At 46.6% G+C, this 121,896-nt stretch overlaps 12 protein-coding genes across 30 annotated transcripts in view; 8 read left to right on the top strand and 4 right to left on the bottom strand.

Annotated features, from left to right (window-relative positions):
- The first annotated feature begins 3,682 nt into the window (after nt 1-3,682).
- On the top strand, nt 3,683-27,000 carry kin (Kin17 DNA and RNA binding protein). Of its 2 annotated transcripts, none has more exons than XM_054768867.1 (14): nt 3,683-3,903; nt 4,017-4,111; nt 5,616-5,659; nt 5,743-5,865; nt 5,937-6,121; nt 6,193-6,241; nt 6,321-6,372; nt 7,487-7,613; nt 7,686-7,817; nt 7,893-7,983; nt 8,041-8,141; nt 9,483-18,486; nt 21,594-22,170; nt 24,918-27,000. In XM_054768867.1, exons 1-12 carry the CDS (start codon nt 3,790-3,792, stop codon nt 9,540-9,542), a joined length of 1,173 nt encoding a protein of 390 aa, XP_054624842.1. In that variant the 5' UTR covers nt 3,683-3,789; the 3' UTR covers nt 9,543-18,486; nt 21,594-22,170; nt 24,918-27,000. The 2 variants fall into 2 exon arrangements, with proteins under 2 accessions (XP_054624842.1, XP_054624841.1); XM_054768866.1 differs by having other exon boundaries at nt 7,884-7,983.
- Nucleotides 9,585-19,481, bottom strand: itih2 (inter-alpha-trypsin inhibitor heavy chain 2). 2 transcript variants are annotated; one of them, XM_054768862.1, is made up of 21 exons: nt 19,281-19,480; nt 19,105-19,137; nt 18,812-18,850; nt 18,287-18,459; nt 18,101-18,205; nt 17,864-18,026; nt 17,672-17,779; nt 16,890-17,018; nt 16,703-16,819; nt 16,463-16,631; nt 16,271-16,396; nt 16,024-16,205; nt 15,734-15,919; nt 15,520-15,659; nt 15,258-15,430; nt 14,210-14,362; nt 14,031-14,144; nt 13,768-13,966; nt 13,540-13,712; nt 9,897-10,008; nt 9,585-9,810 (listed from the first exon to the last, which is right to left on the bottom strand). In XM_054768862.1, exons 1-21 carry the CDS (start codon nt 19,377-19,379, stop codon nt 9,672-9,674), a joined length of 2,832 nt encoding a protein of 943 aa, XP_054624837.1. In that variant the 5' UTR covers nt 19,380-19,480; the 3' UTR covers nt 9,585-9,671. The 2 variants fall into 2 exon arrangements, with proteins under 2 accessions (XP_054624837.1, XP_054624839.1); XM_054768864.1 differs by lacking the exons at nt 17,672-17,779; nt 17,864-18,026; nt 18,101-18,205; nt 18,287-18,459 and having other exon boundaries at nt 19,281-19,481.
- Nucleotides 27,001-28,599: 1,599 nt separating the features above from the next.
- tymp (thymidine phosphorylase) lies at nt 28,600-38,364 on the top strand. Its single transcript, XM_054768865.1, has 9 exons — nt 28,600-30,050; nt 30,144-30,346; nt 30,413-30,511; nt 30,580-30,709; nt 31,204-31,322; nt 31,405-31,567; nt 31,631-31,858; nt 31,921-32,061; nt 32,126-38,364. Exons 1-9 carry the CDS (start codon nt 29,870-29,872, stop codon nt 32,275-32,277), a joined length of 1,416 nt encoding a protein of 471 aa, XP_054624840.1. The 5' UTR covers nt 28,600-29,869; the 3' UTR covers nt 32,278-38,364.
- On the bottom strand, nt 33,962-39,706 carry lsm8 (LSM8 homolog, U6 small nuclear RNA associated). Of its 3 annotated transcripts, XM_054768869.1 has the most exons (5): nt 39,248-39,684; nt 34,710-34,786; nt 34,436-34,476; nt 34,238-34,365; nt 33,962-34,156 (listed from the first exon to the last, which is right to left on the bottom strand). In XM_054768869.1, exons 2-5 carry the CDS (start codon nt 34,738-34,740, stop codon nt 34,066-34,068), a joined length of 291 nt encoding a protein of 96 aa, XP_054624844.1. In that variant the 5' UTR covers nt 34,741-34,786; nt 39,248-39,684; the 3' UTR covers nt 33,962-34,065. The 3 variants fall into 3 exon arrangements, with proteins under 3 accessions (XP_054624844.1, XP_054624843.1, XP_054624845.1); XM_054768868.1 differs by lacking the exon at nt 39,248-39,684 and having other exon boundaries at nt 34,710-39,224; XM_054768870.1 differs by lacking the exons at nt 34,436-34,476; nt 34,710-34,786 and having other exon boundaries at nt 39,248-39,706.
- Nucleotides 39,707-42,537: 2,831 nt separating this feature from the next.
- grip1 (glutamate receptor interacting protein 1) lies at nt 42,538-65,804 on the bottom strand. Of its 7 annotated transcripts, none has more exons than XM_054768855.1 (24): nt 55,327-55,621; nt 51,663-51,743; nt 51,434-51,569; nt 49,998-50,143; nt 49,824-49,907; nt 49,686-49,761; nt 49,465-49,610; nt 49,252-49,399; nt 48,889-49,058; nt 48,308-48,409; nt 48,017-48,166; nt 47,765-47,951; nt 47,559-47,704; nt 47,414-47,494; nt 47,268-47,337; nt 47,056-47,201; nt 46,831-46,975; nt 46,152-46,291; nt 45,874-46,068; nt 45,651-45,801; nt 45,485-45,523; nt 45,174-45,285; nt 44,633-44,860; nt 42,538-44,557 (listed from the first exon to the last, which is right to left on the bottom strand). In XM_054768855.1, the coding sequence occupies exons 1-24, from the start codon at nt 55,460-55,462 to the stop codon at nt 44,153-44,155; spliced, it is 3,420 nt and encodes a 1,139-aa protein (XP_054624830.1). In that variant the 5' UTR covers nt 55,463-55,621; the 3' UTR covers nt 42,538-44,152. The 7 variants fall into 7 exon arrangements, with proteins under 7 accessions (XP_054624830.1, XP_054624829.1, XP_054624835.1 ...); XM_054768854.1 differs by having other exon boundaries at nt 42,539-44,557; nt 48,272-48,409; nt 55,327-55,620; XM_054768859.1 differs by lacking the exon at nt 55,327-55,621 and adding an exon at nt 65,584-65,804 and having other exon boundaries at nt 42,541-44,557; nt 48,272-48,409.
- Nucleotides 52,949-77,473, top strand: cand1 (cullin-associated and neddylation-dissociated 1). Of its 3 annotated transcripts, none has more exons than XM_054768853.1 (26): nt 52,949-53,109; nt 67,981-68,056; nt 69,893-69,960; nt 70,034-70,188; nt 70,263-70,386; nt 70,451-70,538; nt 70,609-70,777; nt 70,838-70,943; nt 71,008-71,153; nt 71,222-71,373; nt 71,446-71,586; nt 72,255-72,396; nt 72,470-72,678; nt 72,759-72,927; nt 73,010-73,099; nt 73,160-73,313; nt 73,375-73,612; nt 73,682-73,870; nt 73,944-74,087; nt 75,453-75,588; nt 75,723-75,899; nt 75,960-76,055; nt 76,132-76,301; nt 76,378-76,542; nt 76,615-76,722; nt 76,823-77,473. In XM_054768853.1, the coding sequence occupies exons 2-26, from the start codon at nt 67,985-67,987 to the stop codon at nt 77,045-77,047; spliced, it is 3,633 nt and encodes a 1,210-aa protein (XP_054624828.1). In that variant the 5' UTR covers nt 52,949-53,109; nt 67,981-67,984; the 3' UTR covers nt 77,048-77,473. The 3 variants fall into 3 exon arrangements, with proteins under 3 accessions (XP_054624828.1, XP_054624826.1, XP_054624827.1); XM_054768851.1 differs by lacking the exon at nt 52,949-53,109 and adding an exon at nt 66,737-67,202; XM_054768852.1 differs by lacking the exon at nt 52,949-53,109 and adding an exon at nt 67,869-67,918.
- A 1,478-nt stretch (nt 77,474-78,951) lies between these two features.
- On the top strand, nt 78,952-83,432 carry LOC129177262 (ras-related protein Rap-1b-like). 2 transcript variants are annotated; one of them, XM_054768182.1, is made up of 9 exons: nt 78,952-79,241; nt 79,962-80,057; nt 80,148-80,217; nt 81,304-81,372; nt 81,449-81,505; nt 81,585-81,725; nt 81,859-82,002; nt 82,115-82,207; nt 82,313-83,432. In XM_054768182.1, exons 2-8 carry the CDS (start codon nt 80,047-80,049, stop codon nt 82,199-82,201), a joined length of 579 nt encoding a protein of 192 aa, XP_054624157.1. In that variant the 5' UTR covers nt 78,952-79,241; nt 79,962-80,046; the 3' UTR covers nt 82,202-82,207; nt 82,313-83,432. The 2 variants fall into 2 exon arrangements, with proteins under 2 accessions (XP_054624157.1, XP_054624159.1); XM_054768184.1 differs by lacking the exon at nt 79,962-80,057 and having other exon boundaries at nt 82,313-83,421.
- Nucleotides 83,433-83,633: 201 nt separating this feature from the next.
- mdm1 (Mdm1 nuclear protein) lies at nt 83,634-86,952 on the top strand. 2 transcript variants are annotated; one of them, XR_008569603.1, is made up of 12 exons: nt 83,634-84,060; nt 84,128-84,405; nt 84,471-84,563; nt 84,637-84,786; nt 84,851-84,921; nt 84,999-85,083; nt 85,390-85,595; nt 85,661-85,738; nt 85,806-85,879; nt 85,943-86,185; nt 86,245-86,458; nt 86,763-86,952. XR_008569603.1 is itself a non-coding variant. In XM_054768181.1 (11 exons), the coding sequence occupies exons 1-11, from the start codon at nt 83,970-83,972 to the stop codon at nt 86,370-86,372; spliced, it is 1,497 nt and encodes a 498-aa protein (XP_054624156.1). In that variant the 5' UTR covers nt 83,634-83,969; the 3' UTR covers nt 86,373-86,945. The 2 variants fall into 2 exon arrangements, 1 of the variants encoding a protein (XP_054624156.1); XM_054768181.1 differs by having other exon boundaries at nt 86,245-86,945.
- A 2,562-nt stretch (nt 86,953-89,514) lies between these two features.
- LOC129177075 (uncharacterized) lies at nt 89,515-94,152 on the top strand. Its single transcript, XM_054767812.1, has 9 exons — nt 89,515-89,805; nt 89,876-89,938; nt 90,020-90,208; nt 90,381-90,464; nt 91,686-91,692; nt 93,012-93,184; nt 93,301-93,372; nt 93,519-93,752; nt 93,922-94,152. Exons 1-9 carry the CDS (start codon nt 89,515-89,517, stop codon nt 94,039-94,041), a joined length of 1,233 nt encoding a protein of 410 aa, XP_054623787.1. The 3' UTR covers nt 94,042-94,152.
- Nucleotides 94,153-100,273: 6,121 nt separating this feature from the next.
- Nucleotides 100,274-101,732, top strand: LOC129177073 (interferon gamma-like). The gene is made up of 4 exons (XM_054767805.1): nt 100,274-100,399; nt 100,480-100,551; nt 101,349-101,579; nt 101,652-101,732. The coding sequence occupies exons 1-4, from the start codon at nt 100,274-100,276 to the stop codon at nt 101,730-101,732; spliced, it is 510 nt and encodes a 169-aa protein (XP_054623780.1).
- A 1,775-nt stretch (nt 101,733-103,507) lies between these two features.
- The window catches only part of LOC129171237 (F-box only protein 15-like), a 22,899-nt gene continuing 4,510 nt past the window's right edge, over nt 103,508-121,896 (top strand). The window contains exons 1-12 of one of the 4 annotated variants that reach the window (XM_054759711.1): nt 103,508-103,841; nt 103,927-103,980; nt 118,363-118,492; nt 118,570-118,641; nt 118,879-118,983; nt 119,061-119,288; nt 119,373-119,682; nt 119,779-119,861; nt 120,018-120,148; nt 120,256-120,374; nt 120,475-120,728; nt 120,989-121,896. The exon at nt 120,989-121,896 is cut by the window's right edge and continues 4,510 nt beyond it. In XM_054759711.1, the coding sequence (XP_054615686.1) occupies nt 118,380-118,492; nt 118,570-118,641; nt 118,879-118,983; nt 119,061-119,288; nt 119,373-119,682; nt 119,779-119,861; nt 120,018-120,148; nt 120,256-120,374; nt 120,475-120,728; nt 120,989-121,001 (1,428 nt within the window). In that variant the 5' untranslated portion in view covers nt 103,508-103,841; nt 103,927-103,980; nt 118,363-118,379 and the 3' untranslated portion in view covers nt 121,002-121,896. Of the gene's footprint in view, nt 103,842-103,926; nt 103,981-118,319; nt 118,493-118,569; nt 118,642-118,878; nt 118,984-119,060; nt 119,289-119,372; nt 119,683-119,778; nt 119,862-120,017; nt 120,149-120,255; nt 120,375-120,474; nt 120,729-120,988 lie in introns of all 4 variants that reach the window. The other 3 variants (XM_054759703.1, XM_054759693.1, XM_054759719.1) reach the window with 3 other exon arrangements.
- On the bottom strand, nt 106,388-116,185 carry dyrk2 (dual-specificity tyrosine-(Y)-phosphorylation regulated kinase 2). Of its 2 annotated transcripts, none has more exons than XM_054759672.1 (7): nt 115,974-116,185; nt 110,344-110,462; nt 109,777-110,107; nt 109,543-109,706; nt 109,062-109,451; nt 108,907-108,997; nt 106,388-108,839 (listed from the first exon to the last, which is right to left on the bottom strand). In XM_054759672.1, exons 1-7 carry the CDS (start codon nt 116,011-116,013, stop codon nt 108,196-108,198), a joined length of 1,779 nt encoding a protein of 592 aa, XP_054615647.1. In that variant the 5' UTR covers nt 116,014-116,185; the 3' UTR covers nt 106,388-108,195. The 2 variants fall into 2 exon arrangements, with proteins under 2 accessions (XP_054615647.1, XP_054615656.1); XM_054759681.1 differs by having other exon boundaries at nt 110,359-110,462; nt 115,974-116,181.

The following is a 121,896-nucleotide window of genomic DNA, read 5'->3' as shown; positions in this document are numbered from 1 at the left end:
TTTCCCTTGTTTAAGCAGACTAACTGTCTGATATCCATGAGTTCTTCTACTACTATTCCATTGTGATCTGTTTGCTTACTTCCCCATCAACTATGATGTGCATTAAAGTCCCCACACCAGATCTCTCTACCACCATGCCTCCTTATTATCTTCTCCATTGTTTCAACATCTAGTAGTTTACAGGGGTTATATATATTAATAATGATTATATTTCTATTTGCTTGATGTAGTTCAATAATCACACATTCTATTTCATTTAATGTTGTTATTCTATTATATATTATTCCATCCCTCACAAATGTTGGTTTTCTTTTCTATGGAATGGCACTGATTCATAGCCATGCAACACATCATCCAGATGTGGTCTAAGCCATGTTTCTTGCACACGTATCATATCAGGTCTTTTCCTACTTTCTCTTCTACATTTCTTAAGTTCTTGTCCGTTTGCTATGAAACTTCTTGCATTCAATGGTAGGATGTGGAGTACCATTGTGAATTTAATTACCGTTCTGAGGTCCTGCATCATTGTGTAGAGCCAACATAGCATGTATTTCTTCTGCTTTCAGGTCTTTGATGTTTCAATATTGTTCTGCCGCTTCCACAACCGCTTTGATCCTGTCACTTTTCCTTTCCTGCCTCGTGGCCACATTGATGACTTTACATATAAAAGCTACAAAGTTCTTTTTCCTTACAATTAATGTTTCTTCTTCTGTCCCACTCTTATGATTACATTTCTGTTGGGGAGCATTCCATTCTGATTGAGATCTTCTATGGTCTGTTCTCTGAGGAAGTCCTACTGCTTGTCCTGTCTGGTCTATATGAGTTTCCTGATTCTCTACTGGTTTATTTTGCTTAATTACACACATACCTATATTCTTTACTGCTTCAGCATATGATACCTTATTTTCTCTTTTGTATTTTTGCACTTCTTTGGCATGTCTTTGCACTTCACAGCCGCCATATGCGGCACTGTGTTCTCCTCCACAATTGCAACATCTTAGTTTAGCACCGCCAGCACACTTCCCATAGTCATGTTCTCCACCACACTTTGCACACCTTTGCCTCCACTGACATTGCTGTGCCGTGTGTCCCATTCTCTGGCATTTATAACATCTTAGTGGTTGAGGGATGTACCCCCTCACCCTAAAATTCATACATCCTATACGTATGTCTGTCGGTATTGTCTTTTCAAATACAAGTAATACAGACAAACTGTCACTTTTTACTCCTCCTCTGCTGGTTTGGAGTCGTCTAGCTTCTGTTATTTTGCCACCTCTTATTTCTCTCTTCACCTCATCCATGGATATTTCCAACGGTACGTTTGATAGAACTCCTCTTATTGCTGCTGCCTCTCCTGGTATGTGTACTTGTATTTCTCCTCCATCAAGGTACTTCAATCTCATAATGTTTTCTTGCTGTCTTTTATTTGCTGTCGAAATTAGTATTCTTCTGTTATTGAGCATTTTGGCGTATTTAACTTTCCCTATTTCTTTATCAATTGCTTTAGTCAGATGAACTGGGTGAAAATGTCCTTTATCTTTGCTCATTGTAATAAGAACTTTGTATTCTTCATCTGACTCTGCTTTGCCGTTTGTTTTAGCTCCTATTTTTTTCTGTTTGTCTTCCATCATGTTCTTTTCCGCTGCTTGCTTCTGACCATGACTGTTTCCTTGCTATTTTAACCTGTGTGTACTCCATCTCCTCTGCCCCTTCGTCTCTAACATCATCTGAGCTACAGCCCATTGTTATACTCACGGTACAGTTTGGTTGCACCCGCACTTCAGCTCCCTCCGCACCACCGCCACCAGCTCTTCGTGTCTCTTTTGGTTTGTTGCAGGTCGTGGCGCACCGGTCTCGTCGTACCGGGCCCATATAGGCCGTCGGCCGAGACCTATGCAGTCCACTTCCCACAACCCACCTCCAGTCCAGATATCAAATCTCTCAACTGTATATTCAATACTTATTGTATTCCTTATCTCGCACTTTCCACGCTTCAATTTTGGCGCCTCGAGCATTCGACAGTCACTTCCGCTTCCGTTCCCCCCACGCGTTTCTCCCTGTGTGTGTCGCTATAAAGGACCCCCCTTGCAACAGCAACCGCAACAAAAATAAGTTGCATCAAAACATAAATGCAGGTTTTGAGAATGTTCACAACAAAAAGCACAGTATTTGAAATCAAAGATTTCACTCAGCTACACATGATAAAAAGGATTGATCATGTAAAACTTCTTGAATAAGATCTTCCATACCATTACAAAAGTCACCATATTTTAATAAACTAGAATGACATTTCTAGTATCCTTTTCCCCTGCGGGACAGTATCAGGGGTGCAACAAGTAAGTCGACACAACAGTGAACCGTTGGAGGTGCGGGCATTATTTGACAGACTGAAATTGGATGGAGTAGAGCATCAGCTATTAACCAGTAATCTAGTCTTGATTTCGATGTGCCAGCTGCTTTGAACCAAGATTGTTGCTTTACATCGGGATTCTTCTCTCTCCATACGCCTGCTCGGTTTAATGAATCACACTAGTCAGCTAGCATAGCATTAGGGGCAGGATTTGTACATCTGCTAGGAAGTCTGTCCATCTTTTCGTCTTTAACCATATTCCAGTCCCCTCCCAGTATTATGTTTTGTGCTGTGTTACAGTGTCCATAAATATTTGCTAAAGTGAGCGTGAAATTGTCTATCTGGAGCACACATATTACCCAATGGCCGCTGTTACTACATTTGCTACCAATTACTTTCCCTGCTGAGTTATTGAGTAAAATTGCAACAGCTGCTGATCTTAATGTAACGTGTGAAAAAATCATTTCGTCTCCCCATTGTTTTGTCCAAAACTTTTCATCAGATTCATTTGAATGGGTTTCCTGAAGTAGTACACATTGAGAGCTTCTGCTTTTGCAAAATAGAAATAAAGCCTTTCTCTTTATACTATCTCTTAGACTAGGGGTCGGGAACCTTTTTGGCAAAGAGAGCCATGAAAGCCACATATTTGAAAATGTATTTCCGTGAGAGCCATGTCATATTTTCTAACACCGAATACAACCAAATGTGTGTATATTTAAGGAAGACTAACAATTTCAGAATATAATAAGTCTCTGAATGTATTCTTTGTAATAATGTTGTTATATTGAAGCTAACCAATAATAAATCAATTACTTTCTACCATTAAGGCGACTTCTGGTGCTGCACGGTTTTGCGCTCTACTCCGTATTGTTCTTTCTTTTCCTTTTTCGTCAAACGGGTGGTCTCTGCACAATTAGCTAGCTGACTATTTGATTAAAGGAGGGACGATAGTAATCAAGTTTTGGTGTCTGACACGGAAAACATGGGAAGGACAGCTGGCATTGCGCTAGAAAATCAAATGGATGGATTAAAATGCATTAGAATGCATATTGTGCATGTTATTTTTAACACTGTGATTTCTGTTTACTTTAAAATGTCAGGAAAACAAATAAAAATAAACACATTTTATGGTGTTAACAAATGTCTGAGAGCCAGATGCAGTCATCAAAAGAGCCACATGTGGCTCCCGAGCCATAGGTTCCCTACCCCTGTCTTAGACCTATAGCGTTAACTGTCAGCGGTTTTACAGTATTGGCACAATCAATGTTTCCTGAAAGCAGCACGGGATTCGGTGTGACTTTACCGTTATCTCGCGAGATTGCGGCACCTAACACTCGGAAGTTGCTAGCTCGGCCGCGCTAACCCCTCGACGTTGTCCTCCACTCGTTTTACATTTTTGTCAAAAAGCGATTGTTTTGTGAGAGTGTCGCCGCGCCGAAATGGGGAAAGCAGACTTCCTGTCACCCAAGGCGATAAGCAACCGGATCAAATCAAAAGGTCTCCAGAAGTTGAGGTGGTATTGTCAAATGTGCCAAAAACAATGCCGCGATGAGGTGAGTCGTCCGTGGTAGCTAGCTAGGCTAGCTAGCGGCTATGTGCAATGTTTACGTTTTTGCCCGCTTCGTTTAAACTTGTTTTCCTCATTTATGTCGACCTGTGCTAACAGAACGGCTTCAAGTGTCACTGCATGTCCGAGTCCCACCAGCGGCAGCTGCTGCTCGCCTCGGAGAACCCGCGCAAGTTTATGGACTTCTTCTCACAGTACGTTTTTCACAAAATCTTTTACACTTTCCAACACATTTCAGTTGTTAAATACGGGACCCTCTATTTGTACAGGATATCTTTCAGGGATAAAGTGCATCTCTGTTGAAAAACATGATTAATATCTACTTCACTCTTTGCTCCTTTTTTTTTAACTTTCCAAATATTTCAACCTGTTTTGTCTTGGCAATGTTCTTCTCGTAATATTATGACTTTATTCTCATAATATTAAAACTTTTTCACCAACCCAATTTTCCAAAAGTTACAACTTGTTTTGGTTCTCATAATATTACTACTTTAAAAAATTAACGTTTTGTTTCAATATTTCCATTTTGTGATACTAAAATGACATTATTTTTCCTAATAATATTATTTATTCGACTTTTTTTCTCTGAATATTTAGACTTTATTCTGGTCAAATTTGTCACATTTCTGCTGGGTTTTTCCCCCCAAATATTTCAACTTTCTTGTATATTTTCTTCTCATAATATTCTGACTTTATTCCCATAATATTATAAAGTTTTCCCCAACCTCATTTTATAAAAATGACAACTTTATTTGTTCCTCGTAACATTCTGAAACATAATTTTTCTTTAAGATTTCAACTCTTTGCTATGAAAATAATATCATAATGATAATAGTAGTAGATAATAACATTTTTTTCTTTAATATTTCAACTTGGTGGTACTAAAATGACATTAATTTCCATAATAATGCTAATAATATTTATTTAAAATGACACCTTTTTATTTTGTTTTTTTTTCTCATAATTTTATGACTTTTACATATTTTTCTGCAATATTTCAACTCTATGCTATGAAAATAATATAATTCTAATAATATAATAATAATAACGTGTTTATAATATGTATCTATAAATAAATAATAAACATTTTCTCTTTAATATTTCAACTTGATGGTATTAAAATGACACTAGTTTTCCATAATAATAATAATATATATTTCTATATAAAAATAATAACAATAATAAAAAAATAACTTCCTTTTTAGATATTTAAACTTCATGCTACTAAAATGACATTATCCATAATCTAACATCATAATAATCTATTTTTATATAATAATAATTTTAAAAAATTATATTTAAACTTTATGCTACTAAAATTACATTATTTTTCCATAATGATAATATAACATCATAATCATCTATTTTTACATAATAATTGTACAAATATATTTTTTGCATTTAAATTTTATGCTACTAAAATGACTTTATTTTTCCTCATTATAACGTTATTCTCATAAAATTATCCTTTTTTCCTCTTAATATTTGGACTTTATCCTTGTAAATTACTGCTGATTTTTCCATTTTTGCTTTTTTTTTAGTTTTCTTGGTAAATGGTATTTTTAGAATGTACCAAGGGCCAATGAAAGAACATCCATGAGCTGCAAATGGCCCTCCGGGTCTCACTTTGGGCACCCCGATATATAGTATGCCATGTCTTGTGAGCTGTGTGAAGTAATCGTACTTTTCCTCCTTTAGTGAGTTCAAAAGTGGATTTGTGGAGCTGCTGCGAAGACGTTTTGGTGAGTTTAGCCAGTATGTGTGCGCGCACGCGTGTGTGTGGGCGGTGCCATCATATGCCGTGTCTGTGTTTGTGTGTGTGCAGGGACCAAGCGCGTGCACAACAACATAGTGTACAACGAGTACATCAGCGACCGCGAGCACATTCACATGAACGCCACGCGCTGGGAGACGCTCACGGACTTCACCAAGTGGCTGGGCAGACAAGGTCAGCATTGAACGCACCTCCAAGACAATGAAAGGTGCTTGAATTGGAACGCGGCTAATGTCGCACGTCAGGTTTGTGCAAGGTGGACGAGACTCCCAAAGGCTGGTACGTCCAGTACATCGATCGCGACCCCGAGACCATCCGCCGCCAGGAGGAGCTGGCCAGGAGGAAGAAGCACGAGCTGGACGACGAGGAGAGGAGCGCCAAGTTCATCGAGGAGCAGGTCCGCCGGGGCCGCAACGCCAAGGAGGAGGAGGTGAGTCCCGATGCGACGGATGCCGACTCTCCCCCCGCCCCTGGACTGTGCCAACACTTTTCTTTCTGTAGGAAGATCCTGTTTACACCGAGCTGAAGCGAGAGAATGAAGAGGAAAAAAGTGAGTTAGCCTTTCAGGTGGCATAGAAACACATCACCAGGTCACCGCTACACCTTTTTTTTCCCCCTTCCTCTTGCAGTTGCTTTCAACCTGGGTGCTGCTGCAGCGTTAGCTGGTCCTTCCACATCAAGGTACTGCCTCCCTCTGTTGTTCCAAAGCGGTATTACACCACAGCATAACCACTAGAGATGCATGATGTTTTTCGTTGTTTGGTTTTTTTTTTACTGATAACTCTTTTATACCTACTTTTTTTTTTAATTTATTTAGATTTAACCAAGTGTACCTGTTGATTTGTCCTAATCAAATATGACATGACTACTACCACATCACTAATGTCAGGAGAACCAGCGTATAGAGGGGAGAGAGCCACCTGCTGTGGCCCAGCGAGGTGCACTATATTCGGGCACACGCTTCGAGCAGCAGGTGACACCACGGATGTCTCCGGCGAACATTTTACACTTTTCAAACGGTGAGGTGCTGGCGTTTCAGGTGGCTGATAAGGTTTTTTGTATGCGCCATAGGCCTGTCACGATAACACATTTTGCCGGTCGATGACTGTGCCACAAATTAGCGTCGGTATTCATTAATATCGGCGACATTTTTTGATACCGTTTTTTTTCATGAGAACTGTAATGCACATTTGACCCACTACATGGCATCATAATGTGGGTACATCAATATCAAATGTATCAAATCCAACAAACTTTAATTACTCAAGAGTTCAGGCAATTCATACTGTCTGTCAACATTTTCCGAAATGTTGGTTTTTCAACCGTATTGAATGGTTGCATTCCTTTTTTGCAATGTAGCGAGCGATGCTGTCCGTCCATAATGACTTTTTATGACAGACACATGCAGAGTGAACCCTCTTGTCATCCAGCCTGTGTGGCACAGAGAAACCAGCAGATGGAATTAATCCATTCATCGTTCCATTCATCCATTTATTTATTTTGTGGATTTTATCCCCCCCCATCAACTAGCACGTGAAATGTCTTCCTCAGAAAGCGAATGTTCGTTTATATGTGAGCTCGGGAAGTTGACGTCACAGGCAGGAGGAAAAATGAGTGTTTGATTTTCGCACAGTACTGATGATCTCACCTCATTGGAGCGTTTTTTTCTTTTCTCTTTTAAATGACGAGTTATCTAAGGTGTTTTTATTGTTGTGTTGGTACGACGTCATATTTCCCTCATATCTGTCCCCGAATGATCCTGCACCCGTAATAACCCCCCACATCCTCCTCATAGTTCCCTGGTGGCCTCCAGCGCTCTGAAGAAGGCGTCCTCATCCTCATCGGTGAAGAGGAAAGACACGTCCTTGGTAACGGAGGCCAGGGACAAGAAGAAGAAGTCTGCCCTGGAGCAGATCATAGAGGTAAGAGTCTGCGCCTGTTCTCAACGTGTTTGTTTGTGGTGGGCGTGGCTGAGAGGGCGTCGTGTGGCTCAGATGGAGGAGAGGAAGAAGAAGCAGCAGCAGCAGCCGCCGAGGACCGAGCACTGGCTGGAGCCCGGCATCGTCGTCAAGGTGGTCACCAAGCGGCTGGGAGACAAGTACCATAAGAAGAAGGCCGTCATCATGGTAACCACGACCCCGCACCCGCCCCGCGTCTCAGGAGCACCGTGTGACCTTCCTGCTGTGCTGCAGGAAGTGCAGGAGAAATACACGGCGGTGGTGAAGATGGTGGATTCGGGGGACAAACTGAAGCTGGACCAGAACCACGTGGAGACGGTCATACCTGCGCCAGGTACGCACCATGTCCTCACGCTGTTGGCAGCCGTCACCGGTCACTACGTCTCCTCAGGAAAACGCGTGAGGATCCTCAACGGAAGCCACCGAGACACCGAGGCCGTGTTGGAGGGGATCGACGAGAAGAACTTCTGTGCTATGCTCACGCTGGATTCCGTACGTGTCGCACGCTCACACGCACACCATCCTTTCTAAAAATACTACCCCGCTCCAAAAAAATACAGCAGCAATGGAAAAAAGAGACGGCATTTTTCTAAGAAGGACAAAAATATTAGGACAATAAAGTCAGTAAGAGGAAAAAATAGCGTCAAGTTGAAATAATAAAGACGAAATTGTCTCCAAAAAAAGTTGTAACAAACAAAAAAAGAATGCAGTTGCACTTTTAGAAAAATGAGGTTGTGTAAAAGTTGTAATATTAATAAATATTATGAGAAGAAAGACAGAAAGTTGAAATATTTGCCATAGAAATGAGCAAAAAAGCACAATGTAAGGAGAATAAATTCATATGAAAAAAATAAATGAGTGATGTGCGGATCGATACTGAAACATCCATACTTCTGATACCAGCTCTTTGTGCTGTAAAATCGATTCTTAAATCAAAATACGCATACTTTGGGTACTTGGGTCATTTGAGGTCATGTTTGTCTGTTGAAAGGACGACTGATGGTAAACGGAGCTTGTGTGGGAATATTGTGCCAATAAACTTTTCATTCTTAAACTAGTTAATCATCACGTATTTATTTAAATCCATTTATTACATTTAATGTATTTATTTAAATTTATTAGATTATTTAAATTTGTTTAATGTATTTATTTAAATGTATTATATTTATTTCAGGTATTTAAATTCATGTATTCGATTTATTGACATTTATTATATTTATTTAAATGCATTGACTTAATTTTTGTAATTATTGTTTTATTAATTAAATGTCTTGCATTTTTGATGCAGTGATATGAAATACCCTACTGTTTAAAATGGACACATTAGGTGAATTTGCACCCCCCCAAGCATTGGTATTGGATCGGTATCGCCGATACCAGCCTGAATTTTGCTCAGCATCAGATCTGAAATCAGTGGTATTGCACATGACTATTAATGACGTGCTTTGAGATGCAAGATGGTTTTTATCTTGAAATATAAAAACCGTCTCTGCATGCTTTAAAAAAATGTTAACGATGTTTGCGTACGTGTTTACCACAGGACTGCAATCTACCTGTGGCTGATTGTAAAGCTAATGAGCACGTGGCTGTACGTGTTGATGAACAGGCGCGTTATGCAATACGCCACCGAGTCACACGTGCTTGCCTTTTCAGGCTTCTGATTGGCCGCTGAATCGTCTTTTTATGTGGAACCCAGCAGTCCATGAATGACAGAAAGGAGGACAGTGAAGGATGTCTTTTATTCCAAGCATGCCAAGCTCCGGCCCTTTAGGCACTGGTGCTTGTTCCAAGTTTCTATGGTTATCATCACTAAAAGCGTGTTGTCGTCCACAGGGTCCGCACAAGGGCAAGCGAGTGGACGTGGCCTACGAGGACTTCTCTAAACTGGCTTGAACCATCTTTCTTTCTTTATGTCTCAGGTGAAGGACACTACTCTACCATGTCAGAGTTTTAATCCCAATCAAGTCCAACTTTACATGACAGATTTCAATGAAAGATGTAAAAAATATTTTAAAAAAGCATTCACAGGAAGCTGTAGAGGTGAGGGACGATGTAGTGGCTGTAGTGGCCGTCAATGAAGCCCTTCCCGCTGTTGTGTACGAACCAGCAGTAGACGTCCCACCCGCGCCGCTCGTCCCGCCGGTAATCCTTCTGCCAGCCCCTGAGCGCAGCAGCAGCCACCAAATGGCGCCGTTTAGGACCAAACCTGACTTTTTAATATTTTTTTTATGAGGAGGAGTAACCCACCTGGTGACGTGCACCTCCTTGCCCTTCACCTCCATGGTGGCCTCCTTCTTCAGGGGGTCGGCGCCATCGTGGATGTCGTACACGTTCACTTCGGGCTCGTTGGAGAACTGACCTGAACCGTAAACAATAACATTTATGCTATTTCATTCAAATGTTACAGTTACGTTTGTTGTTTGCAATCGGGCACGCGTCTATAATAAATGTTGATGTATTTGCAAATCACCAGGGCTGTCCAAACTTGTTCTTTTTCCTCCAGTGAGGGCCACAATAGTGACACATGAAAACCATCTCAGATTTGTCGTATAGGTGGAAAAGCAAGTTATTACCGTCATTTTGCCCTGGATAAGCCGCTACTTTTGGGTGCAGCTAATTTATGGCTAGCGTTGAAATACTGTGCCACTCAATAAAACAGTCTGACTCACAGTGTCATCTTACGAAGAACACAAAAGTCGCTTAACACTCAAAAGGTGTACCTAAGAAATATACAAGCATGTACCAATACCAGTTTAAAATGGAGAAAAAAACAACTCTTGTAAAGTCTTCCCATAATGCATTGCGTCTGAGCAAAGCACTCATTGGTGCCTGCCAGGAGGTTGCAATGACGTCAGCCTCCCTCTGGTGGACAGAGGGAGCTGCTTGTTCTCCAAGCGGCTAATGTATATACTCATCTGTTTTTTCCTCTAAATTTAGTGGGTGCGGCTTTTACACCGGAATTTACGGTAATATCAACTTCACTCTTTCATTTTTGCTGGGGGTTTTTTTCTTCATAAATTCTGTAAATTTTCTTCCAGTAATATTTACTTTATGCCCCAACATTATGACTTTATTACCATGATATTTTGACATTATTCCCTTTTCATTAGCATATTATGACATTATCTCCATAATAGTAGGACTTTTTCCCCAGTGTGTTTTTCCCAAAAATGATAACCTAAGTTTGTTGCGTTTATCATAATATTACCACTGTTACAAAAATAACTTTAAAAAAAATAGATTTCAAGTCTGTGCTACTGGAATTACATTATTTTTCCTCATATTACGAATTTATTCTTGAAAATGTACACATTTTTATCTTGTTAGAATGCGACTTTTTTCTTGTAATATTTTGTTTTTATTCTCATAAAAGTACAGCTTTTTTTCCATTTCTGCTGGGTTTTTTCCCAAATACACTTCTGATAGAAATCTTAGGACCAGTTGAAAAATTGCTAGAATTTGCATTTTGCACATTTGGCCCGAAGTCAGCTGGGATAGGCTCCAGCATACCCCCGCCACCCTAATGACAAGTGGCATAGAAAATGGACGGATGGATGGATGGATCTTAATGAGGTTTTAAGTAGAGCTGCAGTGTGCAAAAGTAAGAAGGGGGAGTGAGACACAAAATTTGGAGCTTGTAATTAAAATAAATAAATAAGACTGAAATAGGTTATCACCTGATCAAAAGTTTAAGACCACAGGCTATAAAAGCCCAAATGTGCTCCAAATGTTGATGTAGTGTCATCATTCCCACTGTCATGCCCTCCTGATGGTGAAGCTAAGAAGCTTTCTCTTTTCCAACGTGGTGGGAGGCCTCTCGCAGCGTGCCATTGGGATCAGGAAATCAGTCATTCTAAGTTTTTGAAAGATCCTGAGCATTATGGAACAAAAAAGTCAAGTGGTAGACTCAAAAACATCACACCTGCGCTGAGCCAGAGGATCCGATTGGCTGTCCATCAAGACACAGGGCGGTCTGGTGCCGACTGCAGCACAATAACCAGATGCCATCTGAGGGAAAAGGCTTTAAAAACAAAAAAGCCACCTCAAAAGTGCCCGTTTGGACTTTGCCAGGGAGCATCAAACATGGGACATTGGAAGGTAGAAGAAAGTTTTATTCTCTGATGAGGAAAAAATGTAACCTTGACGGTCCAGATGGCTTCCAACGTTACTGGCATGACAAGGAGATCCCACCTGAGATGTTTTCTACCCGGCACAGTGGAGGGGGTCCATCATAATCTGGAGTGCTTTTTCATTCAGTGGCGCACCGGAGCTTCAGGTGGTGCGGGGTCGTCAAACGGCGGCCGCTTACGTGCAGATGTTGCAGCGGGCATCCCTCATGACCGAGGGCCCTCGTGTGTGTGGTACCAGCTGGGTTCTTCAACAGGACAACGCTGCAGTTCACAATGCTGGCTTGACCAAGGACTTCTTCAGGGAGAATAACATCACTCTTTTGGACCATCCTGCATGTTCCCCTCATTTAAATCCCATAGAGAACATTTGGGATGGATGGCAAGGGAAGTTTCTAAAAATGGCCATCAGTTCCAGACAGTTGATGCCCTTGGTGAAGCCATCTTCACCACTTGGAGCAATGTTCCCACTAGCCTCCTGGAAACACTGGCATCAAGCATGCCCAAAGCCATCTTGGAAGTGATGAACAAGAACGGTGGAGCTCCTCATTACTGAGTCCTACTGACAACATTTGTTGTTCTGCTTTGGAGAGTTTTTGGATCTTTTTTGAATGATGGTCTTAAACTTTTGATCAGCCTATTTCAGTTGAATTGTTCTTTTCAATAAATGACTTTTTCAAAGTGCTTTTTGTCTCACCCCCCCTTCTTGTTTTTGCATATTGTAGCTCTACTTAAAACCTCATTAAGATCCGAATGTGCAAAATGATCATTCTAGCGGTTTTTCAACTGGTCTTAAGGTTTTGATCAGGAGTGTATTTCAACTTTTCTTAACAATAATAATAATAATATAACGTTTCCTCCAACCTAATTCTGAGGAAAAATTGTATTTGTTTCAACTTTCTTCTTAAATAATCTAGGCATTTTCTTCAAAATAATATGACTTTATTCCCATAATATTAACTTTTTCTCCAAAATTTTTTCCCATAAATGACACCTTCATGTTGTTTATTTCTCATATTACAACTTTTTTTTAAAATAACATAGTTTTTATATAATATATTTATATAATATTACCAGTTTAATCTCATAAAATTGCAACTTTTTTCTTTTTAGAATATGTTTTCCTTGTATTAGTTTGACTTTAAAAAGGGGCAGAGATAATAAGACTTGTCTTCTTTCTGCTTGGAAGAGTGTTTGGTTTTATGTCATATTGTTTGTTTTCTTCTCTCTTGAATGAAATAAATGTTTCAAATCAAATCAAAACTTTATTCTCATAAAACTACAGCAGTTTTTTGGGGGGGGGAATTTTCAAATATTGAAACATTCTTCTTGTAAATGTATTCTTGTAATATTATAACCCAGTTTTCCAAAAACTGACAGCTTTATTTTGTTTAGTTTCTCATAATATTATGACTTTTTTTTTTAATTACATTTTTAATATTTCAACGCCATACTGCAAAAACTGATTTTTTTTTTATTGTTTTTTCTTTTTTTATTTTTGTCATTTGCTTTTTTCTTGTTACAATGCAACTTTTTTCTCTTAATATTTTGACTTTATTCTTGTAAATTGCTGCTGATTTTCCTTTTTTTTTCTTTTTTTTGTGTAAGTTTTCTTGTTAAAGGGTATTTTTCAAATGTGCCGAGGGCCAATAAAAACAGCTGAGGGCTGTAAACGGCCCCTCACCCGCACTTTGGACACCACTGGTCTCCAGTGACCGTTGTGACTTGTGCAGTTTGCCTGCCACTAAATCCTAAAGTGGTACCTATGAGGCCGTGGACAAGGGGGGAGTAGCGATTGTCGTTGGGCAGGTAGAGACCCAGGAAGTCCACGTTGACGGGGTGTTTCTTCCACACGCGATGCAGCAGAACCATCACCCGGATGCCGTGGTTGATGATGACTGAGACCCTCCGGTCCTTCACAACGGAGATCCTCAACCTGGAAGGAGGTGCGGATCAGGTCGGACCACCCGGCTCGGACGCGGGGGGCTTACCCGTCCCGCACGATGTCGGCCGTGGCGCCCCAGGTGAAGGTGTAGTTGCTCTTGCCGTCACTTAGGACGATGGCGGCGGTGCTGACGGTGACGGCGACACCCGTGGGCTGGTGGTACACGGAGATGACGCCAAAGTATGTGGCGTGTTTGCCCAAGTGCTCCTTTTTGGCGCCGATCAGCTGACCGTTCACCGCCACGCCTGTACGCAAGCTCAGAATTGGACCTTCACAATAAAAGCATGCAGGGAGGTGTGTGTGTTGTACCTGTGCCTCTGTCTGACACCAGGTTGAGGATGTGTCCCGGTTTGGAGTCGATGTTGAAGCAGACGTCCATGTTGCTTTGGGGCAGGTGCACTATGAAATGAGGGTCGTTGTCCACTGAGAAGGTAGAGAGAGGAAGTGTTTTGCGTGTTTGTCGCGTTAAAAAAGATGCTGTGCAGTACCTAAGTTGACCTGCTGGGGCAGCGTCCACTCCTCCGGTCCTTTCTCTACGGGGCTGGGCGGAGCCGGCGTGGTCATCTGGACCCAGGGGGGAGGCTGATAGAGCACCTGCACTGGAGCCAGCCCAGGTGTCCTTGAACCTCCCATTACTCCTCCTGCATACGTTTTGTATTTGGCACATTAGGAAAAATATCATTTCACTACACTTTTTTTTTTTTTCAAAAAAAGGAAAAATCAGCAGTAATTTTACAAGAATAATGTCAAAATGGTGAAAGAAAAATTTATTTTTATGAGGCGATGTATTGATATGAGAAAAAATCAATTTAGTAGCATAGAGTTGAAATATTAAAGAAAAATATGTGATTTGAAAAAATAAAGTTGTAACATGAAAAACAAAACATTTTTGCACATTTAGATTGTGGAAAAAGTTGAAAGAATAAATTCATAATTAAGAGAAAAACAACTTGAAGTAGTTCGAAAACAGCAGAAATGGAAAAAATTTTTACAAGAATAAACTCAGAATATGAGAAAAAATAACTTCATTTTAGTAGCATACAATTAAAATATTAAGGAAAAAATGTTATTTTGTTCAAACAAAGGTGTCATTTTTGGACAATTAAGTGGGGAAAAAGTCATAACATTTTGGGAATAAAGTCAATATTACGAGAACAAAATTTAAAAGAAGAAAGTTGAAATATTTGTAAAATTTAATAAAAACAGCAAAAATTAGAAAAAAACTGTAATATGACAAGAATAAAGAGGAAAAAATAGCATTCTAACAAAAAAAGTTGCCATTTTATGAGTTTGAGAGAATAATAATGATCAAAAAGCCGTTAGGACGGCAGGAACATAATATCATCAGCTAGTAGTCGAGTGTCCCACGTCTAGCGATAGCGTTTACAGTAGCAGGCCCCGAACTCTGGAACACTCTCCTGCCAAACCTTAGATCTGCTACTTCAGTCCCGATTTTTGAATCATTGGTAAAAACACACGTGTTTCCCTCACTGCAGGGAAAAAGTTTGGACACCCGTAGTTTCAACATTCAGGCACCTGAGCAGCAGCCTTGCTTGGGGTCCTTCGGGGAGTCGGCCAGCAACCTCTCCTTGGCGTCCTCGCTCTCCACCAGCAAGGCTGTGAGGGGCGTGACAAACTGATGCTCCATTGCCAACGCCAGGATGCGCTGCGTGATCTTCCTCTTCTTGGTGGCTGTCGGCGCCAAAGACCTGAAAAGTGGAGGGAAAAAAAACAAGCAATGTTCTCCACTTCTGCTTGTTATACTGGGACCTTCTCAACTGCCTTCCTTGAGGCCGACCTCTCGCTGATCATCTGCTTGATGGTGACATAGGCCCACAGCTGCCTGGCGAAGCCGGTGAAGGAGTGCTGCTGCTTGGCCAGCTCCATGTCCAGCCTGGAAGTGTCCGCCTCCGTCTCCAGGGTGATGTCCAGCAGGGCCTGCGGAGTCAGATGAGATGCTTACAGAACCGGTGAACGGTCGCACCTCTGTGATGCGTTTGCATGTCCCTCACAGCCGACGCAGTGGTGAAGCTGGTCAGAGTGTCGCTCTCAGAGGGCAGCACCTTGCCAGCCACCACCAGCTCGGAGCCCCCAAAGTATTTGTCGAATTGGTTCTGCGTGACGTCAGACACGGAGTCCTCTGGGAACTGGACGGTGATCTTGCGCAGGAGAGGGTTGGCCACCTGGCTGTAGAAGGTCTGCAGAAGGTGGAAGTACATGCTTAGAAAAGTGCCTGGTGGTAGATGGCCACAAGACGCTGTGCTGGATGTTGTTAGGAAATCGTTAATGGCAGGCGGCTCACCCGTAGCTGCTCGGCAGCGTCGTGGTTAGCAAAGATGCGCTGGGCCATGCCGCGGTTCTCCATGGCGATGCGCTCCAGGAAGTCGTAATCCACATCAAAGCCAATCCCCAAGGAGAAGAGAGAGAAGTCCTCCCTCATGACCTTCTTCACATTCTTCTGGATGGTGCTCAGCTTGATCTCGCCTTCAAAACACTCGTTTGTACTGGCTGTTTAAACGGCAGGATTTGATCCATCATTGGAGACTCACCCACAGTGGGGTCACCATCAGACACCAGGATGATCATGGAGACAGAGCGAGGGTCGATGAGTCCCTGATTGGACGCCCGCACCAGGATCTGCACCGCTTTCATCAGTGCTTCATTAATGTTGGTTCCTGGGGTCAAAGAGTTACATGTGAGCAACCAGCTTTCTTCTCCAAGCCCTCATCTGCTCATGGTACCTCCAACGGGTTTGATGTTCTGGATGTACTTTTTGGCGTCTGCGATGTGTATGGAGGATCCAGGCAGAAGTTCTTCACTCCAGCAGCGCACGTTGTGGTTGAAGTCAATGATGCTGAACTGGTCGTCTATGGTGAGGCCGTCCAAGATGGCTTGCATGGCCTCCACCGTCTAAGAGAGACGCTCTAAAGTCAACGCTATTTTGCTGAAGAACCGCAAAGTGGCACCAGTTCATCACTCACTTGCTTCATCTTGACCCCCCACATGGACCCGCTCACATCGATCACAAACACAATGTTTTTAGGGAGCGGGGGCAGGTTGGACGGGGCGAAGAAATGGACAAAGTGGCCGTCCGAGACCTGGTGACACCCTTTGTGATCAGTCACGGTTTTACGGCGTGTCAGAAACCCGTGACCGGCTGTTTTTTACCTGCAGTTCACCAGCATTGCTGTCCCGGGTCACGTCGTATTTGACCTTGAAGACGCCGTCTATGGCGCTGTCGTTGCAGGTGTCACACTTCCTCTGCTGCTGCAATGTGGGCTTGAAGACCACGTGAGCCTGAGGGGGCCAAAAAAACATTAGAGGTTTCTGCACTTCCAGAAGCGCAACACAGCATTCCGCCCGGGGCTCGAACCATGGTCCTATGAATGAGTGCCGAGAGTGCTTGCCATTGAGCTGAGAGCCCAAGCTGTCGACTTGATGTCTAGCACGACTCTTGAGTTGTCAGGGAGTGAGGTTTTAGGGGGATGCCAGTTGGTACAGCTGTGCAAAGGTACATTGGTAAACCAACTCTCATCCACGTCACAGCATCAATGTAACCCGAATGGTCCACTCCTGCACATGCCTGGGGTTCGAACCAGGGTACACCAGAGCTAAAACTCGATGTCCAGTGTGACTCTTGAGGTGTCAGTGAGTGAGGTTTAGGGGGTTGCGAATAACGGATGCCAGTTGGTGCAGCTATGCGAAGGTACATTGGTGAACCTCACTCCCTTTTAGGTTTACCAACTGTTACGCGCACCCCACCTAAACCTTACTCTAACCCAGGTCACAGCACCAATGTAACCCGACTGGTCCACCCCTGTGCACGTCTGGTGCTCGAACCAGGGTACACCAATAAGGTGAGCTCAAACTCAATGTCCAGCGTGACTCTTAAGGTGTCTGGGAGTGAAGTTTACCGATGTACCTTCACACAACATTACATAAGGTCTTACCTTCTCCGGGGATTGTGTAACTTTGACCAGGTCTGTAAACTTCTCGCCCAAAGTGTTGGTTGTTTCCAACTTGAAGATTCCCTTTGGCTCATAGATGTAGACATCCGCCTAAAGACACAACTCAGGGTTGCTGGAGGACATGTTGTCTTTTTGTAATATATGGAGAATATAAGCACCCAGTCAGTTCCTCACCTGGAACTGAGGTACCAGTCTGCCAGGCTGCAGGTGCAGTGAGTGCTCATAAAAGCCCAACTTCCTCTGCATCATCTCTTGGTAGTTCAACTCAAACTCAATGTTGCTGCCAGGGGGGACGTGCACCTCCGTCTTAAAGGTCTCCATGTCCTGAGAGTTAGCCCTGTTGCATACAAACGTTCTTAGCTTCCTCTGTTCTACCTTCGGGTTCAATCCGAGAGAGACCTGGCTGACTACCTGACGATACCGGCGGCCTTGCCTCTGGCTCGGGCCTGGGCGTACAGATTCCTGGCCACTGTCTTCTCCTTTACGGAGCCTGTGAATGTGATGCCGTTGACGTTCCTGCGGCACAAAAAGCGTGACAGCTGTGGGCAACCACATGCTGCGTACGAGTCGCATCTCTGAGGTGCGGCGTGACCTCACATGGTGAAGTTTGTGATAAAGGCCCTCTTAGGGATCTGCACGTTGAAGCCGATGGTCTGGGCCTTGGACCCAGAGTTGACCACCGAGCTCCGGACAGTGGTGTGGGCGAAGCGCGACGTGATGCGGCTCTCCACTTTGTAACTCTTGACGGTGATGTCATCTCCTCGGATGGCCTGGCCAGGAAGTGATGGATTGAGAAGGTAAGGAACAAGGTTCTTTCTTTGTAAGGTTCTTTAACGTTCAATATTTGCTGCCTTTACATGTGTCTCAGGTTCAATAAACTCTGGAAGGTTTAGCGTTAAGACTGCACTTTGGCCAATGGTTCGGGGTTACTACTGGGCCTCCGAGTGTTCAACCGCCCATTAACCATCTGGAACTAGAACACGGTGCTGGTACAAGAGCCGGGTCAATAGCCTGTCAGTCAGGGGAATGTCTCCAAACAACAACCTATTGATTTTGTCCGATAAGGTTGATCTCTGTCACAGTGGAGAGGGCTTAAAACAACAGTGGAGGGTCATACAGTACCTCAAAGTCTTCCTGCTCCTCACTGGTCAATATCGCTCTCTGAAACACACACACACACACACACACACACACACACACACACACACTAGTCATCAGGCACATGCAAAGGTCTTGTTTTTAAACGAGGCAGTTACTAACTGTACAATTAGACGTAGTGTACAAAGTTGTTTGATGATTCTTGGTCAACTTTTAGTTCAAGTCATACAATAAGGCCACAAACGTTGATAGGTGGCGTCAAAGACTGTTAGCTATCGATACTGCGTCATAAAAAAGTCCAAAGTCGAAGCTCTCACCTTGTGCCTGTCACGATGATCCTGAAGATCTGACTGGTGAAAGAAGGTAGTGATGGTGATTATGAAGACAGAAGAACGACAGTAGGCAAACTTTAAGATGTTTAACAGATGAGTAATAAGATGATTGTCCTTGCTGAGCGTCCGCTCAAAGAGAATGTGTTTTGAATCTGACTCACCGCGTCGTCCTCCCATTCTCCGTCTATCACAAACTCAAAACAGCGGCTCTGCTGCAGGCCCAGAAGACCGACCAGGAGAAGGAGAAGAAGCCTCCTCATGTTTCACGTGCAGTGCGTCTTTGGTGGGGGGGAAATACAGCCGGGCTGGAAAGTGCGGGTTAAAAATCCACGCAAGACTCTCGGGTCAATATTTGCCCCGGCGCATGTCGCCCACAGAGGGGATGCAAACTTTGACCTGAGCATTGCGTCAACACTGTTGTACAGCGCGCTCACTTTGTCCTTTTTGAGTTGCGGAACACGATACACGTTGTGACACGTTACCTGATTGACTCTCATGTCACTCTCAGGATTTTGTGATTAAAGGAGGTTGGGCGGGGCCACGTATATTTAAACTGCCTTTGTGTACATTGAAGCGTGGGTGGAGCAACACTGAGCATTTATTCCCTAATTCACTTCATTCATTGTTTTACTTCCTGTTTATGTTGGTATGCTTTGCTGTCGTGACCAAAAGAATGAGATCTCAGTTAAAAGTGGCAGTAATGAGTTTCCTCCGTAGAGGGACTGGACTCACCCTAAGAGGTAGGGTGCTGAGCTTGGTCATCCGGGAGGAGCTCAGTAGAGCCTCTGCTCCTTCACATGAAGAGCAGACAGTTGAGGTGGCTCGGGCATTTGGTCCGGATGCCTACCTGGTGAGATGTTCCGGGCATGCCCGGCTGGGAGAAGGCCCCGGGGCAGACCTAGGACACGCTGGAGGGATTATTTCTCACAGCTGGTCTGGGAACACCTTGGTGTCCTCCCGGTGGAACTGGAAGAGGTGACCGGGGACCCTGAAGTCTGGACTTTCCTACTAAGCGCAAGCAAATGGATGGATGGCTTTGCTCTTATTGTTGTGTTCCATTTCCACTTTGTGTTAGAAATACTTCCTGTTGTTCTTACTTCCTGCTTCAGCAGTTTGTTGATATTTGTACTTTTTGTTTCCCGTTATGCTACTTCAGATGAAATTCAGCTAAATGGAGCAAGGTTTCCACTAGAGGCCGCCAATAATGCTTGACAATGATGGCGATCGCTCATTGAAGAGTGGAACCTAGGTTAGCGTCATGAATCCCTTCCGGAAGCTCTGACTCCAACCCAAATCATTATGTCAATCCAATTAATTCATTCTAGAAAGACAAACATGCCACATTTTTATAGTTTTTCAATTGAAAATGAATATAAATAACAAATGAAAGGGATACATGAACATTTAAGGTGACTTTTGCCTTCACTGAAGATGTGATTGTTGCCAAAGCCACGATGTGGCAGCAAGATCAACACGGACACCAGCTTGAGTTATGTCTTTAATTCAATAGTAGTTTTCTTTACAAAGACTATTTAAAAGACTATTTGTTTAAAAAATATATTAAATTACACATTATCCCCAAAAGACATTATTTTTGAGCGGTAGTGAACCTTCCCAGGAGGGGCCGGCCAACCAAAATGAACCCAAGAGCGCAGGGACAACTCATCCGAGAGGTCACAAAAGACCCCACAAAAACATCCAATGAACTGCAGGCCTCACTTGCCTCAGTTAAGGTCAGTGTTCATGACTCCACCATAAGAAAGACACTGGGCAAAAACAGCCTGCATGGCAGGGTTCCAAGACCGAAACCACTGCTGAACAAAAACATTTAAATTTTGCCAGAAAACACTTCATGATCCCAAGACCTTTGGGAAAATGCTCAAAAGTTGAACTTTTTGAAAGGGGTGTGTCCCATTACGTCTGGCGTAAAGGTAACACTGCATTTCAGAAAAAGAACATCATAGCAACAGTACAATGTGGTGGTGGTAGTGTGATGGTCTTCGGGACCTGGAAGACTTGCTGTGATAAATGGAAGCATGAATTGTGCTGAAGGAGAATGTTGGTGACCTCAAGCTGAAAGCAACCTGGGTTCTGCAGCAGGACAATGATCCAAAACACACCAGCAAGTCCACCTCTTGAATGGATGAACACTTTGGAGTGGTCTAGTCCAAGTCCTGACCTGAATCCTATTGAGATGCTGTGGCATGACCTTAAAAAGGAAAAGCCTCCATTGTGGCTGAATGATAACAATTGTGCTAAATTCCTCCCCAGCGCTGGAAGAGACTCATTGCAAGTTATCACAAACGCTTGATTGCAGTTGTTGCTGCTAAGGGGGGCCAACCACTTATTAGCTTTAGGGGGCAATCACTTTTTCACACAGGGACATGTAGCTTTCTCCCATTTTATTTAAAAACTGCATTAAGTGTTCAGTTGTGTTGTCGTTGACTAATATGTAATATGTACATTTGTTGGAGATCTGCAACATTTGAACATTCCTGAAGCAAGTGGAAGAGTCCCAGGGATCCCACCTGAAGAGGCCTGCAGCGTTGGTGATGACCAGCTTGTAGTTTTGCCCCTTCTTCACCTCCTCCATCAGTAGGGTGGGGGGAGGCGTCTCCTCCTCCGAGCTGCTCTGCGGCAGGAAGTCGCCGTACATGGAGTAGGTACCCACTAAGAAGTATTATAGCCACAATCAAAAGGCTAAAAACCAGACTGGGTGTCTGCTAAATCAATCTAAGTGTAACATGTTGCTTCTACATATATAAGTCATGTTTTGTGGCTGAACATCATTAAGTTATGTTATTTTAGCATGATTTGCAATAACTTAACATTTACAAAATTCAGTTATGTTGACAGAACCTCCTGCTGGGTCGGATATCAAATGGCGTGTACAACTCCAGAACAGAAGGTGGCAGAGTGTGCGAGCAGGGAGTGCATTTCCAAACTACTACGCCCTCCCTCCCCGTGCGCACTTTCTGCCATTTTGTAACTCACAGCAAGTTTACAGACAGGCAGCATCGTGGGATGAGGGGAAACATCATTTTGTCTTTGGTAGGTTTCATTTGAGTAGACGCATTCTATTGTGATATATTATACTCAATTTGACATAAATAGACAAGTTAATTTGTCGTGGGAGGGGGGCGTTTATTGCTTGTTGCTGCGAAACAGATGGACGGATCGCTTCAACCGGGTGCTACGCACGTCCAGAACGCGCCTATGTCCGGTTGGCCTATTTTTCGTCAGTCACATGTTAGGCATGTGTAATCTACGCCATCCGTAACACACACATACACACTCCCAAAAACGCCATTAAGATAGATTAAAATTTGAAAAATTACAACATAACAGATCTTTTATTTCTTATACCACATCCATTGTGCTAGTGGACAATTTATGAGCCCTCTTTTCTTTGTTCTATAAATTATTTTACATTTTATTTCTCCACTGAAAAAATAAACGGCATTCTTTTGTGAACATGGGCCAATACAAAGCCGGACTTTCCGCCAAACTGTTGCTGAAGTTCGGCGCCTTTGCAATGTGACTAGGTCGTGTCGAAGAGTCAGAAGAGCAAGCTGTATGTAACGATTTATCAGTGTCCTAACTGTGTTTATTTTGTGTAATTAATCGGACAAAACGGGTTCGGCGCTCGGGAGCATGACCAATCACAGTGGAGTGGGGGGGTGGAGTAAATTACACAGACCGTTTGGGCAGGAGGCAGGAAACACTGCAGGAAGAGGTGCAGGGTCTGGAAGATGGAGGTGTGCGGGTTATGGTGTGTAGCTGCCCTATAGGAGTCCACAACGCAATACAAAGGCCTGAAAGTTAGCATAATTGGTCCCCTTTAACAAGAGTTACTTCTAAAATAACTTCCAATATATTGCATATATGAATACAGTTGGTGACCATTTCTGTTCATACACTTAAAAAATAATAACTACCACAGCACGGGACGCCACAGATTATTATTTTTTGAACCAGAACTTTATGAACAAACAAAGCGGCAGTACAAAGCAGTGCAATCAAGTGTAAAACATATCAACATACATAGGAGCAGCCAAATGACAAAGAGAAAGGAAAATAAAAATAAAGGACACGGGGTAACAATAAAAATAAGGTTAAACAAGACAGTTAAAGATTGGGTATGTCATTTGTGCATTTTTGGTCTTGATCACTTTTAAAGATTTCAGACACAACTTAGAGCTGTTTTTAAAAGCAATTATGTTTGATGGAATAGGGTTATGGTTAGGTGTGTTAGGGTTAGGTGGGTTAAGGTTAGGGTTTGGTGTATTAGGGTTAGGGTTTGGTGGGGTTGGGTTTGGTGGATTAGGGTTAGGTGGGTTCGCAGGCCTCTAAATCGTAATCACGTGGAATCGTGAGGTGGCCAGAGATTCCCACCCTATTAATAGTATCACGATAATTTAACTTTACTTTTTAAATTTAACTAATACTATTTAACTTATGTAGTATTACAATTTCTTGCAAACAACATCATAAATTATGTTTTCTAAAATAATAATGGGACTTTCTCATCTTGAGAAAATGCCAACATAATTCATGTGTTAGCGCTCCCTCAGTTCAGTGTTTCTCACTCATCATTTGCAGCCAGCTAGTGATGGACATTTCGGCTCCTCTTAGGGAGCTGGTTTTTTTGGCTTGGCTCTTTCAGCTCTCAAGTGGCTCCTCAGATGTTTTTGTTGTCTTAATTTATTAGCAAATTGTGTGTATTGTGTAAAATGAGTTACTTATGTAAAAAATACGTGATATCAAATGTTTATTATTTAAACCTCAATAAACATCTACAAAAATATATTATGGTATAATGATAAATTATAAAATACACAAACAAAGACCCATCTGAATAGACTAATTAGGTCACATCTCTTCATGCACATTTCTCACAAACTAATTGGCTCTAAGAGCACCACGGCGTGTTTAACCCTGCCCCTCCCCTCTGCTCAGTGTGGACCCAGAGACGGCGCCGCACATCATGACCAATGGCATCTTAACAGAAAAAAAGACAAGGAAAAAAGGAATCGGCTCCCAAAGACGCAACCCGTCTCCTGTCGTTCACGTCAAAGAGCCGATTCGTTCGCGACCGACACCACTACTTTTCTACTAGCAATGATGTGGCAGGCTCCTTGTCTGAAGACCATTTACTTTTTCTTGTAAAACCACAAAACAGACACAAGAAATACATAAATTCAGGTATAAAATGAAAGTCAGCATGCAAGCTAATAAACGTGTACCACCAAACAAGCATGCAGTACAATAGTAGCACATGACTCAGCATAAATCCAAACTAGCTAGCTCCCTTTAGCAGAGAAAAACGTCTCATGCAGAGATGACCATAAGCATAAACATAACGTTGCAGCAGTAAAAGACAAAGCCACAACATATCTAAACACTTACAGATCAAGGTGCGCTCTCTAATGGCGCTTGGACTAAATTGCCTGCTGCTTACAACGGAAGGCTGGTCAATGGCGCTGCCGCGCAAATCCAATCACCGAAGAAGAAGCGAGGAAATTTGTAGCAACAGTGACATCTATAGGAGAAACAGCGAATTACACCAGCCCGCAATGAATGAACTTGAGGGGCAGAACAACCACTTTCTCCCCTTGAAAAAATGAATAATAACGAATAATTCAATACACAAATAAAAACAAATGGACCAAATATTACGACTTTGTCCTGTTATTCCCATAATATTAGCACTTAAATTACATGTGATCAGAAAAACACCCATCATAATTCTCATATTAAGATTCTCATATTAATTATGACGATTAATTTTTTTGCAGTGTGAACTCCAACTGGGGCAAGACCTCACTCCCAATCCACCCTTTCCTGACTGAGAACCACGCCCTCGGATTTGGAGGCGCTGAGCCTCATCCCAGTAAACGCTGAAGGCGATCCTCGGGCCCCCAAACTGGACGCCTTGGCTGAGCCTCGACATTGTGTCCGTACAAGTTATGAACAGAATGGGTGACAAAGGCAGCCTCGGCCAGCTTTGCACTTACTCTGATGTCTTCATTAGAGTAACCCGTCGTAACGCCGCCGTGGCAATTAGTGAGGGTTGATACTGTACGTGCAGGAAAATTCATGCAACGTCAACAAAGCAACCTTGTTGACTCCGCCCCCTCCACTCCCATTGGCCGGCGGGCTGTTGACCTGGCGGGGGCCCAGGGGATTGAGGTAGTCTCGTTCTTGTTCAAAGTGCAACGGAAGACCGAGTTCCCACCTCCCCACGTGTGAGTCATGCTTACTTTTGATATATTTTATATATCTTTTGTATGTTCAACCTTAGTTTTTTTAGTGCCACATCACAAAAAGGTGAAAAGACAACTGTAGATGTTAAATTGATGGAAAATAAGAGTCCAATAGAAAACCTTCATCACCCAGCATCCATCCTATCAACATATTTGATTTTCTGTTTTTTTTCTGCAATGATCATAGAATTCTCATGACACTTCCACCCTTTCCATCTTCACCTCTACGCAACATTTACCCACCCCAGCCAAAATTCCGCTAAAATAGTCACAGCTGTTTGTGTTTGCTCAGCTTCCATTTTCTCCAAATGAAATCCACACAGTTGCAGTCATTTGTGCTCTTTTGGGCCGTTATAATGGTCATTTGTGCTGGTTTGTTTTTTGAGTTATGGCAGATGATTTTATAGCTCAATAAAAGTTCACTCAGCCCCCACCCCCATTTCCTCCAAATTAAACCAAAATAGTCGCAGTTTTTCGTTATTGAGTTATTGTCATTGAGTTTATAGGTCAACCTCTCATTTCCTCCAAATAAAACCAAAAATAGTTGCAGTTGTTTGTGTGGTTTTGTGCCGTTAAAATGGTTGTTTGTGCTGTTTTCATTTTTGAGTTATGACAGATGATTTCATTTGTAAGTCAAAGTTCACTCAACCTCCCATTTCTTCCAAATGAAAACAAAATAATTGCAGTTGTTTGTGCTGTTTAGTGCTATAAAAACGGTCACTTGTGTTGTTTTCATTTTTGAGTTATGACAGATGATTTCATAGGTCAAAGTTCACTCAACCTCCCATTTTCTCCAAATGAAATCAAAACAGTCATAGTCATTTGTGCCGTTTGTGCTGTTTTGGTTTTTCAGTTATGACAGATGATTTCATAGGTCAGTCAAAGTTCACTCAGCCCCCCACTTTCTCCAATGAAACCAAAAAAGATGCAGTCATGTATTATTTTTGTATGTGGTTGAATTTGTGGTAATTTGTGCTGTTTTGTGCCATAGAAATGGTTACTTGTGCTGTTTTTGTTCTTGAGTTATGACAGATGATTTTATAGGTCAATCAAAGGTCACTCAGCCCCCCCATTTCCTCTAAATGAAACCAAAATGGTCGCAGTCGTTTGTGCTCTTTTGTTCCGTTAAATGGTTGTTTGTGGCGTTTGGTTTTTAAGTTATGACAGATGATTTTACAGGTCATTCAAAGTTCACTCAGCCCACCCCACCCCCATCCATTTCCTCCAAATAAAACAGAAATAGTCGCAGTTGTTTGTGCCATGTTTGTGTTGTTTTGTGCAAATAAAATGATGGTTTGACCTGTCATTGATTTTGAGTTATTTACGTAAGGTTGAAATATCTGGGGATGAGAGAACCAGCCCCCTTTGACATGCTCAGAATGAAACCAAAACTCATATTCTTTTCCACAAGTGATCGATTGTGCTGCTGCACTTTTTGATTCATGAAAGATTTTACGGCTGTGACGTCACCAAGTACCGCTTGCTCCGAACTGAGCAAAAGCAGTCATGACGGCCTTACTTGATCCTATCCGCCCTGATGGCGCTTGCGTTCCTCCTCCTTGTTTGTCAAGTAAAAACAGGCTTCAATGCAAATAAAAAAGAAAGCAACGCAAAAGCAAGTGTTCTGTTTCTCATTTACTTAAAAAAAAAGTTGAAAACAACAATTTTCCCCCAACATTTTGTTGTTTTGCCCTTTCAGCACAGCATTTAGGACCCTCCACATCCCATTGACCATCCATGGCCTCCAACGCAAACACAGTATGAGTCACCTTCGTGCAAACGCTCCCAGCATTGATGCTAACGCACAACACAACACACATACTGTACAGCAGGGGTCACCAACGTGGTGCCCGCGGGCGCCAGGTAGCCCCCCACGACCACATGAGGTGCCCGCAAGCCTGCTTTTCATTCAGGTTTTCAGTTAATAATGAAAGAACAGTAGAAAGAAATGCATTGTGAAATACAACATGTGAGTTGTGGACACCAGCATGTTGTTCATGTTCTGGTAAAACAAGCATATTCACTTTGTTTGGCTTTAAAATAAGCTCTGGAAATAAATGTTACAAAAATGAGTAGCTCTTGGCCATTTTCATTTTGTAAAAGTAGCTCTCACGAGGAAAAACCTTGGTGCCCCCTGGTGTACACATAGCATATACACACATGCAATACTTTCACTCTATTCCCAGAATGTTACATTTCCAAAAACCAACACTTGATTTCATTCTTTGTTTCCAATAAATATTACGACTTTTTCTTTAATATTTCACGTTTATGCTACTAAAATGACTTTTTCCTCATAAAAATATGATTTATTCTCATAAAATTGGGCCTTTTTGTCGTTAGAATACAACTTTTTTCCTCCTAATAGTTTTACTTTATGCTTGTGAAATGACTGCTGTTTTGTTTTCATTTCTGTTGTTGTTTTTTCCCAACTATTTAAACTTTCTTCTGAATAATTTACTTTTTTTCCTCATAATTATGACTTTTTTTCTCATAAATCTACATTTTTTTTTGCTTAAATTTACGACTTTACTCTTGTAAATTTATTACTTTACTTTAGTAATATTATGACTTTTTTGTCAAAACTTTACGACTTTATTCTTGTAATATTACAACTTTTTTTCATAAATGTACAACTTTATTCTCATCAATTTTACAACTTTATTCTTGTAATATTATAACTTTATTTTTGTGATTTCCGGCTATTTTTATTGTAAATTTACAACTTTATTCTTGTAATATTACGACTTTTTTCTCATAAATATACAACTTTTTTCTTAAAAATGTGCTATTTTTTTCTTGTAAATTTACGACTTTATTCTCATAAATGTAAAACTTTATTCTCATTAATTTATTACTTTATTCTTAAATAATAATAAATAAATATTATGACGTTTTTTCTTGTAAATGTAAAACTTTTTTCTCATAAATGTACAACTTTATTCTCATAAATTTATGACTTTTTTCTCTGAATATTGCGACTTTTTCCTCCTAAATTTGCGACTTTTTTTCTTGTAAATGTACGACTTTATTCTAGTAAATTACAACTTTTTTCTCATAAATATACAACTTTTTGTCTTGTAAACTTACTTTATTTTTGTAATATTACGACTTTTTGTCTCGTAAATGTACGACTTTATTCTAGTAATATTACGACTTTTTCTCATAATTTTACGACTTTATGCTCATAAATTTACAACTTTATTCTTTAATGTTACAACTTTTTTTGTAAATGTACAACTTTATTCTCATAGTATTACAACTTTTTCTCATAAATGTAAAACTTTATTGTCATAAATTTATGCCTTTATTCTCTTAATATTGCAACTTTTTTTCTCATAAATTTACAACTTTATTCTTAAAATCTTCGTTGTTTTTTTTTTAAATCTGGCCCTAATACAGTACTCTGTCATATTTTTCTCATTCCCAAATAATATTACATATTCTCATAAAATTACTGCTTTTTTTCATTAAAAGACAACTTTTTCTTTTAATATTTTGACTTTATTCTCATAAAATTATTGCAGATTTTTCCATTTCTGCTATTTTTTTTTTTTCGACTGATTATGAGGGCAGTGTTGGATCTTAAGGAGTTTTCTAAGTAGAGCTTCAAAATGCAAGAAGAATTGAAAGAAAGAAGAAGCATTCAAGTGAAATAGGCCGCTCATCAGCTGATAGCGACAAAAAGCCCCTGAAATGGAAATCAAATGTTGCAATGGCTGCGCCCGTTCTTGTTCATGGGGTGAATTCATGCTTGATGCCAGAGTTTCCAGAAGGCTGGTGGGAATGTTGCTCCTTCACGGACAAAATCCACTGTCTGGAACTGAAACGTTGCTTGCCATCCATCCCCAAATGTTCTCCACTGGATTTAGATGAGGGGAGCACCCATTTTGGATGGTCCAAAGGAGTGAGCCTATCCCTCTTTGTGAAGTGCAGCGTTGTCCTGTTAAAAAAGCCAGTCATCACCACACAGACGAGGGCCTTCCGTCATGAGGGATGACCCCTGCGACATCTCCACATAGCCATCTGCCGTTTGACGCCCTTGCGCAACCTGAAGCTCCATTGTTCCAATGAAGGATCATGATGGCACCCCACTTTTTTACTTTCTTAGAGCCCTCTAGACATGAAATAACACCCCTATAGTCACCTTTACACTCCTATTACCCAATATAGTAGACATAATAAGAGAAAATAAGACATATTGGGCATGAAAACCTGTTTACAACCTTCTAAATACAGTTTTTTTAGTATTATTAGAGGCATGTAGACATGAAATAACATCCCTATACAGTAGTCACTCTTACACGTATTATGCAATATAGTAGACATAATAAAAGAAAATAAGACATATAAGACATAGAAAACGTTTTAACGGCCTTCTAAATATGGTTTTTAACATGATTAGAGCCCTCTAGACATGAAATAACACCCCTATAGTCACCTTTACACTTCTATTACCCAATATAGTAGACAGAGAAGATAAGATGTATACTGCATATATAATGTACGTATATGTACGCATGTATGGATTGTTCCAGCAGGCGGCCATGTTGTCCATCCCTGACCTGATCAAGAAGAAGCGAGACGGCAGCCGGCTGAGCAATGAGGACATCAAAGCTCTGATAGGGGCACTAATGAGCGGATCCATTCAGGACAGTCAGACGGGTACGAGCACAATGACATCATCGGCACCGCTTCCTTTCCTCACAGTACCACCCCACCCCCCAACCCCCACCCCCACCCCACCCCCCCCCGCAGGCGCCATGTTGATGGCCATCTGGCAGAAGGGCATGGACGGCGCCGAGACGGAGGCTCTGACCAGAGAGATGATGCTCTCGGGGGAAGTCATGTCGTGGCCTGAGGAGTGGGCGGGACTTGTGGTGGACAAGCACTCCACTGGCGGCGTGGGGGACAAAGTCAGCCTGGTGCTGGCGCCTGCGCTCGCCGCCTGCGGCCTGAAGGTGACATCCTTTACTTGGGTTTTGTTGAGTAACCGTGATGTCATAACCTTGTTGCTCTCTCGCCAGGTGCCCATGATCAGTGGGCGGGGCCTTGCTCATACCGGCGGCACGCTGGACAAACTGGAGTCCATTCCTGGTTTCAACATCCACCAGTCGGTCCAGCAGGTACCGTACCCGCCACCGGCAGTTCTAGTCTAACACGCCAAGCTGCTAACATGCTAACACCCCCACAGGTCCGAGCCATACTGAGCGCTGTGGGCTGTTGCATCGTGGGCCAGACCCAAACCCTGGTACCTGCTGACCGGGTCCTCTACGCCATGCGGGACGCCACCAGCACCGTGGACAGCCTGCCGCTCATCACCGGTACCGCCCACACGCACTCACTGCACATGTCAGCAACGAGTCGTTCCGAACTACTGACTTCTGCTGACCACCGACTCATTAACTCATTCACTCACCCCGGGTCCTTGACGAAGACTCGAGTTTCACTGACTCACGGGTGCTCGACAAAGACTCGAGCTTCACTGATTCATGGGCACTCGATGAACACTTGAGTTTCACCGACTCACTGGTTGACAAAGTCTTGAGTTTTACTGACTCAGGCCTCGCGAGTGCTCTGCGAAGACTGGAGTTTCACTGACTCGACAGAGACTCAAATTTCACTGACTCACTGGTCGACGAAGACCCAAGTTTTACTGACTCACAGGTTCTGGAAAAAGATTTGAGTTTCATTGACTCAAGATCAGTGACTCATGGGTACTCGATGAGGACTCGCATTTCACTTGACTCACGGGTGCTTTACACACACTCAAGTTTCATTGACTCACGGGTACTTTACAGAGCCACTCCTCCCCCAGGCTCCATTATCTCCAAGAAAGGGGCGGAGTCTCTGTCTGCGCTGGTTCTGGACGTGAAGTTTGGACGGGCGGCTCTGTTTAAGGACTTGGACGGCGCCAAGCAGCTGGCCAGCCTCCTGGTTGCCACCTCGTCACTTTTAGCAACTTCCATGTTCATTCCGCACCATCTGTTTCACGCCTTCTTTGATTGGCGGCTGGCAGGTGCGGGCGGGCAACGGGCAGGGCATGCGCACGGCGGCGGTGCTGAGCAGGATGGACGCTCCCATTGGTCGATGTGTGGGCAACAGTCTGGAAGTGATGGAGTCTCTGAACACGCTGAAGGGACACGGACCCGAAGACCTGATGGAGCTCGTCACCACCCTCGGTAACATTTCCTTGTGTCCATCCATCGATTGATTGATTGGTTGGTTGATTGGTTGGCGTGCAGGCGGCGTGCTGCTGGTCATGACCGGCCTGGCATCCGACCAATCACAAGGCAGAGAGAAGATATCCCGGGCTGTGATTGGAGGAGAGGCTCTGCTGAAATTCCAGACTATGATGGAGGCTCAGGGCGTGGCCAAGGAGATGGCACGGGCGCTATGCTCCGCCCACACGGACTACTTCTCCATCCTGAGGAAAGCAGAGCACGGCGTGGAGCTGACAAGCGGCGAGGACGGTGAGGCGAGGTTGGTGAGGCCGCACGAGTTGCACGTCGATCACGGCTGACTTGTGTCGCAGGCGTCGTGGAGGACGTGGACGGTCTGCTCCTCGCACAGGTGCTTCACCAGCTGGGGGCGGGGCGAACCAAGGCCGGGCAGCCTGTCAATCACAGCGTGGGGGCGGAGCTGCTGCTGCCTCTGGGCCAGACGGTCAAGAAAGGTCAGCTGGCGCGGACCGAAACCTCGTTTGGATGTCCAAGACGCTGACGTGTGTCGTGTTTCAGGTGCGCCCTGGTTGCGTCTCCACTACGAGGACCCGCCTCCCAGTCCAGACCAGATCTGTCGACTGCAGAGCGCCCTGGTGGTGAGATCGCCGGCACAGCGACGCCAGCATCAAAGAGGCAACTTGGTCAAAGAAGTCATGCTTCCTTTTTAGCGTGGAATATACGCTCATACGCTTCCTCCGTGTCTGCTTGTTCATCTTTCACGCCAGAGACAGGAAAACAAAGGAATTCAATGCATTCAAATACTCCAAAGTAAAGATAGAAATGTTTGTCATCGTGTCCTCAACTGAGGAAAACATGATTGCGGAAGGCAGGGGTGTCCAAAGTGCGGCACAAGGGCCACGACTGCTTTTTTATTGGCCCCCGAAACATTCTAAAAATATAATGATGTATTATAACAAGAATATTACAAAAAAAAAACAGCAAAAATGGGAAAATCTGCAGTAATTTTACAACAAAAAAGTAAGAATGTTTTTTTAAGTTGTAATCTGTCAAAAAAAAAGTCCTTATGAAAATAACGTCTTGTTATAAGAAAAAAAGTGGAAATAATATGGGAATAAAGTCATAATATTACGATTAGAAAAAACAGCAGAAATTTTAAGAATAAAGTGAAAGTATTAAGAGGCAAAAAGTCGTATTGTAACGAGAAAAAAGTTGCAATTTTACGAGAATAAACTTGTAATATTATGAGGAAAAATAACGTCATTTTACAATCATAACGTGGACATATTCAAGAAAAAAAAGTTGTAATATTATGAGAAGCAAACAAACCAAAATAAAGTTGTCATTTTTAAATATTACAAGAAAGTAGAAATATTTGGAAAATTTAAAAAAAAACTGCAGAAATTTCATTTTAAGGTTAACGTCAAAGTATGAAGAGGCAAAAAGTCGTAATGTAACGAGAAAAAAGGCGCAATTTCACGAGAATAAACTTGTAATATTGTGAGGAAAAATGTCATTTTAGTAGCATAAAGTTGAAATATTGAAGAAAAAAAGACATTTTTTAAAAGTCGTAATGTGACAAACACAATTAAGTTGCTGAGGTAAAATTTATATTATGAGAATAAGGTTAAAATATTACAAAAAATAAAATTACAAAAAAGTTGGAATTAAAAAAAAAAACCCACAGCAAACAGTTGTAATTTTACAAGTCCATATGTTCATCGAAAAAAGTGGCAGTTTTACGAGTAAACTATAATATTATGCAGAAAACACAATGCCGTTTTAGTAGCATATCAAAGTAAAAGGCATTTTTTTAAGTCATAAAATTATGACAAACAAAGAAAGCTTGGGGGGAAAGTTATATTATGGGAATAAGTTTAAAATATGAAAATAACATCAAGAGATGAAAACCAAATTAGCTTAGCGGGCACATTTTCGCTGCAATAAAGCTAAACTACAGGTCACATGATCGCAATGTCATTCCATTCTGTTATTAGCTATTAGCATCAAGTTAGCGAACTACGACGGACTGTTCCTTTAAAAAACAAAAAGCCCAGAAGATGGCGCTCAACGCAAACAAATAGATAAATCTTGGTGGAAAATTCCAGTTCTTTTTGACATTTGTCCGGAATTAGTTGAGGAAGAATAAGATATAATAATAAAGTTGTAATAGTAAGATGGCTGCACTTTGCTAGCAGGCCCAAAACTACAAACATGGACGCCCAAACAAAACTTCCTTTAGATATTAGCATCAAGCAAGTGAAATTAGTCGGACAGTAACATTTGTTAAAAAACGTCCTTTTGTCCAGACTTTGTTGCAGAAGAATAAGATATAATAAAATAGTAACAATAAGATGGCTGCACTTTGCTAGCAGCCCCAAAACTACAAACATGGACGTCCAAACACTTTATTACCATACACCATAACAATACAAGCATAAAAAACAGAAAATCATCTTTTATTTTTTTAAAAATACGAGGATGGGGGGGTTCATAGGTCAGTGGACGACGGAGTTGAGCGGCTCAGCTCTGATGTTTCCTAAATCCAACGTGGAGTCCGTCTCCTCGTCGATCTCGCCAATCACCGCTCTGACGCACACACACGCGCACAGACTGAGTGACGTCACACTGACAAAGAAGCAGACTGGGGCGAGGTGAAAGTTCACTCACACATTGTCGCCCCTGACGATGTAAAGTCCCAGCACCACCTGCTCCACACCCTGACTGGAACTGAAGACGCGCTCGTGACTCTCGTCCAGGATCAAGTTGATGGTCTGGTCGAAGCCCTTCAGCGTGCCCTGCGACACAAACACACACACAGTTTATTCCTCACTGTGCTCTTGAAAAACACACACACACTGAACTCACCACGATCATTCTGCCGTCTGACGTCACGATGGCCACCGTGCCTGGGGATGAAACGTCAAGGCAACTAACAGTGGCGGTTAACTTCTCGTCACGTGACACGCGTGACAAGTACATTAAACAGCACAGCAAGGGCGCAAGTTATGTTTTCACGCACTCGTTTTCTTGCGTTTATCTCTGTGCGTGGCTAGCTCCTAAGTGCTACATGCTAACATTTCATTCATTCGAAAGGAGGCAGCGGCTGAAGCTAGCATGCTAGTTAGCCGGAGGAGGATACGGTTAATGTAGCTCTCCAGGGCCGTGGACATCTTTCCTTTCCTGCCGTCTATCCAGCCACTGCGTCGGGGGGCGTTTCTGTCGGCGAGTAATATTGCAAAAAACCCAAAAACGATGGAGAAGTAACAGTAGATTAGAAAACCGCTAGCAGATACCCAACACTGGTAAGAGAAAGTGGACTGTGCGTCATTTCCGCTTCCTGTTTGCGTTTCGCTGTACTAAATTTGTTTGAGTTTTTTTTTATTGAAGTCAAGAACATTACATTCAAAAACAAGAAACACGAATAACAAATGGCAAAGGCATAGAAAGAAGAGGAATGTACAAAAATAGAGCACCAAAAAGATTCAAGAGTCAAGAGTTTTATTGTCATGTGCATAGTAAAACAGGCAGTTATACTATGCAATGAAAATCTTATTCTGTTCATTCAAGAAAAGAAAGAAAACACAAGAAAAGAATAAGAACATCAGAAACATCCATCAATCCATTTTCTATACCGCTTCATCCTCATTAGGGTCGCAGGGGCATGCTGGAGCCTATCCCAGCTGACTTCGGGCGACAGGCGGGGTACACCCTGGACTGGTCGCCAGCCAATCGCAAGGCACATATAGACAAACAACCAATCACACTCACATTCATACCTATGGACAATTTAGAGTCGCCAATTAACCTCACCTGCATGTTTTGGGGAATGTGGGAGGAAGCCGGAGTACCCGGAGAAAACCCACGCGCACACGGGGAGAACATGCAAACTCCACACAGAAATGCCCAAGGGAGAATCCAACCCAGGTCTTCCCGATCTCCAGGCTGTTCCTGTATTGGCCATCGTGCTAACCACTAGACCACCGTGCGGCCCACATCAGAAACATAAATACCAATAAATTAAGCAACAACAACAGAAGAGACATTAATACAAATAAATAATACAAATAAATAAATAAAGTGCTATGAGTGTGTGCGTGTGTTGCGTGCGGCGTGTGTGAGTGCTTCGTTGAGAAGCCTGATGGCCTGTGGGTAAAAGCTGTTTGCCAGCCTTGTGGTCCTGGACTTCAAACTCCTGTAGCGTCTGCCTGACGGTAGGAGTGTGAATAATGAGTGTTGTGGATGTGTGCTGTCCTTGATGAGGTTGTGTGTTCTTCGTAGGACTCTAGTTTTATAAATGTCTTGCAGTGATGGGAGGGCTGCCCCAACAATGTTCAAAAATAAGTAAACATTGGCGTAGATCCTCCCAAAAGGCATTAGAACATGTTCTTGTACTTTCCACACATTGGTTACAGAATGAGCAATGATTGCATTCAAATCCAAAAGGTTTCCATAGAAAATGAGCAGAAGGGTATATTTCTTTCCAATTTAAAAACATTTATTTCATCCAAGAAAGAACAAAAAAGCAATATAACATAAAACCAGAATGAAAGGGAGCAGAAAGAAGACAAGTTTGATTGTCTCTGCCCCTTTTTTCCCCAAGAATTCAGCCACAAAGAAAGTATGAATTTAAAAACAACAACAATATAAACAAAAAGTATACATATAGCAGCCAGGCCCGCAGACGGTCACGCCTCTCCTCAATTCCAACTCAGCCAACGCCATTAACAATAACAATAACATTAACCATGGTGTGACAATCAAACATAACTAACATATTTCATATTTCCTCAACATACTAGTTTTAACCATTCTTTTCAATTTGATATCTGACTTGGATTTTTACTTTCTTTATTCAGGTTGAACTGACTCCTTTTACACAAACACAACATTCCATTAGTGTAGTCCTGAATCTTGGTTTTTTGAAGTTCACTGTTCCTTTTAACAAATACTTGCTTTTTTTCTTAATGTTGATTGGCAAAGCTTTTTCTGAAGCTTTGAGCATAGTTTGCAAAATACAGTAGACGCCCTACAACGTAAATAATCCGTTCCAAGAACCTTTATGTTAGGGATTTGATGTTATACGAAGCGTAAAATACATGTAAATAGCCTAATCCGTTCCAAGCTCTTTCCAAACTCACACCTTTGGGCCTTCAAAATATTCAAAGTTCACCAAATATGGTGGGAAAATATAAGAAAATGTTAGTATAAACATAGTAGAGTAACATTCCAATATAAAATAAGGTAAATAAGGTATAATGGTCGATGGGGAACGGCCGTATAGTCTAGCAACATCACTTCATTTCATACCACCGTCATGCTTCTGGATCATTTCCTGCTTTGTTTCCATCGATAACTTTTCCCTTTTTTTCTTCTCACTTCCACTTGGTTTAGGGCCCATGACTCCGCTCATTTTAACACAAAGAAAAGTAAACAAATTAAAAAGAGATTTCAATGCGTGCAAACTAGTTTAAGGGCGACTACGATGAGGAACAGAGCAGCATGTCTCTCATAAACACACCGACGCGCTGGATTAGTCAGCCAATGAGATGAGAGCGTAGGCGGTGGCCCGATAATCAGCTAATGAGAGCTTGAAGCCAGAAGGCGTCACCAAGTGTACTCTGTTAGTCTCTCTGTCGCTTGCACGGACTTGACGCTTTACGTTATATGGAATTCCTTACGTAATACGATGCGAAAAATGTACCTAAATTCTTTACGTTCAGCGGAATTTACATAAAAGGGGGTTTATGTTATGCGAGGTACTACTGTACTGTAATCTACTAATTCATGACATTTCAATAGTTTTAACTGAAGGAATCATGGATTTGTTGGCTCTCTGTATCGTTTCATACTGATTATTCTTATTGCTCTGTTTTGAAAAATACAAATTGACTGAGCATTTCCCCAGACTTCAATGCGACAGGTCAGAACAATCATGGTGGTGTACAACATATACATTGCTTTGTTAGCCAGTGAATCCTTTACTTGATGTAACAATGCTTTTATTTTGGGTATTTTTACCTTTGTGTACTGTATATGTGATTTCCAACACAACTTCTCGTCCAGAATGACACCCAAGAACATGTTTCCCTTCCTCTATTCACTCCAATACCATCTATGTTAACTGAAGCACCAGTGTCTATCCCTCTGTTACTGAATATCATCAAGTTTGGTTTTTCAACTTTTAACAATAATTTGTATACATCAAACCACGTTTGTTACATCTTCCCCACAATAAAATAAAGTATTATCATCCGCAAACCCAATACATTTGAGCAGTTTGGATACACAAACAAAATCATAAATATACAAAATAAACAATGTTGGCCTGAGGACCGACCCCTGAGGTACTCCACAGCAAATATTATGTCAATATTGTATTCCATCAACTGCGTTTGTGAGAATATTGTCAATAATAGTTGCACTTTTTGATGTTATTCTTGTGGGCTTACATATCATTGGGAACAGATTCAAGCTGTACATAAACAGGTCCATTATTACATCATGGGACATGTGTAGAATCTGGATCTTAGGTGGAGGCAGAATTGAATTTCGGGGGGACGAAAAGTGGTAAATTGCTTTGTTAAATGTACGTGGAATAATAGAGCTGGTAATTTCAAGTCTGGTGTGTTTTACCATTGACCAAAAGCGATATATAATTGATATGCCACGGAGGTATTGCATTAACCACCACTCTGTATTGCTTTTGATCATTTATGCTACATCTGGAACTAAAAGTCTCAAATGGTAGCACATTTCCTGTATGATCCATCAAGTGAATTATACACCATATGCCTTTTTTCAGTCCAGACGCTTTCGAGAAAAAAAATTACCTTATCAAGAATTTTAGAAAGCTGATCACAGTTTTTCGTAAACATTGCCGTACCATCTGCGAGCTGGCTGGTGATTAATTTGTTTCCCAATACTGTTTAGTTTTTAATGAGGATAGAGAGCATCTCTGCTGCCACAGTACAATTAATAGCAAGGGAGAGATTGGGCATAACCTTATCAATTAAAAACCTCGGGGGTGTATAACTTACAAATCATTTTTGTTATACAGTCAAACCTGTCTTAGCCCTTTATAGAAGGGCCACCTGCCTATAGCAGCCACTGAAAAATCCCCCGCAGCAAATTTACACGTTATAGACCCTGTGTATAGCAGTCACCTGTCCAACGCGGCCAGCGGCCACCCATTTTGTCTCCCTTGGTCAATAGAATGAACAGAATAAGATTTTCATTGCATGGTATAACTGCTGTTTTACCATGCACATGACAATAAAACTCTCTTGAATCTTGAATCTGACCGCATATAGCGGCCAAATTACCGACTCAAGTAGAAGCTTCATGCACGAAAAAGTTTTGTTTTTCAATCAATGAAGCCGTCGTGTGTAGACTTTAATTACTGAGTCCTAGCTCAGTCACAATCATTCACAAGATCCACACAAACTGTCAGTTGTTCCACATAAAAAAGCCGTCTTCTTTTGAGCTTGCTATTTCCTGGTCAAACATGTAACTTTAAGAGCATTTGCACCAAAACATTACCGCAAAGTAGGCTGGGAACAGGACGTGCTCCCAGCGACGCTACAATAAAAAAAAAAAACATACGCTAGCATGCATGCGGCAGCGGGAGCAAAACTGAGTTGGGTTGTACTTAATTGAAGTATTTTAGAATGTACTCACGTTATTTTTGATCAACCTCATCCACAAATCCATCAAAGTCCTCATCTTCTGTATTCGACACAAACAAAGCCGTCTTCTTTTCCGTTCGCTACTAGTCTGTTAACTTGTCAGTGTTATTCAGCTCCGAAGCAAAGAAGGAAACTTCTCCTGTTGCTTCTGCCAACTTTATTTATTGAACGCGGCCACCAGACAGCAGCTCAGAACACACACACATCTCTCAGCATCGTCTCTCCTTCCTGCTTGCCCACAAGGCAAAGGTTAAACAAGCCCCACTACATAGCTGTCCAGCCAATGCCTGTAAGAAATGACACCGTTTATTTCCTGGTGTGCACTGGTCAATACTGTAATGCCGCTTGTTGTGGGGAAGGAGAGACTCACGTCGCCGATGCACTTTAATGGCTTTATTAACAGCGGAGAACACTGCAGGACTTTACATCCACGCCAACATAAACACACTTCCCAACTCTCTCCAAACTCACAGCTAGCACTGAGCCTAGCTCTCCTGCTCGGGACGCCCACCGTCACTTCCCGTCACTTCCTGATGAACTAAAGCTGTAATGACACTCTGCCGTATAAAAAGTAAAATATTAAAAACAAGCGTAAGACATTACTAGCACAGCTTTGTTCTGTGGGTGGTGTAGAATAACAAGCCTAGTAGTGCTGTACAACTTTTATCCGTAGTCCCACAGTGCCCTCTACTGGTCAACATGTAACAGTATAATTATATGTATCTGCAAACACAACAAGCTTCTAATCACAGATATGTTAATATGTGCGTGCACAAATTCAAAAAGGCCACCAACCTGTCTATAACGGCCACCTGCCTATAGCGGCCACTTTTGCCGTTTCCCTTTGGTGGCCGCTATAGACAGGTTTGACTATCTTATTTTATACTAATTCAGATAATGACATAGGAAAATAATAATACTAATAATAAAATATTCTAATAATTATCTATGTTCTATTGTACAGTCCTGTGTCCCCATGTCTTCCCTCTCTTGCAGTGTAGTAATGTGTTCCACCTTCTCTAGGTTTTTGTATCCATGCATACTTTCCATTTACATTTCCCTCCCAAAAACATTGTGTCATTGAACCTCATCCTAGTTAACACTATTTCCTCTTTTCTATTTTTTCTCTTCACCCCTTGTGCACTGATAGATCTTTGAACTTTATAATACTTTCTCCTGCTACTACCCTCGTTCCACCTATTTTGCCATTTCTCCATCATTTGTTTTTTGATTATTGCCTTTACTTCACCTTTACCAGCAGGTATATCTATAATTTCATTCCTTGTCATCCCTCATTCCCTTCCACCCCTACATGTGCAGGTACCCAGCAGAACCAGAATACAATATTCATCAAGTCTTCCATTGGAAAGCTTTTCTCTATTTCATGACTTACTCTCACTACAGCATCCATTGTTGATCGTCCTTTTCTAAACCCACACTGATAAGTTGCAAGTAACTGTGGATGTTCAAGGAAATAATGAAGTCTTCTGACCAGTACGGTACTTTCTCCATCCATTTGCATAGATGTGATGTTAGAGCAACAGGTCTATAGTTCTCAGGATGTTTTGGATCCTTACCAGGTTTATTCAATGCTAATATTCATGCACCTTTCCAGTGTTTCTTCCCATATCTTATGAAATAAATATAGTATTCTTTCCAGCATATTTTCAGGTAATTTCCGCAACATAACATAACTCAACCGGTCTTCCTCCTGTTGCATAGTTTTACTTTTATTTCATACAACCGTTGTTCCATGATCTTCTAAAACAGGTATTTTAACAAACAAATGTTGCACAACCCCCCCCCCCCGGTTTTCTTTTCTGTCAAATCTCACTGATTCATATCCATCCATCCTCATCATCTTCTATGCCGCTTCTCCTCATTAGGGTGGGGGGGTATGCTGGAGTCTATCCCAGCTGACTTGGGGCAACAGGTGGGGTACACCCTGGACTGGTGTCCAGCCAATGGCAGGGCACATAAAGACAACCAATCACATTCATACCTATGGACAATTTAGAGTCTCCAGTGAAGCTAACATTCCACTGCAGGATGGGGAGTACCATGGTGAATTGAATGAAAGTACTGAGATCCTGCATCATTGTGTAGAGTCACCATTCTAAGTATTTCTTCTGCTTTGGTCCTTGATGTTTCAATATTGTTCTGCAGCTTCCACAACCGTTTTGATCCTCTTGCCTGATGGCCACATTGATGACTTTACGTATAAAAGCTACAAAGTTCTTTTTCTTTACAACAAAGGTGTCTTCTGCTATTGCACACTTATGGTTACATTGCTGTGGGGGGGCGGTCCATTCTAATTGAGATCTTCCATGGCGTGTTCTCTGAGGAAGTCCTCCTGCATGTCCTGTATGTTCTAGATTAGTTTCCTGATTCTCTACTGGTTTATTTTGCTTCATGACACAAACACCAACAATATGTTCTTCACTGCTTCAGCATATGATAGCTTCTTCTCTTATATTTTTGCACTTCTTTGGCATCTTTGAACTTCACATCCACCACTGTGTGGGATGTACTCCCTCACCCTGAAATTCATACCCCCTATACGTATCTCTACGCATTGTCTTTTCAAAAACAAGTAGTACAGACAAACTGTACTTTGTATTCCTCCTCTACTGGCTTGGAGTGGTTATTTTGCCACCTCATCCATGGACATTTCCAACGCTACGTTTGATAGAACTCCTCTTATTGCTGCTGCCTCTCCTGGTATGTGTACTTTTATTTCTCCTCCATCAAGGTACTTCAATGTCATAATGTTTTCTTGCTGTTTTTTATTTGCTGTTGATACAAGTATTCTTATGTTATTGAGCATTTTGGCGTATTTGACTTGACTATTTCTTTTTAGTTGCTGTGGTCAGATGAACTGGGTGAAAATGCCCTTTACCTTTGCTCACTGTCATAAGAACTTTCCATTCGTCTTTACTGTTTGTTTAAGCTCAGATTTTTTTCTTTGTTTGTCTTCCATCGTCATCTTTTTCACTGCTTGGTGTCTCGTTTCATAGGGGCGTGTTTATGCCGTGAATATTTGGGTCTACTAACAATACTAGTACTGTATTACCAAAACCAAATGACTGTCTTGTTCTACCAATCACACAAATACCAGTACTACTACTAGTAGTAGGTGGAGACAAAGAGTATTTTGGTCTACTAATAATACTAGCAAGTATTACTAAGACTAAGTAAATGGTTTACAAATAATACTAATACTAGTACTATACTACATCAAGTAGTAGTTGAAGACAAAATGAGTAGTTGGCCTATTTATAATACTAATCGTGCTGTACAAGGTGAAGGCAGTGAGTATTTGGGTCTAGTAGGACCAGTAATACTGGTAGTGCAGTACTACTAGAGGTATGTGAAGCCAAAGTGAGTATTTTGGTGTATTAAGAAGAGTAATACTAGTAGTGCAGAGGTACATGAAGGCAGAGTGAGTAGTAGTATTTATTGTTGCTCAGTAGTCGTCCATACAAAGAAGGTGGCGAGAGGACAAACAGCAGGAACGTCATGCTACCAAAGTATTAAATTTGTACAAAAATACTTTACAACATTGTTGTTCCTTAAAGAAAATACGGTTTGGTTGGTGACGCTACACGGAAATGAACTCCGCCCACTCTCTTCATTTCCAATGGCAGTGCAATGCATGTGTGTGTGCGTGCACGTGTATGTGTGTGGATGGGGGGGAGGGGTGTTGAGATCAAACATTTAAGTGCAAATTCCTGCTATGTTGCTCACACACGGACACACGCACACACACGCAATACACGCGTACGAACACAGTGTGTATGGCTTGATTGCACTCGTTCTGAAGCCACGCCCCTCAACATCATCTGCTCGTTTGGTTTGTTTTGAAGTTGGGTAGCGTCAGGGTTAACAGTTATTATTATGATGTGCTGCCAACCATGTTAGCTGAGCTACGTCTCGCAGGCTTTAGCTAGCCTGATGTTAGCAGCCAGCTGGCATTAGCCCTGTGTTAGCCTTGTGCTAAGTCGGCCGTGTGCTCGGCGTCTGCTAGCCACTAGCTAACATGATGGCCGCGCCGCCGCTAACCATTGGAACGACCAATCACAGAGCAGCAAGTGGTTTCAAGGAGGTTTCCGACCAGTGGCTTTAAATGTCGACGTTCTAACGAGGAGCGCTAAATGTTGACATCACGCACGCGTCACAAGTTCCCCGTTTAAACAGGTTTTTTTTTCTACGTGTAAAATGGTTTTTAAATGGTTTTATGGCTCCATGATGACGGACTGAACCTTTTTTTAAATCTAATGTACACCAGTTGAGGTCCAGTCGTCACGGTAACAAACCAACAAACAGAGAAAAATGACAACAGTCAGTCAAAAACACACCAATTGATTAGCATAATAGAGCACAGCTACTAGAGGGGGCGGGGTCATGCTTGGCTGCTTCCTGGAAACTGATTGGTTAACTCATTGAGGAGGGCCAATCAGAGTCAGGAATCCTTTGATTGATTGGTTCCAGCCAATCCGCTGATAGTGTCTGTCATCCTGCCTGTCTATTGGCTAAGGGAGGGGCGAGGTGGGGGAAGGTCTTCTCCGGCCAACGACACCGACACACGCGCACACTCACGCACACACACGCACAGTGAGGCCAGTAAGTCCCGTGTAAACAAAACAAAACAAAATCTTAGTGTCTTCATCATCCGTGTTATTTTTTTAAACGTTCAGGAAGTCTTTCCATTGGCTGGAGTGTGTGTGGTCTCCATGGCAACCACAGCTGTGCTTCTTTGGAGTTCCTTCCATACCAGGAAGTGAGGACAGGAAGTGACTGCTCCATCCGTGTGCTTTCAAAAGGTCACTGCGAGGGAGGGTCTGTGTAGCACCGTGGGGGTGTGGGAGGGGGCGGGGTCAGGTGGTTCCTGTCACTACTATACAGAAGTGTTGGTGACTAGCCCCGCCCCCAGCCCCTCCCCGGGTTTCTTCCATTTGATGGGAGCGTCGTCGTCGTTGTTGTCCTCGGTGTGCGCCTCCGTCTGGCCGCAGCGTCCTCCTTCCGTGTGGTTGGTCAGCGGGCTGGCGGAGGAGGTGGGGTTTCGGCTGATGACCAGCTCCAAGCGGTTGGGCGACTCGGCGATGAGCGGCACCACCAGGCAGCAGTCAAAGTCCCGCGTGCGGACGTGATTGATCTGCAGCAGGCGGTCGTACGCCCGCAGACCGCTGCGCTCCGCCGCACCACCCGCTCGAATGTTGTTGACGTACACGCCGCGGTCCAACACGCCGTCCGAGACGCTGAAGCCGAAGTCCTCCAAGTCGGACGACTTCTCCACGGTCAGCTGCAACACACACACACACACAGTGTGAACACGTGACGCGTGCGGCATGTGACACGCCCCTGAACTAGTGCTGACCTTGTGAAGTTCTACTGGGTTCTGGTTGAGGATGTCGTTGACTTCCTGTCTCATCTTCTTCATGGCAAAGGCTCTGCGCTGGGGGTCGGAGGGCAAGGTGTTGGAGCGCGGGGTCACCTGCGGTCGGGTGCTGCTGCGCTCCTGGAAGCTGGCCTGGCGTCCCAGCGTGGTGCGCAGGGGGGTGGGGTCCTGGTTGAGACTAAGGGTGGAGCCCGACATGATGGTGGCCTGGAGAAGACGGACCAGATCGGAGACGTCAGAATGTGATGGTGTGGCACGTTCGCGTCACTGTCAGCAGGCACGCTCAGCCAATCGGGTCAGGCCTGGCACACGCTAACATGCTAACACGCCAAAAGACATGACCGTGTTAGTCCAACGTCAAACGTTGCGTTCAAAGACACTCGGAAAGGAGGACGATACCCCAGTGACGAGCGGCGTCTCCTTATCACACTCCTGCAAAACAACCGCCTCCGTTCTCATCATTTTGCTGATCAAAAGTATGACAAAGTCCCGCCCCCTCTCCTTTGACACGTGTGTGTACCTCCAGCTCTCTGAGGATTCCACTCTGACCACACGTCTCCAGATCCTCCAGAGCCTGAGACCAGAAGTTCTCCTCCTGGTCTGGTTCAGTCCCATCGTGGCCCACCGTGAACCTGGAGCAGAGGTCAGAGGTCAGTGAGGGGATTCTCTCTCTCACACGCACACACAGGAAGTAGGAGCAGACATGCTGTCGAAGAGACGAGCGGACAAACGTGTCACGTAGCATGACACATCCGGCAGATGTGTCACTGTGGCGGGAGGGTCAAAGGTCACCGGGTGAGGGTGGTTAAAGTTCAAAGGTCAAAGTAATACCTGCTGTCAGAAATAAGACCACTGGCGACATTACAGGTTCTGCAGGCACAGACAGACACCGTTACTGCGCCAAGCTCCTACCTCGCCGCTAACATGTGTTAGCTAAGATGCCACATTGCCGGCTAACATGTTTGGAGCGGTTAGCGTTAACAATGGCTGCTCTCACCCTCCGAGTGCGGCGTGGTCCCAGTCGTCGTTCAGGCCGAGGTCTGACAGTGGGTTGGCTCTCTGGCGAGAGGAAGCGGGTGATTGGCTGTTGCTCGTCTTGGCATTGCGCCACTCGTGGAAGGTGAAAGGCGAGGACTGAAACGGTGGCGCTACACGTAGAGAGAGAATGTTAGCATGGGCGTGTTGCCTCAGAGGGCAAAGGGTACAGGTCATGTGACTACCCGGGCTGGTGAAGATGCCATCCATGTTGGATCCATCCCAAGACTCCACGGCGCTGTCTACGGACGGCAGCGTGCTGAACAGCCTGGTTGGGGGCGCCACCATGACGACAGGCTCCTCCTCGTCCTCATTGTGGTTCTCCTGGTTAGGCCCCGCCCCCGGCTCTGAGCCAATCACACAGGCCTTGGGACTGGACACTGCAGGAAACACGGGCGCAGACTTTACTTGCCACGTGAGGGGTACCGGGTCAAGTGGTGTCACGCGGTGAGCGCGCACGTACGCTCGCCCTGCTTCTTGATCTTGAGCGTGACGGTTTCTCCCGCCTGCTGCAGCAGGCTGATGGCCTCGCTCAGAGGTTTGCCCTTCAGGCTGCTGCTGTTGATGGCCAAGATCCGGTCGCCCACGTGGATAGCGCCCGTCCTGAACAGCAAAGCAAACTGATTGACAGCTGACTCCTCAGTGTACCACCTAGCACCACCACATGAGGGCAGCATTCAAGTAACTACAAACATTGCCGCTGAACTTTACCTCTGGCCTTTCGCCTTTTGCATAAAGGCCTGAAGGGTTCCTAATAAAGCGACCGTTTTCAACTTTGTTTGTCAGTTACCTCGCCACGGCTACCCAGGACTTTGCCAAATATAAGCGCCGCTCTTCCCCTCGTCAAGACCCATCCAGTGATACAACATGTGTTGGGGTCCTTCGCAGGGTGTGGGCTGAAGGAGGTGTTCCTAATCAAGTGGCCTGTTTTCAACTTTGTCGGGCAACTATGTCGCCACGGTTACACCGAATGTTACAAACTCTAAATAGCACACTAGTTAGGATCAAGACCTTCCCAGTGTGGGGGTTTTTTGGAACGGTTTGTCCTGCATTATTAGAAGTGGGCCAGTTCTTATGGGCCAGCTTGCAGGCCCATAAGAACGTATGTCAAGATGAATTCATCAATGTATGCAAGTGTCAACCTTTCTGCCAGCCCCCCTTTGCTGAGCGAGGAGATGATGATGGGGTCAAAGGGCTCCTCGGTGCCTGAGATGGTGATTCCTAGCGGACCGCCGTAGCGTTGCAGCTCCACCGTGTAGATGATGCTGCCCGACACCTCCTGCTCGTCTGAAACGTGCACACCGCCTGCGGTCATCGATGTGTGTGTGCGTGCGCGTGCTCGAGAGAGCCACTGCTGTCGGATCTACCTGAGTTGTCTTCATCCTTACGGATCTTCAGCTTGACCAGCTCCTCGCACTGCTGCAGGATGTGGACGGCCTCCTCCATGGAGCAGTTCTCCACGCGGATGTTGTCGATGGCCAGCAGCTTGTCTCCCAGCTCCAGCGTTCCCGTCCTGGACCAGAGCCAGCCACACGTCAGAAGCTGGAGCTTCTGGGTTGTCAGTGTGCGGTCTCCTCACCTGTGAGCCACGCTGCCCTTCTTGATGTCCGAGATGATCAGCGGGTCGCCTGACTTCCTGTTGGACGGAGCTGCAACAACACAAACAGGAAGTTATCTTCACTTCCTGCGGCCTTCATCCTTCCTTTCCTCCCCGTGTGGACTCACAGCTGATGGTAATTCCCAACTCCACTCCGGGTTTCTTTGGGAGCTTCACGTGGAAAGTTCCCGAGGACGGGATGACCGACTCTGAGAGGAACAAAGCGAGATAACCTCAAAAGGCACGCTAACATCAGCGCGTGCGTGTGCGTACCAGCCACATCGAACTCGATCTCCAGGGTAAGTTGTGCTGTGATGGAGGAGTCTCGGAGCAGCTGATTGGTTTCTTCCAAGGTGGAGTCTTCAGTTGGAACTCCATTGATGGACAAGATCCTGTCTCCAATCTGCAGGATGCCGCACCTGCGCACACAAATTGTTATTCCCTTTTTTAAGCGTCTTAAAGCCACGGCGGCGCTTCACCTCTCCGCAGGACTGTCGGGATCGATGTAAGCGATGAGCGGCGGCGAAGACAGCGTCTCGGTGGCAAAGACTCCACCTTGCAGCTGAAGGCCGAAGCCCATGATGCCGTCGCCGAGCAACATCACCTCCGTGGTTTCCGTGTGCACTACCTGACCGGCAAGACCCACCGTGCTGGACGCCAAAGACACTGACAGACGACGCACGTTAGTGTCACGGCCTCACGCTAGCATCTCGGCGTAGGATGAGACTCACAGGAGCTCTTAAAGTCCTTCTTCTTCTGCTTCTTCCTCATCAGCGTGCCCCGTGGACTCGTGGGATACGCGCTCCTGGGCAGCGTGCTCATGTTGAGGGACGAGAGACTGTAGGCCGACATGGAGCCGGGAGAGAACGAGTGGCTCAGCGCTGCATTGTGGCAAACACAGGAGGGTCAGCATCGTTCTCACACACACGCACGCACACACATACACGCACACGCACACGCCTGTAAAGAGAGAGAGGCAGACGTACAAGAGTTGTTTGTGTGGCGGTTCTGCGATCTGGCACCTGATTGGTCAGGGTGGTACGTGTTGTAGTGGTAAGGTGGAAGGATGGGGGTGGAGCCACCGGTCTCCCAGGGGAGGGGGCGGGGGGAACGCTGAACCTTGACTGCACATGCACATACGCACGCATGTACACACACACACACGCACACACACACACACACACATGCAGGAAGGTATTTAAGGTCAAGACAACAGGAAAGGTCAGAGGTTGGGTGCTGCTGCTTGCTGCGGTGCTTTCAGGGTCCATTGGATTCTGTATGTTTGTATCTTTCTGTGGTGCATTCAGGGCCAGTTAAGACTGTGTTTGTATCAAGCTGTGGTGCATTCAGGGCCAGTTAGACTCTGCATGTTTGTACCTTGCTATGGTGCATTCAGGGCCAGTTAGACCGTGTCTGTATCAAGCTGTGGTGCATTCGGGACCAGTTAGACTGTGCGTGTTTGTACCTTGCTGCGGTGCGTTCAGGTCCAGTTAGACTGTGCGTGTTTGTACCTTGCTGCGGTGCGTTCAGGTCCAGTTAGACTGTGCGTGTTTGTACCTTGCTGCGGTGCGTTCAGGTCCAGTTAGACTGTGTGTGTTTGTACCTTGCTGCGGTGCGTTCAGGGCGGGTCGGGCCTGGTGCTGAGGCAGAATCTCCAGGCGGACGATCTGACAGGAAGCGGAGAGCAGCTGCGTGGCTTCAGCCAGGGAACAGAACTCCATGGACTTTCCATCCACGGATAAAATGTGATCTCCTGCATGGAGAGCACCACACCTACACACACACACACACACACACACACACACACACACACACACGCACACGCACACGCACACGCACACGCACACGCACACGCACACGCGCACACGCACACGCGCACACGCACACGCACACAGAGCGAGAGAGCAAGAGAGAGTTTAGGCGGCGGTGTGACATGAGGCAGGTGAAAGGTTAGAGGTCAAGGCACCTGTCGGCTATGCTGGCGGGTTTGACCTTGTCGATGACGATGACCTGCTTGCTGCAGAACATGGAGGTGGACAGAGCCACGCCCAGGCTGGAGCCCGTGGCCTTGGCAACCTCCACCAGCAGCGGGCCGGACGCCGTGGCGACTGAGTCTGATGGAAGGTAAAAGGTTAGGTGCTAGGCCCCCACGTGGAGGTCACAGGCAACGTCTTCTCACCCATGACGGAGACGTCGTACTCCACCAGCAGTGTGGCTTCCTGTCCGCACTGCTTCAGGATGCTCATGGCTTCTGACAGCGTGTTGCCATGCAGACGGATCCCGTCGATACTCAGCAAGCGATCGCCCGGCTTGATGGTCCCTTCCCTGCGGGGGGACAAAGGGGGAAGGGGCGTGACAGGGTCCACGGTATCTGAACGCAACATCAAGAAGGTCGCTCACCTGTCAGTGGGCCCGCCTGAGCGGATGGTTGTCATGACGATGGGCCGAGACTTGTTCCTGTCTTCACTGGCTCCGCCTACACGACAGGAAGCCATGTCACGTCTTTATGCTCACACATGCACGCATGCACACGCACACCTCTGATGACGAAGCCGAAGCTGTTCCCGTCTTTGTGCAGCGTCACTTCCACCGTCTTGAACATGACCCCCGACCCCTGCACGGCTGCAAGACCACACACGAACAACACGTCAGTCAGACACGCGTGCTGGGAGGTGGTGGCGGCGGGGGTGGGGAGGGGGCGGCGTCACGCACACATGGGCGGCAGCTCGTACTCCACCTCCAGCACCACGCGCTCGCCCACGTTCTTCAGCAGGCTGATGATCTCATCGTGGCGGAACTTGGCCAGGTTGATGCCGTTCACCGAGCGGATGTAGTCGCCCACGTTGAGCTGGTCGCTCCTAAAGACACGTCATGTCAGTTATGACAGGAGACGGAGCAATACAACCTGAAAAGACGGCTAACTCGGGGGTGTCCAGAGTGCAGGTGGGGGGCCATTTAGACAACGAGGTTATTATGTGACCAGGATAAAGTCGAAACATGATGGCAATGAAGTCAGAATCACGAGAAGAAAGTGTACAAGAAGGACGTTCAAATAGTTGGAAAATTAAAACAAAAACAGCAGAAAAAAATTGAGAAAAAAAACCAGCTGGAATTTGATGGGAATAAAGTCCAAAAATTATGATAAAAATCTCATAACGAGAAAAAAAGTCACAATTTTATGAGCGTCGTATTCTGAGAAAAATGATTTATGCTCTAAAAAATGTCATATTGTGAGAAATAAACAATTAATGAAGTTGTCATTTTTGGAAAATTAGATGGCAGAAAAAGTTAAAGTGTAAATATGATGGGAATAAAGTCATCATATTATGGGAATAAAGTCATCATATTATGGGAATAAAGTCATAATAAAATGGGAATAAAGTTATAATATTATGGGAATAAAGTCATAATAAAAATGGGAATAAAGTCATAATATTATGGCAATAAAGTCATAATATTATGGGAATAAAGTCATAATATGATTGGAATAAAGTCATAATATTACAGGAATAAAGTCATAATATCATGGGAATAAAGTCATAATATGGTGGGAATAAAGTCGTAATATGATTGGAATAAAGTCATAATATTATGGGAATAAAGTCACAATACTATGGGAATAAAGTCATAATATGATTGGAATAAAGTCATAATATTACAGGAATAAAGTCATCATATTATGGGAATAAAGTCATAATAAAATGGGAATAAAGTCGTAATATGATTGGAATAAAGTCACAATACTATGGGAATAAAGTCGTAACTAAGAGAAGAAAATGTACAACAAGAAAGTTGAAATAGCTGGAAAATTAAAACAACAGCAGAAATGAAAAAAAAACATGCTGTAATTTCACAAGACGGGTTTTCTATGCTTAATATGTCTTATTTTGGAAAACGTTTGGACACCCCTGGTCTAGGTTGTACAGTAAGAGATGTTGTTATATAGGATGTGCATACAGGTACTGTATGTGAAGGGAGGTGTAATAGATAACGCTAATGCTATCTTTTACATGCCCAAAGCTATTTGCATCAGGTGATAAGCATGTGGAGGAGTTGTTTGGAGCCCTCTAGTGCATACTTATTATTAATATTAGTGCAATAACAAACCATTTTCCTGACAGACAGCAACGACAGCGGCAGCTGCGTACCTGGAAGCGATTCCTCCCTGCCGCAGGTTGGATACCCGCGGCTTGCCATCCTTGTCGATGCCGCCGGAGACGGTCAGCCCAAGCGTGGTGCCCTCCTTCTTCATCAGCTCCACCACCGTGCACCCCCGGAACTCGTCTGCAAGTCGTGTTACCACAACAGCACACAGTTGGCTCCTCCCACAACCACACAAACGTCTGTTGTCATTAGCGCCATTAGCATTCGCATGACCTGGTATACTCTGCCTCCTGATGGCCAGCGCTCCATCCGAAGGTCGCGAACCCGCCGAGTGCTTGGTGTATGGACCTTCATCTGCAACACACAAGTGCACACGCTCAACATACAGCATCTGCATGCCGCCATGATGCTGACCCGCTTCCTGTGGCGCTGGAAACAAACCAGACACACACACACACACACACACACACACACTAGCGCCCGAAGGAGATAAAAGCTGAGCATCTTCTTCCTCTTCCAGATGTAGGACACCATCCAACAGCTGCGTTCACTATGCTGGCCCGCTTCCAGCGGCGGACTTTTACGTTTAAACGCCACTAGGAGTACTGATGGAAGTACAAGCTGACACTGTGTACATGTAGAGTACATAGTCTTAGTGTTCACGTGAAGCTAGCGGTCGTTAGCTCACAGCATGAATACTGCATTGGGGTGCCGTCTCTCTCTCTCACTCGGAAGCTCTCTCGTCCCGCCGCCGAGCACTCCATTGATCCATCAACACACGCACGCGCGCGCACAGACACATACACACACACGCACGCACACACAGTGATGCTGTCAATCAGTTTCCCGTCAATGACGCTGGACCAAGCGGCCATTCCCCACAAGCTCTCTCGCTCTACCTTTATTCACCCTGCGCAGGATCTGACAGCGGCATTTGAACGACACGGCGATCATGATGAAGACCCCCCGCCCCCGCCGCCGCCCCCCTCCCTCCTGCCTCCTCTCCCCGGCTCCGTGCGCAAGCAGCCACTCGAAAATGACGACGAGGTCCCGCCGCTCCTTGTCCTGTGCTGTGAGCGCAGCACCTCCTCACACGGGAGCCATCATGCAGACGCTCGCTGGAGGGGGGCGGGCAGGAGAGGAGGAGGAGGAGCAGGAGCAGGAGGGGTGGGGTGGGGGGGACGGAGGAGCGCTGCAGATGTGAACCGCCGCCATTAAATGAGGCAGCAGAGCGGGAGGGGAGGGGCAGGACGAGGAGGAAGAGGAGGGTTTGTGTGATGGAAACTTAAAAACATGGATGAGAGTAAAAAAATGATATCTATATATCTACATATCTATATATATCTATATATCTATATAGGCGCACTCAGCAAGTCAAGTTAATTCATTACATGGTGTGTCATCATGATACACAAAGCTCTGACGTGATTGGTTGATGCTGCGAAAAGGGGGCGTGGTCAAGTCCCACATGTAGGTCAGTGTTCCAGCTGCCGATGAAACCAGATTAATTTCACCGCGTGTGCGTCCACAAACACCAACTTTCCCATCATATTCTCAGTTTAGCACATCTTTGCTGCTCCCTCCTGGCCCACACCGCTAACCACGCCCCCCGCCGGGGTCCCCGCATCGTGAGGCGACACAGATATGGTGTGTATTTATTCCTCCCTCGACGCTGACATGCCGCTGCTGTTGCCGTTTGACCGGAAGGCGGGGGGCGGGGGTAAGTGCCGGAAGTTTCCTCAACTAACACCAAAAACATCGCTGAGTGTGCCTTCTTCAACACAGCTAGCTAGCTAAAGCTAACTCGCGCTGACGAGGACGTGTCAATCATGTCACGAGACCGTATAACAAGCACCGCCTCCCACCGTCACACACACGCACACACGCATGGCTGCAGCTGTTACCATGGAAACGAGCTGATGAATAATTGAAGAGAGCAAGCGACCCTGCAACATACAAAGAGCGATTTTAGACATGAAAGACACACACACACACACTTAGTGCTCATCAGAGGCCCGCAGACAGGAAGTGGATGTTTCCCTAACAATGAAAAAAACAAAACAAAACAGATGTGAAAGCCCTTTGACCTCTCATGTGAAGTGATCAGGGTGCTATGGTGTTGACCCTTAACTTCTTTAATAAGGTTTGATTTTTTTAAACACTTTTTTTTGGAGTGGAAGTGGCACAGCTTAGCTGGCCAATTACCCTTCATGTTGTAATAATGAACATACATGCTAGCACACTTGCTTCCATTATTGTAAGCCTAATAAGCACATGAGCCCAAACATGGCATCCTACAGCCGTGACGCCGTTTCTGCCTCATTAATATGCAAATGTATGCGTCCTCACATTTCAACATGGAACCACAACATGTACACATGTGACACTGCTAGAAGGGGCGGGGCCTGAAAGTCATTATAGTAGCCTTTCTTCGGTTTTCATAAGTCCAAACTTATAGCAACACTTGATGCCGTCATGCAAAGTGTTAGCATGTTAACATGCTAACACTAGCATAGTAGCATTTTTATCACTTTTCATAGGTAGAAACTTATAGAAACACTTAGTGCTATCATGTTAGGTGTCACCATGCTAACGTTAGCGTAGTAGCATTTTTTGACATTTTTCTAAGTGCAAACTTTGAGGAACACTTAATGCTATCATGCAAAGTGTTAGTATGCGTAAGCGTTTCTTGCTATTTCATTAGTTTTAACATTGGCAGGCACTTAGCACTGTCATGCGAGGTTTTGCATGTTACCATTAGCATTGCTAGCATGGTAACATCAGCATAGTAGCATGTTATTGACATACGCAGACACGGAGCTCTCCCATGCTGGATGTTGCATGCTAACGTTAGCATGATGGCATTTTTAGCATGCTAACATTAGCATAGTAGAATTTTTAGCCATTTTCATTCATTTGAACATGGACAGACACTTAGCGCCATCGTGCTAGGTTTTGCATGATAGTGTTAGGATTGCTAACATTAGCATAGTAACATTTTAGCCATTTTCATCAGTAGAAAGTTTTATAAACACTTGCTGCTATCATGTCAGGTGTTAGCATAGTAGCATTTTTATGACATTTTCACAAGTATCAACATACGCAGACACTTGGCTCTGCCATGCTAGATGTTGCATGCTAATGTTAGCATGTTACATAGTAGCCTTTTAGCCGTTTTCATACATAGACCTATCTATAAACACTTAGTGCTATCATGCTAGGCATCATTCATTTTACACTTCAGCACATTTCGATGCCACTTCAGCTCTTGTGCTTACAAACTACTCTTATGATATCTACTCTGCATTTATTTCCACATCGTGCCTTTCCACCTCATTTCAGTTTTTTCTTCAGCTCTTAAGCATTCACATGCAATGTCTTCTGATGTGGTCACTATGTAGCCGATATGTGTACTACGCTCACGTCTAACACGCACAGCATCAACACACTATGCTTTTATTTGTTATTGAGACTGACGACAGCATCTACAGCTCAAGTTGAGTCTTTTTTAGCTCCGCACACTTGTCAGACATCTAAAAGTAGCACGCGCACGCACACACACACACACTCTCAGTAGACAGGGCTTTGGCTGAGAAGACACGACTTGCTGACATGTACAGAAAAAGCTGAAGAGACCAGAGACCTCTGCCTGGACCATCACACATAGCCCTAGCATGCTTGGAGCAGTTTGGTGCAGAAGATCTGGAACAGGTCCAACATGAGCGATGTCAAAGTTGCACACAACTCCTGCCGTGTAGCTGCTAGCACGCTAAGTAGTTGTTAACATTCCGGTGCGGCGTCAACACTTGTTATTAGCAACAAAGCACCTGGTGTCCTCACCCCACACCTCCACCCCCCCAACCCCTCACTGGCCTCATACACGCCCACATCACAATCACACAATGTGTGTGTGTGTGTGCGTGTGTGTGAGGCTCACTCAGCAGGCGTGTGTTGTACTTGCTGGTGTACAAGTAAACGTCCTCGTAGCCTTCCTGGTAGTCTTCCTCCGCCCGGTACCTCCTCCCACCGCGCCTCCTCCCCAGCAGGCGCAGCAGAGCCAGGAAGCGCTCCATCAGCACCAGCGGGCCGGGCCGACAGCACAGCTAGTAGCGACGGTGGCTAACAGCGAGCGTCATTGCACACAAAGAAAGTCGGCTCACGTTTCCTCTTTGAGTGCTGCTCTCTCTCCCTCTCTCTCTCTCTCTCTCACACACACACACACACACACACACACACACACACACACACCCTCTGTAGCCTCTCAGCTCTTGGTGCATCTCACCAACTCAGCCAATCACATCACTCGCAGCACACACACACACACACACACACACACACACACACACACACACACACACACCCTCTGTAGCCTCTCAGCTCTTGGTGCATCTCACCAACTCAGCCAATCACATCACTCGCAGCACACACACACACACACACACACACACACACACACACACACACACACACACACACACAGCGTCACACATTGAGTGTGCGTGTGGGAAATGTGCACTTGAAGAGTCAGCACACATGACTTTTCCTTCCTTCCCTACATCTTCTGCACTCACCCTTCCTTTCCTCTTCTTTCCCACTTCCTGGTCACTGTCACACACAAGACAAGGCCGGTTCTTCAGCAGCTTCAGCCTCCACATCAAAGTTCCTGATAGTGAAGGAGGAGGAGATGCTCCACCACACATGAACATCCTGCTTGAAGGAACCATCCAACCAACATGATGGATCGTGTTGGGGTTGGATGGCAGTGGGAGGGGTACAGGATGCTTCCTTCCCATTCCACATGATGGGGGTCCTCCACAACATTCATTCCTCCTACCAAGGCACCCTGGCTTGATCTTCTGGTGGTTTTCTAGCATGTTGGTGCTTTCAAGTAACTTTGGTAGCGTACATGATGAAGGTCCCACCTTTCTGGAATGATCAAGTCAATGAATGCTTTCATAAGAAGAACAATCATCCACACGAGATGCTTCTCATTCCAAGTCAGCTTATTATTGATGGTTCCTTCTAGCAGGATGAGCTGCAACACACAAAGCGGACTCTTGCTATGTATCACTACATCCTGATATCTTCTAGTACCACTCTCTCCATCTTTACCTCATACACCTTACCCACCTAGAACCTTACCTAACAGAACCATACCTAATAAAACCTTACCTAACTAGAATCGTACCCAACAGAACCATACCTAATAAAACCTTACCTAACTAGAACCTTACCTAACTAGAACCATACCTAACTAGAACCATACCTAATAAAACCTTACCTAACTAGAACCATACCTACTAGATCCATACCTAATAATACCTTACCTAACAGAACCATACCTAATAAAACCTTACCTAACTAGAATCTTACCCAACAGAACCATACCTAATAAAACCTTACCTAACTAGAACCTTACCTAACTAGAACCATACCTAATAAAACCTTACCTAACTAGAATCTTACCCAACAGAACCATACCTAATAAAACCTTACCTAACTAGAACCTTACCTAACTAGAACCATACCTAATAAAACCTTACCTAACTAGAACCATACCTACTAGATCCATACCTAATAAAACCTTACCTAACTAGAACCATACCTAATAAAACCTTACCTAACAGAACCATACCTAATAAAACCTTACCTAACTAGATCCTTACCCAACAGAACCATACCTAATAAAACCTTACCTAACTAGAACCTTACCTAATAAAACCGTACCTAACTAGAACCATACCTACTAGATCCATACCTAATAAAACCTTACCTAACTAGAACCATACCTACTAGATCCATACCTAATAAAACCTTACCTAACTAGAACCATACCTACTAGATCCATACCTAATAAAACCTTACCTAACTAGAACCTTACCTAACTAGAACCATACCTAATAAAACCTTACCTAACTAGAACCTTACCCAACAGAACCATACCTAATAAAACCTTACCTAACTAGAACCTTACCTAACTAGAACCATACCTAATAAAACCTTACCTAACTAGAACCATACCTACTAGATCCATACCTAATAAAACCTTACCTAACTAGAACCATACCTAATAAAACCTTACCTAACAGAACCATACCTAATAAAACCTTACCTAACTAGAACCATACCTACTAGATCCATACCTAATAAAACTTTACCTAACTAGAACCATACCTACTAGATCCATACCTAATAAAACCTTACCTAACTAGAACCATACCTAATAAAACCTTACCTAACAGAACCATACCTACTAGATCCATACCTAATAAAACCTTACCTAACTAGAACCTTACCTAACTAGAACCATACCTAATAAAACCTTACCTAACAGAACCATACCTAATAAAACCTTACCTAACTAGAACCTTACCTAACAGAACCATACCTACTAAAACCTTACCTAACTAGAACCTTACCTAACTAGAACCATACCTAATAAAACCTTACCTAACTAGAACCTTACCTAACTAGAACCATACCTAATAAAACCTTACCTAACTAGAACCTTACCTAACAGAACCATACCTAATAAAACCTTACCTAACTCAAACCTTACCTAACTAGAACCATACCTAATAAAACCTTACCTAACTAGAACCTTACCTAACAGAACCATACCTACTAGATCCATACCTAATAAAACCTTACCTAACGGAACCATACCTAATAAAACCTTACCTAACTAGAACCATACCTACTAGATCCATACCTAATAAAACCTTACCTAACTAGAACCATACCAACTAGATCCATACCTAATAAAACCTTACCTAACTAGAACCTTACCTAACTAGAACCATACCTAATAAAACCTTACCTAACTAGAACCTTACCCAACAGAACCATACCTAATAAAACCTTACCTAACTAGAACCATACCTAATAAAACCTTACCTAACAGAACCATACCTAATAAAACCTTACCTAACTAGATCCTTACCCAACAGAACCATACCTAATAAAACCTTACCTAACTAGAACCTTACCTAATAAAACCTTACCTAACTAGAACCATACCTACTAGATCCATACCTAATAAAACCTTACCTAACTAGAACCATACCTACTAGATCCATACCTAATAAAACCTTACCTAACTAGAACCATACCTACTAGATCCATACCTAATAAAACCTTACCTAACTCGAACCTTACCTAACTAGAACCATACCTAATAAAACCTTACCTAACTAGAACCTTACCGAACAGAACCTTATCTAACAGAACCATACCTAATAAAACCTTACCTAACTAGAACCTTACCTAACAGAACCATACCTAATAAAACCTTACCTAACTAGAACCATACCTAATAAAACCTTACCTAACTAGAACCTTACCTAACGGAACCATACCTAATAAAACCTTACCTAACTAGAACCATACCTAATAAAACCTTACCTAACTAGAACCTTACCTAACGGAACCATACCTAATAAAACCTTACCTAACTCGAACCTTACCTAACTAGAACCATACCTAATAAAACCTTACCTAACTAGAACCTTACCTAACGGAACCATACCTAATAAAACCTTACCTAACTCGAACCTTACCTAACTAGAACCATACCTAATAAAACCTTACCTAACTAGAACTTTACCTAACGGAACCATACCTAATAAAACCTTACCTAACTCGAACCTTTCCTAACTAGAACCATACCTAATAAAACCTTACCTAACAGAACCATACCTAATAAAACCTTACCTAACGGAACCATACCTAATAAAACCTTACCTAACTCGAACCTTACCTAACTAGAACCATACCTAATAAAACCTTACCTAACTAGAACCTTACCTAACGGAACCATACCTAATAAAACCTTACCTAACTCGAACCTTACCTAACTAGAACCATACCTAATAAAACCTTACCTAACAGAACCTTACTTAATAAAACCTTACCTAACTGAAACCATACCTAATAAAACCTTACCTAACAGAACCATACCTAATAAAACCTTACCTAACTAGAACCTTACCTAACAGAACCATTCCATTCCATTCCATTCCATTTTCCTCCGCTTATCCGGGTCCGGGTCGCGGGGGCAGCAGTCTCGGTAGGGAAGCCCAGACTTCCCAGTCCCCGACCACCTCCTCCAGCTCCACCGGGAGGACACCGAGGCGTTCCCAGGCCAGCTGTGAGACATAATCCCTCCAGCGTGTCCTAGGTCTTCCCCGGGGCCTTCTCCCGGCTGGGCATGCCCAAAACACCTCACCAGGGAGGCGTCCGGGAGGCATCCGGACTAGATGCCCGAGCCACCTCAGCTGGCTCCTCTCGATGTGAAGGAGCAGCGGCTCTACTCTGAGCTCCTCTCGGATAACCGAGCTCCTCACCCTGTCTCTTAGGGTGAGTCCCGCTACCCTACGAAGAAAACTCATTTCAGCTGCTTGTATCCGCGATCTCGTTCTTTCGGTCATGACCCAAAGCTCATGACCATAGGTGAGGGTGGGAACATAGATCGATCGGTAAATTGAGAGCTTTGCCTTCCGGCTCAACTCTCTCTTCACCACGACGGTCCGGTACAGCGACCGCATTACTGCAGACGCTGCGCCGATCCGCCTATCGACCTCACGCTCCAACCTTCCCTCACTCGTGAACAAGACCCCGAGATACTTGAACTCCTCCACCTGGGGCAGGACCTCATTCCCAACCCGGAGGGAGCAATCCACCCTTTTCCGACTGAGAACCATGGCCTCGGATTTGGAGGTGCTGAGTCTCATCCCAGAAGCTTCACACTCAGATGCAAACCGTCCCAGTAAACGCTGCAGGTCACAGCTCGATGAGGCCATCAGGACCACATCGTCTGCAAATAGCAGAGATGAGATCCTAGTGCCCCCGAACTGGACTCCCTCGACACCTTGGCTGCGCCTAGAAATTCTGTCCATGAAAATTATGAACAGAATCGGTGACAAAGGGCAGCCTTGGCGGAGGCCAACGTTCACCGGAAACAGGCTTGACTTACTACTGGCAATGCGAACCAGGCTCCTGCTCCGGTTGTACAAGGACTGAATGGCACGTAGTAGCGCGCCACCAATCCCATACTCCCGGAGCACCCCCCACAGGACACCGCGAGGGACACGGTCGAATGCCTTTTCCAGGTCCACAAAGCACATGTAGACCGGTTGGGCAAACTCCCAAGTACCCTCCAGGACCCTTGCAAGGGTGTAGAGCTGGTCCAGTGTTCCGCGACCAGGACGAAAACCACATTGCACCTCCTGTAGCCGAGGTTCGATTAACGGTCGTACCCTTCTCTCCAGCACCCTGGAATAGACTTTCCCAGGGAGGCTGAGGAGTGTGATCCCCCTATAGTTGGAACACACCCTCCGGTCACCCTTCTTGAAAAGGGGGACCACCACCCCAGTCTGCCAATCCAGAGGTACTGTTCCCGACTTCCACGCAATGTTGAAGAGACGTGTCAGCCAAGACAGTCCCGCAACATCCAAAGCCTTGAGGAATTCAGGGCGAAACTCGTCCACCCCCGGAGCTTTGCCACTGGGGAGCATTTTGGCTACCCCAGATACCTCAGCCACGGTGATGGAACTGTCCGCGTTCGTATCCTCAGTCTCTGCTTCCTCTAGGGAAGGTATGTCAGTGGGATTGAGAAGGGCCTCAAAGTATTCCTTCCACCGCCCAACTATATCCTCAGTCGAGGTCAGCAGGCTCCCGTCCCCACTGTAAACAGTGTGGACCGGGCACTGCTTCCCCTTTCTGAGGCGCCGGACGGTTTGCCAGAACCTCTTCGAGGCCGACCGAAAGTCGTGTTCCATGGCCTCACCGAACTCCTCCCACACCCGAGTTTTTGCCTCGATCACCGCCGAAGCCGCGTGCCGCTTGGCCTGCCGGTACCCGTCAGCTGCTTCAGGAGTCCCACAAGCCATCCATGCTCGATAGGACTCCTTCTTCAGCTTGACGGCAGCCCTGACCTCTGGTGTCCACCATCGGGTTCGGGGCTTGCCGCCACGACTGGCACCGACCACCTTGCGGCCGCAGCTCCGATCGGCTGCCTCAGCAATGGAGGCACGGAATAGAGCCCATTCGGACTCGATATCCTCGTCCTCCCCCGGGATGCAGGAGAAGCTCTGCCGGAGGTGAGAGCTGAAGACTCGACGAACAGGAGACTCTGCCAAACGTTCCCAGCACACCCTCACTACACGTTTGGGTCTCCCGGGTCTGTCCGGCATCCTCCCCCGCCATCTAATCCAACTCATCACCAGGTGGTGATCAGTTGACAGCTCAGCCCCTCTCTTTACCCGTGTGTCCAAAACATGCGGACAGAACCATATCTAATAAAACCTTACCTAACTAGAACCTTACCTACTAGATCCATACCTAATAAAACCTTACCGACCTAGAACCTTACCTAACAGAACCATACCTAATAAAACCTTACCTAACTAGAACCTTAACTACTAGATCCATACCTAATAAAACCTTACCTAACTAGAACCTTACCTACTAGATCCATACCTAATAAAACCTTACCTAACAGAACCATACCTAACTAGAACCATACCTAATAAAACCTTACCTAACTAGAACCTTACCAAACAGAACCTTACTTAACAGAACCATACCTAATAAAACCTTACCTAACTAGAACCTTACCTACTAGATCCATACCTAATAAAACCTTACCTAACAGAACCATACCTAACTAGAACCTTACCTAACTAGAACCATACCTAATAAAACCTTACCTAACTAGAACCTTACCGAACAGAACCTTATCTAACAGAACCATACCTAATAAAACCTTACCTAACTAGAACCTTACCAAACAGAACCATACCGAACAATACCTTACCTGATAGAACTACAACCTCGCGGAGCCACATCAAGTAGAACCTCCCTGGTGTGCTCCATGTCATCATTTCTTAGGTAGTACAGTAGTACTGTACATACGCTGTATTGTATTGTATGCACAAGCAGGGTAACACGTTACAACAAAGGTACACAAAATGACAGTAGTTAATGAGGAACCAACCTAGCGGTACCTAACCCTAACTACTGCTCATTAGTTCCTCAGTAACTACTGTATTGGTGGAACCATCAGTAGAGTATCATGTACTGTATGCATAAGTAGTAGTACTGGATTGAATACATACTGTAAGTAGTGTTTTGGGTGGCGGTGGAGGGCCGGCACCTGGGCGGCTTGGTCTACGGCGGCCAAATCTGGTTCTTGGAACGTGGAATCTCACTTCTCTGGTGGGGAAGGAGACCGAACTTGTGCGAGAGGTTGTTTGGGTTCTGGAACCAAACTCATCGAGAGGGGATGGACCTTGTTCTCCTCTGGAGTTGCTGTTCAGAGCACCCAGCCTCCTTGGAGTCCATCAGAGCAACTGGTGACTCCATCGTTCTACTGCCCATTTGGGCAATGTCAGTGTGACCTGGAGGGGCGTGATCGTCACCTATGGTCATGAGTTTTGGGTCGTGACTGAAAGAAGGAGATGGCGGATACAAGCAGATGAAATGTTTCCTCCGTAAGGTGGCTGGAAATCACCCTAAGAGGTAGGGGGAGGAGCTCGCTCATCTGGGAGGGGCTCAGGGTAGAGCCACTGCTCCTTTACATGGAGACGAGCCGGTTGAGGTGGCTCGGGCATCTAGTCCGGATACCTCCCTGGTGAGATGTTCCGGGTATGCCCGGCTGGGAGAAGGCCCTGGGGCAGACGTAGGACACGCTGGAGGGATTATGTCTCCCAGCTGGCCTGGGAACACCTTGGTGTCCTCTGGTGGAGCTGGAGGAGGTGGCCGGGGACCAGGAAGTCTGGGCTTCCCTACTGAGACTGCTTCATTATTCAGGTTTAAGTTGCGTACTGGTTTAGAGCTACGCTGTCTTCAAGTACTTGAGAGTGCATTTTCAGTCTTTCCCATACATTCATTTATTTGTTGCGGCCCACCACAAATAGATTTGCCGCTACCTGTTGGCCTTGGCTCTCTGACACATGAAAACACACCTTGTGCACCCAAGAAGGATCTCTCCTCCCAACTCAGTGACTTTGTTTCTATATTTAGCGAGTATTCGTATGGCTCTTCTCAACGAGCAGCAACACACCACCGCCACAAATAGATTGCAGCCCTGTGGGAAATACTGTATAGGGTACACTGTATGTACACGTACTGTAGTTTCCACTGGGAGAGAAGATGAGATACTCCACTGCTGAGCGAGGCGGCTGCTAAAAATGACCAAAGGAGCCTTCATTTGCATAAACGTCTCTCAGTAACGCCATTGGACGCCTGGCAGAGCGCGTTTAATCGTGTTCTCCACGCTGCACACACACAAAGAGCATCTTATGCCGTTGCCCCCCCTGCTGGCGGCGGTGAGACAACGCGCTGACAGCACATGTCATCTGTGTGTAAAATAGGTCAGGAGTGGCAGGCAGCCATGATGCGGGAGATTGATGAAGCCCGAGGGACACTTTGGACATCTTCTTAATGGACGACCTTCATTCCTAATGGACACACACGGACACGGCCTGCGGCCGCACACGCACACAACACACGCACACTGCACATGCACGAGGCCGCTGCATGGCACCGAAGCCAAGAGGAGGCGCAGCACCTCTCCGACGGCAGCTCGTTAGCGCGCCACGTGGAAGGCGAACAAGATTTCACACTCACAACACACACACACGAAAGAGGTTTACTCCATGTGTGTATGTGTGTGTGTGTGTGTGTGTGCACGCTGGGTTTGTTCATGCAGAAAATGACAATGTGTGCTTGATGCCAGCAGCTTCACCGTCCACCTGGACACTGCCCAGGGATGTGTGTGTGTGTGTGTGTGTGTGTGTGTGTGTGTGCATGGTGCAACAAATGAAGGACACAAGTCTACAATAGTAAAATGGTTTACACCTCCATCACACACACACACACACACATTGTCCTTTAAGAGGTGCTGATGTCACTTCCATCCCATAATGAACATCACATTGTGATGACACTGCAGCTATAGAGCAGCTTTTTCATTTCTACAAGTCGGGCCGCGGCCAGAGGTCAGTGACATTGGGACCCGAGGCCTTGTTCTTCCACACCAAACTCGTCCAAGCGTGCACTGGGAACATCCCCAAATGGAGAGGTCCGCATGTGAACTGCACAAACAATTATATCCAGTCAAAAATGTGGGGACATTTTATCATGTTATTGCATGAGAAAGTGTCTCCAAACTTGTGCCAGGGAATGTATATCTATAACACATGATCATATGTGCCTGGTAATGTATATCTATAACACATGATCATATGTGCCTGGTAATGTATATCTATACCACATATGTGCCTGGTAATGTATATCTATAACACATGATCATAAAAGACAGCGGACACCTTCACAGGCTTCTACCAGGCAAAAACTGATCATTAAATCGTCAAAGGTTGGTTTCTGACTTGCAGAAATATGTAATTTGTATTTGTACTTTATTCATCCCACATCGGGGAAATTCACTTGTTACAGCAGCAAGCAAGATACGCAAGTAAAGAATACATATTGACTACAACATGGTTCAGGTGGTGCAGGTGTTGTAGAGCCTGACAGGGGTCGGTATGAAGGACCTGCGGAACCTCTCCTTCTTACACCGTGGGTGTAACAGTCTGCTGCTGAAGGAGCTGCTAAGAGAACCCACAGTGTCATGTAGCGGGTGAGAGGTGTTGTCCATGATGGACGTCAGCTTAGCCAGCCAATAATATAACATGACATCACCTCATGATCAGTCACCTGCACGCGAATGATGACATGAATATGAATAGCATAAAAACCTCACGTCACGTGCAGTGATGTTAAGGTTACATTGAAGGATGCTGACGTGTGAACTCCCATATAATAACACATTTCATCCAAACGCCAGTCCAAGGAGGCCGGCTAGCTGGCCTCCTCAGGAGGAGGAGCACCTCCCACGGCCAGGGGGGCAGCGTGAGGTCGGCCTGCTAGCTAACCTGCTGACTATGCTAACGTGAAGCGCCGTCACGTCACGTCACGTCACCTTGCTTAAGATCAGACGAGCACGCGTTCACACACACGCACGCATGCACAGCGTCAACTTTCAGCCGTGTGCACGCCAAGCTGTACCGGCGCCGCGCGCCACAGTTTGTACCGGCACACGCACACGCACGCGCATAGGCATGTACGTACCACACACACCCACCCACCCACACTGAGGGTACGCTCGCGGTTCGGCAGGGCCGGTTCTTACCCCCTTCCTGGTCCGCTTGCAGACAGGCTGGGATGTTCTTCTTCCAGCCGGGCATGATGCACCTCAGGGCGGATAGGGAGTCCAGGGCGGGCCGCTAGCAGACACACAGCAGCAGCAGCAACAACATGGCTAGTTAGCTTTAGCTTGTATAGCTAGCAGCGTCGTCTTCCTCCCTCTTCTTCCTCCTCCCGCTCTTCCCCCTTCTACCTCACGTCTGCACGCGAGCCCCCCGCCCCTCTCTCTCTCTCGCTCTCCTTCTCTTTGTATGTGTCTCGACCCCCTCCCTCTCCTGTGAAGTCTTGGGGGGAGGGAGGGAGAGGTGACTTGATGACGTCACGAAGAGCCACTGGAACGATACAACGCCGTATGAGTTATACGATGTACATTTACATATTATAAGATGTTGATTATAATAACGTCTTAAGTGCGCACTTTCACCCTGGGCCACATTTATCTTTGTAGCCTCCAACACACACACATCCTTGTCTGGACTTGCCTCTGAGGAATTCACCCCTTCACACACACACACTTTTGGTGACAGTGTTGCTACAAAGTTGATGAGGGGGGTGGATGGGACAGAGCGGTTAAGAATAGAGGTAGTGAAGTAGAACACTGAGTCTGACCCCAATATGGACTCTTTTTCATTCATTCATTCCCATTATTGTGATTCACTCCTGAGGCGCTCTCGGATTGTCATACTGCCTGCGCTCACTGCTGCCTCATGTGGACCAGCGTGGTACTGCAAGACGAGGCAATACCACCTTGTTCCTCAGGGGGCAACAGTGAACCATTTTCGACATAACGCTTGTCCCGTATGTTGGGTGAATGGTGGGCTGGAGCCTCTCCTGTGAAGGTGATTCCCACTCTCCGTCTCCTGACTGTGAGGCCCATGACTCGCTAGCCACTCGTCCACCGTGAAACATTTTGATGCTTAAAAGCATCTTTTATAAGTATCGGTGCACCTTCATCGCCGCCGTCATCAACACATTGTAACGTCAAAAAGAGACTTTTTCCCACTCGGACTCGCTTTACGCAAATTCAACTGTTACGTCATTACATCATCCCGCCGGCGCCACAACTAGATTGCAGTCCTGCGGGAACGTGCGCGCGCGCGCGCACACACACACAGTTTGTTGGAGCAGCTAATGATGACGTCACTACACAAACTTTATGTTGGCTTAGATATGCTCCACGTGACATCCGATCATCGATCGGCTCGATGGGAGTAAATAGGAAACAAAAAGAAACCTCCGCTCCAAGTGTGACCTCTGACCCCGCCGCGTCCAGTTCCGCTAGCCCCGCCTCTCTGCGGTCAGACGGGAGCTCCATTCAAACACACGAAACTCTGCGGCCCGGAATGACACAGTCGCTGTAGCAGCAAGCAGAGCTGGCAGCAGCAGCAGCAGCAGCAGCAGCAAACACACCGGCAGAACCTCGCAGAGTTCGGGAGCGAAACAGAAGGAGCGACGGAAGACAGAAGCGACCGCAGTGTACTCGGCAGCCCGGAACACACCGAGCGCAGTCAGCTAGCGGCAGGCTAACGACACCGACATGGCGAGCGCCTCGTACCACATCTCCAACCTGCTGGAGAAAATGACCTCCAGCGACAAGGATTTCAGGTGGGGGTTGAAGCGAAGCACTGTCGTTTTCACGGCAGCGGATGCACTGATTTAAAATGTCTGCCGAAGCCACGGCTAGTAGCCGCCGCTGCTGTGTCAGGGCCCGGGCTAGCATGCTAGCTGTTAGCCTGCCACCTGTCTGATCGTCGTCACATCGCTAGCTAGCCCAGCACCACCGCAAACTCCTCTTTGGGGGCTCGGTTTGATGAGCGTGCGTGTTTGTCTCTCGCGGTGCCAAAGTGTCGGTAGACGGCCAGCGTCATGTTCACGACTGACAAGCTTGTGTGTTAGCAGTTAGCTGCTCCACTAGCAGTGGCATTTCCCAACTTGTCATGCTGCAAGCTAGCACGCTGCCAGTAGAGGCAAGCGTGTGATGTTCAGCGGTGCACGTCTGTGCAGGACAGCAGAGCCTGGCCGTGGAGCAGCTAGCTTGACATTTCTGTCACTTTGCACTCGGACCAGCGCGGTGCTGGCAGCGTGATTGGCGGGCAGGTAGCTCTGCCATGTTTGTTGACATGCGAAGCGGCGCTCAAAGTGGCGCTGTCATGCTTTGGTGCACACAATGACGACACATGAAGACAACCACACAGTGGTGGCAAACGGCATCATGACAAGCTGCAGGACGTTTGTGATCTCTGCTAGCTCTTCCATCCTTTAATGTCGCACTTAAGATGATGATGTGGGTGTTGCTATGATAGGCTGTGATGTATGAAGCGGCAAGTACTTACACTAAAGATAAAGAGCACTGACATGTTTTTAAACAAGTTTGTATGTGCAGGTTCATGGCCACCAACGACTTGATGACAGAGCTCCAAAAAGACTCCATCAAACTGGACGACGACAGTGAGAGAAAGGTCCGTTCACACACGTCAGTGCAGTAGTCCTCGTTTATGGCGGGTAACTGGTTCCAGGCCCGACCGTGCCAAGTGAATTTCCTCCAAGTATGATTCCTCACATAGAAATCCTAGGTAGTTTTGTGGTTACAGCATATAAAACCTGTAATTAGAGCCCTCTAGACGTGCTATAACACCCCTATAGTCACCTTGACGCTCCTATTACCCAATATAGTAGACATAATAACAGAAAATAAGACATAGTAGACATAGAAAAACCGTTAGGACCTTTTTTAAATACATTTTTACTCGGGATCATTCAAAGTTGCAGTAAAGGCCTGTCGCTCCGGCGACCAAGTCTGGTGCTTGTGTGTCTCGGGCACCATTACAGTAACATTACTGACACCTAGTGACCAGTGTACAATACTACATGAAGAATAATATGGGAGTAAGGTCCTGATATTATGAAAAGAAAATGTACAAAAACTATTTAAGAAGAAAGTTGAAATAGTTGGAAAACTAAAAAACGGCAACAAAAATACAAGTAGTCTTTTTCACCTAGTGTATGACAAAGCTGAGCTGCATGTTTTTCTTGAAATATGCTTAATTTCTTAGCATGTTCATTGCCGGAAAAGCGTTTGGACACAGCTGATTTGGCCATTTTTAGGCTTGAAAGTGAGTCATCTAGGCAAAAAAAAAAGGCTTAAATATGCATATTTGTTGAGTAGCAACCATAGACCGTAGCATCCACAAAACAGAAGCATTTTATTACGTTTTCTGTCTGTTTGTGTTGGGAATATCTGGAAAAGCTCTGAATGGATTTGGATCAACTTTTCAGGAATTGTCGGGATGAGATATTGAAGAAGCGATCACATTTTGGGGGTTTTCCCCTTAAGCTAATTATGATTATTATTACCTGCTACGTCTGCCACATTTGTAAACCGATTCAGACCGTTCCAAAGTCAAAATTCTCAACTCATTTGGAACAGTTAGCCTTCCAGGTACATTGCGCTATCATGCTAGGGGTTAGCATGCTAATGTTAGCATTGTGAGCATGTTGACCTTAGCATACAATTTTTAGTTATTTTCATAGGTAGATACTAATATAAAGACTTATAGACACTTGTATAGAGACTTGTCATGCTAGTTAGCACGGTAGCATTGCTAGTATGCCAACATTTGCATAGTAGCTTTTTAAACCATTTCTTAGGTAGACACTATCAAGATTTAGCACGATTATGCTACATGTTAGCATTGTTAGCATGCTAACATTAACATAGTTACATTTTTAGCCATTTTCATAGGTAGACACTTATATAAAGACTTAACACTATCATACTAGGTGCTAATATGCTGATGTTAATTAGAATAGTGGCATTTTTATCATTTTCCTAGCTAGGCACATATATACACGCTTAGCATTATCATGCTAGGCGTTAGCATGCTAACATTAGCACGTTAGCATTGCTATCATGTTAGCATTAGCACAGTATAATTTTTAGCCATTTTCCTCGCTAGACAAATATAAAAACGCTTGTGCACTATCGTGCTACATATTAGCATGCTAATATTTTGTAGTAGCATTTTTAAGCATTTTCATAGCTTTAATAAAACACCACTATTATGCTAGGTGTTGCAATGCTAATGTTAGCATGTAAGCCCTGCTAGCAAATCACTATATAGGGAGGGATCTAAGGTGCTTGGCGGAGGTCTGCGCTCCTAGTTGATGAATATACTTAGAAAAAGCGTGACTGAGTGAAGCCATGAAGTGGTGAGGAGTGAGCGTATGTGTTGGAGCGAGGGCGAGCATGCAGCTATTTGTGGTGTTCCATAATGATGGGAGCGTGTGATTGACAGGTGGTGAGGATGATTCTTAAACTGTTGGAGGACAAGAACGGAGAAGTTCAGAACCTGGCCGTCAAATGGTAAACGTGGACGACACGGTGTGATGATGATGGATGATTGATGTGTGATTGACGAGGCGGTGTGTGTTGTCAGCCTGGGCCCGCTGGTGAGCAAGGTGAAGGAGTACCAGGTGGAGACCATCGTGGACACGCTGTGCACCAACATGCTGTCGGACAAGGAGCAGCTGAGGGACATCTCCTCCATCGGCCTCAAAACGGTCATCGGCGAGCTGCCACCCGCCTCCAGCGGTCAGATGCCGTCTTCCGCTCGTCACGCCACCACGGTGGCGGCTGTCGCCTGACTCCTCCCCCACCTGTTTCAGGCTCCGCCCTGGCCGCCAGCGTCTGCAAGAAGATAACGGGTCGTCTGACCAGCGCCATCGCCAAACAGGAGGACGTGTCGGTGCAGCTGGAGGCGCTGGACATCATGGCCGACATGCTGTGCAGGTAGCCGCCGGCACCTCCGCCATCTTGGATCGCTGTCCGAGGCTTTAACGTGTGGTCTTTTCAGACAGGGGGGTCTGCTGGTCAACTTCCACCCCTCCATCCTCAGCTGCCTGCTCCCTCAGCTCACCTCCCCCAGGCTGGCCGTCAGGAAGGTAAAGCCCCGCCCCCTCCCGGCATCAACTGTGTTTGTGTCGCCGCGGTAACGCCGCCGGGCTCTTGCAGAGGACCATCATGGCGCTGGGACACCTGGTCATGTCCTGCGGCAACCTGGTCTTCATCGACCTGATCGAGCACCTGCTGAGCGAGCTGGGACGCAACGACAACATGTCCACCACCAGGACGTACATCCAGTGCACCGCCGCCATCAGCAGACAGGCGGGGCACAGGATCGGTGAGAACGCACCCCCCCACCTTCGTCCTGAAGTGTACTCATCTCCTTTGTCCCCCCCAGGGGAGTACCTGGAGAAGATCATCCCGCTGGTGGTCAAGTTCTGCAACGTGGACGACGACGAGCTGCGCGAATACTGCATCCAGGCCTTCGAGTCCTTCGTCAGGAGGTACGCACGCCTTCAAACGCCGCCGGGACCCGACTCGCCATGACCCTCGCCTGTCCTCCTCCAGGTGTCCAAAAGAAGTCTACGCCCACGTTCCCACCGTCATCTCCATCTGCCTGCGCTACTTGACCTACGACCCCAACTACAACTTCGACGACGAGGACGAGGACGACAACGCCATGGACGCCGAGCAGAACGACGAAGACTACCAAGGTAGGCGTCGTCGATTTCTCGTCCGCCGCCGTGTAGGACATCTGACCGTGTCCGTCCCCTCCGCCCAGGCAGCGACGACGAGTACAGCGATGACGACGACATGAGCTGGAAGGTGCGGCGGGCGGCGGCCAAGTGCCTGGACGCCGTCGTCTCCACGCGTCACGAGATGCTGCCCGAGTTTTACCGCTCTGTGTCCCCCGCCCTCGTCTGCCGCTTCAAGGTGGAGCCCCGTCACCGCCTCACCCCATCCCCCTCCCCCAGCCCTCTCATGCTCGTGTGTGTGCCTCCCCAGGAGAGGGAGGAGAACGTCAAGGCGGACGTCTTCCACGCCTACCTGTCCCTGCTCAAGCAGACCAGACCAGCTCAGAGCTGGCTGGCCGACCCGGACGCCATGGAGCAAGGGGACACGCCCCTCACCATGCTGCAGAGTCAGGTGACTGCTTGGACGTGTGTGTGTGTGTGTGTGTGTGTGTTACCTTACACTTCCGTTTGTTTTTCCCATTTTTGCTGTTTTTATTTATTTATATGGATATTTCATACATTTTTTTCATTTATTTCTTTTATTATTTTCACTTTATTTATCGTGACATAACTTTTAGTCAACAAAATTTCTTAAATTGCACGTTTTTATATTTTTGCGTTTTTTTTAAATTGATATTTCAACTTTTTTCTCCATTTTTCCTCCAATATTACGTTTTTATTCTTGTCAGGTTTTGGTTTATTATCATGTTAGAACTTTTACTCAACCCAAATTCCTTCCAAATCTTACAGTTTTTCATTTTTGCTGTTTTTATTTGACCTTTTTTTTTTCATGTCCTTACACTCGTCATATTTAGACGTTACCAACCCAACTTCCTGAACAAATGCATGTTGGGGTTTTTTCACTTTTTCAGTTTTTCTTTTTAGGGTGAACATTCCAAATGTAAAAAAAAAACAACAAAGCAATCCTTCTGTGGCGGTGGAAATGTGACTGTGGCGGGCCACCATAAATAAATGAATGTATGAGAAACAGTGGCAATGCTCCCCACTCCGACACGTTTTCCATAGGATGCCCCCCACCAGCTTGGCTGAGTTTGATGTTTGTCCCCCCCACCCCCCCAGGTGGCCATGATCGTCAAAGCGCTCCACAAGCAGCTGAAGGAGAAGAGCGTGAAAACTCGCCAGTGTTGCTTCAACATGCTGACGGAGCTGGTCAACGTCCTCCCGGGGGCGCTCACCCAGCACATCCCCGTGCTGGTGCCTGGTAGGTGTCACGTGACGGACGGCGAGCGAAGGTGGTGCGCGAGGGCCCGCTGACGGGATGCCGTGTCTTCCAGGGATCATCTTCTCCCTCAACGACAAGTCCAGCAGCTCCAACCTGAAGATCGACGCCTTGGCGTGCCTCCACGTCATCATGGTCACGCACCCCGCCCACGCCTTCCACGCCCACGTGCCCGCCCTGGTCCCGCCCGTGGTGGCCTGCGTGGGAGACCCCTTCTATAAGATCACCTCGGAGGCCTTGCTGGTCACTCAGCAGCTGGTCAAGGTGACCTTCATCTTCAGCTGCTCTTTAGCTCACCTGTCTGCTGCCTCATCACCTGCCGGACTCGTTCTGCTCTCTGATAGGTTATCAGACCCCTGGACAGCCAATCAGAGGGTTGTGACGGCTTTGACCCCTCCCCGTACATCAGTGACCTTTTCAGCTGCACAATCAGACGCCTTAAAGCTGCGGACATCGACCAGGAGGTGAAGGAGCGCGCCATCTCCTGCATGGGTCAGATCATTTGCAACCTCGGTAACCGTCTTCGTCTTCGTCTTCGTCTTTGTCTTGATCGCCACTTCCTGCGTTGACCGTCTCTTCCTGTCTGGTTGCCTAGGTGACCGCCTCCCCACTGAACTTCACGGGACACTCTTGATATTTTTGGAGCGTCTGAAGAACGAAATCACGCGGCTGACCACGGTCAAAGGTGGAGATGCTCATGAATATTCATGAATATGCAAATGAACACACATGTTTGTTTTTAAAGCCCTGACGCTGATCGCTGGCTCGCCGCTCAAAATTGACTTGCGACCCGTCCTCCCTGACGCCATCCCCATCCTGGCCTCCTTCCTGCGGAAGAACCAGCGAGCGTTGAAGCTGTGCACGCTGGCCGCACTCGACATTCTGCTCAGGAACTACAGGTACCGCCCGCCTCTTGGCCACACCCCGCCCGCCACTCACGCTTTGACTTTGTTTTGTCAGCTCCGCCGTGACGCCCGTCATGGTGGACGCCGTCCTGGCCGAGCTGCCGCCTCTCATCTCGGAGAGCGACATGCACGTGTCCCAGATGGCGCTCAGCTTCCTGTCCACGCTGGCCGTGACGCACCCCTCCCTGCTGAGCCAGCTGAGCGGCGGCAACATCCTGCAGCAGCTCATCACACTGGTCCGATCCCCGCTGCTGCAGGGCGGCGCTCTATCCGCAATGTTGGACTTCTACCAGGTACACGCATCCTCGGCGCGGCGAGGCGGGGTGAGGCGCGCCCACTAACATGCGCTTGTGCGCTGGCAGGCTCTGGTGTCCACAGACTCGCCGGGTCTGGGCTACATGGACCTGCTGAGGATGCTGACAGGTCCGGTTTACTCCCAGAGCGCTGCGCTGCCGCACAAGCAGGCGTACTGCTCTATCGCCAAGTGTGTGGCCGCTTTGACGCGGGCGTGTCCCGCCGAGGGGCCCGCCGTGGTCGGACAGTTCATCCAGGTGAGCCGCGCTTGCTGGAGCCCCGCCCACTTCAGTGCAGTCACAAGGTGTCGTTTGTTCCGCTGTGTGTCAGGACGTGAAGAACAGTCGCTCCACAGACTCCATCAGGCTGTTGGCTCTGCTCTCGTTGGGTGAGGTGGGACATCACGTGGACCTCAGCAGCCAACCAGAGCTCAAGACGGTCATCCTGGACGCCTTCTCGTCCTCCAGTGAAGAGGTAACCCTCACCGCCACTTCGTAGTATCCACATCACCGGTCCACGGATGATGCAGTCAACACTGCCATCCACACAGCCCTTTTTCACCTACAGGGCCAGGACACATATGTCAGAATGCTATTTATAGACTATAGCTCTGCTTTTAATACAGTCAGCCCCCACAAACTCACAAATAAGCTCCTCACACTTGGCCTGTCTCCCTCCCTCTGTAACTGGGTGTTTAACTTTCTAACAGGCAGGCCCCAGTCAGTCAGAGTCCACAATCGCACATCCAGCTCAAGAATTGTGAGCACTGGGACCCCACAGGGGTGTGTGCTGAGTCCGCTCCTCTACACGCTCTTCACCTACGATTGCGTGGCCTCCCAGAACAACACCAGCATCATTAAATTTGCGGATGACACTACAGTCATCGGCCTGATCACTGGTGGTGTTGAAACATCATACAGAAGAGAGGTGGCGGACCTCATAGCTTGGTGTCGTGATAACAATCTCCTTCTCAATACAGAGAACACTAAAGAGATGATCATCGACCCAAGAACAAGGGAAAAGGAGCCACATAGACCCCTGTTTATTGGTGAGACTGAGGTGGAGAGGGTGAAAACCTTCAAGTTCCTTGGCACACACATCAGCGAGGACCTCACCTGGTCTCACAACACCCAACAAATTCTGAAGAAGTCCCAAAGGAGACTGTACTTCCTGAGAAGACTGAGGAAATTTGGCATGTCCACCACAATCCTGAGTTGCTTCTACAGATGCACTATGGAAAGTGTCCTTACCGCCTCCATCACTGTTTGGTACGGTAACTGTACAACACGTGATAGGAAGGCACTCCAGCGGGTGATCAAGACCTCACAGAACATTGTTGGGGCAGCCCTCCCCTCACTGCAAGACATTTATAAAACTAGAGTCCTACGCAGAACACACAACCTCATCAAGGACAGCACACATCCACAACACTCATTATTCACACTCCTACCGTCAGGCAGACGCTACAGGAGTTTGAAGTCCAGGACCACAAGGCTGGCAAACAGCTTTTACCCACAGGCCATCAGGCTTCTCAACGAAGCACTCACACACGCCTCACGCAACACACACACACACACACACTCATAACAACTTTTATTTATTTATTTATTTTTGTTTGTTTGTTTTATTTATTTATCTGTATTATCTGTTGCTTAATTTATTAGTATTTATGTTTCTTATGTTCTTATTCTTTTTCTTGTGTTTTCTTTCTTTTCTTGGGAGAATGAACAGAATAAGAATTTCATTGCATAGCAGAACCACCAGTTTTATTGTACATATGACAATAAAACTTTTCAATCTTGAATCACCGCTGACTCCGCCTCTCCCCATCTGTCTCAGGTCAAGTCAGCAGCGTCGTACGCCCTGGGCAGCATCGCCGTGGGGAACCTTCCAGAATATTTGCCTTTCGTCCTGCAGGAGATCTCCTCTTCCAAACGACAGTACCTCCTGCTGCACTCGCTCAAAGAGATCATCAGTGAGAGCTCTCGCCCATGTGCGCCTGTGTGTGTGTGTGTGTGTGTGTGTGCACCAGTTTTAATGCTGCTGTGTGTGTGTGTGTGTGTGTCTGTGTGTGTGTGTGTGTGTGTGTGTGTGTGTGTGTGTGTTGAGGTTCCGCATCTGTGTCAGGCCTGAAGCCGTACGTGGAGTCGGTGTGGACGCTGCTGCTCAAACACTGTGAGTGTCAGGAGGAGGGAACCAGGAACGTGGTGGCCGAGTGTTTGGGCAAACTGACGCTCATCAACCCTGAGACGCTGTTGCCGCGCCTCAAAGGATACCTGCTGTCAGGTGAGGCCCCCTGCCATCTTGACTCACCAGCTAGACCTCCCACTGACTGCGTGTGCGCAGGCTCGTCGTACGCCAGGAGTTCAGTGGTCACGGCGGTCAAGTTCACCATCTCGGACCAGCCGCAGCCCATAGACCCCCTGCTCAAGAACTGTATAGGTGCGTCCTCGTGGAGGCGGGACCGTGTGTTCACTTGCTTACAGCTGGCTGTGACTGATGGGCTGCTTCCTGTCAGGTGATTTCCTGAAGACGCTGGAGGATCCGGACCTGAACGTGCGGCGTGTGGCCTTGGTGACGTTCAACTCTGCGGCCCACAACAAGCCCAGTCTGATCAGAGAGCTGCTGGACTCGGTTCTACCACAACTCTACAACGAGACCAAAGTCCGCAAGGAGCTGATTCGCGAGGTGATGATGATGATGGTGATGGTGATTGATGGCTATGATGATGTGTGAGTGGTTAGATTGACACTACTGTGCGCAGGTGGAGATGGGCCCGTTCAAGCACACGGTGGACGACGGCTTGGACCTGCGTAAGGCCGCCTTTGAGTGCATGTACACTCTGCTGGACAGCTGCCTGGACCGCATCGACATCTTCACCTTCCTCAACCACGTGGAGGACGGCCTCAAGGACCACTACGACATCAAGGTGGCGCGCCTGCTTCCCCCAAAGCTTGTCAGCGGTCACCAGCCTGTCCTGAATGTCCCCTGTGTCTCCTAGATGCTCACCTTCCTCATGCTGGCCCGACTGTCGTCTCTCTGTCCCAGCGCCGTCCTGCAGAGGCTGGACAGACTGGTGGAGCCGCTCAGAGCCACGTGCACCACCAAGGTACGCACGCTGTGAAGTACCAGCGGGGGGCGACCTTGCAGCTACATGTGGATGATAGAGAGCGCTGGCTAAGTGCTGCTGTGCTGTGTGGTGCGTTCAGGTGAAGGCCAACTCGGTGAAGCAGGAGTTTGAGAAGCAGGACGAGCTGAAGCGCTCCGCGATGCGGGCCGTGGTGGCGCTGCTGACAATCCCTGAGGCGGAGAAGTCTCCGCTCATGTCAGAGTTCCAGTCGCAGATCTCATCCAATCAGGAGCTGGCCGCCATCTTTGACTCCATCCAGAGGGACTCCAGCTCGGCCAACATGGAGTCTATGGACACCAGCTAAAGACGCAAAAGTTCCCACAATGCAACACGCACGCACGCACACACACACACACACACACACACACACACACACCCGCTGCTGCTGGAGCGCTAACCTCGCAGCATGTTTCCATGACAACAACACAAACACACTCGTAGTGACACACCCTCTCTTAGCGATCGGTCGTTCCCCATGATGCATTGCACTGACACAAGCAGCCCACACACGGACAAAGACAAAGAACAAGTTAAAAAAGAAAAAAGTTAATTGAGAAGATTGGAAGCTCCTCCCACTTCCTGTTTGTTTTCTGGTGAGTTGTTTCCATCGTGGATTTTTTTCTTTTGGCAGCCGCTGCGACCCGATTGGCCGCTGCCGGGTGACTGACAGCCGGCGTGTTACAAACTGAACAATGCCTGAGGACTTTTTTTTTTTTTTTTTTTTTAGTTTTTCTTCTTTGGGATGGCGGCGACGGCAGCCAGTGGGGATGCTTGCGAGGCGGGCGGTTCCCTTTTCGGACCAGTCGGCTTGTTTGTTTTCCTCCGATTCGGCAGACTTGCCCTCGACCCTTGTCGATTCTAGGAAGGAAGGATTGTTGGACCTGACTGGATCCTTCTCATGGCCACGTTTTATCAAGGTAGCCAAACACAAATCAAGCATCTGTCGTTCCTGGTAGCTGAGCAAACTGGGACTGGCATGGTGACACCACTTGTTTGGCCTCTGCAGTCTGCTCCTGTTGCCCAAAAGAAATAAAGGTCCATTTCTGCCTGCCTTCACACCGACTCCCCTTATTTGGTGTTTTTAAATAGTTGGAGATGAATAAATATCATCAAACCTCAGCCTCCCTCCTCACATTTTTTCCATGTTAATAATAGTTGATGTCTGTTGCAAGCTGATTGGTTGTCTACCAGGGCACAACAAACGTGATCTGGTCGCCTGGCAACCACTCAATTGGGTTTTTTTTGTGTACGCGTGTGTTAACAAGACGGTTTTCCCTTCCAAGCTGTGATACATGAAAAAGATTGAGATGGAGGAAGTAAAAAAACAAGTGAAGGTTTTAAATGTTGATATCTTGACAAAAGATTGTTTTCGTTTATATCAGGGCTGTCAAATGATTAAAAATTATAAGCTAATTAATCAGCATTCGCAACTTTGTGTTAAATAGGCCCGTTTTACTGTATTTTATGAACAGAAAGGTAAATGACAGGTCGCATATTTATTTGTATACATGAATAGCTCCTAATGAACAGAAAATTGAAATCAAGCTAAAGGATACACGTCAGGTATTTCATGCTAGTCTCTTTAATAGAACATTTGAATCGCATTTCAACCGTGTTATGAGCCATGGAGGGTTGCGTTCAAATACACCACGTCATTTGAATTCACGTGTTTTGAGTGTAGGTGTATTTTCTGGGATTTCCAAGCATACTTAAAAGAAACAAATTGTATTTCCGCAGCAAGAGTTAGATTCGTGAGTGATACGAATATCCACGTTTGTTTAGACCACACATACACGCATATTACGGACGTCTTTGTGATGTTTGGAGTGTCCATGAACGCACCTCGCGGTAGTCTCGCGACAATGAGGAAGTGTCGTTCCGATCACGGACGGACGAGGCGTGCAAGAGTTGGCGGTTGAGATATGGTGTTGGAATTCAACTGCCGTTGATGCGTTCAGACCAGAATAAAGTTATTCAAGGGCGTCAGACTCTGTGGGGAAGCTGTTGTACCAAACATAACAGAGAGGTGTGGCTTGACATGCTGCGCATGCGTTAATTAGCCTGGGGTTTTAAAGTAATGAATTAAATAAATGAACCACAAAATTGATAGCCCTAACTTCTATACGTGTAGAACAGCACACAAACAGGAAGTGTGTGTGTGTGCTAAAGGGAAGCTGGGGAGGAGGTGGGTCTCTATTCTTGGTGGCTCCTTCCTGTTTGGGGTGTGGCTTCACAGCACTCGGATGTGTGCGCGTGGACCTCCAGTGTTTCGCTGCTGTTAACATCTTGTGTTTACAAATGTACATTTTAAACTAACGCAAGAAGAGACTGTGTGCTTTACGAGTGGCTATTTTTGTTCAAATCTACTTCCGGTGCTGGATTTAATTTGAAAAGGTAGCGCGGAAGTCGGCGCATTTATCACGCAACTTGACGCGGACTGAGGAGGGAGCGGCTCTGGTCGAGCTACGCTAGCACACAAGAGAGAGCAGTGGATGACGGTGAGTTCTCCTTGTCCTCCTTTTCTTCTTGTCTTCTCGGCCTTTGTGGACGTGTCCCTGTAGAGCGGACGTGACTGCCGGGCTCAGGCTGGCAGGCAGGGTTGGGCTGGAGGAAGTGTGGCGAGCGGCAGGCCGAGTCGAACTGGGCCGGTTTGCGGAAGCGAGCCGCGAACACACACACGGTTGGACATTTGTACGGTTGGACAGACATGTCTTCGCCCTGACAGTGATTTTATTGACATGATGGCGGCCTGGATATGTGCTCCTCACAGCGGGGCCTGCAGGGCGAGCTGGCCGACCAGCAGAGCTTCTATGGCGGCCAGAAAGGCAGGAAGTAACTTGTCTGCATACTGTGTGTGTGTGTGCGCGCTCGCGCGTGAGAGAGACCAGGCTGTGTTTAGTCCTGTCACACACGCACGCACACACACATGTACTATTAGTATTACCAGGCCGCACCTACCTGTGTGTGTGTGTGAGAGAGAGAGGCGTTCAGGGTCCAACAAGTTGAAGATGATGGTGCGCTCAGGGACTGTAGGACAAAGCAGCGATGTCAGGAGCAACATTGTCGGCGTTTTAATCTCAAAATGCGTTTATTATCTGACGCCACACACTTTTATCACCATTGTAAACCTCACTGACACTGTGTGTGTGTGTGTGTGTGTGTGTGTGTGTGTGTGTTTGTGTTGTCATGTTGCGTCTTGTTACTGCACACACACACAGAGTCACGGCAGTAGTCGCATTCCACACGCGTGACATCATCACCAGCTGGGTGGCCATGTGACCTGAGTCAGGGAGAGGGAGGGGCATGTTTTACAGGTGTGTTATAGCAGTGGGCGGGGCTTACGCTGATTGACCGCATCCTCTCTCTCTCTCACTGTGTGTGTGTGTGTGTGTGTGTGTGTGCAGACAGCAGGTGAAGATGCGTGAATACAAGCTGGTTGTCCTCGGGTCTGGTGGTGTCGGCAAGTCTGCTCTGGTATGGAACACACACACACACACACACACACACACACATTCTCAAGACCACGTCCTATATATACTGTATATACACTGCTCCAAAAAATTAAAGGAACACTTTAAAGGAACACATCAGATCTAAACTGGGGAAAAATGATGTTGAATATGTTTCCTGATAATAAGTGGGTGATGTATTAGTAACAAAATGATGCCACATCATTTGATAGAAATGAAAATGATCACCCTATAGAGGGGGGAAATCAAAGACACCCCAAAAATGAAAGTGAAAAAATGATGCAGCACACTGGTCCATTTTGCTAAAATGTCATTGTAGCAACTCAAAATGATTCTCAGTAGTTTGTGTGGCCCCCACGTGCTTGTACGCATGCCTGACAACGTGGGGGCATGCTCCTAATGAGACTACGGATGGTGTCCTGGGGGATCTCCTCCCAGATCTGGACCAGGGTTGGGCTGGAGGAAGTGTGGCGAGCGGCAGGCCGAGTCGAACTGGGCCGGTTTGCGGAAGCGAGCCGCGAACACACACACGGTTGGACATTTGTACGGTTGGACAGACCGTACCGATCCTGCTGAGGGTTGAAGGACCTTCCACGGCCCTGTCCAGCTCTCCTGGAGTAACTACCTGTCTCCTGCAATCTCCTCCATGCGTCCAGGTACCGCAGTGATGCCCTGGTCCAGATCTGGGAGGAGATCCCCCAGGACACCATCCGTAGTCTCATTAGGAGCATGCCCCCACGTTGTCAGGCATGCGTACAAGCACGTGGGGGCCACACAAACTACTGAGAATCATTTTGAGATGCTACAATGACATTTTAGCTAAATGGACCAGTGTGCTGCATCATTTTTTCACTTTCATTTTTGGGGTGTCTTTGATTTCCCCCCTCTATAGGGTGATCATTTTCATTTCTATCAAATGATGTGGCATCATTTTGTTACTAATACATCACCCACTTATTATCAAGAAACATATTCAACATCATTTTTCCCCAGTTTAGATCTGATATAGTATATATATATATATATATATATATATATATATATATGTATATGTGTGTGTGTGTGTGTGTGTGTGTGTGTGTGTGTGCAGACGGTGCAGTTTGTCCAGGGTATTTTTGTGGAGAAGTACGACCCCACGATAGAAGATTCCTACAGGAAGGTGAGACAGTGAAGGCATCATCAGCACATTTACAGCTAAGCTAAGCTGGTGTGTGTGTGTGTGTGTGTGTGTGTAGCAAGTGGAGGTGGATGGTCAGCAGTGCATGTTGGAGATCTTGGACACAGCAGGAACAGTAAGAACACACACACACATATGTATGTATAGCCTATGTCCCCATGGCAACGGGAAGTGACGTGCTTGTTGTTGTTTAGGAGCAGTTCACGGCCATGCGTGACCTCTACATGAAGAATGGCCAAGGCTTCGCTCTGGTCTACTCCATTACGGCGCAGTCCACCTTCAACGACCTCCAAGACCTCAGAGAGCAGATCCTCAGGGTCAAGGACACGGATGATGTATACACACACACACACACACACACATGCACGCACACAATGGTGACGCCTGCTGGTTAGGCCTTGCTACTGCAGCCACATATGTTATGCTACTTTATAGTGCGTGTGTGTGTGTGTGTGTGTGTGTGTGTAGGTGCCAATGATCCTGGTGGGCAACAAGTGTGACCTTGAGGTGGAGCGTGTGGTGGCCAAACAGTCGGGGGTGGGTCTCGCTCGCCAGTGGAACTGCTGCGTCTTCTTGGAAACGTCGGCCAAGAGCAAGATCAACGTCAACGAGGCCAGCACACACACACACACACACACACACACACACAATGCATATCTGCTAGCTTTCTATCTCACTCTCTGTGTGTGTGTGTGTGTGTGTGTGTGTGTGTGTGTGTGTGTAGATCTTCTACGACCTGGTGAGACAGATCAACAGGAAGAGTCCACTTCCTGGAAGAACTCGCAAAAAGTCCACTTGTCATCTCCTCTAATACCAGGTGTGTTATTTTGCCGAGGCCTGAGCTCGAGACTTGCAATTCTCTAGCTAGACAGTAGGGGGCAGTGTGTTCCACATGTGACCGTCACCTGTCATGTGTTTGCAGCCCTGCGCTCTCGCCTGACCCAACAACCAATCAGAGGACATCTTCCGACCTGCCCCTCACCCCCTCCCCCTCAAACACATGTCGTCAACGTGGACCGCCTCTGAACTCTGACCCCTTCCTGTTGCCTTGGAAACTTCAAAAGACTGATGATGATGATTATGATGGCGTCTTCTAGATGTTTCTTTTGTCTTTTTCTATCCCGACACCGCCTCCAACATGGCCGACTGATAGATGATGATTGTTATTTCAAGTTTTATTTAGTAGCAGATTCTGGTGTCAGCTCACCGTTTGAAGCTAACTTCATGTAGCTGTGCAGTGTGTTAGCAGTATTATGGACAAGTACTGACAAGTTTTACTAACAGTTTGTGGCGAGCAAAGCTAGCAGTGGCAACATTTCAAAGGTGGCTGGTGTATCCGTGAGCTGGCTAGCTTGGTAGCCATTAGCTAGGACAGAAGAAGCACTTTAAAGTCACAGATGTACAAAATCAAATCAAATCAAAATTAACGTTTTTCGGGTGCCATTACTGCATGTGACCGCCAGGGGGTGCTGTAGTGTAGGCTAACCAGTTAGCGTAACATGGTGGTGGGTGAGCTGACCCCAGATCTGCTAGCGTGACTCGGGGCGTCATTGGCATGGCAGAAGATTGTTGAAGCCACAAAAAGCCTTTTAGTGTCTGTCTGATCTAGCATGTTCATGTGTCACCTCCAGGAGGCGCTGTAGCAGTTTGCATGTCTGTTTTCAGCCGGGGCTAGCTATCGCAGTTAGCATGCTGAGCTAGCTCCCGGAGACCAAGAGCTGTAGTGAGCCCGTGTGGCCACAAGCGGACAGCAAGTTCCCGCTGACTGGTCCTGTCAGAGTAAACAGTCCCGCCCACTAAGCGTCAGTGGACGTCATTTCAACATTGACCTCGCCTCGAGCTACGCCTCCTCGTGCTCAACGATGCTGAAGGAGGCTAGAGTGCAGTTTGCGTTCTTTTACTGCATGTTTGTGTTGTCTGCTGGACTCTAGAACGTTGTACACGGGTTCCTGACAGCAGCGCTGGGGGTGGGGGCTGTCTCGGGGTGGTTGAAGCCAAATGTAAAGTCCAAACTAAAAAGCCTTAAATGAATAAAAGTGGTGCAATTTTGTAACAGCAACATGTGGAGTGTCGAAGTAGTGGAACTAGATAAGAGGATTAAAACAAAACAAAAAAAAACTGTCGCGCCTGGAATCCAGTGCGCATGCGCGTGGCCCAGTCTGCTGCCATGACGACGGCTATCGCTCGTCGTCGAGAAGCTGTCATGTGGACACGATGAAGCCGCTTTAAACACGTAGCAACGACACCTGGTTGCCTAGGTTACCGCCCGCCGAGCGCTTCGCTACTTCCGGCTGGCGGGGGCGGCGAGAGAGCACGTCATGGCGGTAAGCTGTTAAGCTGTTAGCGTTAGCATGGTGGCAGCCCTTGTTCGCAGATGTTGGCGTTTGTGGAAGTTTGCGTCTGTTTGTTCATTTGTGTGTGCTGTTTGTGATGATTCAAGTTTTTAGCCTACCTGAACACACCTGTGCGGTCAGCGTGAGCTCGCGGTGACGTCACATCCGGTTCACGTCACTTCGTAAATGTTCATGAATAAGAGAAAAGAAGGTGTATTATGATAATAATCATAATGGTGTTGTGTGATGAATGCCAAGAGTGAATACCGGAAGAGTTTTGGAAGTGTTTCTCCTCAGAGAAGCATCTCTTTGGACCAACGCCGCTCAGACCTCACAGGTATGTACTCCGTTGGGGGCGGGGCCAATAAGAACTGTGATTCATTCTGATTGCTTTGTCCAATCAGCTCACAGCAGTCGTGATGCAGGGAGGAGACCCAGTTCTTGTGGTCCAGCTCGGTGTAGTGTCCCGGCTGCTGGTCCAGACCCCCACCCGCACCAGAACTCGCCGCACAGGAAGCAGACAGACCACCGCTCAAAACCATTTGATCACATGTCTACGTGTCAAACAAATAATGCGCTTGTCGCATGTCAAAACGTCCCTGTAGTGAGGCCCCGCCCCCCAGAGGCTGACAGCCAATCGCAGGCCAGCATCCCGAATGGACACGGACCTCCAGCAAATGAGGTGAGCTGTCACTGTGATGTCACGTGGTTGTTTGGGCGCATAAACACAGGACGCACGCGCTGCAGGACCAGCACGCTCTGCCCTGGAGGGCGGGGCTGGGGTCAGTGAAGGGTGAAAGGTCAAAGGAAAGGGCGTCTCCTCTGCTGACGGCGCAGCAGGTGAGCTGCAGTACAGCCGTGTGACCACCGGGCGGTGCTGAAGCGAACGTGCGTGTGTATGTGTGTGTGTCAGATGCTCCGCTCGGGCTGCTGGTCGCCCCACCCCTTCGGACAGCGCCCCGTTGCCATGGAGACAGAGTACCGCCGCAGCTACCAGGGTCAGGCGCTGCCTCCCGGCCCCCGCCTACGGAAACATCTGGAACATCAGCTTCCGCTCTTCCACGTACACACACACACGCACACGCACGCAGCAAGATGGCGTCCATTCACATTGTTTTTCCCATCAGATGAGTACGATGAAGAGGGAGGAGTCCATCCACCAGAGGCAGACCACGCCCCCTCCTCACAGAAGACACAGGTGCGCGACGCTCACCCCACTCCCCGCTCGGGCTTTTGGCTGGACGGCTAGCGCTCACGACTGTGTGTGTGTGACAGGAAGCTGACGGAATACGAAGCCAACTTTCGCTCTCCCGTCCACAAGATGGCAAAGGATGGCGGGCCCTCAGACCACACCCCTCAGGTGAGCCTCGTCACCCCGCGGCACTCACACGACTCGATGAGTCAGCGGAAACCAAAGTCAGCATTCGAACCACAGCGCTTCCTTTCCTTGAAACACACACACACACACACGGCATCAGGTGCGTCAAATAATCATCCAAACTCCACTTCCTGTTTGAGTTGCAATGCAGGTCATGTGGGGTCTCTGTGTGTGTGTGTGTGTGTGGGGGGGGGGGGCCTTTTACCAGAACTCTACTGAGCCACCAAAGCGGCTCCGTCACTTCTCAGAACCGCCATGTGGGTCACATCCTGCCAAATGTGTGTCAAGGTGGCGGCGCTGAGGCGGCAGGCCTCGTGGTACCGCCGCCGGGCCTGGGGTACCCACTTCTCCCGGGAGCACCTGAGCCAGCTGCTGTCCGAGCACAACTCCCTGTGGGAGCCCGCCGACTCCATTGAGGGCTCCCCCGGCCCGGGCTCCCACCCTGCTTCGGAGCGCCACGCCAGTCCCGGTGTGGAGGCGCTGGACCTCGGCAGGTGGGCCGGAACCTTCGCCGCCTTCTCGGCCAGCCCACCCGGACTCACTTTGTCTTCCTCTTCAGCCGCTCCAGCTTGTCCAGCGCCGCCTCGTCCGGCCCCGCCCACAGAGGGGCGGAAGACGACGACGACGACATGGATGAGTACGTTTGCAGTCAGTTAGGCTCCGCCCCCGTGTGATGTCATCAGCTTGTGTGTGTGTGTGTGAAGGGAGGAAGGACGTTTGCCGACTCCAAAGATGAAGATGCAGCGGACTCACCATGACGTGACCACACCTGCCACAGGTAACACACATGCACACGCACACGCACACCTGGTCTGATGTCACAGCTGCACGTGTCCACCAGGGGGCGCCATCCTGGTGGGAAGGCCACCTGGGGAAGAAGGTTGCACGCAGGGGAGCGCACGTACGCATGCGACGCCTCGGAGGTGCGGCGCCACCCTTTCCGTGGCGACACCTAGAGAGACGTGGCCCGACAACCCCTCCCCTCTCCAGAAGTCCAAGCCAATCAGGTCCAGACTGAGCCCCCCGCCGCCGCCGCAGCACTGCCTGCGAGGCCGCCTGAGACACGCCGAGTTCCAGCACAACGGTGAGCCCCGCCGCCGCTCACTCACACTCTCATGACGCTAACCCGCTCCCTCCGCTCAGGTGAGCTGGGCCTCAGGTTCCGGGGGCATTCCGGCTCGGCTCCACCCCTGCACCGCCTGGACGACGCCGCGTCGGCCGTTCTGGAGCGTGCTCGGAGGAGACGGGAGGACTTCTGGGGGAAGAGTTGAGACGTCGTCGTGGGAACTGCCCAATAAAACTGGCAGATTCTGACGATCCGTTTGTCCTTGATTGTTTGTCTTTGCGACGACAGCCGGTGGGTAGAAAAGGCCACGAGATGACATCACTTCCTCTTCCTCCTCGTCCGTCAGCCCGAGCAAACATTTCACATCATCGCTTCCTGATCAGGCACCTCAGAAATAAAAGTTTTATGTGGCGTGAGCACACAATACGTCGCGCCGTGTCAAGATGTCACATGATGGAAATAAACATTGGATGTGCAAACATCCCTACCACGCACACATGCTGGGAAACAGGAAGTGATGTCATTGCTCCAATTAAATTAATGACAAACATTACATTTGTCGTCACACTTTGACTGACGCTTCATTTCCTCGCAGTGACAGTAAACACACCGCCGCTGACCTGTGTGTGTGTGTGTGTGTGTGTGTGTGTGTGTGTTTGGGGTTTTTGGTTGTCCTATATTTGCGTGGGGGGGCGGAGGTTTAGCGCCTATAAAGACGAGGAGCACCGCCGCGTCCTCACATCAGCTCACAGCAGCGCTCTTCACTTCCTCGTCCACGTTCCAAAAGTTTTTGGGGATCTTTTATTTTTTTTTGCCGCCATGAAGCTCGCCGCCGCGCTCATCTCCTTCCGCCATCTTGCCACCGCCGTCCTCCTGCTGCTTATTGGCCAGGCCCGGCTGGCGGAGGCGGGGCCTGTCCACCGGCTGCACGACGATCCGCTGAGGAGCCAGCACACGTACCAAGCTGTACAGGAAGTGTCCAAACACGTGAGTCGCTGCAGGTTGAACCTTCATCCTTCACGCTCGTCCTTGACCTGGCCTTGATGTGTCCTCGACGTGTCCACGCAGGCTCAGAGATCGGAGACGCTGGACGAGTCCAGCATCCGGCTGCTGCCTGATGTCAGCGGCGTGCAGGTGACAAACTCTCCTCACATTTTGTCCTCCAACCTTTGACCTCTGACTCCGCCTCCCTCCCCTCGTAGGACAAAATGTTGATCTGCTGCCTCCACGCCAACATCCTGGACTTCTACCTGCACAACATCTTCAATCACCCTGACAACCAGCATCACAAACTCCACCAGCTGCACGACGACCTGAGCCGCGTCGGCGAGGACCTGAAGGCCCACGGCTGCGTGAGTAAGCACGCTGGGCGCCGCCGCCACGTGCATGCACCGCACGACCTGACTTTTTCTTTGTGCTCGCCTTGTCTTTCCAGAACGTCGTACACTACCACAACCATCAGCACGCCGTGGCCTTCAAAAGCAAGCTGGCCAAGGTAAGCTTTGCCCTTCACAATAAAAGTTGATGGTGAGCGTAGACGCCAACGTGTGTGCGTGTGTGTGTGTGTGTCAGATGGACCATGGGCGTGGCATCAACAAAGCCCTGGGAGAGTTGGACATACTCTTCACGTGCCTGCATGACAACTGTATGAGCGGCGCACACTGACTGACACGAACAACTTCTCCACGTTTTATTTATTCACGCTTTATTTAATTTTATTTAATTTTATTTTTTTTTATTATTTTTTTTATTTATTTATTCATGAGGCCTGTTACCATGGAGACCAACATGTTACTCTCCAATAAACTTTGCTTCTTTCAACAACAAAAGAGCGGCTGTCTCTGCACCGTGAGCGCCGTGCACTCACTTCCTGACTGTCCCAAATCCTCTACTCTCACTCTGCAGGGGTCATCCCCAACCAGGGCTGCGCGTACCCCAAGTGGTGCGTGAGCAAATTGCAGGGGGTACGTGGAAACATTCCATTTCCAAGATGAGTCAGTCATTTCATATGAAGCTAGACCTTAAAATGGAACAACTAGTTTCCCCAGGGAGACAATAACCTGTGGCACAGCTACGCCAAAGTCATAATAGTTGCCTTCCATTCTACTTCTAAGAATTATCAGCACGTGCGAGTGAGGGGGTACTTATGACAAAGTGCAAGACAAAAAAGGGTGTCCTCTTTCCCTCCCCTTCCGCTACGTAACCAAGATGGTGACTATTTAGTGTGGCAAGTGTCTATCGCTGTGCACTCACCATTTTTAGTGTTTTGAGTACTGCATTTTGCCCTCAAAAAGTGTCATTGTGCACACACAAATGTGCCCTGTCAGTTCGCAAGTGTGCACTTGTGCACTAGTGTGCACTTATCCACTCAAAGACTAAGTTTGAGCATGCAAGTGTACACTTATGCACTCAAAGACTAAGTGTAAGCATGCAAGTGTACACTTATGCACTCAAAGACAAAGTGCAAGCACACAAGTGTGCACTTATGCACTCAAAGACTAAGTGTAAGCATGCAAGTGTACACTTATGCACTCAAAGACTAAGTGTAAGCATGCATGTGTACACTTATGCACTCAAAGACAAAGTGCAAGCACACAAGTGTGCACTTATGCACTCAAAGACGGAGTGTAAGTATGCAAGTGTGCACTTATCCACTCAAAGACTAAGTTTAAGCATGCAAGTGTACACTTATGCACTCAAAGACAAAGTGCAGGCACGCAAGTGTGCACTTATGCACTCAAAGACTAAGTGGAAGCATGCAAGTGTACACTTATGCACTCAAAGACAAAGTGCAAGCACACAAGTGTGCAATTATGCACTCAAAGACTAAGTGTAAGCATGCAAGTGTACACTTATGCACTCAAAGACTAAGTTTAAGTGTGCAAGTGCACACTTATGCACTCAAAGACTAAGTGGAAGCACGCAGGCGTACACTTATGCACTCACAGACGTAGTGTAAGTACGCAAGTGCACTAAGAGAAACAGGAAGTGTGTTTCTTAAAGGGCCAGTAGAGGTTGAATAGGACAGAGCCAGATATGTGATATAGGCAGATGAGTGGATGACTTGACAGCACACACGTGCACACACACACACACACACACACACACACGTGTGCGACACACACCAAACTCCTGTAATGTTTTTGTGTCGCTGTGGTAACGCTGACCTGACGTGAGCCCCTCCCCTACCTGTGTGATGTCATCACAGGGGGTTTCCCACACCAGGAAGTGCATGCGTGCGTGTGTGCGTAGTCTTTGTGTGACAGGGATCAGATCACATGATCGGGTCATGGCGTCACGCTGACTCAGTGACTTTGACAAAAGCTGCCGTTTGGTGTGTACGCGACATGACATCATCATCACCATCGGCAGGGCGACAGCGTGACTCACAGGAGGAAATGTTTGGCGCTTATAAAGCACAGGAGGAGGAGGAGGACGAGGAAGAGGACAGACAGTTCGGCATGTTTCTGCTCTTCATCAGGACCTCTCCTCTTCCTCTCCTCCTCCTCGTCCTCCCCCTGGCCCGCTGCGTCGCCGCGATGACGGGACCCCGGAGGCTGACGTGCGGACAGGAGGTAGCGCATGTTCTCGTCCGAAACCTGTGGACGCAAAGTCAACTCCTCATCCAGAGACTTCCTGTGAGACATTCTTCATCTTGTCAGTGATTGATTGGCAGATTGACTGATTGATTGGCTGATTGACGTGCAGGAAGAAAAGAGGCAGTCCAAACGTTGGCGGCTGCTCCCCAACTTCTGCACCGGCTGTCCTGAGGTCAGTAGACGTCAACTTCCTGTTGATGGCATCACATGATGCGAGATATGATAGGCCATAAAGGTGTTGGGGCCTCCTCAGCGCGCCATTGGCTGGCTGGAAGTGAGGCAGATGATTGACATCTACCAGCGTCGAGTCTTCGACAACGAGCTCGTCGTTGAGCTCCTCCCCCTGCACTACCGTGACCTTCTGCACCGACTGCAACGCACACTGCAGGGCTGTGTGAGTTCATGCGCACGGGCACGCGCACGCAGTGCACGTGTGACTGAGTGAAGGTTGTGTACAGGTTCCTTCCAGCCCTCCTTCAAAGTGGATGACAACCATCAACAACGTGGACAAACAGCTTCAAAGGGTCGGTAGAGAGTTAGCCTTTGATGCCAATGCAAACACCACTGGCGCTTACGCTCACGCTCACGCTCATGCACCTAACACTTGTGTGCAGAGGAAGAGGAGGGAAGAAGGCGTGATGAAGGCCGTCACAGAGTTCACCTTCATCCTCACGTGGATGAACGAGCTCATGCACCGGGTCCGCCCATCATCATCACCTTCGTCATCGTCACCGAGGACCTCAACGCCGGCTTTTTAGGAACTTTTATTCCAGACACTTTTTTTTACTCCTGCTGTTGCTGACTCATTAAAGTGTGACAAACAACCCCCTCTGCTGGCCATTGCCTACAATTACACGCACTCCACATCCTTCACGAAAGCTAGCATGTCCCGCACGAGCACACCTCTCAAAACTCCCGGATTTTACACTTCATTCCCGAAAATTTCACCTGTTTTAACTTACATAAAAAACCCATTTCCGGTACTGCAGGTGACAATGGTGATGGTGATGAGTATGTAAGCACGTAAGTCTTCACTTATGTACTCAAAGGCTAAGTGTAGTAGTAGTAGTAGTAGTAGTACTTTATTAATCCCACAGCAGGGAAATTCACCTTACAGCAGCAAGCAAGATACGCAAGTAAAGAATACATAGTGACTACAACATGGTTCAGGTGGTGCAGGTGTTGTAGAGCCTGACAGCGGTCGGTATGAAGGACCTGCGGAACCTCTCCTTCTTACACCGTGGGTGTAACAGTCTGCTGCTGAAGGAGCTGCCCAGGGAACCCACAGTGTCATGTAGCGGGTGAGAGGTGTTGTCCATGATGGATGTCAGCTTAGCCAACATCCTTCTCTCCCCCACTTCCTCCACGGAGTCCAGAGGACCGTCCAGGACAGAGCTCGCTCTCCTGATCAGCCTATTGATCCTGCTCCTGTCCCTGTCCGTGCTGCCCCCTCTCCAGCAGCCCACAGCATAGAAGATGGCTGAGGCCACCACAGAGTCATAAAAGGTCCGTAAAAGAGTCCTGCACACACCAAAGGACCTCAGTCTCCTCAGCAGGTGGAGGCGACTCTGGCCCTTCTTGTAGAGGGCGTGGGTGTTGACGGACCAGTCCAGTTTGTTGGTAAGGTGAACACCCAGGAATTTGTAGCTGTCTACCAACTCTATGTCTGCTCCCTGGATGTTCACCGGTGTAAAGTGAGATGTTTTCCTCTGGAAGTTAATGATCATCTCCTTTGTCTTGCTGGTGTTGAGTTGCAGCTGGTTAAGCTCACTCCAGCTGACAAAGTCCCTGATGACCGTCCTGTATTCCAGATCATTCCCCTCTGAAACACAACCAACGATGGTAAGTACCCAAGTGTGCAATTGTGAACTCAAAACACTGAATGTGACTATGCAAGTGTGCGCTTGTGCACTAAAAAGACTGAAGGTAAGTAAGCAAGTGTGCACTTTTGCACTCAAAAGACTGAATCTAAGTAAGCAAGTGTGTGCTTGTGTACTCAAAGACTAAGTGTAAGTATGCAAATCTGCACTTATGCACTAAAAAGACTGAATCTAAGTACGCAAGTGTGCACTTTTGCACTCAAAAGACTGAATCTAAGTACGCAAGTGTGCACTTTTGCACTCAAAACACTGAATGTGAGCATGCAAGTGTGCGCTTATGCACTGAAAAAACTGAATGTAAGTGTGCACTTGTGCACTCTAAGAGTATGTTAGCACGCAAGTGTGCACCTTTACACTCAAAAAATAGAATGTAAGTATGCAAGTATGCACTTATGCACTGAAAGATTAAGTGCAAGTACGCGAGTGTGCAGTCAAGCACTCAAAAGAGTAAGTAAGTACGCGATTCTGCATTCATGCACTCAGAAGACTGAATGTAAGTACGCAAGTGTGCACTGAAAGATTAAGTATAAGGAAGTAAGTTCACAAGCAGGAAGTGTATTGGCAGTGAGGAGGCTTCTTAAAGGGCCAGTGCACGTAGCTATATCGGATGTAGGCGGAAGACCTCCACCAAGGCCCAACTGGTCTAAATCTAGGAACTATTCGATAGTTTGCGTGTTATTTAGTGATAAACGAAGGGGCGTGATGACAAGTGATATGTATAATCATTCGGAAATAGTTTTTGTGGAGTTGGAATACAAACATGAGGCCTTGGCGGAGGTAACCGGTCACGGTCATGGGGCGCTGCGGCGCGTGAAACGAGCAAAGTGCAAAAAGAGCAGCGCGACAGGAAAGAACGGGCAGCGGAAGGTGACGATTTGGGCCAAGTGGAAGAAAGACGGCCACCTTTTCACTCTGAGTGGAAAGTAAGCTGGCATGAAAGTAGAGCACTCGTCCACGCTGTGGCCACTTGAGCCGCGTGTAACGTGTAGCGTGTAGCATGTATGGACGCTAGCAGCTTAGTGCAGCAGAGCTAGCCCAGTGTGTGTCCCCGGGTGTGTTTCCCCTTTTGGGTTGGGGTATCTGAGTCACCTTTGAGCCTCACACACACTTCTACGAAATCTGAGGCGACTTGTAACAAACCACAGTGACCAGGGAGTGTCCTCGCCAAGGTGGAGGTGAGAGGAAACGGCAGCCGGGAGTGTGTGTGTGTGTGTGTGTGTGTGTGTGTGCGTGTGTGTGTGTGCGTGCACGCGCTGAGCAGAAGAAGACGATGGTTGATCATACTGCGAGGCCACAGACCACAAAATGCCGAAGAAGACGAGGCGCGTATAAAAAGCTGAGCAGCAGCAGCAGCAGAGAGTTGAGCTGACCTGAAAAGACAAACGCTCGTCTCCTCTCCGAACCTTCTCATATCGCCCGCCATGTCTGCACGCCGTCTGTGTCTGCTCGTCCTGGTGGGAACGCTGGCGGCGTCTGCCGATTACTCGGGACCGCATCCCGACATCCGGCAAACACTGGAGTCCATCTCGGATGTGCTGGTGAGTGGACGGCGTGCCTCAGGGCCTCTTCTCGGAGCCTCCTGACTTTTGGTTTACGGCGTGTTGTGTTGCCCGCGGTCTATCACGGCCCATCTCGTTCCAATGTTGTGTTCCAGGAGCTGAGGAAACCGGACGTCAGCGGCGTTCAACCTTTCAAAGGCGTCATCAGGAGCATCAGCGCCTGCCAGGTACGCCAGGTCACATGACTGAGTCTCAAACATGAAATGCTCAAATGTACGTCAAACAGCAAGTATGAAACACAGCAGTCCTCGTGTGGAAAGTGCTTGGAAGAGCTGAAGGTGCTGAAGGTGGTGTCGTGTGCCCCCCCACCCAGAGCCTGGAGGCGTTCCAGGTGTTGAACGCCACGCTGTCGGTGTACGTGCGCATCTTCCACAGCATCCTGAGGCGCACCTCCTCCCTGCTGGACGTGGCGCCCCCCCCCAAGCGGGCCCAGCTGGAGCAGAACCTCATCAAGCTGCAGCACAAGACCAAGCAGCTCCGTGAGCACCTGCAGCGCCGCGCCGCACGCTGCGCTCACGACACCCTCGACACGCTGGCGGCCATCAAGGTCAGCCCCGGGGGGCAGACGTCACGGGGGGTCGGCCTCATCAGGCTAGAGTTCAGCGCCACAAGCTAGCACTAGCTAGTGAAAGTAACTAGCTGGTTACACAATGACAGCTATTGTGTGTGTGTGTGTGCGTGTGCGTGTGCGTGTGCGTGTGCGTGCGCTCCTGCAGATGGATGACATCATGGTCCAAAAGGGGGCGCTGGCCCAGTTCCTGGAGGTCTACCGGATGGCTTTCCTGATTGGCTCACGCAATCTAGTCCTGCCTAGTGAGGTCACACCCCCGCTGTGATTGATTCTTTCCTCCTTGAGTTTTTTATTTTGCTATTTAAGTTGGTTGCTTTTTATTTATTTTTGTTGGGCCGTCATTGAAATATGAAACATGTCATGTGCTTATTTATCTGCTGCCATTCCCAATAAAAAGGTTGGTTGATGATTCACTTCTTATTATTCAGTCATCGCTTTCCTTCCCTCCCTTCCACAGGTTACTACTGTACGAGTAGCAGTACTTCATCATGGACTACATACCACAGTAATACCACAGTCATGGACTACATACCACAGTAATACCACAGTCATGGACTACATACCACAGTAATACCACAGTCATGGACTACATACCACAGTAATACCACAGTCATGGACTACATACCACAGTAATACCACAGTCATGAAGTACATACCACAGTAATACCACAGTCATGGACTACATACCACAGTAATACCACAGTCATGGACTACATACCACAGTAATACCACAGTCATGGACTACATACCACAGTAATACCACAGTCATGAAGTACATACCACAGTAATACCACAGTCATGGACTACATACCACAGTAATACCACAGTCATGGACTACATACCACAGTAATACCACAGTCATGAAGTACATACCACAGTAATACCACAGTCATGGACTACATACCACAGTAATACCACAGTCATGAAGTACATACCACAGTAATACCACAGTCATGGACTACATACCACAGTAATACCACAGTCATGAAGTACATACCACAGTAATACCACAGTCATGGACTACATACCACAGTAATACCACAGTAATGGAGTACATACCACAGTAATACCACAGTCATGGACTACATACCACAGTAATACCACAGTCATGGACTACATACCACAGTAATACCACAGTCATGGACTACATACCACAGTAATACCACAGTCATGGACTACATACCACAGTAATACCACAGTCATGAAGTACATACCACAGTAATACCACAGTCATGGACTACATACCACAGTCATGGACTACATATCACAGTAATACCACAGTCATGGACTACATATCACAATAATACCACAGTCATGGACTACATACCACAGTAATACCACAGTCATGAAGTACATACCACAGTAATACCACAGTCATGGACTACATACCACAGTAATACCACAGTCATGGACTACATACCACAGTAATACCACAGTCATGAAGTACATACCACAGTAATACCACAGTCATGGACTACATACCACAGTAATACCACAGTCATGAAGTACATACCACAGTAATACCACAGTCATGGACTACATACCACAGTAATACCACAGTCATGAAGTACATACCACAGTAATACCACAGTCATGGACTACATACCACAGTAATACCACAGTCATGGAGTACATACCACAGTAATACCACAGTCATGGACTACATACCACAGTAATACCACAGTCATGGACTACATACCACAGTAATACCACAGTCATGGACTACATACCACAGTAATACCACAGTCATGAAGTACATACCACAGTAATACCACAGTCATGGACTACATACCACAGTCATGGACTACATATCACAGTAATACCACAGTCATGGACTACATATCACAATAATACCACAGTCATGGACTACATACCACAGTAATACCACAGTCATGAAGTACATACCACAGTAATACCACAGTCATGGACTACATACCACAGTAATACCACAGTCATGGACTACATACCACAGTAATACCACAGTCATGAAGTACATACCACAGTAATACCACAGTCATGGACTACATACCACAGTAATACCACAGTCATGAAGTACATACCACAGTAATACCACAGTCATGGACTACATACCACAGTAATACCACAGTCATGAAGTACATACCACAGTAATACCACAGTCATGGACTACATACCACAGTAATACCACAGTAATGGAGTACATACCACAGTAATACCACAGTCATGGACTACATACCACAGTAATACCATAGTCATGGACTACATACCACAGTAATACCACAGTCATGAAGTACATACCACAGTAATACCACAGTCATGGACTACATACCACAGTAATACCACAGTCATGAAGTACATACCACAGTAATACCACAGTCATGGACTACATACCACAGTAATACCACAGTCATGAAGTACATACCACAGTAATACCACGGTAATGGAGTACATACCACAGTAATACCACAGTCATGAAGTACATACCACAGTAATACCACAGTCATGGACTACATACCACAGTAATACCACAGTCATGGACTACATACCACAGTAATACCACAGTCATGAAGTACATACCACAGTAATACCACAGTCATGAAGTACATACCACAGTAATACCACAGTCATGGACTACATACCACAGTAATACCACAGTAATGGAGTACATACCACAGTAATACCACAGTCATGGACTACATACCACAGTAATACCACAGTAATGGAGTACATACCACAGTAATACCACAGTCATGGACTACATACCACAGTAATACCATAGTCATGGACTACATACCACAGTAATACCACAGTCATGAAGTACATACCACAGTAATACCACAGTCATGGACTACATACCACAGTAATACCACAGTAATGGAGTACATACCACAGTAATACCACAGTCATGGACTACATACCACAGTAATACCACAGTAATGGAGTACATACCACAGTAATACCACAGTCATGGACTACATACCACAGTAATACCATAGTCATGGACTACATACCACAGTAATACCACAGTCATGAAGTACATACCACAGTAATACCACAGTCATGGACTACATACCACAGTAATACCACAGTCATGAAGTACATACCACAGTAATACCACAGTCATGGACTACATACCACAGTAATACCACAGTCATGAAGTACATACCACAGTAATACCACGGTAATGGAGTACATACCACAGTAATACCACAGTCATGGACTACATACCACAGTAATACCACAGTAATGGAGTACATACCACAGTAATACCACAGTCATGGACTACATATCACAGTAATACCACAGTCATGGACTACATACCACAGTAATACCACAGTCATGAAGTACATACCACAGTAATACCACAGTCATGGACTACATACCACAGTAATACCACAGTCATGGACTACATACCACAGTAATACCACAGTCATGAAGTACATACCACAGTAATACCACAGTAATGGAGTACATACCACAGTAATACCACAGTCATGGACTACATACCACAGTAATACCACAGTAATGGAGTACATACCACAGTAATACCACAGTCATGGACTACATACCACAGTAATACCACAGTCATGGACTACATACCACAGTAATACCACAGTCATGAAGTACATACCACAGTAATACCACAGTCATGGACTACATACCACAGTAATACCACAGTCATGAAGTACATACCACAGTAATACCACAGTCATGGACTACATACCACAGTAATACCACAGTCATGAAGTACATACCACAGTAATACCACAGTCATGGACTACATACCACAGTAATACCACAGTCATGAAGTACATACCACAGTAATACCACAGTCATGGACTACATACCACAGTAATACCACAGTCATGAAGTACATACCACAGTAATACCACAGTCATGGACTACATACCACAGTAATACCACAGTCATGAAGTACATACCACAGTAATACCACAGTCATGGACTACATACCACAGTAATACCACAGTAATGGAGTACATACCACAGTAATACCACAGTCATGGACTACATACCACAGTAATACCATAGTCATGGACTACATACCACAGTAATACCACAGTCATGAAGTACATACCACAGTAATACCACAGTCATGGACTACATACCACAGTAATACCACAGTCATGAAGTACATACCACAGTAATACCACAGTCATGGACTACATACCACAGTAATACCACAGTCATGAAGTACATACCACAGTAATACCACGGTAATGGAGTACATACCACAGTAATACCACAGTCATGAAGTACATACCACAGTAATACCACAGTCATGGACTACATACCACAGTAATACCACAGTCATGGACTACATACCACAGTAATACCACAGTCATGAAGTACATATCACAGTAATACCACAGTCATGAAGTACATATCACAGTAATACCACAGTCATGGACTACATACCACAGTAATACCACAGTCATGTGTGTTGTGTGTGTATTGTGTGTGTTGTGTGTGTATTGTGTGTGTTGTGTGTATTGTGTGTGTTGTGTGTACTGTGTGTGTATTGTGTGTGTTGTGTGTATTGTGTGTATTGTGTGTGTTGTGTGTGTATTGTGTGTGGTGTGTGTTGTGTGTGTTGTGTGTGTATTGTTTGTGGTGTGTGTTGTGTGTATTGTGTGTGTATTGTGTGTGTTGTGTGTATTGTGTGTGTTGTGTGTGTGTTGTGTGTGTATTGTGTGTGGTGTGTGTTGTGTGTATTGTGTGTGTTGTGTGTGTTGTGTGTATGGTGTGTGTATTGTGTGTGTATTGTGTGTGTTGTGTGTGTATTGTGTATGGTGTGTATTGTGTGTGGTGTGTATTGTGTGTGTTGTGTGTGTTGTGTGTGTTGTGTGTGTATTGTGTGTTTTGTGTGTGTTGTGTGTGTGTTTTGTGTGTATTGTGTGTGGTGTGTGTATGGTGTGTATTGTGTGTGTGTTGTGTGTATGGTGTGTGTGGTGTGTGTTGTGTGTATGGTGTGTGTGGTGTGTGTTGTGTGTATTGTGTGTGTTGTGTGTGTTGTGTGTGTATTGTGTGTGGTGTGTGTTGTGTGTATTGTGTGTGGTGTGTGTATGGTGTGTATTGTGTGTGTTGTGTGTGTGTTGTGTGTATGGTGTGTGTTGTGTGTATGGTGTGTGTGGTGTGTGTTGTGTGTATGGTGTGTGGTGTGTGTTGCGTGTATGGTGTGTATTGTGTGTGTTGTGTGTATAGTGTGTATGGTGTGTATTGTGTGTGTTGTGTGTATGGTGTGTATTGTGTGTGTTGTGTGTGTTGTGTGTATGGTGTGTATTGTGTGTGTTGTGTGTATGGTGTGTATTGTGTGTGTTGTGTGTGTTGTGTGTATGGTGTGTATTGTGTGTGTTGTGTGTATAGTGTGTATGGTGTGTATTGTGTGTGTTGTGTGTGTTGTGTGTATGGTGTGTATTGTGTGTGTGTTGTGTGTATGGTGTGTATTGTGTGTGTTGTGTGTATGGTGTGTATTGTGTGTGTTGTGTGTATGGTGTGTATTGTGTGTGTTGTGTGTGTTGTGTGTATGGTGTGTATTGTGTGTGTTGTGTGTATGGTGTGTATTGTGTGTGTTGTGTGTGTTGTGTGTATGGTGTGTATTGTGTGTGTTGTGTGTGTTGTGTGTATGGTGTGTATTGTGTGTGTTGTGTGTATGGTGTGTATGGTGTGTATTGTGTGTGTTGTGTGTGTTGTGTGTATGGTGTGTATGGTGTGTATTGTGTGTGTTGTGTGTGTTGTGTGTATGGTGTGTATGGTGTGTATTGTGTGTGTTGTGTGTGTTGTGTGTATGGTGTGTATGGTGTGTATTGTGTGTGTTGTGTGTATGGTGTGTATGGTGTGTATGGTGTGTATTGTGTGTGTTGTGTGTGTTGTGTGTATGGTGTGTATGGTGTGTATTGTGTGTGTTGTGTGTATGGTGTGTATGGTGTGTATTGTGTGTGTTGTGTGTATGGTGTGTATTGTGTGTGTTGTGTGTGTGTTGTGTGTATGGTGTGTATGGTGTGTATGGTGTGTATTGTGTGTGTTGTGTGTGTTGTGTGTATGGTGTGTATTGTGTGTGTTGTGTGTGTGTTGTGTGTATGGTGTGTATGGTGTGTATTGTGTGTGTTGTGTGTATGGTGTGTATGGTGTGTATTGTGTGTGTTGTGTGTATGGTGTGTATTGTGTGTGTTGTGTGTGTGTTGTGTGTATGGTGTGTATGGTGTGTATTGTGTGTGTTGTGTGTATGGTGTGTATGGTGTGTATTGTGTGTATTGTGTGTGTTGTGTTATGATGTGTGTGTGTTTTTGTGAACTTTGATGATTTCAAGGAAATTGTCAACCACATTTCACACTTAAATCATCACATCATGGGGGGGTGGGGGGTGGGGGGGGGTGTTTAAATGCGAGTGCTTGCCAACCAGTTGTCACTTCACCTTCACGCATCAGAACCAGCGTACCTCCAGGCCCGACCCGACCCGACCCGGGAATCCAACCTGCGACACGGGCGCCGTGGAGACGATGGTTACCACGGCGACGGTCACAACCGCCCTCTGGGTGTGCGTCTGCCTCTTTGTATCTCGGGCCGCGGCCTCTCACGTCCCGCCAAAGATGAGCAGAGCCGTCCAGAAGCTGCTGCAGTTCTACGTGAGTACGCGTCACGGACACGCTGGTGGCGTGCGTGCAGGGGTGATGGCGCTGATGTCCATGTTGACGTTTGCTTGCAGAAGATCCCCGTCAGGGAACGCTTGAACGGCCGAGCCGTCTTCTCCAGAGAACTTCTTACCACCGACCTGCAGGTCACACCTTCACTTCCACCATGCTAGCACCTAGCATAGCACAGCATAGCATAGCACAGCTACTTCTCATCACACCCATAGTTAGTACAACAGCACTAGTTAGTGACAGGAACTACATGGTTACACAACAGCACTAGTTAGTACTCAATACACAACAGCACTAGTTAGTGACAGGAACTACATGGTTACACAACAGCACTAGTTAGTACTCAATACACAACAGCACTAGTTAGTGACAGGAACTACATGGTTACACAACAGCACTAGTTAGTACTCAATACACAACAGCACTAGTTAGTGACAGGAACTACATGGTTACACAACAGCACTAGTTAGTGACAGGAACTACATGGTTACACAACAGCACTAGTTAGTACTCAATACACAACAGCACTAGTTAGTGGAAGGAATTGGTCCTCATGACAGTTAGTGACAGGAACTTGATATTTAAACAACTGCACTAGTTAGTACTAATTACACAACTTCACAATGTAGTGAAAGGAACTAGCTAGTAACACAACAACACTAACTAGTTAGTATCAATTACACAACAACACGAGTTAGTGAAAGGAACTACATAGTTAAAAACAACAACACTAGTGAAAAGAATTAGTACTCATTACACAAAACACCAGTTGGAACTAGCTAGTTAGACAACATCACTAGGCAGTGAAAGGAACTACCAGCACTAGTTAGTAGAAGAAACTAGCTAGTTACACAACAGCACTAGTTAGTGAAGTTAGCGTAGTGTAGGTTAGCATGAGTCTTGGTTGTCAGATTGCGTGCGTGTGTTGCAGGCCAAGGAGGTTCTGATGTCGGCAGCGCTGCAGACGTACGAGAAGCTGATCCAGCGAATGCTGATGGAACTTCCTGCCCCGACAGCCTCCCCCTCGCCCCCCTCGCCCACCGGCGTGGACGTGCGTGCGGAGCTGAGCTACGTCCTGAAGCGCGTGCAGGAGCTGAGGAGGTTCCGCTTCCAGGAGCCGGACGCGCTGCTGGAGGCCCTGGAGCGCTTCCGACACATCCAGGTAGACCTCACCGCCTTTGACCTCAGAGGGCGTGCTCTTGCTGACCCCGCGCCCCTCCCCCCCTCCTTGCAGATGGACAACGTGGTGATCCAGAGCAAAGCACTGTGGGAGCTGCCGTGGCTCTACGAGGAGGCCGGCTCCTTGGCGCACTAAACCGCCAAGTGAAGCCCCCTGATGCTTTCATCCATCCCACACCGACCACCAGCCATATTTATTTGCTATTTATTTATTCATTCTTGTATTTATTGATTAGCGGGCAATAAAAAGTGGCAGCTTGCGTGTGTGTGTGTGTGTGTGTGTCATGTGACCTGAGAAAAAGCACGCACGGTGGTGGCGGGGCGGGGCGGGAGGGGTGGGGGTGTTGGTGGCGTGGGGGAGCACACAAGTGCATTGTGGGTGAAAGGAGCGTCTTCCTGTCTGTCGACCACACGTTTACCAGAAGCAGACTGACGGGAAGCGGCGTCCAGGCTCCTCTCAAAGGTCAGGGGTCAAGCCGAGCAGAAAGTCAAGATTGGTAGAACTTGCTGGAACATCTTCTGCTTCGAACACAGCGTGTGTGTGCGCTGAGCGCGATGATGAAGGAAACCATGACAAGATGCAGAGAAAAACTGAGAGTTCACCCCCCCTTGTGTGTGTGTGTGTGTGTGTGTTTCGGTGTGAGTCAGCAGAGTGCAGCAGCGCGTGCAGCAAAAAGGAAACTTCCTGCAAGTGTAAAAATGACAGCAAAGGGTTAGACGTCTTCTCGGCCGTCTTTGCTAAAAACAAAAGGCAAGAAACAAGCGTTGATGCTAACTGCTAATGCCAACCCCTTATGTGTCACACGATGTGGAGGAAACGCCCCACATTGTTTCCTGAAATGCCCTCAAAGTGGAATTCAGGCGAGTGACAACGCTGGCGTGGAAAGTCTGGCGTTGTTTTTTTTTTTCCGTGACGAGGAAGACGTCAAAGACATCAGCAACCCCCTCCTCTTCTTCTTCTTCTTTCGCTTAGCAGGAGTGAGTGAAAGATGACACTTGGTTTTGTTGCGAGCGTCAAAGCAAAAGGTGAGTCAGCAAAGGGAAAGTCCGCAGGAAGCACAGCATTACTCATGGAACCCGGCCTGCACAATGACAGTGGAGGGCGCTAGCCGTCCATCCACAGGCCTCCCACCCCCACCTACGGTCATGAGCTTTGGGTCGTGACCTCCGTAGGGCGGCTGGGCACATGGAGAGGAGCCGGTTGAGGTGGCTCGGGTATCTAGTATCTATATCCGGATGCCTCCTTGGTGAGGTGTTCTGGGCATTCCCGGCCAGGAGAAGGCCCCGGGGCAGACCGAAGACATGCCGGAGGCATTATGTCTCACAGCTGGCCTGGGAACGCCTCCGTGTCCTCCTGGTGGAACTGGAAGAGGTGGCCGGAGACCGGGAAGTCTGGACTTCCCTACTGAGACCGCTGCCCCCGCGACCTGGACCCCAATAAGTGGAAGAAAATGGAATGGAACATTTATTATACATTTTTTAAGGAATTATAAATTAATTACTTTGATATCATCTTGTTTTTTAAATAATGCTAACTAATAAAATGCAAGTACTATATATAACCAACAGCACTAATTTACATGAGTGTACGTGAGGACAAAGTGAGGTTGTGCTCTGCTGACATCTGGTGGACAAATCTCACTTTGCATCTTCAAGCAATACGCGAACTCTTTTGTCAGTGAACTTTTATTTGGGTCCTAACGCTGCCACCAAGCGTTTCCAGGTGTAAATCATCACAACAATTATGTTTTACTGAAGATGTACTTGTATTCATTCCTTACAACCCACATAAGAAGCACAGTAAACGACATGAACCGTAAATAAATAACTGGAATCAACGTTTTAGTCCTGTATTTCGCACTCCCACCGCTAGGAGGTGCAGAGGGCCTAAAAAGGACGCGGAAGTGCCAATCGGCGGGAATTTCGGCGGCAAACGGAAGTAGTGAAGCAGCCACTTGGAGGTAATATTGGAGCTGTAGGTTCCTAAAACAGTTTTTCAACGACACTCTTGGCATGAACACAGTCAAGCATATGTCGCCATATGAAAACGATGTGGACTTTAGCTCGTGTTGACGTTGCAAGCTAACATCGACATCAAATCCTCTTCAAGTTCACGTCCGTCTGCTCTGTAAAGCGTCCTGTGGTATTCTAAAAAGCGCCACCTATATTCAAGTTGTTATTGGTATCATCATCATCATCATCATCATCATCATCGTATCGGCGTGTTGAACGTATCCAATGCCAGGTATTGTACACTGCGCCGCAGTCACACACATGTCCGCTAGATGGCAGCACGCGATTGATTCCTCTGTATGGTTGCCTCCTGCCAGGTGGGACGTCGTGACGCAGCAAGCACGTTCTCTTCCGGCACCCCAAACTTTGTGGTGAGTACTGGCACTGAACTTTACGTACCGTTGTCATACTGTTCGTATAAGCTTACATTAGAAACTAGTGGCACTTTATAGCAGTACATGGTGCGTGCGCTAGTTTGAATGCAATGATGTGTGCTTGTATGATGAAGATGCTTGCTGGAAATAAAGTGACCTTTGGCCTCGCAAATCTGACACCATGTGCACACACATACACACACACACACACACTTCCACTGGTGGCGAACTCGAAGACCCTCACAGCACATCAGCTTGGCCCAATTAGCCAGGGACACTTTCCATGGCTGCTTGCCTTTTATTTTTAGGAAGTGTGTGTGTGTGTGTGTGTGTGTGTGTGTGTGTAAGAGCTTGTGAAGCCCAGACAGAGTGTGTATTTTGTGGAGTTGTCTGTTACGAAAGCCGTACCAGCAACATGCGCCAATCATGAATTGGTCACCAACAAGGCAACGTAACGAGCGTCCAAGATGGCTCCCGCCACCAGGCGTCGCTGCTTCCTGTTGTGTGTTCAGGTGACAACACAAAGTGTGCTGGCATAGCTCAGCCAGGCTGGCTATGCTAAAGTTAGCAATGCTAAATGCTGCTAGAAGTCTCCACACGTGTCCAGTAAGAGCAGGAAAAGCCATCATTATGATGGCATCTAGTGTACGGAGTTGGAAGGACAAGCTACAATCACAGACAGTCCCATTATAATGTGTTTATTTCTAAGCAAGGGCCATAATGTATAATGTTTTTAAAAAGGCAGTGCCAAATGTGTTTATTAGTGGTGCACAATAATTATCGGGCTGATATTAGGGAATTATGACGTCCCATAACATTAAAAATAGCTCCAATAACTGATTTTTTTTTTTTTTTAAATGCTCCAATGAGGCCTTGAGCTCACTTGTAAACGAACATTAACCTTCCGAGGAAGACATTTTGCACGGTGGTTGTATGGGCCAGAGTCGCCTCCACCTGCTGAGGAGACTGAGGTCCTTTGGTGTGTGCAGGACTCTTTTACGAACCTTTTATGACTCTGTGGTGGCCTCAGCCATCTTCTATGCTGTGGGCTGCTGGAGAGGGGGCAGCACGGGCAGGAGCAGGATCAATAGGCTGATCAGGAGAGCCAGCTCTGTCCTGGACGGTCCTCTGGACTCCGTGGAGGAGAGAAGGATGTTGGGTAAGCTGACATCCATCATGGACAACACCTCTCACCCGCTACATGATACTGTGGGTTCCCTTAGCAGCTCCTTCAGCAGCAGACTGTTACACCCACGGTGTAAGAAGGAGAGGTTCCGCAGGTCCTTCATACCGACCTGCTCCACGATGAGAAGAAAGAACCCTCATCAAGAACCCAAAAAGCCTTATCTGCCACCTGAAACGCCAGCGCCGCGGCATTTGAAAAGTGCAAAAGGTTTGCCAGAGACGTCTGTGGCATCAGAGTGGCTGCTCCGAGTGTGCACCCGAATACGGTGCACCTTTCTGGGTCAGGGCAGGTGGTTCCCTCTCCTCTATACTCTGGTTCTCCTAATAGTCATGTCATGATATTTCAACAGGTACACTTGGTCAAATCCTCATTTGTTCCAGAAAGTTATCAGTATCGCTTTGGGGGGAAAAAAAAGATATCGTGCATCTGTAGTGTTTATGGTGGTCCGAGTGTGTGTTACCTAGTGCTTTCGCTTTGGACCCACAATCCTTTGCGGCAGGTCACGCTCAAGTTACTAGCGTGTCCTTGATGATCTCCCGCTGAGCTGCATCCATCTTTAAATAGACACACGCGCACACGTGAGGAAGAGTGTGCTGAGCTCATGTTGCATTCACGGTACAGATGCACAAAACCCTTTTTTTTTTCCCCAAACTGATACTGATTTTTTTTTTTATCAACTTTTTTAAAATGTAGATTTAAGTGGTTTGTGCACACCTGGAGGTAAGAAGGACTGGAACAAATGATCAAATATGACATCACTACTACCACATCACTGCTATCAGGAGAACAAGAGTGTAGAGGGGAGGGAGCCGCCTGCTGTGGCCCAGCAAGTTGCACTGTATTCGGGCACACGAATACAACCGGTGTGACGCCACAGAGGTCTCTGGCAAACTTTGTGCACTTTTCAAATGCGTGTGCTCGATGGGTTATTTTGGTCCCGTTATTGCAGAGTGTTTGGTAAAGTGAATGTTTGTTTACAAGTGAGCTCAGGGGAAGTTAACGTCACAGGCAGGAGGAAAAAAAGCGGGTAATCTCGCCTCATTGGAGCGTTTTTGTAAATGATCGGTGAACCCCGCTTCTTCCTGGCTGGGTGTCTCGGTCCAATCCTGCCGCCCCTCCTCCCCTGACTGCGAAGCCGGTTCGCGGGAGACTCCGCGTCGTCATGGCAACGTGGGTCAGCGACGCGTTCGGTCACAAAAGCAATTGTAAGAAGCTGCGTGAGCAATAAGAGTTTTATTGATAATATTCATCATTTTCACCACAATAAAATTGAACCGAGGCTCACTAGAAAAGGTGTTGTGTACAGTAGATACAGTACATTGTCAAAGTGGCTGCAGCATTCAACCCAAACATGGATACAAACATTTGTCCACATGACATACAAACAGATCAAATCCACAATTTAAAAAAAAACATTACAAAAATACAGTGCGGCGTCACGCTAACAGTGGCTAACCTCCGTCCCGTCCCTTCGCTAGCTGCAGTAGACGCCGATATTTGTAACGCCCCCTAGAGGTCAGTACTGTATCACAAAAACAGCATCCTGCCAACTTTCCAAGCTCCTGTCCGTCGCTTTGAGCAGCTAACTGGGCGCTAGCATTGTAAAGGAATGCACTTTGGTAGAAGGAAACCAAATGCCCTGGGTAGTTCATCACAACATCGTCGTAGCTGAGCAGTTTGAGGTACGTACGTGGAAAAGTAACGCTAACGGCTAGCTCCAGCGCCCGTGGATGGGGAAGGCTCGGCACAATTAGCCGTTTAAAACTCGCTACGTGCTACTAGCAGTCTGTTAGCGTTGGGCTCGGGTTAGCCTCATCCTTAGAAAACACAAGCTAGCATTTGGATGCTAGCGGTCGATTGGCTAGTGTTAGCTTAGCCCTGTCATCAGCAGGTGTCTGCCATCTTTTTTGTTGTTGTAGTTGGCGACGAGTGACATCAGGTGGCTGATATGTGACAACCCCACCTCTCACAAGCACACGTGTGCGCGCACGCGGTGAGGATATCCTAAAGGCACAAAAGTTGCAAATGTCGGCACCCATCTCACTTAAAAAAACAACAACCCCAAAACAATAAAAGAAAACACTTAGGACCGCCCCTCACATGTCCGTCATTACTGTCTTGGCTCAGGAGGGGGGCGGGGCTTGTCCTGAGGTGACAGGATCCCTCCTTCCCTCTGTGCTACATTTCTCTTCGTGCTCGCCATCCTCATATTCTTGCCATTGGCGAGTGGGCAGAGCCAAACTGCAGTGTGTGTTTTGTGTGTGAGGGAACAAGCTTTTTAACACACACACACACACACGTTCAAGTATTTGCTGCACATAATAAATACTCATAAATAAAAGTCACATTGAAAGATAGGAGGGCTTGTTTAACGAGTCATGAGGTGTCCTCATTTAGGGATTGTAAAAAAAAAACAAACAAACAAACAAAACAGAATTAGCAAGGATGAATGAAATGTTACGTTGCTAGCATACTCGTCCTGAATGAAGCGTTAGCATCATGCTAACCGCACGAACGCACTGCTGACTGCTGCAGGACTGCTGCTGAGAGCCAACATGACTCAGCATCTCGGGGGTGCGAACTGAAAACAACCAGCACGTAAAAATCAAAGTTATTCATATTTTGTACGACTTGTCAAGTCACGGAGCAGCTAGTCACATGACTGCTCGCAGTGCAATGGCCCGCTTGACGTGTCGGCTTTTATGGCTTTGTTAGATTCCGAGCACGGGCTTAGTGTGCTAGCGGCTACATGGCAACGTCAAGCCGTTCTAGGAGCACTTTTCTAAAGACATGGGGGGGAAAAAAACGTAAAGATTTTTGGTGTCTAAATGTATAAAGAATGTGCTCAAAGAACTTGTTCCCTCTCAGCCGGCACCATCAAACATGGTTTGATTGTCGAAAAAGTTTTTTCCTCACACTGCTGACTGGAGGAGCCTGAACGCACCGCTTGATTAACCGCACCCCGACCAGCCAGACGTGGACAAACCTGCTCGTTCGCGCCACCAGCCGGCGGGGCGCACTCACTTTCAGCTGACCAGCTTGGGCAAGACCGTCCGAGCTTGGATGTTCCCGTTGGCGTCAGTGATGGGCGCCATGTTAGTCCTGGTTTTGGCGGAGGAGGACATGGTGGTGGAGGAGGAGGTGGCAGGGAACTTGGAGATGGAAGTGATGGTGGCATCAGCGGTGGCCCGTTTGGACGATGGGGTTTTGTCCCCTGTGGTCCCCGTGGGAGGTTTGGGGAGGCGCCTTCTCAGCCAGGGGTGGCGCAGTGCCTGGCTTGGGGTCATCCTGAGCGTGGGGTCCCACTCCAGGCACTGTTTAAGGAAGTCCAGAAAAAGCGGGTCGTCACAGCCCTTCAGTGCCGCGCTCCACTCTTTGCTGGACGGCGGGCCCCGCAACTTGCCGCGCCGCGAGCGCCCGCCGTTGAGCGCCGTGGTGCCATCGGGCAGCGTGGTCACGGTGCAGTAGCGCGGGTAGCCTTTGGACGACACAAAGTTCTTGGCGCGCTTGGAGCTGTCCAGGAGCTTCTGGCTGGGCATTCCCAGGAGCTCCATGATGCAGGCCAGCTGATCTCCTTCGTCTTCGCCCGGCAACAGCGGACATCCTGTCAGCAGCTCGGCCAGGATGCAGCCCAGAGACCACATGTCAATGGGCATCCCGTACCTGGACCCTGGCGGGGCAAGAGTACGACGTGTTAACAATCAGTCAAGCTTCAGGCCGCGTGTGCACCATCCTACCTAGAATGACCTCTGGCGCCCGGTAGAACCTGGACTGGATGTAGGTGTAAACTCTCTGATGCTCGTAGCAGCTGGAGCCAAAATCTATGACCTGGACACACACAGAGACGTGGTTAGTTCTCACGGGCGGACCAGGGAGGACGTGCTGGCATCACCTTGATGCCGCTGCGACCCTGCTGCTTGAGTAAGATGTTCTCAGGCTTGAGGTCGCAATGGATGATGCGGTTCTTGTGCAGTGAGTCCAGACACTGCAGGATGGAGTGTGCGAACTTCCTGACCAGAGGAAGACTGAAGCCCTGGAACTTGTTCTTCTTGATCAGCTCGTACAGGTTCATGCTGAGCAACTCAAACGTCATGCAGATGTGGTTCCGGAAGGTGAAGTTCTCCAGCATGTGGATGACATTCATGCTGGAGTCTTTGTCCTGCTTCCTCAGGTGCTCCAGGATGCGGATCTCCTCCGCCGCTTGCCGGTGGAAACGCTTCTCGTTGCGGACCATCTTCAGAGCCAAGTGTGTCTGCGACTTGTGGTCAAAGGCCTTCACCACCTGAAGGTGACGTGAAGAACAAGCGGATTCAAGAAGAGTAAACTGCCGCTCTCTGTACTGCAGTGACCATGAAGTGATGGAGTGAAGCTACCTGCCCAAAGCTGCCCTTGCCGATCACCTTGAGGACTTCATAGCGGTAGGCAATGTGGTCATGTGGTACGTGAATGTAGGAGCCCTGCTCGTCATCGTAGCCTCCGTTGTTGGCGCCTCCCATCACGCCTGACCTCTTCTTCGCATTCGGACCCACAAAATACACTATGTGGGGAACAAGCAAATGATTGGTACCTAGAAACCATGCGACACCGCCCGACCCCGTGACCCTCACCCTCAGGGTAGCTGAAAACTTCGTGGTGTTCAAAGGACGACATCTTGGACATGTACTGCTTCATGGCCTGCTCGGGCGTCAGCGGGGTGGGCTTTGGCTTACTGTCGACAGCCTTGTGAGCGGCCACGCCCTGGCGGCTGTGGTGGGGGGGCTCGGAGGCCGTCGTCTGGCGGTCGGGGGGAGGTAGGCCCGGCCGGGAGGCGACCAGCGGGGCCAGGCCGTTGGGCTGGGAGGTCAGAACCGGACGCTTATTGGTGTTCTCGTCAAACAGCTGCGTGATGTGGACCTGCGACAGCGGCACGGCGTCCGACATGGCGGCCTTGGCGCCCCCCTGAGAGAAGACAAACATTTACGACTTTTGTCTCCGAGCCGTGTGAGTCACTCCCTGTTGCCATGGTGACCAGCACACCTGGCTCCTTTTTAGATAACAGCGTGCATTTCATTTCACTTCATCTTTCTCTGTGTGTGTGTGCGTGTGTGTCAGCTGCTGCTATTATTAGCGGCACGGCTGTAAAGCTCAAAGCCTCCCAGCAGCTTCCCTAACACGCACACAAGTCAACAACTTGCCTCCTTTGACCCTACCGTCAGTGGGTTGAGGTTGTTGTTGCGAAGTGGTGGCAGCGTGACGGGCGATGTCGTCAAAGAGCCGCCGTGACCGGGAGAGAAGACCGGCTCGCCCACTTTGCCTGCCAGGAAAAGAAAGCCCAAGTGTTCATTAGAGGGTTGGGCATCATTTACACACATTATCCCACAGCCCTGCCAAATCGCTACTTTTCAAACCATGCCCAAACTGGTACTTGAAAGAAGAAAACAAACACATTACGTCCATAAACAATGTGTTTGGATTTTTAGTTGCAGTTTTATGAGAATAAACTTGAGGAAAAGTCTTTTTAGTAGCATAGCAATGAAATATTAAAGAAAAAATGTTGAAAGAAAAAAAAGTCCTAAGGAAAAACTAAAGAAACAAAACACCATTGTGATTTTTGGAAAATTAGGTTGGGGGGAAAAAGTTATAATATGGCAAGAAAGCCATAATCTTACAAAAAGTTTATTTACAAAAATGCACAACGACGATTTGAGGAGAAAGTTGACATTTTTGGGAAAAAAACGGCAAAAATGTTAAAAAAAAAAAAAAGTTGATAATAATAATAGGCGTTTTCTTGAAATATCTCATTTCGGAGCATATGTACATGTGTTTATTAATATCAAACTGGCAAAGTTGCATCCTTTCATTTTTCACGATATGGCCCTCGCTGGAATATACGGTTAGGAAAATCAATATGAAGCAAACACAAATGGTTAGTGCTTTGGTATGCAGCATGTCACAAAAGCAGGCAAAAATGTCCATCACTGTTTTCCAAAGTCAAAGCTGAAGATAATAGCACTGCTTTGACGGATGACTAAGGACATTTAAAAAATATTCACATTTGAGAGGCTGAAATCAGAAGATAGCAGTTGTATTTCTAAATCAAGAAAACGATGAATCAAATGGAAAAATAGTTGTCCATTAATTGGAGAACTGCTTAATCATGGATTAACTGTTGCAGCTCTAGTGAGGATGAAATGAGTAGTAACTATTTGCTTAGTGCTATTGAAATGAGGTACAGTCGCTACCTCGCTGTATTGTGTGTTTTCCTAATAAATCAATAAGTGATGCCTGCTTTGTGGTTGACTATGGCCTATTATTAGTCCAAATATATTGAAAGACAAGTCCTATGTAGTATTGTGGTCATTAGGCAGTAATGTGATGAGACATGACATGACCTTTTGGTTTGGTCCACTTGCGTACCGTTTTGGTTATATTTTCTGCTATTTTTCTCATCAAATGTATTACTAGAGTGATCTAAGCACTTCACGTGGAACAAAACTCCTGTGGGCGAGTTTCCGCACAGACTCCTCTGAGTGTCGGACACTACTGACTGAGGGGGAGGAACGCTAGTAGCTCGCAGGCATGACAAATGGGCATCATGGCAAATGCAAGCGAGAAGCCTGAGCTGGAAGATGCTCCCATCACACTACGGTCTCCTGTTTGGGAACACTTTGGCCTCCCCGGTAAAATTACGGATGGACAAATCCAAAGCTGTTTGTCGACATTGTTCCACGGATATCGGGTATGCTGCAAAAAACACGTCTAACATGTTGGCACACTTAAAGTGGCATCATGCGGCAGTGAATGTTACATCTACAAGAAAGAAAAGCAGCTTAGTGCAAACACCCATACAGTAACATCAGCATATAAACGACCTCTAGCAGGCAACTCTGAACGGGCCAAAGCAGGAACACATGGTATTGGAGTTTTTATAGCCACCAGATTACGACCATATTCAGTTGAGAGCGCTGGCTTTAAGTACAGTCATGGAAAAAATGTTTAGAGTGCCCTTGTTTCTTGTTCATTTGAATGCCTGATACAACTAAAAGTTACCTTTTTGTTTAGACAAATATAACAATGACAACAAAAATAACTCATAACAGTTACATTTTTTGGCAGTACAATGCTATAGCTATTCATGGAAGAACTTAAGCAATTTTGGTTATCAAGAAAAGCATGGAAGTTGCTAGATATCAACTCTTAAATTCAACTCTGATGATCTGTACTTGCTATTGTCATCATATTTGTCCAAACAAATGTAGCTGTAGTTGTAGCAGGCATTACAATGGATCAACTGAAGAAACAAGGGTGGTCTAATCATTTTTTCCATGACTGTATATGATTGAAGTTCTTTAACCTTGCTACAAAATACCATCACATCCTCCCTTTAGCCAGAAAGTTATACCAGCACTTTATGAAAAAGCTAAAAGTGATGTCGTCAAGGAGCTATCGCGTGTGCCCGCTATTTCACTTACGACAGATGGTTGGACTTCATGTGCAAGAGCTACAGAATTTACAGTAACTGTCCATTAAGTCTAATTTATTTGAAATATCACCCAAATGGGTCACTTTTATTTTTTTAGAAGTTCTGTTTGCATTTTTTTTTTTTTTTAAGCATTTTGAGTCATTTTTTTCCTACCTTTTTTGTACTGAAAATTAACCGAACCGAGCACTTTAGGAAACTTAACCGATCGAAATTCAAAATTCCTCCAAATTGAGAGGAGCCAGATGAGGTGGCTTGGGCATTTGGTCAGGATGGCGTTCAGGGCACATCCGACTAGTAGGAGGCCTCAGGGGAAGACCCGGGACATGTTATGGAGCTATCCACACGGCAGGTCAAAACAGCAACGTATTTTGTGGTTTCATCTTTTCATCCACATGGAGACGGCGTTCTGGGCAGCCGTGGAGGCAGAAATTGTTCATTGGGGCGGCCAAGGTGGGACCACATAGAGGTGACAAAGTTGATACCTGAAATGTCTCCACTCAGCTCCGCTACTGGTGCAGTGGCCAATGGTGGCGCCACGTACAGTTGTGTTCACAAGAATAGCAGTCTAACATGAATAACCAGATCAGTCAGTGGTTTTGGTGGAAATGATATTGCTACATCAAATCAGGTACCAGTAGGTGAAGCAGAGTCATAGAAAACCAACATGTCCAACATTGACGACATGCACGCTCCTGAATCTGTCTAATTGAATAACTGATTGAAAGGGGTGTGTTCAAAATAACAGCAGTGTGGAGTTCAATGAATGAGGTCATTTGTTCTGTGAAAAAACAGGTGTCAATCAGGTGGCCGTTTTTTTCCCAGCATGGAGCCAGATCATAATGTAGGAGCATTTCTCTCTGAAAACCTGAGAAAAATGGGTCCTTTCTGACAGAGTTCTGAAGAAAAGCATATGTTGATTATAACATTAATTAGTCCCACTGTTAAAAAATAGAAATTCACTGAAGAGGAGCCAATGTGCCAAAGAACACATCGACAGGCCGAAAGACTAATGGAGAAACATTCTGTGGACTGATGAATATAAGATTGTTGTTTTTGGGTCCAAGGGCTGCAGACAGTTTGTCAGACGACCCCCTAGTATTGCATTCAAGCCACAGTGGTGCAAGCATTGTTTCTCTTACTATGGTGTTGGCCTATGTATCGCACACCAGGGATCATGGATCAGTTTGCATGTATCAAAATATTTGAAGAGGTCATGTTGCCTTTTATGCTGAAGAGAAAATACCCTTGAAATGGATGTTTCAACAAGACGACAACCACAAACACACTAGTAAGCAAGCAACAACTTGGTTCCAGACCAACAAAATGGACTTTACGGATTGGCCAGCCCAATCACTGGACCTTAATCTGACAGAAAACTTGTGGGGTGACATAAAAAATGCTGTTTCTGAGGCAAAACCAAGGAATGCAGAGGAGTTGTCAAATGCTCACAGGTGCCAGAAATTGGTCGAGTCCATACAACACAGATGTGTGATTAAGCAGACTGCTGTTATTTGGAACACAACTGTACCTCCGCCCCTGGTTCTGGGTGTCCTGAAACTTTATTTTTTGAGAACGGATTCCAGAGTGGGAAAATCTGTGGGAAAAACGCCAGTTTGTCGTTTCCGTGTCGACGAGCAAATTCGCTACTTTTTGAAAACTATGATGTCACCGACCCATCGGGACAAAAAGCCAAGATGATACAACAATATTTGGACTAGTCGACATTCTCTTGTTATTTTGTTGTATCATACTCCAAAGTGACTGGCAGAAGTAATTCTACTTTGTCATAAATCTAGACGAGCCTTGGGAAGCGGACGATGATGGACCTATGCGCATGCCGTTCCTCCTTCTATAGCTTGGTGTGTCACGTGGTTCTGTCGGCATGGCTGTTTACAGCGCCACACGAAGGTGTGCCTTGTGTATTACATCCTTATCACCTAGTGATCCGTTCCCATCTGGATGCAACTATGTTCTAATCCGGCAGTGTGGAAAATCCCAGAAATGTTTCCGTTTGGACAGGGCCTATGTCTCTCAACTGGCCTCGGGATCCGCTGGATTAAGGATTGAGACAATTTCACCATTTTGATACCGAGTTTCGGTACACATCCCCAGTGTTCGTTCATCTATTTACATGATCAAAAACCTGCCCCCCAGCTGCTGCCCATCAGGTTGGCCAGCCTCTGATTGGTTGACAGACTACCGTTCGTTATGGGAATTCTAGCTTGTGACCAAATCTTTTCTGGTGTCTGGACAACCAGCGAACTACTTGGTTGGTGTCGTCTCTGCCTTCCTGCATTTGCCACACCAACGTCGTGTGTGTGTGTGTCACACTTTCAAGCAGGCAGATGGCGTGCGGCTGTAATCTGAAGGTGACTCGTAATCCTAACGATGACCACGCCAAGCACCTCCAACCTCCCACACCAATCACCAGCAGAAACCAAGCGAAGAGCCGAGCGACACCCAACACACCACGCCATCTTGAAGATGTACGCGCAACAGCAGCGTGATGCATTCATGAACCCGACACCACGCTGGAAATGCCAGAGCGGCGGCGAGCACGCCCGGCATGCTGCTGAACTAGATGAGTGGGGAAAATGTGTCAACGCAAGCATACAAAACTGTGCAGGTCGTAAAAAGACGACTTGTTTCCTGTCGGTACCGTGTGTCATGTGACCACGCAGGTGAGCAAGTGGCCCACCATCCTTCTACTTTCACATGGCCCACATAAGACGCCTGAAGGTCGGCTCGTGTCTCCACCTCTTACTAGTCTCTTCAAGGCACATTTCAAAATAGAGGCCTGAGTGTGTGAGCCAAGGTATTGTAATAAGAGTAGCCTTAGAAGTAACCTGTTTGTTATTATACAGCTAAGACACATTGCTTTCCATTCTTCTCTTCGCCTTTAAATCAACTCCTATTTATTTTTTTCAACGTGCAGCTGGATTTCTTGGAAAGGCTTAGCATGAATCCGTCAACAAAAGTGTTGTCATGATGTCACACGATAACGCTGACAAAACAGCACGTCGTGCAGATGCAACTGTGATGACAGCAAAGCAACATACATGCAATTTCAACGACTGTCAACACGATGTTTACACCGCTGCTACGACTACATGCTAACGTTAGCTGCTAATGTTAGCACCCTCAGATTAGAGCACATTTAATGACTATTTTTGCCTCTTAGCCTACTAGCTAGCTAGCGTCTTGCAGCCCTCCCTTCAGTGCCTGTCTCAGCTTCGAACATTTTTATTCACACCGGATCACACAGATCTGGGGCCCGGGACAAGCCCCGCTACATCGGCCGTGCTCAGGCGGCGTCCACTCGGCTAGAGAGGCTATGCTCACCCGTCGGGAGGACCGAGGCTCCGGGCTTCTTGGTTAACATGGCGGCCGCTGCTCTCGCTCCTCTGGGCACACACACACATACACTCACTCACTCACTCGCGCGCGCGCACACACACACACACACACACACACACACACACACACTCACTCACTCACACAGGAAACCTCCTCTTCCTCCATCTGCTGCTGCTCCTCCTCTTCCTCCTCCTCGCGCCGAATGTGGCGCTCAAGTCTTGGTGAATTAAACTCAAACTTGTTTGTCACACAGAGCTCTGAATGATGATGACTGATGATGATTGCAGCACTCATCAATACTTGACACACCCTGCCACTGTGCCTTCTATAATATCAGTGACTGACATGCTTCAAGATTCAAGAGTTTTATTGTCATATGCATAGTAAAACAGGCAGTTATACTATGCAATGAAATTTTTATTCTGTTCATTCTCCCAAGCAAAGAAAGAAAACACAAGAAAGAATAAGAACATAAGAAACATAAATACCAATAAATTAAGTAACAACAGAAGAGACATCAATACAGATAAATAATACAAGTAAATGAATAAATAAGTAAATAAATAAATAGTGCTATGAGTGTGTGAGTGTGTGAGTGTGTTGCGTGCGGTGTGTGCGAGTGCTTTGTTGAGAAGCCTGATGGCCTGTGGGTAAAAGCTGTTTGCCAGCCTTGTGGTCCTGGACTTCAAACTCCTGTAGCGTCTGCCTGACGGTAGGAGTGTGAATAATGAGTGTTGTGGATGTGTGCTGTCCTTGATGAGGTTGTGTGTTCTGCGTAGGACTCTAGATTTATAAATGTCTTGCAGTGAGGGGAGGGCTGCCCCAACAATGTTCTGTGAGGTCTTGATCACCCGCTGGAGTGCCTTCCTATCACGTGTTGTACAGTTACCGTACCAAACAGTGATGGAGGCGGTAAGGTGAGGTCCTCGCTGATGTGTGTGCCAAGGAACTTGAAGGTTTTCACCCTCTCCACCTCAGTCTCATCAATAAACAGGGGTCTATGCGGCTCCTTTTCCCTTGTTCTTGGGTCGATGATCATCTCTTTAGTCTTATCTGTATTGAGAAGGAGATTGTTATCACGACACCAAGCTATGAGGTCCGCCACCTCTCTTCTGTATGATGTTTCAACACCACCAGTGATCAGTGTGTATGAGGAAAAAGCAACACATCACAGACTCCACTAATTTTTTTTTCCCGCTGACTCACGGGTGCTCGGTGAAGACTCGAGTTTCATGACTTGGGAGCTTGACAAAGAATTGAGTTTCAAGACTCGCGGTTGCTTGACAAAGACTCAAGTTTCACCGACCCGCAGGCACTTGACAAAGACTTGAGTTTTATTGACGCACAGGTGCTTAACAAAGACTGGAGATTCACTGACTTTTAGGTGCGCAACAAAAAAATCTGTTTTCACTACTAACGGTCGCTCAAGGAATACTAGAGTTTCATGGGTCCTTAAGAGACTTGAGTTTTACCAATTCACGGGTGCTTGAGGAAGACTTTAATTTCACCGACTCACAGACACTCGACACACTTGTTAATCAACTCACAGGTGCTCAAGGAAGACTTGAGTTTCACAACCCATTTGTGCTAGACAGAGTTGAGTTTCACCGGCGCTAGGCAAAGACTCGAGTTTCAATCAATCACGGACGCTCAACAAAGGCTCGCGTTTCATGACTCACGGGCGCTCGACGAAGACTCGAGTTTCAGCGACTCACAGGGGCTTGAGGAACACTCAGGTTTAATCGACTCGGGTGCTTTACGAAGACTTGAGTTTGACCAACTCACGGGTGCTCAACGAAGGCTTGAGTTTCACTGACGCACATTTCACAGAGCACCTGATTCGCTTGAGAGAGTGAGTCCTGACAACTGGAGTCAATTAAAGGAATTGAGTTTCCCATCACTATGTACTCTCAACTGTCTTCATACTGTGTGTGCGTGCGTGCGTGAATGTGAGTGAACTCGGGTTTTGAATGAACTACGGAGCAGTGTAATGTGTTAAAGTATTTGGTTAAGTTTGCTGTTTCCAAAAACAGTAACAGTGAAGGTCCTTCCTATTCCTCTTGTATCATGAAGATATTTTCCCATCGTCAGGTCACATCATGTAGCTAACTTCATATAAACATTTAATGATGAAAATGAAAGAATGAACTATCTAGTGTGGTAACTGTCACATGATACAAGCACTATACTGGAAGATGTTGACTGTTGCTGCCTTTGACGTCCATAAAGTGGAAATGAAATTGATTGAACGGTCAAATGCATCAATTAATCAAATGATTAAAGCAGCAGACTGCTGCCATCTAGCGGCCATTAAGCACCTGCACACTTTAGGCTTTTATTTTGAAAATGGCGGCATCTTCCATGGCGACTGGAGAGTTTGTCCATAGCTTCATGGAGGGTCTGGCCAGGAAAACAGGGCGTACTGGTCTACAACCAAAACCACAACCACAGCCAGTCGCCCAGCTCTGCAGGAGGAAGAGTCGTCCAGGTGCAACTGTGCACAGGTGTGCATCTTCTCCTTTTGGCTTGTGTCACCGTAATCTATGCAAGGCCGTTATTAATGAGGGTTTTTATTTCTAAGCAGAGCCCAGGAGAGAACAGTGCGTGTCACCCAAGTCAAGTCTTTCCCATCTTTGGAGATTGTTCTGGACAGGTGAGTTAGCTGGTTGGTGATTGGATCATTCAGCCAATGAGCTGTCTGCTTTTAGCATCTTTAATGTGCAAAATGTATGATCCTTCAATTTGTATCTACATTACCCTCAGTGGATAAAGTTGGGACATCCGTGATCTACTGAGTTCTTGTGCCAAGCTTCGTCAAAGTTTCATGGAAATCTCTTTAGCATTGCTTTGCTTGATGGTCCAGCGTCTACTCATTGTTTTTCTTGTTCAGACTGCCATCAGAGATCCTGATGAAGATCCTGTCCCACCTGGATCCCGCCTCACTGATGAGCCTCAGTCACGTCAACAAGCTCTTCCACCGGCTTGCCAACGACGAGTAGGGGTTATTTTGTGGCCGCCCCGTGTGTGGAACCTCGGCATTGTCTACCGGTGAGCTCCTTTCACTGTTCGTAGTGTGGCATGGTGCAAGATCTACATGGCCGCCTTCCCTGCTGAAACATGGAGGCTCAAGTCCACGGACAATGCTGCGGGCAGGGCGGAGCCTCAGGAGGGCTCATCAGGCGGCTGGAAGAAGAAGTACCTGTGGAAGATGGGCGGAGAGCACCTGGGCAAGTGGGGGAGGGAACTCGGAGATGTCAACCCGTTCACAGGACTGCCTCAGAAGACTGAGTGGATTCTCAGGTACCAGCATTGTCCAAAGTCCCGCTCAGGCCTGTCGCACGACGACATGTGTCCATGCCAGAAGTTCACTCTTCCGTCTCCCAGGAACATTGTCTGGGAGCTGACAGTGCTTGATGTCTTCGGCCGGGTGGTCACCCCGGACATCAGCAGGGTCTCCTTCTTCAGTACGTCTGTGACGCTGTGCTGGAGTGGAAACCACGCCATCCAGTATCCTCACATCAGCAGCATCCGGCTCTGCGCCGTGCGGAGGGACGCACTCAGGAGGCCCAGTCCCCTTTGGGGCTCACTCATCTGGAGGGTGGACACCGGGAGTCGCCCCGATTACTTCCTTGGCAAAGACAGGCTGGTCCAAGTCATGCGCCTCTCACCTGGACTCGTCCTTGGCTTCTGGAGGGTAAACTCACGTCCTTCTTGAGCCTTTTAGCTGAACAACCGTCTTCGCTTGTCAACATGTCAGTACTTGTGTGTGTGTGTGTGTGTGTGTGTGTAGGGTCGGAAGAGTGTGGCCTTCATCATGGTCAACTTACACTTGCACAGGCTGGTGGAGAGGAGCCTGCTGGGATCTCCAGTCAGGTAGGTTGGTACGCTTCCAGAACTCAGATACACCGTATGGATCGATATGGACGGTGCTGTCCATGTCAATCTGGAAGATTTTTTTTTTTTTTTTTAACATGATGTGTTTACAAAATAAAATGCTCCATGATATGTGTGTCTCCACCTCCCCTGCAGTCCGTACTGGGAGCCTGAGGGCGAGTGGCGTGGTGATTTGATGGTGCGCACGTACGCGCTGCACTTTGTCCTGCACAACAGCGTGTCTGAGGTCATGGTGGCATACTTCCATCCTCTTGTCTGCAAATCAGGTCATCTTCTCATGTTTTAGCTGCTGCCTTTTCATCTACCTGATCTTATTTCAAGTCACGCCCAACAGCATTACGACATTTAGAGGTGGATGTAATCTGATTACCAGATGGGGACTACCTGGTGAAGCTGCGGGCCATCAGCACGACCAACTTGTCTCAGCACCGACTGCTGCTCGGACCCCTCAATCTTCCATGGGAGAGTGAGGCTCTGGAGGGTTCTGTGGAGGTAGGAAATGCCGTCCCGTCACGCAGGGTACCAGGAAGAACGAGACACGGCGCTCATGTTGACGTCGGCGTGGCGTCATTCTTTCATTCTGGCCGCATAGATGTGCTGCGTCATGGTGCTGACTCTGCAGGAGGAGGTCCACAAGCCCCTGTGGTGCGTCAGCACGCCCGTCTGCGTCAAGACGGCGAGGAAGCCGGCCTGCTCGGACTACGTCGGCAAGCACTTCCTGTTGGACTACAAGGACGTGCACGGCAAGGTGAGGGTGAGTCTTGTCTGGCTGAAGGAGCAGAAGCAGTTCTTCATCGTCAGCCTTGTTGTCAGGCTCTTCAAAGACGACAAGCACTTCAGTGCCAGGTACTGACCCAACTCTGGCCGTGGCCTGCGTTAATTTTCCTACTTTTGTATTGATTTGACCTTCTTTTCGTTCAACCGTGCTGATGAAGCTCCATGTCAGTTCCGACTCTTAGATGGAACACAAATTCATTTGAAAGGAAATAGTTGTGTTTTGTTCCTCGTATGTGTTCTAATAAATCAGCAAAGCCGCTTCTGATGCCGGGCTGGATGTGATGTTCTGTGTATGTGTAACCCGCCCTGTTTCGGACCGCCCGCACCAGGGCTCGAACATAGGACCTTTGCAATGGGAGGCGAGAGCGCTGACCACATGGCCAAATGTCCGGACTGTCGACCACGTGTTCAGCACAGCTCTTAAGGCAGAGGGAGTGAGGTTTACCAACGTACACTTGCACAGCCTCACTGGCTGGCATCCGTGACACATGGGCTTCGGCTTTACATTAGGGGTGTCCACCTACAGATACATTGAAGACTGCGAGGGCCACTTTGATGACAGTGGATCCCCACTTTTTGCAGGTGTTCCAGGATCACCAGCGGATGCGGACAATTTGTGAGTAATTGATCCACTCATAAAAATGTCTATTTTTAATGCACGGCTCGTCTGGAGCTGTCTACTAAAGGTAAAAAGCATATTTGGACAGATGTAAACAGCTATTCCATGTTGGAAATATTCCATTTATATATAAATATCCATATATATATATATTATAAAGTGGCATATTTATTTAAATTTATCTCAAGTTATTCAAAAAATGGAGGACCCCTGACTTTTCCCTGCGCTTTCATTGCGAATTTTCCCCTTATTTTGTTCACTGCACTGTGACAGGATGTAACGCAAAGCGTGTTTATTGTGAAGGCCGGAAGCGTGCTGTTTTGTCTTTGGGCTCGAGACGACTGTGTGCTAATAAAAGTGCTGCGCGAGCTTCGTGGCTGCGATTCTTTCGTCGTGGCAGCTCATTAAGCCACATATCTGTCAGTGTCGAAGAAAAACCGACACCGATGTGAGCCCTTGTTTTCCATGTTCCATCAATACGTGAGGTGAAAGAAGAAACCCAATCAGATGAAACACATTTATTTTGTTCTCTCTCTCTCGTTCTCTCTCTCACAGACACCCTTGAAAGTGACACAATCACAAGAATGGCACCAACGACGACACAAGTCTACAGTGCTG

Source organism: Dunckerocampus dactyliophorus, chromosome 2 (assembly GCF_027744805.1).
Source record: "Dunckerocampus dactyliophorus isolate RoL2022-P2 chromosome 2, RoL_Ddac_1.1, whole genome shotgun sequence".
NCBI lineage: Eukaryota > Metazoa > Chordata > Actinopteri > Syngnathiformes > Syngnathidae > Dunckerocampus > Dunckerocampus dactyliophorus.
The sequence above is the reverse complement of the archived record's forward strand: the minus strand, read 5'-3'. Positions and strand labels throughout refer to the sequence as shown.

Coding starts and splice junctions, on each gene's coding strand:
- kin (XM_054768866.1), top strand. CDS start 3,790: ATGGGGAAAGCAGACTTCCTGTCACCCAAGGCGATAAGCAACCGGATC. Junction 5,660..5,742: donor GCTGCTGCGAAGACGTTTTG/GTGAGTTTAGCC, acceptor GTGTGTGTGCAG/GGACCAAGCGCGTGCACAAC. Junction 6,373..7,486: donor GCTGGTCCTTCCACATCAAG/GTACTGCCTCCC, acceptor TCCTCCTCATAG/TTCCCTGGTGGCCTCCAGCG.
- itih2 (XM_054768862.1), bottom strand. CDS start 19,379: ATGAGGAGGCTTCTTCTCCTTCTCCTGGTCGGTCTTCTGGGCCTGCAG. Junction 16,632..16,702: donor GGGGGGTCAAGATGAAGCAA/GTGAGTGATGAA, acceptor CGTCTCTCTTAG/ACGGTGGAGGCCATGCAAGC. Junction 14,363..15,257: donor CAAGCAAGGCTGCTGCTCAG/GTGCCTGAATGT, acceptor AAACGTATGCAG/GAGGAGTAATGGGAGGTTCA.
- tymp (XM_054768865.1), top strand. CDS start 29,870: ATGTATACTGCATATATAATGTACGTATATGTACGCATGTATGGATTG. Junction 30,512..30,579: donor TCCACCAGTCGGTCCAGCAG/GTACCGTACCCG, acceptor ACACCCCCACAG/GTCCGAGCCATACTGAGCGC. Junction 32,062..32,125: donor GGGCCAGACGGTCAAGAAAG/GTCAGCTGGCGC, acceptor GTCGTGTTTCAG/GTGCGCCCTGGTTGCGTCTC.
- lsm8 (XM_054768869.1), bottom strand. CDS start 34,740: ATGTCCACGGCCCTGGAGAGCTACATTAACC. Junction 34,477..34,709: donor CCTGGAGAGCTACATTAACC/GTATCCTCCTCC, acceptor TTTCATCCCCAG/GCACGGTGGCCATCGTGACG. Junction 34,366..34,435: donor CAGACGGCAGAATGATCGTG/GTGAGTTCAGTG, acceptor TTTGTGTCGCAG/GGCACGCTGAAGGGCTTCGA.
- grip1 (XM_054768854.1), bottom strand. CDS start 55,462: ATGGAGCGCTTCCTGGCTCTGCTGCGCCTGCTGGGGAGGAGGCGCGGT. Junction 45,524..45,650: donor GACCACGCCGCACTCGGAGG/GTGAGAGCAGCC, acceptor CTGTGCCTGCAG/AACCTGTAATGTCGCCAGTG. Junction 44,558..44,632: donor ACCCAGTAGAACTTCACAAG/GTCAGCACTAGT, acceptor TGTGTGTTGCAG/CTGACCGTGGAGAAGTCGTC.
- cand1 (XM_054768851.1), top strand. CDS start 67,135: ATGGCGAGCGCCTCGTACCACATCTCCAACCTGCTGGAGAAAATGACC. Junction 72,397..72,469: donor CATCCCCGTGCTGGTGCCTG/GTAGGTGTCACG, acceptor CGTGTCTTCCAG/GGATCATCTTCTCCCTCAAC. Junction 73,100..73,159: donor GCGGCTGACCACGGTCAAAG/GTGGAGATGCTC, acceptor TTGTTTTTAAAG/CCCTGACGCTGATCGCTGGC.
- LOC129177262 (XM_054768182.1), top strand. Junction 80,218..81,303: donor GTGTCGGCAAGTCTGCTCTG/GTATGGAACACA, acceptor GTGTGTGTGCAG/ACGGTGCAGTTTGTCCAGGG. Junction 82,003..82,114: donor GCAAGATCAACGTCAACGAG/GCCAGCACACAC, acceptor GTGTGTGTGTAG/ATCTTCTACGACCTGGTGAG.
- mdm1 (XM_054768181.1), top strand. CDS start 83,970: ATGAATGCCAAGAGTGAATACCGGAAGAGTTTTGGAAGTGTTTCTCCT. Junction 84,406..84,470: donor ACGGACCTCCAGCAAATGAG/GTGAGCTGTCAC, acceptor CACGCGCTGCAG/GACCAGCACGCTCTGCCCTG. Junction 86,186..86,244: donor CGCCGAGTTCCAGCACAACG/GTGAGCCCCGCC, acceptor CCCTCCGCTCAG/GTGAGCTGGGCCTCAGGTTC.
- LOC129177075 (XM_054767812.1), top strand. CDS start 89,515: ATGACATCATCATCACCATCGGCAGGGCGACAGCGTGACTCACAGGAG. Junction 89,806..89,875: donor TCCTCATCCAGAGACTTCCT/GTGAGACATTCT, acceptor ATTGACGTGCAG/GAAGAAAAGAGGCAGTCCAA. Junction 93,185..93,300: donor AGTCCATCTCGGATGTGCTG/GTGAGTGGACGG, acceptor GTTGTGTTCCAG/GAGCTGAGGAAACCGGACGT.
- LOC129177073 (XM_054767805.1), top strand. CDS start 100,274: ATGGTTACCACGGCGACGGTCACAACCGCCCTCTGGGTGTGCGTCTGC. Junction 100,400..100,479: donor AGAAGCTGCTGCAGTTCTAC/GTGAGTACGCGT, acceptor GTTTGCTTGCAG/AAGATCCCCGTCAGGGAACG. Junction 101,580..101,651: donor AGCGCTTCCGACACATCCAG/GTAGACCTCACC, acceptor CCCTCCTTGCAG/ATGGACAACGTGGTGATCCA.
- dyrk2 (XM_054759672.1), bottom strand. CDS start 116,013: ATGTTAACCAAGAAGCCCGGAGCCTCGGTCCTCCCGACGG. Junction 110,108..110,343: donor TGACGGTAGGGTCAAAGGAG/GCAAGTTGTTGA, acceptor GTCTTCTCTCAG/GGGGGCGCCAAGGCCGCCAT. Junction 109,707..109,776: donor AGTTTTCAGCTACCCTGAGG/GTGAGGGTCACG, acceptor TTCCCCACATAG/TGTATTTTGTGGGTCCGAAT.